The 121,896-nt window shown below is 41.5% G+C and overlaps 7 protein-coding genes across 8 annotated transcripts; 2 read left to right on the top strand and 5 right to left on the bottom strand.

Annotated features, from left to right (window-relative positions):
• Positions 1 to 627: 627 nt before the first annotated feature.
• On the bottom strand, positions 628 to 8,508 carry gucy2d (guanylate cyclase 2D, retinal). Its single transcript, XM_069669673.1, has 18 exons — positions 7,662 to 8,508; positions 7,231 to 7,532; positions 6,750 to 7,122; positions 6,568 to 6,652; positions 6,371 to 6,479; positions 6,145 to 6,264; positions 5,981 to 6,061; positions 5,648 to 5,824; positions 5,405 to 5,561; positions 5,168 to 5,317; positions 4,731 to 4,879; positions 4,463 to 4,626; positions 3,301 to 3,493; positions 2,749 to 2,923; positions 2,130 to 2,228; positions 1,046 to 1,140; positions 876 to 958; positions 628 to 712 (listed from the first exon to the last, which is right to left on the bottom strand). The coding sequence occupies exons 1-18, from the start codon at positions 8,506 to 8,508 to the stop codon at positions 628 to 630; spliced, it is 3,444 nt and encodes a 1,147-aa protein (XP_069525774.1).
• A 7,508-nt stretch (positions 8,509 to 16,016) lies between these two features.
• On the top strand, positions 16,017 to 22,315 carry hsd20b2 (hydroxysteroid (20-beta) dehydrogenase 2). The gene is made up of 11 exons (XM_069669911.1): positions 16,017 to 16,190; positions 17,582 to 17,628; positions 17,805 to 17,880; positions 17,997 to 18,107; positions 18,982 to 19,049; positions 19,146 to 19,190; positions 19,321 to 19,355; positions 19,454 to 19,535; positions 19,696 to 19,761; positions 20,679 to 20,828; positions 20,919 to 22,315. Exons 1-11 carry the CDS (start codon positions 16,052 to 16,054, stop codon positions 21,015 to 21,017), a joined length of 918 nt encoding a protein of 305 aa, XP_069526012.1. The 5' UTR covers positions 16,017 to 16,051; the 3' UTR covers positions 21,018 to 22,315.
• On the bottom strand, positions 21,776 to 32,608 carry slc12a9 (solute carrier family 12 member 9). Its single transcript, XM_069669899.1, has 14 exons — positions 32,371 to 32,608; positions 30,092 to 30,321; positions 29,819 to 29,953; positions 29,334 to 29,471; positions 28,915 to 29,217; positions 28,672 to 28,779; positions 28,107 to 28,218; positions 27,867 to 28,024; positions 27,707 to 27,789; positions 27,047 to 27,171; positions 26,403 to 26,595; positions 26,147 to 26,321; positions 23,977 to 24,123; positions 21,776 to 23,886 (listed from the first exon to the last, which is right to left on the bottom strand). Exons 2-14 carry the CDS (start codon positions 30,294 to 30,296, stop codon positions 23,057 to 23,059), a joined length of 2,712 nt encoding a protein of 903 aa, XP_069526000.1. The 5' UTR covers positions 30,297 to 30,321; positions 32,371 to 32,608; the 3' UTR covers positions 21,776 to 23,056.
• A 2,623-nt stretch (positions 32,609 to 35,231) lies between these two features.
• gnb2 (guanine nucleotide binding protein (G protein), beta polypeptide 2) lies at positions 35,232 to 46,049 on the top strand. The gene is made up of 10 exons (XM_069666919.1): positions 35,232 to 35,885; positions 37,929 to 38,008; positions 38,110 to 38,148; positions 38,512 to 38,618; positions 40,366 to 40,432; positions 40,702 to 40,864; positions 42,536 to 42,602; positions 42,696 to 42,897; positions 43,901 to 44,117; positions 44,749 to 46,049. Exons 2-10 carry the CDS (start codon positions 37,952 to 37,954, stop codon positions 44,853 to 44,855), a joined length of 1,026 nt encoding a protein of 341 aa, XP_069523020.1. The 5' UTR covers positions 35,232 to 35,885; positions 37,929 to 37,951; the 3' UTR covers positions 44,856 to 46,049.
• A 1,491-nt stretch (positions 46,050 to 47,540) lies between these two features.
• On the bottom strand, positions 47,541 to 86,125 carry mink1 (misshapen-like kinase 1). Of its 2 annotated transcripts, none has more exons than XM_069665969.1 (31): positions 84,860 to 86,125; positions 79,473 to 79,538; positions 78,324 to 78,506; positions 78,124 to 78,234; positions 77,944 to 78,034; positions 77,717 to 77,847; positions 77,558 to 77,612; positions 73,838 to 73,916; positions 71,532 to 71,707; positions 71,362 to 71,431; positions 71,047 to 71,257; positions 66,780 to 66,887; positions 66,136 to 66,222; positions 62,915 to 63,136; positions 62,640 to 62,810; positions 62,108 to 62,374; positions 61,752 to 61,831; positions 61,536 to 61,639; positions 61,344 to 61,435; positions 59,072 to 59,223; positions 58,862 to 58,979; positions 56,755 to 56,871; positions 56,251 to 56,362; positions 55,888 to 56,037; positions 55,123 to 55,266; positions 54,604 to 54,738; positions 54,381 to 54,481; positions 54,115 to 54,264; positions 53,869 to 54,028; positions 52,906 to 53,045; positions 47,541 to 52,808 (listed from the first exon to the last, which is right to left on the bottom strand). In XM_069665969.1, exons 1-31 carry the CDS (start codon positions 84,914 to 84,916, stop codon positions 52,725 to 52,727), a joined length of 3,924 nt encoding a protein of 1,307 aa, XP_069522070.1. In that variant the 5' UTR covers positions 84,917 to 86,125; the 3' UTR covers positions 47,541 to 52,724. The 2 variants fall into 2 exon arrangements, with proteins under 2 accessions (XP_069522070.1, XP_069522077.1); XM_069665976.1 differs by having other exon boundaries at positions 62,915 to 63,091.
• A 2,063-nt stretch (positions 86,126 to 88,188) lies between these two features.
• pld2 (phospholipase D2) lies at positions 88,189 to 106,733 on the bottom strand. The gene is made up of 24 exons (XM_069665987.1): positions 106,610 to 106,733; positions 101,259 to 101,422; positions 101,021 to 101,148; positions 99,134 to 99,276; positions 98,888 to 98,981; positions 98,308 to 98,373; positions 98,162 to 98,220; positions 97,829 to 98,074; positions 97,565 to 97,708; positions 97,402 to 97,485; positions 97,240 to 97,318; positions 97,035 to 97,145; positions 96,722 to 96,931; positions 96,462 to 96,618; positions 96,252 to 96,370; positions 95,870 to 95,983; positions 93,553 to 93,657; positions 93,156 to 93,244; positions 92,761 to 92,874; positions 92,011 to 92,057; positions 91,608 to 91,742; positions 90,469 to 90,622; positions 89,677 to 89,794; positions 88,189 to 89,452 (listed from the first exon to the last, which is right to left on the bottom strand). Exons 2-24 carry the CDS (start codon positions 101,389 to 101,391, stop codon positions 89,228 to 89,230), a joined length of 2,874 nt encoding a protein of 957 aa, XP_069522088.1. The 5' UTR covers positions 101,392 to 101,422; positions 106,610 to 106,733; the 3' UTR covers positions 88,189 to 89,227.
• Positions 106,734 to 109,424: 2,691 nt separating this feature from the next.
• Positions 109,425 to 119,646, bottom strand: chrne (cholinergic receptor, nicotinic, epsilon). Its single transcript, XM_069673139.1, has 12 exons — positions 119,568 to 119,646; positions 113,364 to 113,497; positions 113,091 to 113,135; positions 112,802 to 112,911; positions 112,514 to 112,669; positions 112,189 to 112,292; positions 111,909 to 112,109; positions 111,350 to 111,464; positions 111,124 to 111,238; positions 110,825 to 111,032; positions 110,411 to 110,544; positions 109,425 to 110,285 (listed from the first exon to the last, which is right to left on the bottom strand). Exons 1-12 carry the CDS (start codon positions 119,632 to 119,634, stop codon positions 110,118 to 110,120), a joined length of 1,557 nt encoding a protein of 518 aa, XP_069529240.1. The 5' UTR covers positions 119,635 to 119,646; the 3' UTR covers positions 109,425 to 110,117.
• Positions 119,647 to 121,896: the final 2,250 nt, after the last annotated feature.

The raw sequence follows: 121,896 nt of genomic DNA, 5'->3' as shown, positions 1-121,896 counted from the left end.
GAAAAAGTGGCTTCATTCCTGTAAAGCAAAATCCCAGCCATCCGCGACCCGAGCTCTTAACCCCTACTGACCTATCCAGTGCTTTCCAGCATACATTACTGTTACTTTGTTTTAATATATTATTCTGTGTCGATATATAAAAAGCTAATGCTCTTAAAGTGATTGCAACATAGACTCCATTATACCTAAGATGAATAGTATGGCTGTAACCTTGTGATAGAGTCTCTCCAGTGTCTCTACAGAGCACAGAGATCAGTACAAACACAAACAGTGCATGACACGATACCGTCTTCATCTTTTGTAGACACATCCATCACAATCACTTTTGGTTCGGTGAACTAACAACTGTTTCAGAACAAAGACAATTGTTATACAAATGTAATATGGACAGTTGCTTCCTATTCCTGCACCTCTGAGCCTTTAACAGTTTACAGTGGCATCGAAAACTATGAATGAAGATAAAGATCATCCCCAAGAAGAGAACGGAAACTATTTTGCTATTGAGCATAGCACAAATTGTAGTACTTTGAGGTTGGATGTTCGACTTTTCATTCATGCATATCTCTGTGTGTTCTTCACTGAAAAAATCTCACTGTTCATTGGGACTTGGGGGGGGGTAGCATCATGCTAGCCCATCTTCTTCTGTCGGTCCAGGAATTTTTGTCTTCTGTCAGGAGGAACTTCCTCTAAACCGATGCCATGATTGCTGCCACTGTAATAGGAAAAACAACCCCAGCCTTTTAGGTACCATAACTTCCCATACATATGAATAGGTGATCATTGTGCTGTATAATTTATACTGTATAAATGTACTGTGCACAGGATAAATCAGGCTAATCACAGTGATGCATTTGTGTAGGAGAAAACAGTCTTACCCATGAAGGTCTGGAGGAATAGGCAGAGGCTTGTCGAAATCCTCCCTTCCTACCAACCAGTATGTGTTCTCTATGCCTTTTCCCTAAAATGAAACCATCATTAGTCGTTGTTGTGGGCCCATAACTTCTGGGTTTATTATAAAATCCCTTTAATGTTTTCTTTAATTTACCTTTAACTCTGTCATGCCTCTACATTGAATCTTGTATCCCAACTTCAAGCTGTTCAGGACATCGACGGTGCTTTGGTTGACATGAATTCTGTAAGCTGTGATGGCAAATACACAAAGAAATCAATATCAGCATTTGCATTCTGAAATCACTTTCATTTCAAATAAATAGGCAAAATATGCGTTCGTTTTCAATCTTGTTTAAAATAATTATTTCTGTGATATTTAGAAAGTCAGGCTGTCACTTCTGTATTACGCCACTTGGTGGCAGTAGACTGCTCATCACTGCTTTGCTCCTAACAGCAAATATAGAGTGCAGTCGATGCATAATTGTTACTTTAGATATAGTAAATTAGACTATAACTGCAATTGACGAGTATACAAGTTTATAGTTTGTTAACTTGTAACTCCACCCTAAAATCCATTTAAATTATATTATTTCAAATTGCTATATATCTCCCTTTATTGTATTTCACCAATGTTTAGACTCAGACGTAGCTTAGAAGTGTTTAGTATTTACTTATTTGTTGCTGGTAAAAGAAAGGTATCCTAATAAGTATGTTACTTTTAATACATGCAATCTTTTTCAAATCTAGAAAACATTATTTTACACATTTTAATATTGTCTGCGCAGTGTTTTAGCCCATATTCTCATGCTTCAGATAGCCTAAAGGATGTCCCTTTCCACACGTCTCTGTTATATCTTATATGATCTGACTTGTATTTCTGACTTCTTCTGTGTGGATAAATAAACTCATCTTCTTCTAGCTCCATCAGTTTGATAGATTCATATTTTTCAACACTAGAAAAGTGTTTAATTCTTGACTTTATACTTGATTTGAGCAGCACGCAGAGGGGACCTGAGGCAAACTTGGTCATTGACGACATTTGACTGAAACTTAAAATTGGCCTCTAACTCTGCTGATAGTCTTAAAGGATTAGTAAGGACTGCGCACCTAAAGCCCTGTTTAGCCTCAAGCAGCATGCACACTAACTACACCTGACCTCCCAACCACTGTGTCAAAAATTGATAAAACAAGGAAGAAGAGATTGGGTTGGTGTATATGATGATGTATGAGACACTCACACAACCCTGTGGACTCCATTCGAGATGCTGTGTTGACAGTGTCTCCGAACAGACAGTACCTTGGCATTGTAAGACCCACCACTCCTGCTACCACTGGGCCTGCAAACACAGCATACACATCGGAGATTAATTGGGTTTTGATTAGGATAATTCATCTTGGCAAGCAATATCTTAACTCATAAACCATTTTGTACGTCAAATGTTTGCTTTTTGTCCTTACTCTTTCTAACAGGCTTATAATCTTTCAACATTTCAATAAGAGTACGCCATTTTTTTCCCTTTATGTGAATTGAAAGCTGCATTAAACTTCCACGTCTGTGTGCAAACAGAAAATCATAGAATAGAGTTAGAAATCCAAAGTATGCGGTGTGTTAATTGGATGACAACACTAAGTGGATAGCGTTTCACTGTTCCAGGAATAAGTTCCAGACGAGGATAAAGGAGGTAAAAATACCTCCCTGCCTTAGCAGCTTGTGTTCCTGTATTCTTGTTCCACTGCAACACATTAACTTTTACTTACTCTGAAATGGGGTTTGGATTTCATAGCTATGTTACTCATTACGCATGTACAGTGTGACTCCGTCTATCACGACTGATTAAGGATGATCATATTGCTCACCAGAGTGCAGACCAATACGGATCCTGACTTTCACTTCAGGCATGTGCCTCATTTTGAAGGTCCCGATGCAGTGGAGGATGTCGAGAGACATGTTGGCCATCTCAGCTGCGTGACGGTTACTGTTTCTAGTGGGGACACCTGAAGCTACCATGTAGGCATCTCCAATAGTCTCCACCTAAAGAGGTTAACACACACACACACACAAAATGGGATATTTTACTTATTAAGGAATTCTGTTATGAAGATTGGACAGAATTTATTCATATGGGTTGGGACACGTTATGGAAAACTGTCGACTGATGATGTCATCGTATCACATTGTATTGTATCATATTGTAAAAAATAAGATTCAGATTCATACATTTTTTTAACAAAACATATATATCAATATTACTGTAATATTTAGAGGACATTTTGACGGGAAACAAAAGAGACAAATATTCAAATGTGTTAAATGTTATAAAACTGAAACCAACCTGTACCAAAAACAGTAAAATAAAAAAATAAATAAAATGTTCATCATAGATACTATACAAGATTCCCCACGCTCACCTTGTAGACATCATGCAGCCCAATGATAGCATCAAAGAGTGTGTAGAGGTCATTGAGTAAGTCGACCACCTCGATGGGTTCACTGAGGGCTGAGATGGTGGTGAAGCCCACGATGTCACTGAAGTACAGCGTTACCTCACTGAAGTGCTCGGGTTTGACCGGCTTGCCTGTCTTCAGCGCCTGGGCCACAGACCTGGAGGAGGAAGACGATGAATGGAGGACGCAGACATCAAACTGACCTTAAGCTGAGTTTAAGACGACTGAGATACAATAAGTAATAGTGATACAATAAGTAGTGACAGCATGATTTGACTCGCTTCTCTCTATATGACTGAATATAGGTAGACCAATTCTCCTAGACAGATCAGTTGTTTCAATTATATATTAAATATTCAGCTGACCTGTTGCACAAACTCATGCAGCAATGTAAATTATCATGTTTGGAGGCCTGAAGACAAAAATTACCTCTTGATTGAAAGTGAAAGAAAACAAATCTACCTGGAGGACACAGTTGTTTTTTTGTATCTGGTGGTTTACACTGAGTTTTGCATTCAATATTATAACATTAATAATAACTTTGCACTTTAGTATTTTTAGTTATATGTGAAAAAACACAAAATAATTAGTATGAGCAAGCAAAAGCTGAGGGATGGTTCACCAGTGATTTTTGCCATAGACGAGCTTGTAGCTTGTACTCATTATTCCCACAGTTGCTGAGTGCAGCAGAATTACAGGGTTTGGGAAACGGCGTAAGCAAAACAAAGAAACATTTATTTTTCTATTTTGATTGTTAAATCTTTTCCCTGCTCATTAGGTAAAAGATAAATTAGATTCTTTTTTCTGTGGTGATGATTCAGCTGCAGTTTGAAAAGCGGGCCTGGTTTCCGCAGTTCTTGAAAATGATCCCTGCAGAAGACCTCAAACCACCACTGTATGTCAGGGAGGAGCCAGTGAGCTGAGCACTGAATTGGTACCAGCTTCCGGGATGCTGTGTGACCTTTAACCTACTTAAGGAAATAAAATTAGCATTATCTATGTTTCATAAGCCACTGTATTTGCAGAGTAGTGCTAATTCTCGGCTGGCCTGCAGAGGCTCTGACTTACAGTATGACTCCACTGTCTTATTTAGTTCCTGCGTCATTTGGGGTTGCTAGACACTCACTTTGGCAACATCTGGGCCACCAGTTTGTCAGTCTTCTGTCTCTCCACCTCCAGCTCCTCTGTCCTCTCTCTAATTAGATCCTCTAAGTTGGAGGAGTACTGTTCCAACATGCGCAGCATAGAGTCGATGATGTTGGTCTTCTTTCCCTTGGTGATGCTCTTGAACTATGAAATGAAAAGGAGGGACCAGGGATTTAATCTCCAGTTGGTTCCTTTTGTATACAGCAACATATAAGGATAAGCAGATACAGAAAAACATGTGTTTTCACCTGTTTAAAGATCTCCTCAAAGGTCGGCCTCTTCTCCGGCTCTTCACTCCAGGCCTGTTTCAAAACCTGTATCACGTCCAGCGGGGCCTCATCCACTGACATGACAGGTCGACACAAAGGAGGAGGGTCTTTGACCTTGTTGATGATCTCTGTCATCCCACAGATATTGGAAAAAACACAGAAAAGCAAAACAAATTTTATGCTTTATTAACAACTCAATGAATGTACTTATGTTATACATAGCATGCTGTTATCCCCATGTCAGTCCTTACTCTTTTACTCAGGTGGGGCACATAAAGAACAGGATGAACTTTTCAGATTCACAAAGATTTGCCGAAAAGATTTAAATTATATAACTAATATATAACCATTTGCACTTGGCTTCAGACCCCCTTCTTCCTTGTTTCCTCACAAGTTAATTTTGCCATGTCACTCACCCTTGGGAGGCATGTCCAGCATGCAGAAAGGTGCAGAGCGAGAGATGACCTCCTGGGAGACGATAGCAAAGCTGTAGACATCTCCCAAGAAAGTCCCCCGCCTCCTCTGGCTTGAACTTCGCAGCAGCTCGGGTGCCGTCCAAAGCAGATCTTTATCAAAGAAAGATGCGCAACGATAAATAAGCTATTAATATGTACGATCAAACTAAAGCAGTCTGTGGATGCCCATGAACTCACCCTCTGGCTTTTCGTCGTCGTTATCAATGCTTTGGGCGATCAAAATTTCGTTGAACCCATAATCTGTCACCTTCAACACAAAGCGCCCATCCACCACACAGTTACGGGACTTGAGCCGTCCGTGGACGACGTCACGATGGTGCAGGTACTTCATTCCCTGATGACAGTTTGTTAACATATTTGAGTGATGAAAATAGGGGACAAGATTGGAAATGAAACACAACATTCTTTTGTCTAACTTACCCGGATAAGATCCATTAACAGGGAGGACTTGAACATCCAATCAAGACGCACTTCATCGTTGCTTAGCAGATCCTCCAAGCTGCCCCTGGTGCAGTGCTCGGTCACAATGCCAAAAATCCCAGAGTCGAAGAACAGTCCCAGGAATAGATTGAGGTTCTCGTGCCTCATGTCTCTGAGCTGATAGGAAGACAATTGACAACAATCAAGGCTGTGAGTTTCATGTGTTTAACATGAGGATGTTTTTGTGACATTGTGTCAGTTCTTTGGATTTCAGTTGAGATTGCAGTAAATCAAGGAGAGGCAGAAGTTTAAATGAGTGACATGCTCACTTACCTTGACAAAGACATTCTCGGTGCTGTTGTTGACACTTGTTACTGATCCATGGGGGCATTTCTTCAACCAAACCCAGTCCCCCTGAGATCACACAAAACAACACCAACTTGAGCACCGACTTGAGCACCAACTTTGCCGAAGGTGTCCGGGCAGACCCGCCTTACCTCGAACACAGCAACGTTGGAGCTGTCGGGCGTGGAGGCCAAGTAACTGCGACCAGACACCGAGTGGTGAGGCGTTTTCATATCCAGCTGGCTTTTCATGATGCTATCGTCGTTTAGCTTCTGCTCAAACCCACAGTTCAAAGAGGACAAGTCAAATTAGGAACAAACATTAGGAGCAAAACACAAAATTCTGTAGGTATTGTCAAAGTTTCAGCACAGAACTGACCCGTTTGCTGACTTGAGTGTTGATGAAGACCAGGTCATCAAGGGTCAGGACTACCTTTGATGATCCGCTGCTTCCACCTCCAAAGCTGAACCCAACCCTGCCCATTTTCCTGGACAGACAAGACAACAAACAATCACAATATTGTCTAAAAAATCATTTGGATGGGATATCCTTCTTTGATACCTAGCTGTACGTACTTGAAACGAAGAAAGAGGCCAATCGCACATCCTACCAATGCAACAAACACGAGGAACAGGAAGAGGAGAGTGACCGGATCCATGCCTTTGGGAAAGTGACAAAGACAGGCAGTTGATTGCACGGAATGAACACCGTACCAGCTCACATTGACTTCCTGTAAAGACAATAATGGTGTACTCACCACCAGTACAGGCAAAGTATGGACTAAACCAGCAGCCTGAGTCAGTGTAGGGAGTGCTTCCTGCAAAATGGATCGAACGGCTGAGGTATTTCAAATTCCCAATCCCTCCGTTTGTCTGAGTGGCCTTCAGAGAATGAGTGGAGTAGAGAGAGGAGCCAATGCCACTGTAGTCTAGCACCACATAGTTAGCCTGCATGCCGTCACCGTTCTTGCCGGCCCTCAGGGGCTGATTGAAGCCTTGAAATTGAAAGTTGCCTTTGCTTTCACCCAGGACATGACCAGTTACCCAGCGGCCACCACTGGCACGGGCCTGTTCGGCAGCCATGGCTATGTAGTACATCATGTTGTAGATTGTGCCGAAGAATGGTGAAACCTGACAAAAGAGACAGTTTGAATAAGCGGACTTGTTTGTCTTTCTTCCAGATTTGTCATATTAATCTATTGTAACTTAATATTTACAATATATAACAGAGAATCTCACCTGCTCTGGTACGGTGCTGCTGCGAATTTCATAGCTGTCCTGAGCATCTTTGAAGGCCTCGTAGAAATTGCGCTCTCCAGAGTCCATCGTGATGGTGAGAACGCCATCGTAGGCTTTCCGCAGCTTGGTGTCATTGCCTAGTATATAAAAGGGCGAGTCCTTGTAGGGTAGTGCGTAGAGGAGGGTGTCGTAGGGGATAAAAACGTAGCCACGGTCGATCATACGCATGGACAAAGCTGTTGTAAGAAGTTGGTACTGGGCTCGTCCACCAATTAGGACAGAAGGCATGCACATGATGATCACTGTGGAGAGAGAGGTGTTAAAAACAACATTATTTACATGATTCATGTGGAATAAAAAAAAACTGTAGGAGTTGTTTTATGTTGCCATATATTTATTCTTTTTTGGTCATCTTTACATCTTTAATTTACCTCTGACCCGGTCTGCGTCCCGCACTTTCGTCAGGGCATTCCGAGGCCCATCTTTGTCATCCTCCATAGTGACCACAGGATTGACAGGCAGGCCAAGGGCCCTCAGTGACGAGGCAAGCTCCTGCCCTGTGGATTCCCATATGTCTGTCTCCTCTGAGATTATAGCGACATGGGCCCAACGAAAGTACTGTAACACAGAGAACAGTACATGCGAGGATAGTGGCAGCGGTCGCAGGAAGGTGGGATACATCCCTTCTTTTCCCATGTTGGGTTTGAGGCAACCCCAGGAAAGAATCCCAACATCCCACTCTTTTGCATACAAAGCAGCTGAGGAGCAGTAGCCTGGGTTGGCAGGGCCCAGGACAGCAGCACCATAACCGTCCAGCTCGGCAAAGCGGGCAAGGGCACGGGATGACTTGCAGTCCTCATTGATCAGCGTGTAGTCATACCAGTAGCCTTTGTTGAGGTAGGGGTCCTTGTTTATGCGGGCAGTGGCTAGTCGTGCTGCGAGGTCGGGGAGGGCTTTGGAGTATAAGAGGTCACACGTCCAGGGTCCAACCAGGGCCACCTTGAAAGTGGCTGCCCAGGCTTGGCAGGGCAAATATGAGACCATGAGTAAGGGCAGAAGAAACCAGGTCCATCGGTAGCTGCTGGAGTGTTGCGCAGGGGAACATGGCAACTGTGGTTTTGATGAAGCTTCTAATGATTTAAACGGATTATATTCATTGCAAATGTTTGAAGCCACTGTCTGCATATGCCTTTTTCTTTTCACTTTTAGTGAGTCATGCTGCCATCGTGGGTGGTAGGACAGGTTGTGCAGAAAGCGTGGGTCTCGGTGATTGGCCATTTTTTCACTCACAACTATTCTGATGCTGTAGCCGCAGAAGAAAAGTGGAGAGTGTGCGGTGAGTAGTGTGACAGGGGAGTGTGTGCCTTTGTTGGTGGCACTCTTGGCACTCTGCACGCCTCTAGTCCAAAGCTGGACAGGTGATGAGACGACCCCAAGCCATCACTGCCTCCACAAAACAAGAGAAAAAAGCAAGAAGAATTAGAACATTTTACTATTTTACTATGCAAATACAAATATGTTTTCTTTTTTAGGTCTAATCCTGTGGCTGGTTCAGAGGAGTTTTATTCACAGCACAGGAGAGACAACTGGTCACAGCAAAACCATATAAATGCTCGATGACCAGAGCGAGTTTATGGCCAAGATTACATATTCAAAGGTAACAGCATCAACAGACTGAACAAAAAGTGGCTAGGCCAAGAAGGCTACAAGAGAGGGAATTGTAAACTCTGTGTCAGCCCCAAGGAGGGCGTCTGAGATACCCTACTCACAAGACAGTTCAAGCTAGCTTCTTGAGGCTCACACAGTGGTCTGTACAACTGCGATATTAAACTATAATCATTAACTAATTGGACATTCCTATAATTAGAAGCATAACTATGTCCCCACACGAGGCTACCTCAGGTCCTGGACGCTCTTCAGGACACAGTCATGATCTCTGAACTGACCTTGCACCATCCTGAGCTGTTTTGCTTCACAGAATGTGATGTTCTTTTCAGCATCCATCTGTCTCACATAAGACACGGTGCCCAGAGTTCCAATGCAATTCTTCGAAGAATTAGTGCCATGTGTGTGGCAAGCTGATTAGCTCTGCCGAGGCCACAGAGTTTAACAAATCAAGTGCCAGGTAACGTGGGGCTAAATCTGGACTTGATGTCTTAATTTGGCCTTGGTATCTGTTTTGCCGTCTTAAGTCAAGCTCTTGACATCTTCTCAGCCATCCATTTCTGGATGATTCCTCTTCTTTAACACCAGTCAACCCACAGATTCTTGAAAACGGCATCTAAATTTGTACTGACTGCTGGGACTGTCTCAAGATTAGGTGACCTCTATGTCCCAAACAACAACACAGAGTGATGGAGCTAACACCAGATGACAGTTGGGCCCTGTTAATCTTCAAACTTTATTTAGAGACCTTGTTGCTGAAAGACAAGGACATTTAAAAAACAGCTGAATCATATATTTGATGCAATTATTGCATGCAAATAAACATCACTTAGTTTTTAAACTAAGCTGTTTTTATACTAAGACCTGTTTTCTTACTGCTGTCACAAAAAATATGATCTACTGGACTTTAAGTTTGGAAAACCTACTTTTAAATCCTGTTTGTGAATAATAATCAAGCATAGCTCTTACTTCATTTTGTGTTTAGACACTCGCTCTTCAAAAATGGCTGCCCATGACATTGCAAGTGGTAAGGAGAACTTTTGTGACAGCAAATTCACTTTGGATTAATTCCTGAATGTAAACCTGAGGCTTTCAGTGGTTTGAAAAATGACATTTTAACAGGACAAAAAAAACAGAGCCTGATTTCCTTCCCTGTCTTCAAGCTGAAATGCAGCTAGACAGCAAGGTGACCAACGAGCCTTCTAGAGTGGCTAATACATACATTGGCTTATCAGTAGCTAATAGGTTAAGAGGAGCGCTAACTGATATTCTAGCCTTGTTTAGTGGCTACTGAAAATAAAAAGTGGGTCGCATTGTGCTAGTCTCTCAAAACCCTTTTTACTTTTAGGAGACATTTTTAAAGGGATATAGCAAATGTATGGAGGGATTAAACGACCTTTGGTGTTCTGACAGTCTCACCTTGGCTGGAGTAACTCTGCTGCAAACAGATTTGAAAAAGGCAACAATGACATTGCATGATGGAGGAAATGTTCTCGTTACCAACACCTTATCTTTCATCTACAATTAAATAAAACAGATTTAATTAGAGACAATTCTGACCTGGAGTTTTTCTACATAAGAGCCATGTCAGAGTCGGAGCCTGTTGTTGAATAGCACCATCCAAATTCCAGGTGGGTTGAGTAAACAGAAGTTTACTGCTTTAGTTATCTTTGTCCTGTTATGTGGAAAAAATATCATAGGTAATCCAAATATGGCATGAAAAGTAAGAAGAAAAAAAAAAGGAATCAAATTATCTCCTCTTGCATCCAAGCTCCGTAAAGACGATATCAAAAATCAAAAACATTTCCAGTAGTTTTGTCTTGCCTTACTTCTTGCTGTCCTTGTTTTGGACTGGGACCCACCCCAAACCACAGAGCAAGGGACGGTGCGCGAGCAGAGCGGCGATGGTAATTGAGGGTCTGGATAGGTAAAAAAAAAATAGATTGGCAGAGAGCTGGGGAGAGGTAAGAGGTAAAAGGACGGGAAGAGTGGGAAGGACCAGCGAGCTTTGACTCCTCAGCCCTCTTTAGCTTTTAATCCATACTAGTGTGGGAAGAGTGTGTGTGGGGGGAGGGCCGAAGGAGATGAAAAAGAAGGCGAAAGTCGGGGCCTACCTGGAAATCTTAAGATGCTGATGTAGCTACATTTTTCAAATCTGCTTAAAGAACATCGGAAAACAAACCTTGAGCACTGTAAGAGTATTATACCGATATATTCTGATAGTCAGGGAAGTCTAGACGGATTTACTGTCCCTCCTACATTCTTAATTGAAATTAATGGGAGGAGGCTCAACCCAGAACTGCTGTTAAACTGCTGTTTAATGTTATATCAGTTCAGGTCATTGACCCACTGTCTTGTTTGTGAGGGGAAGAGCCCCACAAAAAGTTCTTGTTAAGGATCTCATCGTTCATTCGCTGCAGTTAGGTTGGACCTTTTGTTCCAGGGCAGTGACACTTTACTCGTTATAATCACTGAACTTTGCCTTTGAATAAGGTTCAACTTAATTCTTTCAGAAGTGTTTCAATCATTAATAATTTTGCATAACCTGCCTGATACTAATAATAGCCAGAAACTCCCTCATTTAATATCCTTATGTATAAGTGTACATGAAGCAGGAAGAGGGTTAATAAAGAAAACTCCTCATTCAAAGCATAACAAAGAAAACATTTGCAATGTTAACACTTGTAAACTCATCACTGATGGCTGCCCTAGATTATACAACTGCTCGTATTCACCTGGGGCTTGAAGCTGCTGCAGTGATTATGGTGCTCGTGTCTGTAGCCTCATATAACCCTGCTGCTGCAGTTCATATCCTTCTGAGACCTTCACTTGGGTTCCTCTTGTCACAGTACAGTAGCTAAAGATGCTAATTTAATGTTGCACAGCTGAATGTCTCCATACTCTGAAAATAAGTCTTTTTTCCATTTTCTTGGCCGCTGGATTGTAATAATATTTTTTCCTCAGTAACCTGAAAAAACCCATAAAGGTTCATGCTAATAGCCTTTTCAGATTGAGAACTAACTGCTAACATTTTCTACACGTCATCTGAGGTTTCATGACCCGGCTGACATTTTTGTCGTCTCCCTCCCTTCCCGGGGTCAGGCCTCAGATTCTGGACAGATAACAATCACAGAGCAAAGGTCAACGTGAGCACCTCACTTATGGAGCAATGCTAATAAAAGCAGAAGAAGTATGTGAGCTGGGGTCGAGGGCAGAAAATATCTTAAGGTAAGCTACTGAAAGTCTGCGGTTGCTCTTTTGACCTGGACGCATGTACAGCTGGAATTTAAGCCTTTTGAGGGTGGGGGTGGGTAGGCGAGTGGTGGGGCTGCACATTAAAGAGAATAAAAGATATAAAGATGCTCATAACAAAAATACAGAGGAACACATTCGGCATAGCTTCCGCCGAGCTTTACGTTTATGATGAGGGTCTCCTACATATGCAAGTGATGATGTGTTTGTTCTTGTTTGCCCTGCCTCAAAGATTGATAGCAGCCTTGTTGAAGTAATCAGATTAGACAGGTGAGGCTGTGCTAAACTGATCCGCTGCCTGCAAGCCTCTTAGTGACATGGCTAACGGCACTGACAGAGATCACTTCAAAGCAAGGTCAGACATACAGCCGGCCCAGTTGAGCACAGAACCAGCTTGGCCTACTGCAGAGGCAGCGGCACTGCTCTGCACAGTACTGAAGCAGTAATGAAGGATGCACGCACTTTTGACCTGTGATTTTCTTATTATAGCTTGCCCTACATGCTATTGATTTGTAGCATAAAACACGATCCACAGTCGTTCAAATAGAACATGTTGAGTTATATTCAGTGTTTGTTGAAAGAAATGTATTTGGCCTATTGGTCATTAAGGGCATCTCAATCTTTACCAGACATGTGAGGCTGGCATGTGCACGGTCACATGACATTCAAAGCTGTCCTGCGTTTTCGCTGATTTACAAGAACATCTCTCTTGGAATGCTTTACTTTTTTTGTGAAGCTTTTTGTCAAAGTTAATTAATCAGATCCTGAGCAAAAAAAAAAAAAAAAAAGGTGGGAGGAGCAATAGAGAAGCTTAGACGTTTGCCTCCTCCCTGACCCCACTTAATTGATCGGGTGAATTAATTTGGCTGCCTCCCACAGCTGATGTCACGCAGTCTTTTCTGGATCACAGATTCAGAGCTGTAGGAAATCAGAAAATCTTCCACGAAAGCGTATGTGCATGTTATTTAAAATCAGGTGTTATGTAAAAGTTAACCACCTGTTTTTGTTGGTGCTAGTGAGCTGTTATTACTACTATAGAGATGGGACCAGAATAGTAATGCAGGAAACACAGGATGTTTTCCAAATAATTGGTCAGAACAGTACGAAACATCCTGTAAAATACACAACCTGACAATAAGAATCACAGCAATACCATAATCATAGAACGGATATAAAAAGTGGACAAGCTACTGAGACGACCACCATTTTTTTTAAGGCAGGAGTGACGATATTTGGAAGACAATGTGGATAGCCATTGCTTCAACTCTGTCCTGGTTGACAGGTTGCTGTGGTAGCTGCAGTGGCGACTTGTCAATCAAGGGTAGCTGCGCCTTGAAGCACACACTGCTACATCAACAGTATTGCTAAAAGTGGCACCAAATTTACTGCTAGTAACAACTGCCTCAACCCCCAAACTGTAACCCCCTAACTCCCCCACACCTTTCAGACATAATCCAATATATTATAATGGAGCCAGTCCTCTTCATTTCATCCCACTGTAGATTACTGTAACTGAAGTTAGGCCCCAGCTGTGGCCTGTTAGGGGACAGCAGCACCCTCTGGTGGTTGAAGACTAACTGACTGCAGACACTCGCCTGTTACAACAGATCATTCTCATTGACTTTATGTCCATGTTTATTTTAGTCTGGCAGGTGCAGCTATGTTAAACGTACTGATCTTACTTATCTGACATATTATATATTAAACTGACACTTAGTGAGTAATGTTGTTGATCCTTACTGTTATAATTGCATCAGATGCAATACTTGGTCACACGTCATCAGAGAACACCGAACACCTTCTGTAAGAAATTCAAAGCCATTGTGTAAAAAGTGAGTTTTAACATATCAGCCCAGTTTGACATGGCTTTTAATATTCACCTAAATGCAATGTGAGTGTACAAATGTAAAAGTATAATTATCTATTAGATACAAAAAGCCCCCAAGACCTTTGTTACACCTAAAATCTAAACAAAACCACAGTTTATAAGCTTACAGATTTATTTAATTTACTCTATTCTGTGTTCAATAATGATCTCCTTAAGATCTTAAAATTAACCAGAGGTGGAAACATTACTAAAAAATTCTACTCAAGTAAAAGTACTATTACTTTGATGAACTTTTTTACAGGTAAAATTACCAGTCTAAAAATGTACTCAACGGGAGGGGGGTCTCTCCTGTGTGGTGCAAAACAAGGGGATATAAATCTCAAACTAGTTGTTTTAAATTAAAGGAAAATCTTTACTAATTAAAGTGCAAAAACAAAATAAAACATGTCGACATGCGACATTTAAAACCCTTACAGAGGTATAATGTGTCATTTTATTTCCCGTAAAACAGTATCAAACAATACCACCAGTGAAGGTGGCATAAACTTTGGATTCTGACCATCCTTGTTTTCTTCACCAACAAACACCAACAACAGTCATACTGCAAATCTGTTAATCAAAGCGGGTCAAGGTCACAAGTGTTGTGACTTTCCTTAAATGAACCAAAGAAGACCAAGTATCAGAATTCAGCTGGCTCTGCACCGCTGTCGTCTGACCTGTGCGTCTCCATCTTCCTTGTGGTTGTGTTCTCCTGCCCATCATTCACTGCAGTGATTTTTTCCCTTTCGTTTTTTAATTTGCCTTCATTTTTTTACTCAGTAACGGATGTGATTTAAAATGTAGTGAAGTACAATACTTCAAACGAACAACGGGAGGACGGAGACTTCTAAATAGTTAATGTAGTTACGTTTCCACAAACAATGAGCTGGAAGGAATGAATGGTTAAACAGAGAAATACAGGAACAATGTTTTCGTTTAGATGTTAAGCGCCTCATCGTCACAGGGCTCTAATATATGTTTACACTGGTATTAGTGGCCTATCACAAGTATTATCTCTCTGACATTTAATCAGGAGAATTTTCAGTTTATCAGTGTACAGACACTGATTTAACATGCAGGAGTTGGACTGTTTCTGCTGACGTTAAACCAGACAGATTGTAACTGCAGCAGAGACTTATCAGCTGACCGAAATACTGTATCGCGTTCACAACTACGTTTCTGTTTTTATCTCCGTGCCAGCTACTGGAGGGGTCACAGCTCTGTTTTGGGCTTGTGTTTGTGATAAGATGCAAATAACGACAACAGCTCTGTGACTCATAACAGAAAGCATGTGGAAACAGTAATGTAATGACCTCCTCTGGGAAAATAACCCCTGATGATGTCATAGTGATGTCGTCAGGGTGTTATCAGCACGGGATGGGAGACTAAAAATTTTGCAGCGTAACGTTCTACGTAACAAATCGGGGCGTGGAGTTTGAAAGGTGTGGGAATTTAACATGCAGGAAGGATTTAACGATAAAGTGGCATTATGGGAAGTGTAGGATCTAGCAACGTTGTCTCTTGTGAGTTGTCCAACTTTATCGAAGCACAAAACAAAACCACTCTAGTAAGATAAATTTCTCTTTTTGCAGTTTTTAGAATTAGCTGAGGGAGACAGGTATCTTTATGCAGTCCATTAAGGGATAAAAAAGATCCAAAAATTCACCTGTAAAGATCCCTTCACATCAGATTCGGACAGAAAAACTGTATTATTCTTACTGTGGAAGGGCTTGCTACTATAAAGACACCTTTATCAACTAATTATCAGCATTTATCAACCATTTCAGTCCTCGAACTTGTAGTTTTCCAGGAATGGCTTACAACTAAATAAATACATAAAGCAACAAAGTTCTCTGATGATCTCAGATAAGAGTCATTTGAAGTAGCAGAAGCAGTACATGTGGGGGTGGAGCAGTGTGGGAGGAGCAGTACATAAAAAGTTATTTCATCTAATATAAAAGAAGGATTACCACCTTGTCAAGCCTTTGTCCATCGTGCAACAAAGAAATCCTGTTCAGTCCGGACCTCTGCTGCAAAATGTCATTCACTGATGTGCTGACCATCGCTGGGGGATTTACTGTTGTTTTCCTGGCCTGGAGAGTTTGGTGTGGAATCAGAGAGTTTGTTTGGTCACAGTTTTGGCAAGAAGATTTAAGGAAATTTGGGCAATGGGCAGGTAATGTTAAAGACAATGTATTTTATTTTCTCTTACAAGATTCTTTTTTAAGGGCCTATCTTTGGGGTGTTATTCAGTGCTGTCACCGGTGTCAAATTTTGCCACGACATGGATTTTGCAACACCGTCATTACCTGGACAAACACACACGTTTTAGTTTTCGTACACACGGGAGATTAACTTCCCCCGACACTCATGACCTATGTAACACCCATAGCAGTGCTTCCCACACAAAGAAAAACAGGCAAAGTCCGTCTGATTTAGTGCAGCTTTTTATGACAGCACAGATCGAACAGACCGCTGTGCGTGCAGAGTCTGTCAACCTGTAACCATGCGCGCGACACCGCTGCTGTCAGTGAGTGTACTCCCGTTATCAGCGGCACCTCGTCCCGGTGCTCGTTAACGCTGCAGCCACATAGACGCTGCGGAGTGTTCACTCTCAGTGGTTACACCTGAAGTCCACACACACCGTGAAGTTGTGTGTGCCGACAAGAATTATTAGATGGTGAGCTTTCGTTTCCGAGAGTTACAGCCACGGGGCTGATCACGCTGATTAAACAAATATTTGAACACGGTCAGAAATGGTAGATAACATACAGTATAAGTAACGCAACTGAAGCTGATCTCATTAAAGACTGTTAGTTAGTGAACAACACGGGGCTGAAAGCTGAGGTGTGGGAATATTTGGATTTTCTTTCATCATTAACAGCACACTCCAGTCTTCCTTTCAGTGAGGGCAAGTTTGATAGGCACTTCACATTCCTTCTTGGTGGGACATTTCCGTCTCTTTGCCTACAAACATTTCAGTCCTTTATTTATTTATATTTTGTCAAAGATGGTGTCTTATTTTCACTGTTTAAATTGGGGCCTTTTGTCAGGGGTTTCTGTTTGACCAGGATCTTAACCTAAACAGCAGCGAGAAGTTTTTTCTCTTGTCATATCGAAGTGAATATTTCAGATCGTCCTCCCTTTCCTGTCACTTTCCCTCTCCCCTAAACCTCTCTGAAAATCTTGGACCTGATGTGGCCATCTATTGACTTTGGTTCGACATTTTGAATGGCAGTGTTTTAGCCATGCAGACTGTTTAATATGCAAAATTGTCTGCAATATTTCCACAAAAAGACCAATTTATAACTACAGTGTACAATAAAAACCAGCAGTTTGTGAAACAAGTGTCAGATTGAGGTCATCTTCCTGATCAGAGAAAGTGAATATACTGTATTGACTACAAGATTTAAGAGACATGCTGCTCAAAGGTAGCAGTGTGTAATGGCATCAATGTTCAATTTAAATATGTACATGGCAGCTTTTAGATCTGGGTAAAGTTTTGGTAGCCATAACTAAAGTTCTGTCAGGACTTAATAACATCTATGTGCTCTCTCCTTTCCACAGTTGTCACTGGTGCCACATCTGGCATTGGTAAAGCATATGCCAATGAGGTGAGTCTCTAACTCCCTTTTTAATCATTTTCTCTGCACTGTATGCTTCAAATTTCCAGTTTTTAGTTGTTGGTTGGTATTTTTTTAAGCTCGAGTGTGTCGTCTTTCACTAGTGCAGTGTGTTGTTGTTGAATAAGAGAACTACCAAACTTGTCTGTCTACATATGTTCTTTCAGCTGGCACAAAGAGGCCTGGATGTTGTTCTGGTGAGCAGATCTAATGATAAGCTTCAAGCTGTTGCCAAAGAGATAGGTGAGTTAAAAATAAATCATATTTTTAGACTGCTGCTTTCCTCTTGCAGCAAAACACAATTTTCTTGTGGAACTTTAGAGCAGAAACAATTCAAATATATTCTTTGTCTCCTTCAGAGGAACAGTTTGGACGAAGGACTCGCACCATCCAAGTCGATTTCACAGATGGCCACTGTATCTACCCTGTTATAGCCAAAGGACTACAGGGACTGGAGATTGGAATTCTGGGTATTAGGACAGTCTATATGCTGGGCTTTATTTTCAGCCTTCCTTGTGTTTCCGCTTGTTTTAAAGTGTCTTCTTAAGTTTAAATTTGTCCCAGAGGCAGCTTGTAATTTTCATTTAATTATATGAATATATATAACCAACTGAAAGAAAAGCTAACATAGAGAAGCTAACAAAAAAACACTTAGCCACCTGTAAGGTAATAATTAAACGGCCTAGCAAGGTTAATTAGCTTGAAATGTTAAGGTAATGCTTTGCTAGCAGTAGAGCTAATTACAGCATAACAGCTCTGGTAAATAGAGTTGAGTAAAACACTCGTAAACATGAAATTAATTTGTGACTTACACTTTAATGTTCGTTGGAACATGAAGGAATGCACCGCAAACTACATTATCAAAAAAAGTCCTAACGAAGAGGGGTCCTAATAAGGTGCCCATAATTATGCCTTACTATAAATGTCCAGTAAGGGGCGTTGTGCTACAATTTAAACATTACTACAGTCTGGCCATGAAAATAGCGGCCCTGCTAACACTGCTGGTTTCAGCTTACTAAAAGACAACAGGATTTGACCACTGGACCTGAAATACTCCCATATATTAACCCTCATGAACACTAGAGAAGCTGATGGATGGATAGTTGTTAGCCTTCACATTAAGCCAGGCTAGATTGTTAAATTAATTTTAGCTAATGTGTCTTGGAATAGTGAAAATGTACATTTCCTTAAATATCTAACTATTCCCTTGAAGGTTTGAACCACGGTTTTTTCTAACCTATTAAAGATAAATTCAACTGTAAATGAAAGGTAAAGGAATATATTCAAAAGTTTGACATAAGATTAATGGTGATTAACAAATGTTTTTGTTTGTGTCTTTTGAAGTTAACAATGTAGGAATGGCCTATTCTGAAACTTTTGACCATTTCCTGGATGTACCAGAAGCTGAAGAGGTAAGGTTTGCATTAAATTTCAAATTTTCAACACTGGATGATTTAAATGTACTTCTCAGGCTAACATTGTTTCCCTAATGTGTTGGTTGTGACCAGAAAATCACTCATGTCATCAACTGTAACGTGCTGTCTGTCCCTCAGGTAAGATATGCTATATGTGAGAATTAACCATATGATGCTGTGTTTATAAGCACCGTGAATGATCAGACACGTATTCACCTTTTGTTTATTGCATTTTTAAAAAAGGGTTATTTATATTTTCTTCCCACAGATGACCAAACTGGTTCTTCCAGACATGGTTAAAAGGTATTGTCATAAACATTCAAATATAAAGGAAGGAAACATAGAAATGGGGGTCATGTAGGGATGAATTTATGGATGTTTGTGTTCCCTCTCCTTCCCAGAGAAAAAGGTCTAATCATCAATATCTCCTCTGCCGTGGGCAACCGTCCACAGCCTTTGTTGTCCCTTTATTCTTCTTCTAAGGTACTTTCTCACCTAGATATTCTGTTGTTTTAGTGCACACATTAATCCAAACACAACCGCACCAGATCACAAGAACACACTAGCTGATGAGTGCCCAATGTTATGTCACTCACCTACTGGTCTGCTTGTTTTGTGACTTTGACTTTCTCCTTTCTTTCAGAGTTTTGTTACATTTTTCTCTCAGTGTCTGCACGCTGAGTACAAGTCAAAGGGAATCATTGTTCAGGTAAAGTATGTGAAACTTAACTGAGAGTCGCAAAGCTCATTCACATGAATCAATCTAAAAGCTTTACTGCTTATCCTCAGACTGGTGGAATAAATATAGCATATTAGATATAATATACCACAAAACACATGAAGAATTGATTTTATTCCACTGGCTTGTTTTTGTGTGTTCGTTTACATTAGTAGAGTTTCTTTTTCACCCAACTTTTTAGCCACGTTAACAATTACGTTGTAAATACAGACAGACTTTTTTTTAGACCTTAGTGCTGACGCCCAGTTTCTAGGGTTGCATTTCTATAAATCATAAGGAATGGGACAATGGGACACCTGTGAGCGTACAAAGTTAGACTGTTAGGTGGGTTGTCAGATTTCTGTCTAACCACTTTGGTGTAGCTGGTTTTGTTTAACAGCCAAATACGAGATAAAATAAGAACATGTGTTGACATGGGAGAATATAGGAGCAGGCACGTTCACGGGTCTGACCGCTCTCTACCTCATAGTGTTGTGACGTTTGCAAACGATGACCCGTTCTTTTTAACGGCTCTCGGAAAGGAACAGAGCCATAAGATCTGACTCCCTTGAAAGAGCTGTAATTCCCAACACTATTACACATAATGACATCTCATGAGATAAATCTTCATCAATCTTATTACCACAAAAGTCTTGCTAGTTATCTTTACAATTTTTCCAGTTTTTAATTACACAAGAAAGACTAAACTTCACGCATCATTTGAGGCTGCTGTGTATGCAGGCAAGAGCTAATTTGAACAGTGTGATTTGCTGGTTGAACAAACAGGAATCTTATTAAATGAACCTTTGCCCCCTGCTGCTTTCCCTGACTCAGGTTATCTTCCTCTTCTAGCATTGCTGCATGTTTAGCTGCATCAAATACACCATGTTTTTCCAATCTTTCCCCAGTGTGTGGCCCCCTTCATGGTGACCTCCAACATGACGAAAAGAGTGAAGGCCAGCTACATTGTGAAGAGTGCTTCAAGTTTTGCCAGGGAGGCCCTGAACACTGTGGGTCACTCTAACTACACCAGCGGCTGTCTGTCCCACGCGCTGCAGGTCAGAGGGATGAGAGGCGGTGATCACTTAGAAACATGCAGCTTCTACAATATCCTAACATCTCTGCTTCCTTTTCCCATCATCCCACAGATCATGGCCCTCAGAGTACTCCTGCCTGACTGGATTCGTATGTCAACATTTCTCATCAGAAAGCAACAGAACTTCGCGAAGATCAAAAGCAAACAATGAGTGAACCAGTAAAAGCAGATGCTAAGGAAAAGGAGGGAGAGTTATGTGCCTTCACCTGCGCAGAGGATGAAGATAACTAAATGCATTAAGATGACTGACTCTGATTTTTACAGATGAACATGGTCATTATGATAGATTACAGTCACTGTAGGCTCACTTTACACATGTAACATCTTTGGCAGGTAACTGTGATACAAAGGCTGCTCTATATATGTAAATGCTGTTTTTTTGGCTGACCTACACACGGGTCTGTTTGTGACTGATGGTAGTGACGGTACTTTCACAGCCGTAGAGAGAGAGTTGCGACATCGCAATGGCACAACATGGAGCATACTGGACCTCCATTGACGCGACTCTCTGTCTATACGGCTCTGGATGCTTTGTTCGGGGAGTAGGCGGGGCTGCTCCTCCACTGCTCGTCCGCTGTCCTCACCTACGTCTGAGCACACACCTGCTTTCAAACACGTTGTCATCGGCCTCATAAGGACAGTCCTTGTAACAGATTGCCCACAAAAGTGCACATTGACCTGATGCTGTCAGCCACATATACAAGGTTTTGACCGAGTCTTGTTTGCACTTGTTTTTGTTAATTTTGCACAAGGGTTATATCTACTAGGAGTCATATGAAAGTTCTACAGCCTCGGCATGTGTACAATCAGTCACAATCTATATTGCATTCTAAGTTTTAAACACAGGTTGTCAGTTAAGATTGTAAATGTAACTGTTACAAAAACAATACACACAGTACACATTTTACCTCCTTCGACAAACAGCAGTTTATTATGTACATCTACAGTAAAGACCATCAGTAACAAATGTCAGTCCTTTAAGGCTTTCTCATTGACCGGTAACCACAGCTGAAGGTGGAACATGCCAAGAAGTGCAGATGGCTTTTAGCAACCACTTGTGTTTAATTCAATGGTCAGTGATTGTTGCAGCACGATAAAACAAAACATGACACTAATGTAGTAACATTTAATTCTGTACTTTGTAAATATGGTAGGTTAATTCTAGTTTAAAACTAGTTCTGGTTTCATTCTTGATTTGGTCTGAATCATCGTCGGTCCTGGTCCTGACTGAGACTGGATTAGGACAGAGCTCACAGTAACCATCAGTACACTCCTTTTTGGTGTATTGTTGACAGTCTGTGTCATTCATCACAACAATCCTTAGCAAGTTAGCAAGTACAACAGCAAAAAACGCTGTTAATTGTTTTGAGGTCAAGTGTAAAAAACTGTTACTGTTGTGGTGACTCGTAGAGCTACACATTCAACAACATAACAACAAGTGTTTGCATAAGTGCCTCGAAATTAAAAATCCTTATTAAACTTAGCTCAGTAACAAAACGTCTTTGCGTCATTGGTCCAGCCACCAGCAGCAATGAGTGAATCTGGGAGACGCACGCAGAAAAGAAACACTGAGTTTAAAACAAACAGTGATTACGCATTAACATCGTCATCATTTAGAAACTACAAGCTTTCAACATGGTGAATGGTTATGATATCATATCAGACACTACATATTCATCATTTCATCCCTGCAATTATATATATAGACAACTCTATGTTTAATGTCCTAGACAACCTGTAATGCTCAAAAGAAATTGTGTTTTTGTTCTAAAGAGTCTTTGACACATTTTGATTTCTGTCTTGTGTAAAAAGACAGTCCTAAAGTTAATGCAACAAGAGATTATATCAACATAAATCAGACAGACAAACAAATGCATTCCCCCATCTCATCGCTTAATCACTAAGCCAGTTCAAGTAAAAGAAAATAGGGAAGTATCCTAATTCAGCACAAAAGAAAAAATAACTCCAGTGGTGTTTTTTTAAAATGCACTTGACTGTGGTCTTTTCTGAGCTTCAGTGAAACGACAGCACACATACACACTGTAACTTAGCATCCACTATTCATTAAGTTATGTGTTAATTGTAAATGAAACCAGTGTTTACACTTGCACTTAAATGAGCGGGCAGATTAGATGCTGTTGCATGTACAATATCAAATAATACAACATGAAAAGTAACGGCTGCTCATGCTCACAGGTCTGTGTATGTGACCGGGGTGACGCCGTGAATCAGCAGCGTTGGCCCGAGATTATTGGTCACTGCTTCCAGCTGAGCCAAGTACTGCTGTGCATGGCCGCGCGGAGCAGGAGGCCGAGGTAAATACAGGAGGCACACAGCAGACTGTGAGCTGTGCTCCAGCAGCATGCAGTTCACTGCAGACAGGAAGTCCTCGGACAGAGCGTGTCTCGGCTCCCCTTCTGCCTGAATGTGGTGCTGCACCACAGTGTCCCAGGGCACGATCTTTATCGACGCCCGGATCCTCAGCTTCTTCAGCAGCTCTCTGAACGCCTCCTCGTTCACCACCCAGCCCTGGTCACTGGACTCGGTCTCCACGTTCAGGAAGATTCTCATTCTTGCACGCCGCCATTTGTTGGACATGTTGAGCACACAGGCCATCTGCAGCAGAAAGAGACTGCAGACGTCCTCATAATCTCGACTGCCGGGCTGGAGCAGGTTGAGAGGCCACACATCTATAGTCCGATCAGACCCGTCTCCCTTACTATCTTTATCCTCTCCCTGTAACTGGAAGAAATAGCGGGCGAGGCATGCGTTCTTGCCCATTTTTAAGGCGTCAGAGATGATCCCGACATACTCCTCTGGTGACAGCGAGCGTGGGCTCTCATTGTGTCGGACTGGGGGGAAGTGGGCCTGCAAGGAAGGCAGGTCAACTCCAAAGTTGTATTCGCTCTCACTTCCTTGTCCCATGGAGGAGTTGCAGAACGCGGTGTCCTGCAGGAAGAAGTCGTCAGGAGTGCAGCTGTCATAGAAACCCAAAATCAGTGTGTTGGGCTTCATGCCACCTTGTAGAGAGAAACAGAAGTGGAACACACAAAGGTCAGGTGCGCAGAAAGCCACATCATAATGTGCACTGAGTATCAATCAGAGCTAACCTAGGCCTGTGATGCGCAGCAGATGCTGCGTTCCCTGTCTGACAGAGGGAGACAGCGACAGGTCCACAAAGGCCTTCACGTCCAGTTTATCCACCAGGCTCAACCAGAAGTTGTACTGCTGCTGGACCGGGTCTGTAGGCAGGGTGTCTACAACACAGTGAGGCAGAAATTAACCTACTGCATAGATGTGGAAAATACAAAGCGTTATAGAATGCACGGCAAAAAAAGGTAGAAATTGTACTTTTAAAGCGAATTGTTTGTCTATCTGATTTTGTTGATTATGGACATTGCAATGTATCCTAATGCACACCAGGTGGCAGATAGGCAAACTGTGAGTTAGTGATAGAATAAAAGATTATGTCAGTATGTACTGTACGTGTCTATGGGGTGTATTACACATTAGACAGAGGAGATAGACATCTGTCTCAGGTCTGATGCTACAGCGGTACAGAGAAAACTTCTTCTGTTGTTAATAATTCACGAGAGGCAGCAGATGGAAAGTGAAAGGCCTGGAGGAGGCCTTCCATGAGGGTGCCCAAAGACAACAGGTAGCCCAAGCATCTTGTTAATGTGAGTGAATGCTGAACATGATCATGTGTTGCAGTGTTGATCAATACAGCAGAGAAGAGTGAGAGGTAAATACAAGGCCAAAAGAACCTACAGCATCTCCTGCTATTAAGTCTGTATTTCAGCCAGTCCATTAAGATGAGCAAAACAGGAAGTTAATGAATTGACATGTTGCCACAATGATCCCCTTACGTATTACATCTGTGTACAACTGATATAGAAATGAAACAGCAATTATAGTACCAAAATAATAATAGGAGTTTAGCCTAAATTTATTTGCTTGTCTTCTAGTGTTTTTTTTTTTATTAACAATTTATTGTGAATATTGTGGCAGAGAAAAACACAACATTAATTATTCAAATGATTAAATAAATAAATGATACTACCTGCATTTATTTCACATTCTAGCTAGATTTAAACCCCCGTTATGTACATGGTCACTTAATCGCTCAGTAGTTGAATGCAGCTCATGAACAGGTCAAATAAGAGAAACAGTTCTGTTCAGTGCTTCACTCACCTCAGCTGCACTCTCCCTGCCACTCGGATACCTAGTATCCTGAGGTAAGGAATTAAGACTTACCAAACCAGTGAGTACAAGAAGGTGACTATTGTTTCATCAAAGTTTGTATCAAACTGAACTGAAGAATTGCATCATTGTAGACCTCTTTCACAACCTTCCATTACAGCTGATACACATCGTCTAATCCTTTGTTTCACCACAATAAGTGGAAATGTTTGCCTTTTAGCAGAAATGTCAAGCTGGTTCCATGAACTTTGAAATCCTGCCTGTACCTGTTTGCCTCTCTCTCTCCCTCCCAGTGACGGGTGTTTGTAGCAGTTAATAGGTTTTACCTTGTTTTAATCGGTTAACCATCAATAGCCTATGTATTGGTAAATAATACTTCCTGAAAAAGTGTTGCCACAAAATTAGTGGTAGAGACAATGCAGGATTTTCTGGGTGGAATAGAATTGGATATCCAACACCCAATTCTCGCTTCGCATTTATAAAATTGTTTCCAAGGCCTGAATGTTATTGAGATGTTCTGAAAGGTTTGTGAAACAGGTCTACAACGATGTGATGAATTAACTCTTAACGTCAGGATGCTACAGGAGGCAGAGAGAGTGCAGCTGAAGCAGAGAAAAGGAAGTCTTCCTCTCATTTGTTTTGATGTATAAAACTACACAGGGATAAAATGATCATGTCAATAACAGCAGTTTAAATCTCGCAAGAATATGAACTCAGGACAGGAAGTACTACTCATGTATTGTATTTAATAATTCTTAAATGTTGTGTTTCCGTCCCAACGCAAATTGGTGCATAAAAAGTGCAGGACGCTCAAAATGTCCTGGGGTTTCGACCCCTCGACCCTTCTCTTAATATGTTGCCATCACTATGGGCAACAATCACAAACAAAACAGCTGAACTTGCTTGTATAACGTCTATGCTACCTACTGTTGAAGTATCATTTGTTCACTCTAATATAATAGTCTAAAACCAGCCCTGAAGGAGGGCTGAAACACTGCGGGAAATTGATTCAAAGATAAGACTCATTTAATGTTGTTAGCAGCAGACGGCCGCCAGAGACCATCCAAAGACAATTACCCAGATCTCCCAGCTGCACGTGGCCCAACACGAACAGTCCTCCCTTCTTCAGCTGGTTGACGAACAGGATGAGCTGACAGGAAGAGCGAGGGTTGGCCACCATTAACAGCACCTGCGGCCTCCAGAACTTCACGTGGTCCTTCCTCACATCCAGCATCAACAGATACTTACGCACCTGAACAAAAGGGAAGTGGCACTGTAGATGTTCTGTAGCCTGTATCTGATTTCATGTGTGTGTGTGTGCAGACAATGTTACCTGATGGAAAATGAGAGCCTGGCTGATGTAGCCCCAGCTGCTGGTGGGCGATCTGTAGTGGAGGAAAAGCAGCAGCACAAGCAGGAGGACGATGCTGCCCGAGGAATACACGGGGTTAATGACGAACATCATCACCAGACAGCTGAGGATGCCCAGCAGGCAGGTGTGCCAGGAGAAGAGCTGGAAGGTCGGTCTGTTAAACAAAAATGAAGCCAGACATGAAAAACAAAGAGGGACTCAATAAACTTTTTCTGTCTCCTAAAATATATGACAGATATGAATCCAAATGTGTTTGAAAAGGCTGTAAATCAACACAATGTCTGGCACAAGTGCGACAATTTCTGGCTTTCCAATCTCACGTTTTGAGCCTTTACTCACTGAAAGAAAATACCTTAAGCTGCTTCACTTTTTAAGCTTTTCTAGAATCACTGAGTGATTACAGTTTTTTTTCTACTTCGTAAGCCTGAACACATGACTCTACTCAGTGACTGAAATAAGGGTCAGTAGCAGCAATTCTTGTGATATTTATACCCAGAATGTTATCCTGAAATGTTTTCAACAACAACAAGCTTTTAAAAATATAAATAGGTATATAAAAATGTATTTCATATTTGTCTCTTTAACATTAATAGATCTTTTAGGACCTGAAATTTGGTGCTGACGCCCACTCCAGAGCCAAACAGGCCAGATCCACCGCAGCGTAGGCAAGCAGGTAGAAAACAGTCACCAAGGCTGCTACAGAGTTGAGCTCGCCTGCAAAAACTACACACTGAAACACAAACACAGCACAAACTTAAAGAGGGGGTATAATGCTGTTTCACATTTTAAGACAAATACATAATGTTACAATGTTGGATGTCCAGACTAATCATGGGTGAAGTTTAAAATCTGTAGGTTAAAGTATGTTGGAGTAATCCCCAGGCTTCTCAGCTCAGCCTGCAGGCTGCTGTGAACGCCAGGTTTCACACAGTTTTTTCTACACGCTGTGACGTCACAAAGTGCAGCCTCAGCAGGCTTCAGAGAGCTAGCCAATCAGAAGAAAGAGGGCTTGTAGGGGCGGGGTTTCTTAAAGGGACAGAGCTGACTGAGTCGTGTCAGGCAGAGGCTGTATGAGGGCCTCCCCAGAGCACCAGTGTGAGAAAAATTAGGAGTTTTTTTTAACTGTAAATCATGCTAAGCTACTCCACAGGTATCACAGAGTGAAATATAAAGTGTGAAATTAGCATTACACCCCCCTTTTAACTTTAAGACACCAGTTTTAGTCCTGAAAATACATGACGGCACTCTGCAGAAGATCTGCTCACCTGTGCCAGACCCCAGGTGTACAGCACTGCCACCCATGGGTTCCCGGAGCTCGATGTAATGGCAGCTGGTGCTAAAGGCAAACCTGGACAGAAAAAAACAAAAGTATCTCAGTAAAGAATTCCAAACATAAAGGAAGCACTGATGGGTAAACAAACTTACCAAAGAGGTGATCCACAGCGAGAGCGTGGAGGATACGCGACGCTCCAATCAAAGAGCACATGGCTGCCGACAGAGAAGCGCAGTAGATCCCGATGGTGACGAACGGCGGCCAGGCGTTTATTTTCTGGAGGAACCCGTAATCCTGAATCAACATGGTCCTACAGAGAAGACCTCAACTGGTTAATTTAATCTGTCTTTATGTAGTAATATCAGGCAACAGTATAATCAACATCTTCAGACCTGTCACAGGTGGCGCTGACCATGAGGAGCAGGAGGACGTAGACTATGAAGGTGTAAAGGACGGCTGTGATGGTGCCTTTAGGGATGGCAATGCTCGGGTTCTTCAGCTCGCCTTCAGAGAGGTGTGGAGGAAGAACAAACGCCAGGATGAGCATGCGCTATGAAGATTGACTGAGCTGTGATGTGTGATGCACGTATTTAAAAAGGTCAAAGGTGAAATGGCATGAGTGAGAAATATTCCCTTAAATGTAGCAAGTCCTGCTTCCAAAACTGTAATTATGTAAGGGTACAGAGGTATTTAAAGTATTAAAAGTATATGCTCTTCTTCTGCAGAAACATGGCTTGTGTGTGTTATGGTAATAAATAAACGTAGTGGTGTATAAAGTACCATAACTTCCTCTGGAATATTCTCTCTAAAAAAAACATTTCAATGCTATCTGTTCCTTATTTCCTTTGATAAGTTCGTTGAGCAGAAGCAGCATTAAATAACTCATGTAAGCTCAGCAAGGAACTCAAAATTGTATTCAAGTACAGTGCTTGAGTAAATGCTTTAACAAGCTTTAACCTGACATGTTGGCTCCGGCCATGATCCCCGTGCAGCTGGTGAAGAAGACGGCAAACACGGTGGCAAAAGACATGACGGTGTTGGTGCTGTAGTCAAGAGAGTAACGAGCTACAGGGGGGAAAGAGGAACAACAGCGAGGCCTTTAATAGATGCTTCTAAATACAGTATATAGTCATGTAGCTTTAATGTAAATTCACTTTCACATCCTCACTAACAACCACCTCGCGGTGCTCCAACACTCACAGTCCAAGTTGTTCTTCAGAGTGGTAGAGCTGAAGCCCGTGAAGCTGGCGTTGTACTGGGTGGTCTCGTTGCCGGCTCCTTGACGGGTGATGGTAAAGTCAAACGGTTTGACCGCCACGGAGCTGATGAAGATGGACAGTAAGGATGCGGTGACCACCAGCAGGATGACGAAGGCGGTGCGGGAGTAGATGTGAGCGCCCACGAGACACACGATCAGACACAGCAGAAGGACGACTGAGGAGTACAGCACCGTGTACCAGTAACCATGAGGGAGCAGTCTGTACCCCTCGGCCATATGTGTGTCTAGAACAGAGGTGGAAATATATCATTATTATATTATTAAACTGAGAATCCTAAAAAGGTATGAATGTCTGATTGAAAAATAGACAAGAGAATCAGAAACATAAGAAAAAACTTACCAGGGTTTCTACCAAATACATCAAGTATGGCCTCCACAAGACCGAGAACATACTCTCCACATGCACACACTTTGGCCAGGAAGAACATCAGACCAATGCTTCCTCCGAACTCTGGGCCCAGAGAGCGACTTATCATGTCTGGTTTCACTTAGTTAACGAAGATAAGTCAATGCACCAATCAGACACCATAATCTATTATTCCCCCAGTAAAGGTGTGGTGATAACAAACAGCAAAGTGTGGTGGTAGCAAAGAGTGTAATGTTAGTCAAAAGCTACAAAACGTCAGCACTTAGTGTTTTATCCACTAATATGATGTATTTTTAAACCCTGCTGGTATCAGAGGGAAACTCAGTATCGACTAATACTTAAGTCTAAGTATTGGAATCAGTATGGGGAAGACTAAACGGTACTGGAACATCTCTAACTGTAGGCAGGATTAAGTATCACTCAAAAAATCAGTATTCTGAACATTTGTGTAAGGATACAGTAGGCTCCGCCGCCCTGCACAGCTCCGTTGGTTGAGATGGCACAGATTGACAGTATTGTAAGAGATATAATGGTGTAGGCTACAAACACCATTAAAAGACCCTGTAACAGCCCCGCATGACCCACCACAAACCCTGCGAGAGAGAGAGAGAGATCACGTCTGTGTTAGTCACAACTGTATTAACACAATGACTCAGTTATACTCCAACATACAAACACACTTTGTATTTGGATTTTTGGTTTTATACTCTCTGCGCTCACGCACGGCTCACCCATTCTCAGGAACAGAATAATGCTGAACATGGAGAGGACGGTCGGCACCATCACGCCAAAAAACGTGTCCAGCTGTCGAGGGTCTTTGCTGGGCGTGTCTGAGCCGGAGTCGGGGGTGGAGTCTGACTTTGCGCCGCATGCTGCCGCGGCCACGTTCAGACCACACACCCCTGAGGTGATCAGGGGGGTGCGCTCGTTCAACATGGTTGTTGAGGAGAGTCTGCTCACCCTGTGAAACAGAAATCCATGAGGACAGAGAAATATAAGAACAGGTTGTAATTTAATACACATGCAACAGTTAATAACCTGGTATATAACTCTGCATACTATAGTGTTACTATGTCAGCTTCGTGTGTAAAACAAATCACTTTATGTACTTCAGTCCCATGGGGGAAAAACATTGCTAAATTTATCCTGAATGCAAACTTTTTCCACCGACAGTTTGTGATTATTTTGAGACAGCTTCCAGGAAGGTCCACCTTCCTCCTTCCATCTTTTAGGGACAAAGTGAGGTCCCTTATTGATGACATGATTTCTGGCAGAATATTGTGTCTGTTTCAAAATATATACTGTTGTTTACTTGATGCATAGTTCTCGTTTTCAAATTGAAAGTAACAACAGGCCACAAACACATAGCCTTCTCACAGCTGGATTTTACCCTTTCCAGCTCTTCCTGAAGAACAGTGCAGGACATGCGCTGCTGCATGACGATGTCATGTGCACAGCAGCACATGTCCTTCACTGCCTCTAGCCTCGGGCAAACAAATTGTGTACTTTAAAGAGTTGTGAGGCTTTGGAGCAGCTTGAAGTATCCAAATCTAAGGCTTCTTTAAACTTAAGACAAGATAAATGTAACTATGATATATAACAAGTTCAGCAGCACTCAGGTGCCACACAGTCACCTGATGCTACAGTTTGGAACAATTCATCTAATCTGTTTTCTAACAGTCGCTTTTCTTCTTGTGTTTTTTTTTTTACTATACATCACAGACCTGTCACACCGAGACGCCACCAGAGAGAGAGAGAGCCTGTGATTGAAGTTTGCGTCTCTTCTTAATGAAAGCCTCCGCTCACACCTCACGCTGGTATTTGCAGTCAGCTGATTCACAGCAGCGTGTCTGTTTTTACACTCCAAAGAGCAGAGATCTCAGCTCTCCATGCTCAGGCGACCCTTTCTGTCTCTCAGGTGCCACGATCACCTTCGCCATTCTCTCTGAAAGATGCAGTTTTCATCACTGAGGCTGTTTCCAGAGCTGCTTTAGATCAGCCACAGGACTCACATGATGCTGAGGCCCAACTGGCACAGGCATTTTACACTGCAAAGCATGATCGCACATGACGGACATAAGCTCCGACTTATTGTATGGTTCACACCCAATACGTTATTTTTGCATACAAAAGGTGTTGGTAAGGTATTTTGTCTCAAAAACGAGAATATTGATCAGCATCTGGTTTAATGATTCGTCATTTTTCAAGAAATAATCTCCCAGAACGGACTGGGTCCAGTTGCTCAGGATTAGTGGCTTTTTTTGTGTCTCATACAATATTTAACTTTTTTTCTTTAGTGGTCGGAGAAGCTATTTGCTATTAAGCTATTTGTTTTAAGTGAGCTTATAGACATTTCTATCCACAGTTGGCTTTAAGCCATTCATACTTGTTTTTAATCCAGTGACACAACATCTATATTGAGTAATATGCATGCAGAATAGATAAACTCTCTACCTCTTCATGGTAAGATGACTTGCCTTTCGTTTAACAGGGAAGTTGAACACTGAATGCATCAACCAAATGATTCCTCCTCTACAGCAAAAAGTGGCATTCAGCATCATGCACATGCTCTGAGGACGCTGTCATTGATGCACTTTGCAGATGTTTGGGATGTTAAAGCAGACCGACTGAAACTATATACCCTGGCCCTCTCAAGGTCCGCGAACCGTACTTTGCAAACAAGACAGTTACCAAAATAAATCACCGTTACCGTCACATTTACGTAGCATTGGGTGGAGTAACTGCGGCACTGAAACTTTGCGTCTTTTAGGGGTCAGAAATGTAAAAAATAATGCGCCACATTTTCAGCTGCATCTCGGGTAAATGTGTGTTTACGTTTTGAGGCTGTGTGTCAGGAAGTGGCCGCGCAGGCTGCTCGCGCGGTTCTCATAAAACCGGTTTAAAGTGCTCGTGCAGTGTGTCATTCAAACTGCCACATCCAGGACATAAAGAGACACACCTAGTGATGTTTAATGTCCCTACAAAAAACAACAAGAGCAGTCAAACTTACCCCGCTGAACCTGCCACAGACTGTTTCACCCACTTCCTGCTTGACACCCCTCGTTTCTGTGGTCAGACCCGGGCTGTCTCTGCGTGTCTCAGCGCTGTGTCTGCGAGAAGATGTCCCGGGTCGGATGCACACTGGACGGTGTTATGTGACCGCAGCAGGCCGGTGGACAGGACTGAGCTGTCCTGAGAGTTGGATGCTGTGGACGATGTGCTGCCCAATAATAACACTGCAGCCATGGCACGCCTCGTCCCCCTATTATTTGTTCTGAAGTGTCACGGGAGAGCTCAAACAGCCCATGTGACTGCCGAAAGGGGAGGGCAAAAATATCTCAAATATGAGCAAAGGTACTGTTTGTCATAAATAACCCCGCCCCTTACTGTAGACCTGTCGCACGTGACCTCACCAATGATTGATAACGGAAAATAAGTGTGCGTTGTTGGTTATATGCACTGACAACAAACTCGTGAATGCGTAGTAACACATCCTGTATATGAGCATCATCGCTGATGTAAAGTTGAGCTGTAGTCTGGACTGTAATGACATTTCTCCTCACCAGGGGTCGCTGTTGTGACAAAGATCATTATGTGAAAGGCCTAACTAACCTAATATGTCAAGCCTGGTTTTCAATAAGATAATGTTTTTTCACAAAAACAAACAATTGAAATAGCTTAAATCTGATTCCTACCGTTTGCAGTCTAAACTAACCATTATCCATTCTGCTCCAGGAAAAACAATTCATCCATAGAAATGAACAAGGGGCTTGATTTTGGGGTTACAAGATGAAAAGAAAGGAAAAGCAGGGGAGTGTCTCTAAAATCTCCATCAACCTCATCTCCCCTGACCACTGGCGTTATACACAGAATAACAGAATCATACACAAAACTATGGGCCCCATACACAGGCAGTACGCTATCTTTTGGCTCTGACCACATGAATGACTATTCATTACAATATCTTTGTGGGACCTTCTTACATGAGGTACCTGTGTACGCAATCCCCTTCCAACCCCAGTCCAAAGCCCCTGCCTGTGGCAAACACCACTGTCTCCCATTACTTCACAATTTACTCAACAAATGGTTCACTAGACTCTTCCCAAATCTTTTATACAACAGATAGTTCAGACCAAGTAATCTGATTGGACAAGAGACATTCAATGAGTGCTGATATATGGTATATATATATATTATATATATGGTTTATCTGGTATTCAGAATTCTGAATACCATTTATTAACGTTACCTAATTAATGCTGCAGCAATCAGCCATTATCTAGATTGTACACATTTGAATTAAAGTACGACTTGTTATGTGTAGACACACACAAAGTGGAAAGTGTACAAAATGTTTATGTAACTTGGCAACAATCCAGTTCCAGTCAAGTTGTGTAACTAGTTAAGTTGGTGGAGCCAAATAAATGCTTAAATAAACAAAAAACAATAGGCATGCGGTTGCCCATAACCTGCTTAGTACTGTATGCCACTGTAGGATTATTGTACAAAGAAATAACACACTCAAGTACAAGCTGTTGAACTGAATATCAGCACAGCTGTTATCATCTATGACCAAATCACTGCCGTGCTGATATACATAACAACAGCACTGTTATTGTGTAAATAACGAACATGTAGGAATGTAGTGCGCTCTGGACACAAAAATCGCCTGTCCAAAAAGGTTGGATTAACTGTATAAGTACTTGTTGGTCATTTTAAGATGTGGTCATGTAACAATTTTAAAATATGTTGTGAACATAGACTTTGATGTAATAGAAGCAAAAGGAAACATAGATGCCGGTATAGATGTCATGCTTCAAGAAATGTAAAACACTCTGAATGATGATTTGTCTATGCATTAACCAAACCAGTAACAAATAGGAAGTCAAATAATCTTATTATTAAATGTTCATCCTCTCCTGTATGTTAAAATCTATGCAGATGCAAATATTGTTCATTTCAGAAGTGTCTCCAGCAACATGTTAGAGGCAAAACAATGGACCAAAACTGATCAAAGGAACATATTTCGCTCACCTCGTCGACCGTAAAAATGAGATTTTGTGTAATTAGATGCAGTTTTCTGTTTGGATTGTGATTGCTGGATGTCTCCAGTTCACATTACTACAACTGTACCATGTTATTCTGGCCAAACCATTTTGGAAATAAAAAGCATTTAAATTATGTTAGCTTTCCTATCCTTTATTTTTTTAGTAATGTAGTTGTGCTGTCACAAAGAATAACTTATGACACTTCTGCAGAGGTGCATGATTTTAACAACATATTACAAATTCTGTACCACATTAAAACCCCTGAAAACCCCTGAAAATCCCCCCCGACCTCCATGACCTACTAACACAATCAGACTCAGAGGCCCAACTCTTTAACTTCCCCTGATATAAACATCAGGTCTAACTGCTCTGATTTCTTGTTCAGGGTTTATCTTGTACACCCCCCTGCCAGAACCAGTGTTCAACATGAATTCATATAGCCAACTGTAAGCCTACGCTTCCTCATTGGCCTGCACCCTGCAAACCAATATCACAAACATTTAATTCACAAGCATCCCCTAATGTCCCCAATTTGAGCCATCCAAAGCATCATCTCACAGTTTCTCCCTCTATACAGATGAGTGAAAAAACGAGCTCAGCCCTGCAGAGCGGTCTGATCAGAGGGGGGTCATGGGATTTATTAGTATTTAAGAGATGGGTGTGGTTGACACATGCTTCATGCCCGGATTTGAGGATCCTCCTGCAAGCGCTCACCGCGTGATCAGGCAGCCTGATTCTCAATGATGATATTCAAAACGAAAAAAAGAGAGAGAAAAAAAAAACAGGAACCGTGTGGATAAGTGATCGAGAGGGCAGCAGCCTCTCATATAACTGAGAGGAAGTGCTCTAGGACCATCATCAGCACTGTTTGGTTAATTAATTTTGCGTTTTTTTTGTTCTTTAAACGTCATTTTCTGCTATATGAGGCACTTTGCAGATTCTCCTCACTAATTCATTGTGGTCTCGGAGGCGTCTGTCCTGATGAAGTGTCGGCAGAGGAGGGAGGAGGAAACCAGAGAGAGGAAGGAAGCGAGGATAACGTCACGAGAAGCAGAATCGGAGTAAAACGGACTCAATAGTGTTTAATGGACAGTCCTTGATGCGGGCCGGGCACCGAGCTGCTTTTCTGGGCGATTTGTGTTGCTTTACGAGGATGTTTTTGTGAACTTATCGGGCGTGAAAAAAAAGGAGGTTGTTCGGAGAGGAAACGGCAACCCAGCAGCAGATTTCATCTCTTTCAGGAGCTCCACTAAAGCAGAGAAAATGGAAATGTGTGGAGCCCTCCTCCGTGTGCCTGCCTGCTGAAGGATTTGGAAACAGCCTCAATCGTGACACAAGTGGACCTCCTCTGCTGCAGATCTTTTTTAATGACTGGAAAAGACATATAGATCAATCCTGCGTGGGATTTTTTAAGGGGGCTTTCTGTCCTTTTTTTGACGGCGGAAAAAAGCAGCGAAATCATCGGGAGAATTAACAGGTAGCCGCCCATTATCAAACGCAGTGACAGCAGCTGTAGGCCAGTCGATTCACTGTAAAATGGCTGGGTGATGATGAGCCTATTCACGGCATCTTTTCGACTAAAATCATTTAGCTACATCCGCATTTTATAGAGGCTGAAACAAGATGTGGCCAAGGCCTCCATCAGCCACTGTATGCTGATCAATATGTGATGTAGCCTGCATTCACGGGGCCTGTCTTCCTACTTAGGAAGCTCTAAACGCTGCAGACACAGAAATAAAAGCCGACATTTGAATCCGGCTTGTGCTCGCTGTATTTTTCTCACTGCGGCTTTTATTTCCTGCCTATGTTTGTTAGTTAACCAGGGAGTGAGCTGCCTCTCTGACTGTAACATTTACTCTTGTCAAACATGCGGTGGTTGGAGGCTGAGCTCTGCCTCTCCTCCAGCTGCAGCTGTAGCCATGCCATGTCGGTGTAGTTGCACATCAGATGTGCATCCAAAGGGGTGGGGCTAGTTACACTTTGCATCCTGTTCTTTGAATTTACGTCTGCTTGTGTTATAAAACATGCACTCCCTAACATGTTCAGGCACTGATGCTTCAGTCTGATAAGTTTGAGCATGAAGGTAGCCTCTTGTCTCTTTTAGGCAATGCTTCAGAGCAGGTTGTTTGATTTGTGTGGGTCTTTTTCAGCCTGTACGCACGTAAGAGAAGTTCCAATGCCATTTTTGCTTCCAAATTCAGATTGTGATACCTAGATGTTGGTACTGGCTGATACTGAATAGCCCTCCAATACCAGTAAGATTATAAAAATATATTTTGGTGAAAAGACACTTTGCTAGCTCTGACTAACATTAAACTCTGCACTAGAACCACACTGTTGTTATATGTTGTTATCACAAGATAACTTACCAAACCAGTGGATTTTTTTGGAGGCCTTATTGGTTATGGTATTGGAACAGTTCATTTATCGGCATTGATACCTAATACTTCATTTTCTCTTCTGAGGCTGATACCATTACTGGTATCGGTATCTATCGATACCAGAGCTGGTATCAGTATCGAACAACTCCTCACATGCAATAAAAACATGCACCCGAGCATCTGGCTGGACCCATCCAGGCCTGATCTCTGATGCATCACCCCAGCCCCCCCACCCCTCCTCATTCTCTCCTCCTCATTGGCTAAATGAGCAGCTGTGCCAGGAGACTGAGACCCATGATGATACACCCCTTTTGGCCTCCATTAGTGCCGTGTGATCCATCTGGTCGCAGGTCCCTCCAGGGAACAGTGACCTACTGTAGCTAATTGCTCTTCCTCTGTAGTGTGCACTGTATGCATGTTTGCTGAACGGCGTTATCGTGGATTTGAATTTCTCTCTCGAATGCAAATAGAAGCTCCCTGTTTGAATGTGTAACTGTGCCCCTGTCAGTTACAGGAAATGCTGCTTCCTACTGAGGGCGTGATGTGATGTGCAGTGTGTGTGTGTGTGTGTGTGTGTGTGTTTTGTGACCCTGGTTGGCCCACAGCTAAAGGATCTGCTGCCAGCCTTTGGCATATCTACATGTTATGTAAATCAGCAGAACCATAAAGACGACTGTGTAGCTTTAGCACAAGTTCTGACCTGATACACAACCTGCCGTGGGTTCATAGTGTAACAAGTTCCCTCTGCTTTCATAAAGGGAGTGTTCGCTCTGTATCTGCTGCCGGCTGGTAGCGATGCTGGCTGCTCGATAGCAGCTTAGTCACTACAGATTATTCTCCTCAGTAAAACCAGGCATAAACAGATTACAAGGTTTTTTCTCACTGTGCTGGTTCAGTAAACCGTAGAGATTAAAAATGTGTTTTTATTTTATTATTTCTCTCGCAAATCTGGAATTTAAAAGCAAATTTTTTAGACTTAATTGATTCATTTTTGATAAAAGTGGATTCCAGAATTACTGGATTATAAAAGCATGAAACTCTGCTAATCCCAGCAGGCCGCATTAATACACATCAGCAGCCTTTTTTTTAAATTCATTTTGATGATACTTGATCTAAAGCAGCATCTGATTCTTGAACAGGTGACTGCTTGGACAAATCCAAAATGAGTGAGTTGGAGCAGCTTCGTCAGGAGGCCGAGCAGCTGAGGAACCAGATCAGAGTGAGTGACAAAATAGTTATCGTCGTTAGCACGCTAATGCTAACACATCAGCCAGTTGTGTAATGTGTTTGTTTTACAACCTGTGATTCCGTGTTCTTCAGGATGCCAGGAAAGCATGTGGAGATTCAACCCTGACACAGGTAAGAGCCAAGAATTGGTGCATTGTTATAATTGAAGTCTATATATTTGTTAAGAGGAGTCCGATTCCAGTGACTAAGACTGGTTTGGTGGAAACTAATGATAGAAACTTGACATGTTTCAAAGACCGGGGAGTACAGAGGAAAAGTTACATAAAATTAAAATTAAGTTTTATTATATATATGTTAATTTTATGTATAAATTTGTTCACATCGTCTTATTCAGAATGAGATAATAGCTGCTCCTCTGCTGTTTCTGTGTTCAGTGTCTGATAGGGGCCATATTATTATAATCTACGCGCACACACACAGTTATCAGTTGAGGTTAAATTTTCATTTCTGATCACCTTCTCCTTCCTCACACAGATAACTGCCGGTCTGGATCCCGTGGGGAGGATCCAGATGCGGACGAGACGCACCCTCAGGGGCCACCTCGCCAAGATTTACGCCATGCACTGGGGCTCGGACTCCAGGTAAGAATATACTGTTTATAACCGATTAAAGCATCAGTCAGTGTTCGGACTGTTCAAATGAACATTTCGGTCCGGCTAACTGGATGATTCTCTAGACTCACTGATCACAAGGAAACAAAGAAACAAACATAATTTGTCATAATCTGACTCAACTGGTGCAGGATATCAACATGTAGCCGCTCTGTAAATTGTTGTGTTTAGCTAGCTTAATCCTGTTAATGAAAGTATATGTTCTCAAAATAAAAACATTTACCTTAAAGCTCCTGTGAGGAGTTTATCGCTGGTTATGAAACAGATGGAAATTAATTCTGATTACTCTGTATGAGCTACAAAAGCAAACCAGACCATCAGCGACAAGATTGATTATTTCTATATAGTAATTTTTAAAGCCTGAAACTGCTGGGGGGTAGGTGTCAGACGAAGTGATTAACTGCACGCTGCCTTTCTTTACATTTTCCAGGGCAGAAATTTAAAGTGAGTGACATGTATGACTTTATGAAAGCAGGATGAGATTTTTTGTTAAAAACCACCACTTAAAGGAGCAATTCACTCTTGTAAAAGCCGCTATCAGTCAAAGCTGGTGTTCTCTGTAATTTATAGAAGCAATAATATTTGAAATTAGCGCCATAGCTGCGGAGCAAGTTGTACAAACGGATCGTGGTTTCAGAGGGAGGCGCCCATTCTACGCTCGCCTCACTCTGAAAGGAACGGCCCAGCGAGAAACGCTGGAGTGAAATACTACAGTTTCTGCTGCAGGTAATGGCTGATGAGAATATACCGGTGGATCGTCTAAAAAATTCTTCGGGTCTGCAGTCCACATTTTAAACATGACGATTCTGAAGGAGACATGACATCGGCGGCGGGCGTCCTAGATAAAGGAAGTGTAGTTTAGCGAGCCCCCTGGCCTCCGCCAGATAACGCTTTTTACATAGTCTGACAGAGGTTTTCAAGGGCACATTGGAGAAACGGATAGCGTCCTCCAAAGGCAGAGAGCCATATTGCATGTTTTTTTTTACCATAATGGCATTAGCTCACCATTTTAGCATGATAGGACTGAGTTGGAAAATCGGCGAACTGGCCCTTTAAGCACACACAGGACAAAATCTGCCAAGAGAAAAGAGGTATGGCTTTGTCCACAGGAGTCACCAAAATCAACACAAACCAAATGTTCCTGACAGTGGCTTTAAACTTTTGTCTGGCAATCCTTAAAACAACCACATCCTGTGGCCCAATCCACGCATGCAAGAGTCTTAGCAACTCTAGCAGTGTGGCTTCAGTCAGACGTCAGTCTGTCGGTTGTCGGTACACCACTTTGGTCTCTCTCTTGAGCGTTTCTTGTATATTACTGTGGTTAATTGGTTTAAGACATCAGCGTGTTTATTACTAATTAGCCTATGTTAGCATGCTAACCCACTAAACTAATATGGTAAACATGACACCCGTGTAAGCATTGTCATTGTGAGCATGTTAGCATGCTGACATTAGCATTTAGCTTAAGCACTGCTGTGCCCAAGTACAGCTTCACTAAACTGCCAGCACTGCTCGAGTTTTCAAGAGCACAGAGCCGAAACAACCAAAAAGTTTTTGGTACAAACAGTAGAATTAAATGTGTGTGCTGTCTGAATATCTATAACCTTATAGTTTTGCCTGGATTCCTGATGGTCACATGTTCTGTCAGACACAGTTGGAGACTGTTTTCCAGGTCGACACAAACATTATCTGAAAGAGAATTGAATGTGTATTCCAGCAGGCTGTTGGTGAGCGCCTCCCAAGATGGAAAACTGATCGTGTGGGACAGCTACACCACTAACAAGGTAAAGTCAGCCCCTCATCAGGTTATCAGCTGGATAAATAGTCACACTTGGCCTTCATGAAACTGGAAGTGAAAGTGGAGTGTTGAAGGAGTGTGGTTGACTCATATAACAGCTCTCTTTGCGGCTATGACTTATTGTAGCATTAGCATCAGGTTTTTGGTGTAAGACCAACCTATTTTATGCCCTTATTACATGAGGTAATAACATGAGGTGTCCTTCTCTTCCAAAGGTTAATTGTGTGTAATTTCCGAACACCTTTCCCTTTTTAGATCCATGCCATCCCCCTGCGCTCGTCCTGGGTGATGACCTGTGCGTACGCCCCCTCTGGGAACTACGTAGCCTGCGGAGGCCTGGACAACATCTGTTCCATCTACTGCTTGAAGACACGTGAAGGCAACGTCAGGGTCAGCAGGGAACTACCTGGCCACACAGGTGAGAGAACCCTTTTTTTAAACTCTTCATTTAGAGTCTCTCTGCGAGTCAAACTGAGGACACATTTCAGATGAGCGTGCACTGGTCGCCTGCCTCGTGGGAAAGCTCTGCTCCCAAACCTCTGAACAATAAAGATTTCATTTACATGGTTAATTAATCGCAGGCCAACACAGTCTTAATGAGCTGGGACATCATCTCCTGTCTGCGAGACTGTAGCCACTGTGCTGCTGCGTGCTGGAGGTTCATCACAGTTTCTTCTACAGACATTTACTCTTCTATGCAACGAAGTCAAGACGATTTAAATAAAAATCAATCAAATTACACAAAATGGATTATTAAGTGCAGTGGTTCTCAACTGGTCTAGCCTTAGGACCCACCGCCACCTCCTTAATGATAAATCGCAGCCCACGTCAATTAATTAAATTAAATTAATTTGATAAAAAATCGGGCAGTTTGGACCTGAGATGGAATGAAACATACAGTATGTCAGCTTCAGACAACACAACACTATAACAGTCAGGTAGCGGTGCGAGGAAAATATTCCCTCAACAATTCATTCAATTTTTTTAACAGAAATAAACTAAAAAGTGCAACATAAATGCAACTGCTGTGGGGCTCATCAAGTTTAAAACATGTATATGTAACTGTAGCTGGGATTACCCAATCAGCGGATACATGGAGTGGGAATAAAGTGCACTACTACTGCACGCATGTCATAGGAAACCCATGTCCTTCAAAATAAAAGCGCAGCATAGACTTTTCGCCATAACTTTTTCACATCCGTGACCCACTGAAAACAGCTCCGCGACCCACTTTTGGGTCCCGACCCACCAGTTGAGAACCATGGATTCAGTGTAACTTGACGTTTTATCTTCCTACAAATATACACAAATAAACTGCAGTTACACTCCACCAGGTAGGAAGGTGACCCAGGACAAAGAGGTCTCTAATAGACATGTGTGATTGCCACTGGGACTGTGACGGGACATGTCCTCCTCACTTTAACAGCCTCAGTTTGATTTTCTTAGTAACATCTCTTCATACACTGTCCTCCTACTGTTTAACAAAGAAAACCTAGATGAGAGAAGTCGCAGATTTACCTGTAAGTATTATTGAGTGTTTACAGCAATAAGCTTTCTCAGCAGCAGGTGCTTCGTAGACTTTTTTTTCCCTTTTAGGCCGCATGCAGTTCATCCTACTTTATTGGTGCATGCATCCTTTATTATTAGTGCTTATGAGGGCAGAACACAGCTTGAGATGAAGACCACAGTTGTTACTCCTCTGAATATTTCTGGGGTTTAAATCTATAAATATTCTTCTAAAAAACAATTTATCAAAGATATTCTTTTGTTGTACGACACATGTAAACACAATGTCATATTAAATATAGAATGAGGAAGTAAGACATGATTTTACTCATATTACATTCAGTAGTTCTCTTTCAAAATAAAAGCAAAACTGAATGTATGATTCTCAATTCCATCCATAACTATAACTATAACTACTTTATTCAGTGTAGCGTTACAATAATCTTTTGTATTACAGTAGACGCTTATAAGCCCACCCTACTATCGCCTACTAAGAATCACAGTGTGTGTGTATATTACCTTCATTGTGTTCTTTCACTACCGTTCACAACAGAGACTCACCCCGTACTTCCTGTTCTCTCAGGTTACCTGTCATGTTGCCGTTTCATTGATGACAATCAAATCATCACGAGTTCTGGAGACACCACATGGTGAGCGGCAGAGACCAAAACACAAACAGTGCAAACATGTTTTCCTGAGCTGATCAGTGTCTTGACTCTGCGCTCTCTGCCCCCCCCTCCCAGTGCACTGTGGGACATCGAGACGAGTCAGCAGACCACCGTTTTCTCCGGCCACAGCGGCGACGTCATGAGCCTGTCCCTGTCACCCGACCTTCGCACCTTCGTGTCAGGAGCCTGCGACGCCTCGGTCAAACTGTGGGACATCAGAGACAGCATGTGTCGGCAGACCTTCACAGGCCACGAGTCTGACATCAACGCCATCTGTGTGAGTGTGCTCAGGGCGACAGACGGCTTGTTATTAAAACTACAAGTTGTTAAAAAGGTGGATTTATGCTGTTTATCTAGGTTCCCTGACAGTTTAAAGGGGCACTCAATCCTTTGTTTTTTAAACGTGAGTCGAGCTCACTGCTCGATGTTTTCTTCTGGAGCTTTGTTTAGTCTTTAAAATAACTCTGATAATGTCATCAGGCTTTTCTCAAAGACATAGAGATTATACATTTACAACAGTACATTCTCATGAGCATGAACCTGGCAGGGGGCAAACTAAAGAAAGATGCTCAAATGCAACACAGGTAGAATTCAATGTTTTTGGACTACAAAGGACGTCTTGGCCTCTCTCACATTGATTATTACCCTTCTTTTTTCTCATGATTCCCCTTAGAGACTAAACTCCCAGAGATGAAATGAATGCATCAATTATTTTTTAGATACATTTTATGAGTGGTCTTTAAAGTTGCCATAGCTATCCAGATAATAACACTACAGTTACGCCTCAAAGTTGATATTTAAACATACTTCGGGGCAGCTTATCATCTGAATGTAAGCTCTGTTCTCAGAGAGCACATTATATTGTTTTATTATATATATCAGAATATTCATTTCCAAATATCTGGCCTTGGTGTCGGCCCCACAGTGGGCTAAAGATGCGGGCTGTCCCCTCCGAGTGCTGTCTAATAACTACCAACAGATTTGTGTCGGTGACGTCACACGCTGTCTTGTCTCCAGCTTTGGGAGGGATTTAACCCGCGAGCACGCTAGAGGATTAACAAGATTATCAATTAACACCATAGCTGAACATCCGCCATCAGTCCAGACTCCAGCTGAGCCGTCTCATGTTGGAGTCTGGCCTCATGCACCACACAAGTTGTCTGATGGTACAACAGGTGGAACAGTCAATATTTAAATGATTTTCTTCACTTTTGAAACATTTCTTGTTCATCCACACTTCCTGTTTCTCACTCTTCTTCCTGTGCTCCCCCCCCCCTCAGTTCTTTCCCAACGGCAGCGCTTTCGCCACAGGCTCCGACGACGCCACCTGCAGGCTGTTCGACCTGCGTGCAGACCAGGAGCTCAGCCTCTATTGCCATGACAACATCATCTGTGGCATCACCTCCGTGGCTTTCTCCCGCTCGGGCCGCCTGCTGCTGGCCGGTTACGATGACTTCAACTGCAACATCTGGGACGCCATGAAGGGAGACAGAGCAGGTGGGTGGGACGGGGAGAGAAGTAGATGTAGAGAGGAAGTGAGGATTTGATTCTTAATGGAGTCATTTGTAGTCTTTTGTAGTTTTTGTTGCCTCTAACCTGAAAAGCTAGTTTACTCAGGGGACAAAGGTATGTAACTTTATCAACTATGACTTCTATATAATGATGTTTAGTTTGAATTCAGTGGCCGCAACAGTCCTCATTAAAAAGGAAATTATTGTTTTAATACTTCAAACAGGTGCAGCCAAAGTGCGCTTTTTCAATCTAATTTCAGGGTCAAACCGCATGAGGTAAAGGTGGTAAGAAAATATTCCACAATCTTAACGGAATACTCTGGAAAGTTAATGTCCTAAAAAAGGAATCAACCAAATATATACCAAAGGGATCAGGGTGACAATACCTTAAAAACCATCTGTAGGAGCTCTATGCCAGACTTAACAGGGATTCTACTCGTCTCAAGCCTTATTTTGTGTATAAAAAAAAATCTTTGCCCACACTGTTCAAAGTAAAAGCAGTATCAAACACTAGGTTTCTTTGTTCTGTCTGTTTTGATCAAGTTTGAGTGCAGTGTGGAGTGCAAAACATTTTACAGCAACAAGTCTTCTTTTGTTTGTCCTCGTTCCTCCTGCAGGAGTCCTGGCCGGCCATGACAATCGTGTGAGCTGTCTGGGTGTGACGGATGACGGCATGGCGGTGTGCACCGGGTCCTGGGACAGCTTCCTTAAGATCTGGAACTGAGCCACGCACATAAACAGAAAACACACACACACACACACGCACACACACACACACATTCACGCACACGTCCAACAAACAGGCACCGCTCCCACAGTTTGCACCCTGTATTCACTGTATGTAAGATTCAACAGACAAACTGCAACATTTTACTGTACATAATATATATGACTTAGGTATGAGTTTACACACACACACACACACACACACACACACACACACACACACGCACACACACACATCAACGCTGTATGCAGAACAAGCCCTGACCACATGCCCACACTACCTACAGCTGGTTTAAGTACACAGCAGCAAGTCTCCAGTAACGCGCGCACACACACACACACACACACACACACACACACACACACACACACACACACACACACACACACACGCACACACACGCACAAATAATCTGTAAAATGTAAAAAAAAAAAAAAAGTGACCAAATAAAGTTGGATTTTCCGCTGCTCAAATAAAAAACACAAATGCCACTATTACCTGAAGCCTTTTAACACGTCTAACATGCTCATCAACACACACACACACACACAAAAACACACACGTTTTCCTGAGAGACACTGCTCCTCGAGTTAAACAGGGGAGAAGACATTATTGGACAACTCTGTCTTTGTTTACAATGAAGTCCAAAATGCACTTCAGATTTTTCTCGACTATTTTTGTCTCGGTACCACACGTCTCTCAGCGATGCTAATGTGAAGGAAGAACAGCTGTGGAGGAGAATCATGTGAGTCCATGAATACTGAAAACAAATAACCACTGACAGACGGGACGGGCCGACGCTCGACAGAGTCCAACGAAAATATCACCTCCTGTTTCAACTGGCTCCAAACATCATATAGTCAGTGTTTTTATAGATACGTACCCCCCGACATACAGTACAGTACATCTGCTCTTCAGTTTTTCTTTTATACTTATTTTATTCATGTTCTCCCTGTGTGCCTCAGATACACTTTAAGGATTATTAATAGAGAATATTGATGAAGTTAAATTAACGAGATAAAAAAATAAAAAGATCTGAGATTAATAAGGTGGGTGAAAAATAAAAGCATTGTAAGACGCATCTTAATAAAGCAGGAGCCAGTATTCATACTTGACTTTGTCAATGTATTGTCTGGACATTATGATGGTATAATTGTACATAATATTAATAAATGATAGCCTCTCCTGCCAGCTGCTGTGGTTTCTTTTTGTCAAGCACTTAGACCATGCAACATTTCATTTATACACTAAGAAAGAAGTGATGGACAGGTGCACATTCACTGACATATATTTACCTTTAATATGAATCACTAATGGTACAGTTTATAAATAGCCTCAGTTCATCTGAGCACAAGTTCTAGTGTGTTCTTATTCATAATCAAACATTTATAAAAACCATGATGAAGGGAGGGCTGCTCTTAAGATCTTTGTTTAGCTATTACTTTTTAAAAACCTTCATGCTGCATTATTTAAATATAAACTAAATGTTTCTGTATTTTTTATTCATTGCTCCCTTATTGAGTCAGAAAAGTCCAAATGAGATACAAGCCCTCTTCCTGCAGAGAGTCCTGGTGCAGACAAATTAGGGCCTAACATGAGAACAGGATGTTCTGGGACAAAGTAGGAAAAGTTTGGTTCAAAGACAGAACAAAGGTCATCGTTTATTGAACCAAAACAGATCCCTAATGAAGCCAGTGTAAGAAAAGCAGTATAATAAAACCAGTGTTGTGAGAACAGGATAATAGCTGAGAGAAAATACTAAGTTTAAAATTGGAACTACAAACACTCCTCTGAGAATCTGGAGCAGAAGTTGCCAACAGCAAACCAAGTAACCTACTTAGATAAGTGTGGAAGGGACCTGACTTTGCAGAATCAATCAATCGCTATCAAATGTTATTAATCAGGAGTGTTTCTACTGCAAAAGTAGCAGGTTATCTGTGCTCAGGTCGCAGCAATGTTTGAATTGTTTGATCTGTATCTTTAAGTTTGTTGTCATCAGTTGTTTGATAAGAAGATTTCACTTTCACTTTCCTGCTGATGTTATTTGAACTAAAATGTTTCCTTCATGACGAGGTTTAGGTTTCTTGCAGGATTGAAGTTTCTACCTTCAGCCACCAGGGGGTGCTGCAGCACATTCAACTTGTCAGCGTCACGTAATGAGGACGAAAGTTTTTATTCGTTACAGATGATTTTAATGTAATCCATTTAATGCCATGCCTGAGAGAGTGTGAGGACTGTTTCCTGTGAAGTGAAAACTGTGTCTGTTGTGTCATACAGTCACACAAATCCAGTGACAGTGGCAGCAGATCCAAGAGGATGTGAGCACCATCATGTGGTTAAACACTGAAGTATATGACATGTTCTTTACTCTATTGATAAAGGCCCTGTAGGTAAACACACACAGGTGACTTCAATGTTTCTCAGGACTGTGTGGACTTGTACTCACAGCTTGTTTCTCACTCTCCTTTGACTGTACCTGTCAGGGCAGGACAAATGACACCTTTATCATATGCATCGGGTAATCCAAGCGCAGCTCCGCCAACATTCAGCCTGAGAACAGATCTAATCAGAGACAGTCACTGAAACCACTTCTTGGAGTGTGCAGGGCCTTACAACAGTTCAGATAGTATGGATTATTTTGAAGGGACAAGCAGTTCGAACAAAAATGAAACACGACTCAAATGAGATCAAGGTATTTTATTTTTCAAACAATCTGTATTAAGACATGAATTCATTCAACACAATCTTTTGAAAGTTTAAAGTTTATCAGTCTATGAAATACAATCTGGAGTTAACCTCTCACAAGTAACACAGACGCGCGCACACACACTAAAACATTGCAAAGATGTTTACCGTCTTAAAAAAAAAAAAAGGTTATTGAAAAAGAAGAAGAGATATTGTAGTTCTGTCCAAAGATCCACGTCGTCTTAGAGCTCCCCAGGTTTGATCTGCCTCACTCCCAGCTACAGCTGCTAATCCATTCATTCGTTTTTGATTAGAAATAAAAGTGTCAGAATATTATGTGTTTATCATCTGGTTAATGATACTCAAGAGTTCATAAAGGCAGGTTCTGGGATGTCATTATAGCAAATCAAGAGCAAGCATCCCAGCAGGTGTCTCAGAGAGAAGCTGTTATTTCCTGTGATCACAAACAAAAGGTTTTCTGTAACAAGCGACAAACACAACAGCCTACATTCAGTCTGCCACCGTAGGCCACTGAACATCCACTTCCTGCCAGTCACACTGAGATGAACAGCCACTGTTCGGATTTGTTCAAATGCTTGTATTGCTCTTTAAAAACAAATGTCAACATCAGCGTCGGAGCTGTTCATGCTTATGGTGTCAGACTTAAGCTGATGGATGTGAGGTTCAGGTCATTTAATGGCTCTTGGCACAAAATGAAACAGCACTTTGACATCTTAAGGTGCTTTTAGGGAAATCGATAGACAGAAATACTCTGCGTTATAAACAACAAGCCATTATAAGGATGCTTGCTGAATTCATTTAGACAACACACTTTGTATTTAATTACTTCCTCGGTCAAGTCTAAGACATGATGTACTACCTCACCCAAAGACCCAAAGATCACAAGGCATTAGTTATGACGTTACATAACAGGAGATCTTTTTAATAGTAACACAGGGGTCTTCTTAAAACAACCATGTCTGTGTTTAATAAGTCAAATGTTTCACTTGCTACCCAGAAAAAAACGCTGCTAACGCAACCTGTTTTTTGCTTGTTTTGCTCTTTTTTTAATTGTCAGTGTTTGTCCACAGCCGAGGTCGAAATACTGTTACGTATTTCTAGTACTGACTTTAGTATGTGTGCTCATCAATCTATTCACACATCAAAGACTGTTTAAAGGGCTTGGGGAGCAGTCACCAATCTGCAGCTGGATGAAGCCCTTTGTGGCTGCAACATCTGATTTAAAAAAAATGGCCTCAAGTGATGTCATCTGAGTCAGTTGAAAATGAAAAACATCTGGCGCTGTGGAGTTAGAAAGAAGTGAGCTTAGCTGACCTCTGTAGCCTGCTCCTCGTCTGTGCGTGAGGCTAGCAGATCAAGGCTAAGTTAGCAGCTTCTAGCGTAACACAATAGAAAATCCTATCCAACTGTTAGCAGTCGAGGCGCATTGTTGGTTATGTAGGCGCCAGGTTTCCCAGTATGCATCAAATTTGGTACTTTAGTACACTACAACGCACTGCTAAATCTGTTGGTTTCCCCTTTAAGACTTTCATACCTGGTGACCAAATGTATTGAATTATAATTAGCCAACTGTCTTTAACTGTAACCGACCAATTACTTTTGACTTGCTAAATTCTGCCATCTTTTAACACAATCCCAAAGCAAAGAGCCAATAACCTCACAACAAGGCCCACAGTGCCCTTCACACCGCCTCGGCACCACCTGTGTGATGCGTCCCGTCGTCACCTGAGCGTATCAACAGCCTGTCAACCTCACGTAGGTCATTTAGACCCGAGATCAAACACCAGCGTGTGTCTGAATCACAGCCACAGCCGACTCTTCATACAACATTACCTTTCTGCCTGGATAACAGAAACGTCGCAGTAATTGTTACGGTCCGCGTACAGACGGCTGTCTCAGCAGACTTCTCTGTGCACTATAATCAACTACCGACTGATTAACTACTGACAAGATTGACGACTGCTGAGCGAATGAGGGGAAAAAGCCTCCATCTCTCCGTTAGACTCACTTATAGCTTTGATCTCTCTGCTCTAAAATACATTGTGCTTTGATTAATAGAGCGGTACACGATTTTATATAAATACAAATCTGTCTTATAGATATACATTCACTTTTATTCTCAATATAGACTAATTTACAGATTTTATAAAATAGGCTTCTCAGAATATATCGAACTAATTTCCCCACTACGAGATTACACAATCAACATCATTAAAGAAGAAGCGCTGTCCTCGTCTCTGCTGCAGGAGCCTACGTTTTCTGAGCGGACATCACGAGTACTAAGTTTTCCTAAACACACAATCATACGTATGGCTTTGCTCTATGCCGGCTCCCACTGTGAGCACATCCTTTACACGTGACGCTGGATTAGTTGGACATGTATTAACGTATTTGTTATTGCATGTTACTGAATAGATTATCTTCATTTAGGTTTGTTAGATTTAAGCGGTGCCAAAAAAGCATTTCAAGTCCATCTACAGGATATTCTGGATTTGACTTAAGTGCACTTAACTGGCACGGGATGTAAATCTTAACGAGGGAGCGAATATAGTTGTGCCTCTTCTTCGTGAGATTTCAAGTAAGAGACAAGTGAGGGGGGGGCGGCTCATAACCCATCCTTAAACCTCTCGCTTTCCGAACTCCAAGGCACTGCTTAAACTGTAAACAGATTGATAAAAAAATTAGGATTTGACCATAAAAAGCACGAGTGCCAGAGCTCCTGGTGGATTGAAATAGTGACAGTTGACATGTAGGTCATGGCACATAACAGATAGTTAAGAATAAAAACACATTCGCTAAAGGGGAAAACAACTTTGATACAGTACTATTTACTCTATTTCAATGGCTCACATGCACACCAAAGTATCTGCTGGAGATATATTTGTACATGTATGTTTACAGTTTATAATCTCACCATAAAATCAACCATCTATTTATATAATCTTTGATTAAACGCTGTCTGCCCTGACCTTACACTGCATTCTTAGTAGCTTTCTTTACGACCATATAAAATATGACTCTTTAGCATTAAGCGCAGCCGGTCCCATTGCTCACTCACCAAGATCCCTTTCATAACATCCAAAAGCTTGTCAAAATATGAACACTTTTATTACTTTAACATCAACATGTCAGCGGGTATTTATAAGCAGATGAACTCACATGTTGAAAAATGAAGATGTTTAGCCAACAAGTACGAGCTGATAAGACGCGTCATCAATCATCCCGACTTCAAAATGTCCACCTGTTAGTTCCAGAGTGCTGAGGCAGCATGTTGTTGTGAAATCACAGAACAAAAAGCTTGATTCATGAGTTGACCTACCTACGACTGACAGACACTCACCGAGCTACTTCCTGATTACGCTGCCTCACACTTCTACCGTAATGCCTGGTGTATGAGGGCACACTGTATCATCTTTATGCTGCAGGTGGTTTATTCCCCTTAGAAAACGGGGGAACATTTGCAATCCTAATAAACATACAGGGTCAAGATCTATATGACGTCTTAAGCAGCTGATAAAGCACAAGACTTTTTGGAGTGCCATACTGACAGGAACATTGGTTGGTGATCAATGGGAGGAGCTTCTTCTCGCATGGCTTCATCAACAAGCACTACCTCTTTTGGCCTTCTATCTTCCATCCTTTGCAGATTTTTGCTTTTACTTTGGCAGAATGTACAGATATAAAATATATTAATGTGTTCCAGCCGTGTTCTCCAAAGTGCTTGATGAGACGGAGTCCTCTGTTACTCCAGAGAACACCCTGCGTTATATCGTTCCTCTGGCCTGGATAAAACATGAACACATGGAGCCGTTCTACTGTGATCCCCTGGACAAACACGTCGCACAAAAAGATCCACACTAGCCAAATAGTCTGAAGAACTGAAATATTATACAGTAGAATACATCACTGTGGTAGGAGAGTGAAAGGACTCCAGATATTACCTCCCTTAATCACTAATATCAGTGACTCCCTCCTTCCGTGTCTCTCCAACGTCCTCATACGTTATCACACTCCGTAAAACTAGTTACATGAACTCCCCTCCTCAAACAAAGACTCCACAAGAATAGCATATATTGCAATATAATGGCAATATAATTACAGTAAAATTAAGAATACCAGTAGGCTAATACCAATACAGAATCACTACATATAAATATCAAATTTGTGTATTTTGTAAATCTATGAAAACAGAAAGTTTAGATACAAGCCCGATGAGTCAAATAACAAATGGTTTCATGTGAACCGTACAAAAAAAAAAGGCAAAGCAGGAGATTTCGTCGCACTGATTCTGCAGCGCTGCACATTTGTGAGACTTCTGATTTGTTTTCAAACTGAAACGTATCTGAATCGTTCGAAGGCTTACGCGCCATGATTTAAGAGTTGCAACATCATACGCCAGTCAGGCCAGAAAAAGGTTAGCGAAAGCAGGACTTCAGGTTACAGTCTACTAGATAACTAAAAATATTTAAACAAGCTACTTTGTCCTGACTTCAATGTCCCTTTGTTATATATTTTTTGTACTAAATCCTTCTTAACTAAAGGGGTCCACATGCCGCAGCAGATGGACGCTCCAACATGTTATAATGTGATGTCCACACTGAACGGAGGCTATATAAGAGCCTGACAATGATTCAGATCTAAATGTAAGGTGCTACCTATTTACAGCTTCATTTGGACACACAGTAAGGGTAAATAATGCCTTCCTCAAAATGTACTGTAGATCCATCAAGGAATGTTTGTAACATACTTCACGATTAGGAACTAAATAGTCACGACTGAACACACGTCCACCAACTAAAGTAAATCAAGACGAGAATATATACATTACAAATTAATCGATGGTATTAACATTTGAAGCTCACGTGAGATTTTTCATGATGATTCAAGGGAGAGTGTAATCAGGGAGCCTTGGTAGAAACTGTATCGTAAAGAGTGTAGGCTGGAATGGATTCAGATTGTTTTTGTTGTTGTGTGTTTGTGTATAAGAGAGAGAGAGTGTGTGTGTGTCTTTGGAGCATGAGTGCGTGATCGAGAGCGAGCAGGAGAGTAAAATAGAGAGGTGTTCGCATTTGTGTGCATGCGTTTGTGAGAATTTTTCGGATGCACTTCCTTCTCCAAACCCCTGCTGGGTTCCACACACTGACCGGAGCCGCTGCTCCTTCACCAGTTCATGATGCAGTTTCTGTTCAGGGTCATGAAGTACACCTGGCTGCTGCCTCCAGAGCGCACTGATGCGAAGAACACCTGAAGACCAGAACGGACACAAGGGAAGAGTGTGTTAGCAACTTTAAATTCAGTCTTTCCGACTGTCCCACGCTTGGAGTGTTTGTGTCTCTCTTACCTTGTCATTCCTCTCACAGAGGAACTTCAGCCTCTGAGCTCTTTTGTGCATGAAGACACCATCCAGATGGCCTGTTTCCACAGAGCGGATCTCAATGGCCTTCTCTCCCCATCCCATGATCTGATTTGAGCAGATATGAGCTGCAGGGCAAAATGAAACATTAGTACAAAGGAAGCTCATTACAGCCTAACTACTATATGTAGGGGGGATGTATCAACGGTCACGACCCATTGGTTTGTGCATTACTGTACTGAAGCGTCAAGTTCAGCACTTTGACTGGAAGCAGTGGCGATATCCGTCACAATGGTGGAGCTGGAGATTAGCGACGGGGTTGACAAATGCTAATAAAATGCTAGTGCTAGCTTTGATGCAAGATCAGTATTTCCCACACATGGGCCGCCCAGGTATATTCTTGTTTGTTACTTTATTGGTCCAAGAACGTCATCCACGATCGATTGACTGCTGAAAATCGTCCCCTTGATACCGGTTGCAAGCAAGGTATCCACATCTGCATGCCAGAGAATTACATTGTCCTGTAAAGGCATTAATTGAGGTGCAACGTTGAAACATGGACCTTCTTACGTCCCTGTTGTAAAAGCTTTTAGGCGGACCTGGGTAGTGCCGATGTAATTCAGATTGGCTTTGATTGTTTCGACACATCTTTGACAACAAGCCTCCTTCACGTGCGGCTCACCTGCTGCTCTGAAAATGTAACTGTGCGTAAAAACTGCGAGGGGCCTTTCTGTGGGAAACACTGATGATGCATCTGTAATGTGAGGTAACTGTGACCTTTTATGGACGTACAATCAAACCCTGACCGTTACATTTCTCAGGTTGCTTCAGTAGCTTCACTCTTCAAAACCCAAAGCTCTATCCAATGCTCGTTCACAGTCAATGATTACAGCTTGAACAGATGATCCTCTTCTATCTACGTCACTGCGAGTTTTAAGACTTGACCCGTACCAACAGATGTGGGCATCTCGCCCCACTGCAGGACCACGTCCTTGATGATCCGTCCGTAGGTGTTCACGTAGACGCCCTCGTCCTCGTAGCAGAGCAGCATCTCCATGCCGTCTGAGCTGGGCAGGAAGACTATCGCGTGTGGTGTCACGTGACTCTGGATCTGTTTGACATGAAAACAGAAGGGATGAGCTCCTGGAGGTTTCACATCCTCCAAAAACACTGCCGTCTGACCGCTGCACTGCTTACATGAACAGGGATATAAATGTCATAGTTGTTTCCAGAGTCCACGTCGATGGCGTGGAAGCCAGCGCAAGAACCGTAGATGACCTTTAACCTCTGACCCTCCTCCACTGTCAGGTCCACCAGGACAGGCCTGTGTGGCAGGTCTGCAAAAGACTGATTAAAGGGAGTGGGGGGCAGAAAGTGAGTGTGAGAAGATAATTAACTTGAACGCTCTTCTGGTTGATTGATCTTGCATAGCTAATCCAGCTCAAAGGAAAGAGGAGACTTACCTTGAAGGCCATGAATTTGTGATAAGGTTTGGGCGCCCAGGCGTACACCTCCACCGCATTCTTCAAAGCAATCACCAGGAACTTTATCCTCTCATATTTCACTAGATAGAACAACCACAAGGCCGTCCGACATCAGACACTCGTAATCAATAATTCACTCTGCCAGATGCATTTATGAGGATTCGTCCGGAGCAGCGATCAGCAACCATCATCTGTCACTCACCCACTTTGTAGTGCACACAGCCCTCCATCTCCCCCACAGTGGTCCAGCCTTGTTTCTTCTCCACCTCAGGGTCATTGTGGAGGATCTTGTTCCTCAGCCAGGCCAGGTAATAGACACGCACCTTGTTTTTCTTGCCTTAATGGACACAGAGGAAGAGCATTTTCAGTAGCAGTTAAATGCACACAATATTATAATTTGAGTCATTTTTTGATCTTATTTAGACTTAAGAAACTGGCGTCATAAAACTTCACATTTCTATTGATTGTACCTCAAAATTTATGCTTAAAGTAAAGATAGAGAGATAGACAGATTCTAGGTTTTGTCAATATCCTAGTGCACAGGAACAGAAACAGCTTTCCAGTGCTCTTGAAGTGCAAAGTCAAAATCCATGATGCTCTAAAAGGCAGTTTGGCATCTACTGTTTGGCATCCCACTAAAGACAGTAGTCTTTTGCCAAAAGCACAAACAGCTTTAACCGACTGTAGTGTGAGCAGACTGGCGACGCGTAGCAATAATGACCTGATATTGTGATGAGCAGGTTGAGGCCCTCCAGGACGTCCATCTGTTGGAACCTGCGGGAGTTGATGAGGGGGTAAACCTTGCCCTGACCACTGCGGTCCAGCAGCTTCAAACCGTTCTCTGTGCCCACCAACAGGTTCACACCTAGGACAGACACAGGCACACAAACAACCTTTTCATTTTGCATGAAATGACTGAAAAGAGTCCGCCTCTCTTGGCACAGCTAACCCGTGCTGTAACTCTTATTTGACATCTCGTATGCGTTCATTTACTAACATTTCCTCACCAGAAGCCGCAGCAACCATACAGCTAGAATATTTAGTTTTGTTACCAGGAGTTATAAAAAAAGGGAGCTTTGATGAATACGTGTTGTTTCAGTATGTGTGATGTCACCCAGAATAGAGACTTTGAATGTCATTTAACAATTATAAACAGCACACACAGTTTTCAGATCAATGTGTTCCCCACAAATCCTCACTGACGCAAAAGTTCGGCAGCTTGTTAAAAGTCACTGAAGCAGGAAGTATTTGATAAACATCGCTCTTAAAATGAAAGCAGAGAGTGTTCTCTTCCAAGACTTTTAATGTCAAAGACAATTAAAAGGGAGTCAGTGGCCTGACATCTACTTTCCATGTCACGATAATTATTTCGGTCACAGCTTACATATTGCTTCTTGTTTATCTGTAATATACTTTAGTTTAAGGTGTCTAATCTTGTTAAATCTACATTAAATCATTACCACTAAAGAACTGAATCTGTTCTCACCCCAGAGTGCAGCACACAGGATCTCAGAGTTGAACCTCTTCTTGTACTTGCGGATCTCAGGTGTATCGGTGGGGGGTCGTGTGTTGGTGGGATTGACATTCACCATGGATCCTTTCCTCACCTCCATCTTTAGTTGTTCAAAGCGAGAGCCTACACACGGAGGGAGCATCGGAAAAGGCTTCATTTAAGAACAGAAACAGGTACAGTGGTACACGGTTTGGGACCAGACACAAGTCTCCCAAGTCACATGAATATTGTCTCAATTTTCAAAGCTAAGGGAGTGATTACTTTAGCAATCAGCTGTAGCGTCTTTGTTTAATGTTGAAGAAACTCCATGTTGCTGCTGAAAAGACCCTGACTCACCAGTGACAGATATGTTATCCCCTGTACTTCCTGGTGACTGGTACATGCCCAGGTCCACAAAGGTGGTGAAGGAGGACTTGCCAGACGCTTTAACCAAACCCCTGGACTGATACTGGAGGAGCAGAGAGGGTCAACAAGTTATACAGCATATTTCTAATCAACATGTCAGTTGTTTGCCTATATTGTTCTCTTGTCTACATGTGGATTGTGTTTTGTCTTTAATTTTCTGATCCTACTGTATTGGCAGTGAAATGTGTGCAGCATTAAAGTCCAAGACAAATTTCCTTAAGGGGACAATAAAGTGTATCGTATCGTATCGTATCGTATTAAAACTGCACTTTTCAGATCTACATTTTTAAAGAGAGTCCACTAACAAGCTGAACTGATTGTCATGAAATTCGATATGTTGTTTGTGGACCTCATGGCTGGAATGCTGGCAGACAGGGAGCACATAAAAATAAACTAGGAATTTAGGACTGACAAACTTAGCATCATTAAACTCACATCATAAACAGAGTCCTTCCCAGGGGACGAGTGAGTGGCTGAATCGGTGGGGGAGTGGGAGGGCTGAACCACATCTGGCAAGTTAGTGTACCCATTATGACTCCGCTTCTCTGGGGTCTATCAGGTAAAAGAGAAACACACACACACACACACGTTAGATAACGTCGATGACAGACTTGGATTCCAGGCTAATCTGCTGCACCAATTTACAGGATCTGACCTATTTGGTTAATGCAACACAGTTACCAAAAGAAGTGAAGCAATAGTCGTGTCCAAACTTGTGTTGAAAGGTTTTTATCATCGTGTTTTCATGTTTCACTTATATTCAACTATAAAAAAGGTTTCTCCTGAATTCGGTTTTGTTTTCATCAAATTTTCCAAATAATTTCAGATAGTTATCTAACCAGTCCTGGTTCTGGCTGACATGAACAACATAATGTTGTGGATGCTTCAAGCATCTTATCTCCTAACAAACTGTACAAGCAAGAGTTTGAATGTTTGCCTGCAGCATTAAAGGTCCTGTGAGGAGTTTTTCACTGGTTATGAAAGAGACGAAATTAATTCTGTTTACTCTTTATGAGCTACAAAAGCAAACCAGACCATCAGCGACAAGACTGATTATTTCTATATAGTTATTTTTAATGCCTGAAACTGCTGGCGGGGGGTAGGTTTCTTTGTTTACATTTTCCAGGGCAGAAGTTTAAAGTGAGTGATACATATGACTGCTAAAGAAAGCAGGATGAGATGTTTAGTTTAAAACCACCACTTAAGCATGTACAGGACAAAATCAACAAAGAGATAAGAGGTACGGCTTTGTCCACAGGGGGCGCCAAAATCAACACAAACCGAAAGTTCCTCACAGGAGCTTTAACAAAAATACAGCTCTTTTGTGCAGTTGTTTTTTTAACTGACTGCTGCGCTGTGAAAAGTCTACATGCACAGTATGTAACCTTTTAGAGTCTTCAGTGCACATCATACTTTGGTACATTTTCATATTAGGGGAAAATATGTCCTGAATCTGCCGAATGCACATGATGTTCTCTGAGAAAGATTCCAAGAAATTCACAGGAGATAATTACTCCAAGTAGTCTCAGTTTGAACCAAATTTGTGAAATGGGGAAAAATCTCATTTGCACAGTAAAATGAAACGTGACTGCCTGAAGATAATATTAATTGTTAAACGTAGTGGGCGTCATAAATGCAGGACTGCTACTGCTCTGTGTAGAGTCTGCTTTGTCAGACTGGTTTGGAGACTTGCTTTTAAAACACATATTTACATTGTAACTGTAGTTGTGTGCTCATAATTCCTCTTCTATGTATATACTGTATCGTGTTTTGACTTTAATTACTAGATAGATTAATAACTCCATATCTTTCCCTGCTATCCAGTGATGTAACTGTAGCAAGGCACAAATATATGACACTTACACACAAAGACACACACACACACACACACACACAAGCATAGCCACACCAAACTATTGCACTTCAGTGAAGGTGACACTTCCCACATTCAACTCATCATCAGCCACCTGCAAGTCTGTCACTGAATCATATTGCTGTCTCTCCAAAAATCTCACAGATTTATGCCAACCTCTCGAAGAATGGCTTCAGGCAATATACAAAAAGAGACAAAAAATAGATCCATGATTTTTGAAACATTATTTACAAAGCATCAGTAGCTGTAGAGCGGGCTGGTAAATGTTCCCGTGGTTGTTCTTTGGGATGACGTCCTGAGCTAACCAGCAACACTTCCCTTTCCTTTAATTTTCCTACTTTAATAATAACAGATGCCCGAGACTGAAGCTTTGGCTACGTAACATTAATGTCTACTGAAATCAGACTTGGCACCGTATTGTATGTCTGCCTCCTCTATGATTCATTCGATTCAAAGCGTTGAATCTACAAAGGCCATCTTTGGTTTTGATGGAGTGACAGTGAAACAATCATTCAAGGTGAAAAAAAAAGGCGCATCATGATGTCATTTCTTCTGCATTAGATCAGGTATGTGCACACAGCAAACACAAAATGGACCTATTCATTCATTTTTATGTACTGTGTTGATTTTAATGCATTTTAAGCATCATTACGTTCACAGATGACTCACCCTTTGCACCAGCATGGTCTGATCCCCGTAGCCTCCAGCCTGCTCTCCCTCACCCACCTCCCCTTCGTCTTCATGAACCACCATGGTGTTGACTGAATCTGTGTCTGCGTCCCTGTGACTGAAACCAAAAGAGGAATAGGAATCAAGTAATACAGATTTAAAGGAAATATTTACTACTTTATTTAAGTAGTTTGTATTTGTAGGTGTTACCGATCTGTGGGGCTTTCCTCCTCCTCGACACCCTCTCCACTCTCACTCTCCTCACTACTCTCGCTGCTCTCTGAAGAGGAGGAATAATCATTGGCCTTAACAGGGGGCCTCGGCTGCTCCTCAGCACGCTCCTTGGCAAAGAGGCCGTGGTCCTGCACACACAGACATCGTTGCTTTAAGATGCAATTAAAAATGTTTTAAGCATAATCTAATGTGTTTAAGAAAGTAACAAAAAACACAACAGTCATTTATGCAGTGCTCATATTGAAGATGATTCAAACACGACTGAGGATGGGCTCAAAAACAGTTGAATGGAAGTCTAGAGTCTACACTTCCGATACTCCCAGAATTCCCAGTGAATTAGCTAATCAAACATTTTCATTAAGCCACCTGAGGTCAGGTGAGGAGTTGGCGAGACACACTTTTATGTAAAGCACGCACGGAGATATCGGCTGCAATAATCAAAATATAATTTACTGACAATAAACTCAGGTTGACTTGTCCAGCAAAATTATACATAATCAAACACGGGATTTTACTTGTTCATTTGTTGCTCTCTGTTGCCATGTAACCCACAACAGGCAGAACACTAGGGCTGTGAATCTTTTAATATCTCACAATTCAATTCTTAAGGTCACGATTCGAACGAAAACCAATTCCCACAATCACTTCCCTATTTGTTCCAAAGGGTGCTTATTTCAGGATTAACTCCAGTCTGCTGAGTGCTAAGAAAACTGCAGTGGCAAATTATTATAGGACATTAAAGCAAAGTAAAATGTGTTCAAGATGTGTTCAAGATGTTTAGTACTTGTCAATTTTTAAGTTATACAAAATAAAAATACTTAAACATTAATAAAATTGGTAGACTTAGGTGAGCTACCCCTGTATTTATCAGAAAATTTCACAAATATTTTTACACAAATAAAACGTCCAATTTTGTATGTTTTTTAAAACGATCACACAATAATGCTCAACAGCTCTTATCGATCATTTCAGCTTGTGTGTGGGCAACTGCAGATTCACGTTCACAGCTGTGTGGGTTTGGTGCATCACTCGCGTTTGTATACGAGACCCAAGCTAGTGTTAAGTATTGTGGTCAGAAATAAGTATTTCTGATTCTGATTCTGCCAGGCACCCGTGATGTAGTGAGCGGCGAATTTCACGAATGACTGGGTGGCTCGAGAGGTCCACGCATCGCAGGTATGAGCTATTCTGTGGCCGTTGGTGAAGGCTTCCCCCATACATTACCGACACCGAGAGCTAGCTAACGTTAGCAGCGCTACTGACTAGCCAGGACCAACGCACTCCTTGCTGGAACTGTGTGCAATGGAAGCCGGGAATGGTGCACGGCAAACAAGGCATGCAGCGGGTTTTTTGGATTTTGCAGATTTTTGGATGCTTTAAATCGATTCAGAATTGTAGAAATTAAGAATTGCACCCCTAATTTAAAGACCACCTGTCAGCGCTCTCAGGACGCAGAATCAAGGAGGAGTGCACACATACACAGAGATCAGGTAAGTGTCAGGTAAGTTTCTATCTCCTTAATTATCAAACAAAGGTAAGTAAACAGAGTTATTCCAATTAATAATAATATTCAAACATTCAAATTATGATAATTATGATAATTATGATAATTTAACCCAAGTATTAGTCTTATTGTAATATTTTTTCCTTTCTTAACTTTCAATCTGGCTCCAACACCCAGCCATTAGATATTTTGGGATAAATTGAGATGTCTGTATATTAACAGAAAAGAAACACATTCAAGGCATAAAAAGGCTCAAATGTAAAGAGTGAAATTTCAAGACAAAAACAGGAATTACCAAATGAATCAAGACAGTGTGAAGCATGCAGCTCATTCCAATGAATGCAGATACAAACTCATGCATGGACACCGAGCGTACGCAAAGACACAGTGATACTAACCTCCCCTATAGCCCTCTTGTAACTCTGTATTTGTGAGGTAAAGCCAACAGACAGGGATTTAAGAAGAGGAGAAAAGTGAGGGGAAACAGTAACAGAGCTGTGTATGATTAGTGTCAGTAAGAAGGCAATGTGAGGAGAAAAGTGAAGGTTAGTGTACAATATGTCAAGTTACATAACCGGTGCATTTGAGAGCAGACTGAGCATACATACAGTTAGTTAGTGCTTGTATTTTATAACCTCTTACATCAGAGCAATATTGTGTGTTGCATGCACTTCTTCAGTAATACTGTAATTACTTTTATAGGTAGGAGTTAATGAAAAGTCAGCCAATATAATGTTGACTTACAGCAGGGCGCCCAGGGCGAGAGGAGGTGCGAGACTCCCCTGGCTTATGACGACTATCATGGGAGAGAATGGGTGAATCCATTTTGGAGGAGCCTGAGATGGTTAAAAATGTAGAGTGTAGTTATGATTCTGAAATGAGACTTACTGCAAAGACAGTCAGCAGAGAAATAGCATTGGGGAGGCAGGGACTCACTGAGGATGCGATGCCTCTCCAGAGAGCCAGTCTGGGGCAGATTGGCTATGATGCTCATGCTGTCTCCTCTCTCCCAGCGATCATTGCGGCTCAGATCTGGATTGCTGCCAGGAGGATACAAATCGGTTATCTCATGTCGTCATTTAAACCTAACATCGTTTGGGAGGCACGTATTTAAGGAAACATCTGATCAGATCATCGGGCTGTCTTCAGTACCTGGCTCTCACTGGATGCCGTATGCCAGAGGTCAGGTTGGTGTTGAGAGCTGTGGCAATGGAGGCTGTCCTCTGGGGAATCTGAGGAGAGCAACATCACAGTCCTACATTTACAGCATTTTTTGTTTAAACCCTAACAGCACCCTTAACGAAAAAAAAAGTTATTTCCTCAAGCTCTACATTTGGAGACGTACTGTGGATTTTATTGCATAAACAAGCTCTGAAGGTATTCACAGAAAGAGTTGATCCACAGCTACCAGAGGAGGTAAAGGAAACTTTAGTCCAACTAACATGATATTTGTGTAAAGATATGCGAGCACACCTACTGCTTGTTCAAAACCAGCAGCTAGATCCTACCTTGGGCGGCAGTTCCACATCTGGCAGGCGGATCCAGGGCCCACGATCTTCTCTGATTTGGTGTGCCTGTGGTGCCGGGGTTTCAGAAGTAGGGTCTGAGTTTTGACGCACCAGCTCTCTAGAGTGGATGGGGCGGGGTGTGGGTGCAAGGGTTGGATCCTGGGTGGGGAAGGCGGACATTGTCTTAGTGGGCTGGTCACAGAGAGACTGGGAGCGAGGGACAGGGGCAGCGTAAGGCTTCAGTGGGACCAAGTGAGCCATCTGGAACTGGAGAGGTGAGCAGCAGCCAGCAGCATACCAAGACGGAGGAGCAGCCGCGAAGAAGGAAGAAGAGCAGAGGACAGTCGGAGGAGCAGGTCAAAGTGAAGAAGAATGCAAGGTTGGGTTTTTACACAGAGGTGCAGATTGGTGGAAAGGGAAAAGGAGGGAAAAGAAGAGAAAGGAGGCGTAAATAAGGTCGCAAGCAACTTAAGAGTTAATGGCAGAAAGTTAAAATCAGTTTCTTTGTTGTTCATTGAATTTAAACACCCACCTTGCCCTGCCCCCCTTGGGGCTCGACAGGTCTCTGCATCGGTGGGGTCTGAGCAGACTGGCCCACTCCTGATTGGCTGATTGAGTCAGAACGTGACTGGATGGCGGTGTCAGAGACAGTGGTGCAGATTTTGGGTGAGCCCTGTCTGTTAAGCTTACTTCGCTCCTCCACCTGAAATAGGGACCGCAGTGAATGAAAGATTTACCCTGTCATGTCAGTGCACTGTAGTTTGACCGTAGTGTGTGATGCTTCAGATGTAGGTAACATTGCTGTACCTCTCGGGCCCAAGTGGGTTTGTTGTTGGGCTCCAGGTTTTTGTTATAGTGGTAGAGCTGGGGCTTCTTTTCTTGCTGCTGTTGTTGCAGAGAAACCAGGTAGGCATGCTCCTGCTGCAGCTGCCTCTGCAGCCGCTCTGACTGACGCTGCTCCTCCAGCTGCTTGCGCTTGTACTCCTGAGCAAAGGAACACACTGCAGTCAAGCCGTTGCTTCTCTCAGACTGGACAATAGAAAGATCAGACAGGGAGACACACTCAATACAGCGTTAAGATAATTAATGTTTGGACAGATCATCTCAAATAGTGCACTCCTATTTTTAATACAGCAGTCAATTACCAACCCACATCAACTGAATATTGAACGGTCCATAGCTGACCCTTTCAGTGCTGTATGTAGAACAGCAGTGTAAAAGTGAGTCAGTTGACTTATTGTTTTTTCATTGGGAGTTGTAGACACACGTCTCCCAGCCTTTTGATGGCTACTGCATTCATAAGGAAACAAGAAATTACAGAAAAGTGAAGTGTGTCAACCATGACTCACTTTAATGTAGACTATCCTTAAACAGCTATCAGACAGCCTGAATGTCTCACATACAGTTACACTGGATCAATTCAACACAAAATCAAAAGGTAACTTTCTCACTAAGGATGTGCATTTGACAGCATATCAATATTTGGATATTTTATATATATAAAGAAATGTTAAAAAAAAGGGTAGCGCGCTGATAATGTAGCCTGTAGCAGACCAACCACGGGGGCAGAGGGTGCGGCCACCCCAGCCATAGGGCCCTAACATACACCTGGCTCAAAGCACCGCGGCGCACAGCGCAGTCTGTCTCTACTGTTCAAGATTGGCAAACATTGGCGAGTTCACAACTTGCGAGTCTCTGTTTGTTACTCACACAAGGACGCAGAGTAGCGCTCTTCCCCATAAGGAAATATCAGTGTATTTGCTGACACTGTGAAATAAAAGTTGTTTATGGGACAGAGGACTAAAAGACGGTGAGCTTTTGTTTCCCTCGTCTCCTCACACCATGATACTGCTTTTGGTTTGGTGCCGAGCTGGTGATGCTAGTAGTCAAGGACACGCTCACTGTTGCCTCCACACACGCCTGCTTCACCTCAGGGAGATGCCTCATGTTTTTTATTTTTATTTCTACTTTTTACATATTTTAAATGACATTGGTATACATGTTAAATAAACGTGTTTGATATAGCTAATGAATAATATTTAATGAGCTTTAGGCAAAAAAAAAAAATCCATAAGCTACAGCTGTAGTCGAATACCAACGTCATTTAGCATAATCAAATATTTCACACAAGTTCAATACTCGTCATTTGTTCTTTTTGTTTACTTTTTCTTTAACTTTGATCACCATGTGCCAAGAAGCAAAGCACTAGAACTAAAAATAAATCTTCATTATGAAGCTCACATATGGCTCACACGGGAAAGAGGAATGGCACGAGACTGAGGATACAACAAGGAAAAGAAGACAAGCTCGCATACTTACTCTATGCCATAATACACAGTCTGATGCTGATTGATCACCTGAAGAAGACCGTGGCATCAAAACTGTGATTATTAAACTTTTTGTGGCATTGACTAAGTGTGCCAGCTTGTCTTCTTTCCCTTGCTGCCTATGTGATGTGCGAGTAACCACCCTCCTTCAACTGAGGAAACAACAACCAAACACAGAACTATGAGAAAGTTCAGTCTGGCACAAGGCGCTTCCTGGCATGTGAGGGGACTTTAGAGCGAACCGAGGACACAACGAAGGCATTACAGTGCTTTTCTCAAAGACCTTGGCAAAGCTTTGTTGATAAAGGACATATAGGCTCCTCTTTCTGCTCTGCTACCACAAAGAATCTCACGCAGTTATTGTGCAACATGTTCCTAATTAACATCGCAGAGTATGTTTTTCTTTTTTCACTCCCAAATCTGTCTTGATTCTCTTTTTTAGTTTAGGCTACTGATCTTATCAATCTTCACACAAAATCTATGATCTTAAAATGCTAATATTCCTTTCTGAGATTAAGACCAATTTTTTAATCAAGCCATGCATTGTGGTTGCGTTCACACTTCCTGCAGCAGCCTGTCCAAGTAGAGATTAGATTTCTCTAGATTTCTACAGGTGGTTTACTTCACTTCAACTCACATACTGCCTGTTACCAACTTCATTACATCTGACAATGGGCACTACAGGAAGGCTTTTTAAGTGAACCATCTGCAGAAAGATTTAAGTTTTGACTGACACCTTTTACTAAAATGTAGAGGAGTAAATGGAGTTTATTACAGGTGTATTACAGCTGTCAGCTAACAACATTAGGGTGCGTTACATAGATTGTTCACAGTAGATATTGTGCTCCGTTACCACAACAGGACCCACACGTTCCCGTCTGTAGGTCTCTGAAACTTCAGCAGCAATGAGTGAAATAATGCTGAAGATTTTGTAATGACTGCACTTGGGTAAAAAAGGCCACTACCCCAAAATTGTCTCACAACACTGGGAATTTGCTGCTCGTGGATCTCTGCTAAGTTTCTTTGAGCATTGCACTGAACTTCCAAAACGACTGCCGGGACACAGCCCTGTGCCTGACTCTGTCATCTATTCTCTTTAAAGATAAGCTAATATGTACCTATGTATGTAACCTAGGAGGGATATGTGGGGAGGAAAAGTGTCTCATGCATGTAGTAGTAAGGACTGGGTTCTTTCTTTCCTTTCAAATACAGGAACAAAGAGATCATCCTTCACAGGAGCTAGCTGAAACAAAGATGTCAGGACTGTGGGAACTCTTCCCTTCATTGTGAGCAAGATGCACTGACAATAACACACTGAAATCTGCCCAAACTCTCCCCAGATGTAGGTCATTGTACGCCTTTCAAGACATGCAATATTGTGGGAGATGCTCCCACACAGCGCAACATGTAGAGCATATCTACATCAAGGCGCTGCACAACTAGAACCTGAAACTGCTCATTTTGTTACAATTCAGGTGGAGACGTTTTCATCTGAGCTGCCGTTTACCAACACTGCTCCCCAAAAACCATCAGACATGCAGACAGTGGAGTGTCTATCCTGACGAAAACATGAAGAAGCCATATTGTGAAGAAAAAAACTGATCTATCAATCTTGTTTGTGAGGTAGTATAATCGAGAGGAGGACATGGAAACCTCTGTGGTAAGACAGGAGATGATGAAGGAGTATAGATGATTAGTTACCATAAGCAGTGCCTGTTCCTGAAGCAACTGCTGCTGAAGGATTTCTAACTGCCGCTGCTCTTCTTCTAACTTATGTCTGATAAACTCCTGAAAGGTAAGACAGTGGGAATGATAGGCATTAAGGTGAGTAAAGAGAGATGAAGATATATGGGTGAGGGGAAGAAGCGACAGCAGTTATGTAATTTCATTCCAGTAAACAACAGAAACTATGTCATGTACTGAGATAAATCAACCACTCTTACACTGAATTTTCATGACTAAGTTGTTAGAGATCACAGTAAAGATCACAGTACTACATAGTATTTGGGATAAAGATTAAGCATAATTATAATACTGAGCATTACATTGTGATTGTGGTAATGTAACATACTAATATAAAAGCAGTGTTTGCCACTATTAGGTGAAAGTGTGAAGCCAGACTCTTGTGTTACTGAGGGTAGACTGGAAACTGCATAAGAGACGCAGAGAGCTCACCCACAGAAAACTCATCTCTGAATAAATACACTAATTTAGACCCTTGCTGCTATGGCAACCTACTCATGGAATTTCACCACCAGAGCAACTTGCACAGTGTTGCTGCTGGACACACCCACACGGCGCACTGATTGGCTGATTGCAGCCCCACGTCTCCTGTGGTTGGTTACCTGCTCCCTCTCAGCCAACCTTCTATCTTCCTCCCGTCTCATATCGTCGAGTCTCCGGTGGGGACCTTTTTCTTGCTGCCTCACCATCTCTCGCTCTTTTCTCTGTTGCTGGGAGAAAAGGGTGACAGGAAAGAGAAAAATGAGCATAGAGGCTATGTTTGCACAGTGGGAATTCATAATGGAGAGCCTGCTTATGAGCAAACCCTCTCTTGTTTTTTTGTGCAAAGAGCTGAAAAAAAAAGAAAGGGAGCGGAAATGCAGGGCAGAGAATAGAGGCTGTGAGTCATTCTCACAAACACACATCTACAGCATCCTAATCAAGTGTGCTGCTTTGATATTATTTAAACTGACCACTGTTGGTTCCACAGGTAACAATTTTTATCTGTTATTTTTTAAGTACAGTTTGTTCTTTATGAGAACCACCATCTTTGAAGAGACACAAAACACTCAGAGCTTGTTTGAGCTCACTCAGTCGTTGGCACTTGACAGTCGAACAGAAGAGCCAGAGAAGACAGAGGAGGAGGAGGTGAGGGTATATTAAGCGAGTTCAATCTAACCGCAGTAAAACACCTGACCAATACAGAACAATACTTAATAACAAAAGCAATATCAGTGTAATTATGTGTGCCTTATTCGAATCCCACATGCCTCCTCAAACGCTTCACAGCTGCTGACCCTTCTCACAGCCCACCTGTGAGCTGAGTTAGGTAAGAATGTCGTTCACATTCTTCAGCACTGCACATCACAATCGCTTCAATTATGTCTAAAAGCACATTTTGTGCTACCTTGACCACAGCAATTAAATGAATGAAAGCATGAAAACAAAATCTTAATTATCTTTGCATCCTTCCCTTCCTCATCAGTGTTCACTCTGCAGTCATATAAGTCGGCTAATAACAAATAATCTCAAACTAAAGTCTGAGTAGCATGTTGAGAAAGACTTTCTTACTCAGTCAGCCAATCGCTTAACTAGGCTAGTAAGAGCTCGTGGCTACAGACAGAACTTTCCACAAGGCTTTTCTCCTGACGATTTAGTCACTATAATGACACTCTTTCATCATCTCTATAACAGATTAAATAGAAAAACAGCAGGTTACATTCAGGGCAGGGAAGATGACATGTTTGTGCACAATCTCTGGGAGTGAAATACTGGTAGAATTTTAAATGTTTACTAATAGTTAATGTGCCACAAGGGCACAATAGTACACAATAATATATAACCAACACTTGTGTACTGCAAGCATCTTAATTACTTCATAACTGTCATGTCTAGGTGACATTGTTCTTTTAGCCTCACTGCACCTAGCTTGTAAACTGCATAAATTCTTCAACCATACAGCCCCTATGATTAAAAATAGATTGTAAAAATGAGATCAAGTGTGCGTGGTTTCTATGCACTACATTATTCAAATTAACACGTGCAGCCTCTGGGGCTGTTTCAAAGCCTCATAACAGGCAGATTAGTGTTCTGAGTGAGGAGAGAGTCTGAGTCCTGAGCCGCTAATATAACTCACTGATCTCAACGCTCCTTAAGGGTGAAACTACGTTTTTATGGTTTCCGTGCATCTTACAAACTCAAAAACATCTAACTCCAGGCTACAGAATCATCTCATCCTGCGCGGATGTTTACAGAATTAATAATTCATACTTGAGATGCAAAGAGCTGGACTTTCTTCCTCTTTCGCAGTGCTCACTCTATTCCCTAGAGTTTACCTTTTTATTTCACTCTGAATGTTCAATAGCACATAAGGTGACTTGATCTTCTGTTCAGTACTTGCATTAAGTACACTGGTGTGCGTTGTATGTAGCGCATGGGCCTCATTTCCCAAATGTAAGCTATTTAAGCATTTTCATCCTATTATACGTGTTCAGAGTGGATACATTTACCTTATTACATAACAACAGTTAAGAAGGGCCAACAATAGAAGGCAATCATAAACGCTGTGCACTCATGACCGAGCCAGCGATGGAAAATAGCGACCTGAAGATTAGAGCAAATAAAAGGGCAACAGCAAGTAGTTAAGTGGCTGAAGGATAACGACATGAGCAGACACCTGATATTTTCACTGCTTGGTACAGTTTTGCTTTGAACTCAAAATGTACCGCCATGTTGCATATCGTAGAAGTATGAGGAGCCTCTGGTAAAATGTGCAGAGTTAATTCATTACAAAAATCAAGGTCATCTTTTATTATAAATGAATTAAGACTGATTTAAAACCAAACAGCAGACAACCTAAAAGACAGATCATGATCGTGGAATTTTACGGTGGTTGTAGTATATGACATTATTATGACTGTGTGCATCCACGCAGACAAAGACACCAATAAATGTGTGCATCTTCTGAAGAAGGGAAGGGGATTCATGCATCGGTGGTGCTTGATTTAAAAGTGCAACTGCTGGGGTGCTGGTTTAGCTCAATTGGTGGAGCAGACGCCAGATGTAGCAGGTTCGACTTCCAGTCTGCCGATCATTTGGTGCACTCTCTACTCCCCACATTTCCTGTCTCTCTTCAGCTGTCCTATTGCATTAAGGCAAAATCCCTCCAAAAAAGTGCAACCGCTGATACTTAACCTACATAACAATTGCATCCCTACTTTTTGCAAATCTATTGATATGCTCTGTACCAGTGACATTTAGTTTCAGAGACATGTATTTTGTATGTTCCAAATGTCAGTATTGGGTGCAGTAGTGCAATAAGCTTGTACTATACAATACTATACATGTTAAAGAGCAACTTGTAGGTCAAACTTTTTACTACATTAATCAATCTTGTCTGAAATGGCTATGGAAAGGGTTAATCCTTGATTTCATATTATTTATAAGACAAAAGGGCACACATTTAGAGGGGAAAGTGGTCATTTTCAGTAAAGCTGCTTTTTTTTTTAACATTGTGTCACAAGAGGGACTCGCGGTGTCCAACTCTGCCTTAGCTCAATGTGCAGGAGTAGGGGGTAGTGAGTCTGAGCGGTGGTATCGTGTTGTGTGGATATTATTTGGTAGTCTAACATTGCATTTCACCAGTTCTTATGATGGTTAATTTGCGTTTGTGCCAGTTGCACAAATTCTAGCTTGACAGGACATCGAGCCCACCGTTCTCCTGACAGGAAGAGGAACGGAGCGAGCTTTCGTGCCTGGGTGCGTTTTGTGCAGGTGAAGAGACAGGCCTTCGGGACAGGACACAGAAGCACCTATCAAACAAAGTGTCATCAGTCTCTCTCCCTTCTCTGTCTCGCTCTCTCGCACACACCGTGCCGCACTGTGAAACGTACCATTATAGAAGGCAATATGAAATACAAGCTGACACTCGCCTCTTAGTAACTGTAATGGGTAAGTAGTGCTCCCACTTGCTACTACTCGTGATTTGTTATAGCCCTTGGTATGTGATAACCTTTACAGTGTTGTGATGTGAACACAGCGTTAGATATCGCTAGCTAACGCCGGTCACTCACCACGACAGGTTCCCAGTTCTCCACTGGTTCTCAACTACAAGTCAATGTCTCTCCTGTGGCTGTTATTTCCCCTCATCCTGGCCTGTTACTGGTCTCTTTGACGAGGCTCATAATTATAAGCCTGTGGTCCGTCATATGCGTATGAATGAACAATTTCTTCATCTTCAATGACGACACTGGGATTTAGATCCATATTTATTAATGTTAAACCCGTCATTAATCGGCGGGACTCCCTTCTGTTACGTCACATCCGGTTGTCTGTTTTGATGTGGAAATGAAAGAAAACGTACAAAAAATGACTCCAGAAGCCGCTGTTGTGTATTAATTCATGTATTTTGTTGAAAATATAATTACTAAATCATTTTCCTACACACTGATTCACTGGGGTCTCCAACCTGCAAGTTGCTCTTCAAGTGTTTAAAGCAACCAAAAGACTAAAAGGCAGTTTAAATTAAGGAAATTAAAATATGTAAGGTTTTCTTAATAGAATAGTTTAGCATATTTAGAAGTACGATTATCTGCTTTCTTGCCAAGAGTAGGAGGAACAGATTGATACGATTTTCATGTCTGTGTGTTGAGTATAAATCCAGAGCCAGGAAGAAATTAGCTTATCTACGCACAATGAGCGGAAGCAGAGGGAGACGGTTACCTTGACTACAAAGTTTCTGAATACATGCAGCTCCAAATTACACACTGCATCTTTGACTTAACTATTTTTCTCCAAGAAACAGTTACAGCACAAGTTGTAGAGGTGTCTGCAGCATCATGCTTATGTAAGTCTAAGAATGAAGGAGAACATTTTTCACTTGATTGTTACCTCTTCAAGTCGACGACGCTGCTCCTTCTGCTCTTCAATGCGTTTCTGTCGATCATGCAACAGTTGCCTCTTGTGTTCTTCAGGGTCCCTTCGCTGAGCAGCCAGTTGGGCCTGCTGCCGCTTGTGAGCCTCCGAGCGCTCTTTGTTCTCCTGCTGCAGACGCTGGAAGTCCCGCCTCAGGGTCGACTCGCCCGGCACATTGAGGATTGAACTGATGACCAAAATTAAAGTGATGATTATGAAGACAATCATTCACACAGAGAACAAGAGTCAAGGTCTCACACTGCTTACACGGATGTGATAAACAGCAATTACCTGGACTCTCGGTCATCTCCACGATTTTCATCCTCTTCATCACTACCACTGTACTCATACTCCGTCTCTTCTGCAAGAAATATAGAATAAACAGAAGTCATATATTACATTACAAATATTGTGGCTCTACATTATACTTCAGGTAGTCAGTGTTGGTAACTCTTGCTCACCTTTCTCTCCCCGTTTCTTGCGAGTACGGTCGATGTGATCTTTGAGCTGAATTCGGACCTGGCGCTCGGTGGGCTGGTCCCTGATGAAGGAGTGCTTGAGCAGCTGCTCTGTTGATGGTCGGCTGGGATACGTCTTCACGAGACAGCCCTCTATAAAGTCGATGAACTTCTTGGACCTGGGATGAAGAGGGGAGGGGCAAGAGGAAGATAGAACTATTGAGGAAGAGAGGGAAGACCAGGAGGCATGGAACAGCTGGTAGCTGTTACTGCTACGAATCCTGAACCAAGAATAATCAAACATTTAAGTAGCAAAAGGTCTGTTGCACCTTTCCCAAGACAACATGATCACTATAAATTAGAATCCAAACAATTACCATACAATGAAAACTACTTGTTTATAGGCAATAATGTTTTCATGGTTAGTTACTAATAGTTATGACAAAAATACTGTGAAAGAACATTCCCTTCTTAATACAATGGGAACATGATCTCTTCTAACTGGATCTGTTAAAGGCGAACAGGAAAAGTAATAGAAGCAAGAACAGGAGGATCAGAGAAAGAATATTACAAATGACTTTTACTGCTTTGAGCTCCTTCGCCCGAAGTAACCTAACGGACATCTGCTTTGAGAAATCACTAAATTTCCTGTAATGTTACGTTGCTTCTCGTACAACCAGCATTCTTTCCATTCACCGCTGCTCCTATAAAGTAAGTTGAAAAGCACTTGACCTGGTTACTGTCGCTCTGCAGGAACCTGAATTCTCACATATCACATAAACAGAGCTAAAACGCTGCTAAAGTGCATGTAAATGTGCTTTCCTGCCCTGACCTCCTTTTTCTGCTTTGAGGTATCATGTTTTTTGTTGGAGTTGCCAAACTATATATTACAGGACTTGTATATCAACACAAAGAGATCATGTTTAAATGCTCACATGATGCACTACATGCATTAGGAGAAATACTGTCTGCTGTAATTTACAGCATCGTACCAGACAGGGATATTCACACATCCTTCCTCTTTATAAAGTCAAACTGAAACCACATGTAGTCATCTCTTACTGTTAGATTTAAAAAGAAAGAAAAAAAAGTGTTAGGGGAAATATCAGCATCATTTTCCTTCCATGCTGGCTGGAAGGGTGGGTTGTTTGATTGACAACAGTTAGCAGGCTGCCGGAGTGCCAGTTACAACAGGGGAAACGAGAGACAAAGTAGTTCAACGTATGACTTAGCCTACGTCATTTTCACACAGTGTGATATAAACAGTACTGAACAGTTAGAGCAACAATAGTATCTAAATGGAAGTGACAGTTGCAGGTTTGTTTACAGGCTGTTACATGCGCCGCAGCTGAACCCTTAAGCCGCTTTACCACTGCTCAAAAAACCCACGAACAACCGCTAACACCCGGCTTTTTTGGTTACAATCGGCATTCAGACTCGGGTCAAATGACTCTGCAGTAGACCCAGGTGACTATCTCCTCGGCAATGATGGGAACACCAAACCCGTGTCGACACACTAATCTCCTACCCTCTCCGGCGCGATGCTATGCTTCGTCGGCAACTTTTGCGGCTCCTTGTCACCTCAGCTACAAATTCTGCCCGTCTCCGTCCGAGCAGCGCTCGAACATCGTTCCAAATTTGTCGTCGCCGAGTTTGATAAACAGACTGAATGAGTAATAGATACAATAAAGACCTAACCACCGTAACATCTTCACTGTTTACTAACCCTGTCTCCGGCGCGTTTGTGATGTCAGACGGAGACGCAGCTGAAAAGAGACCGACAGGAGTATACTCCACTGGCAATGGCAACTGTGGCATCTATAAGCGGGTCTTCCCGGTTCTGAAAAACCTGCGTCAACGCGCTATGTTTAGGTGGGAAAGGGGTCTGCCTTACAATAGCAGAGCACTGTTCCCCATGCTCCCATAAATGTTTGTTTGCTCACTGCAATTAAAGCTAAGGTGCTAAATTTTAATTTTGTGTTTATAAGTAAGAGGGAGACGTTAGCAAGGAAGCACTTGTGTTTAAAATAAGGTCTACCTCTTAAAGTAGACTGAAATCTAACAGGATTCTGTAGAAATAAACCAAAGTAAGCATGCCATAATAAAACACAGGGCAGGTGATCACAGGGCTCCATCAGACAAAATAATGCAATTTAATATCAGTTGGATTTTTAACTTTCCTTTGTAAGCATGTGCTGGTTTTGAGGATTTTATACCCATTTAATAATATATAAGGGGAGCCTGTAAAGTTGGATATGACTTTTGTGAACCTAGAATCGAAGGACGCAGCAGGAGAGTCAGTAACTCACCATTTTTTAGATTTCAGTTTTGGAGGGGGATTCCTGGGGATCAGGAAGAGCGCTCTCATCGGGTGCATGTCACACAGAGCTGCAGAAAAAGAGGAGATTTTGAGTGTTATTAATTCCTCCAACGCATGCTGAAAAGTGCAGTAAAAGTAGGGAAAAATGAGCATCAGAATAAGTTGTATGTGAGACAGTAAATACTATCCACCATTACACATTCTTTGTATCCTCAAACATGGCTACAGCTGCTGTTATCCAATGTTTCCTGGTGCCCCAGGCGTATTGTTACATTGAATGTGAGAGCAAGGCCTGTGAGTCATTGTGTTCCCAGCGTAGGTAGGTAGATAAACCTGACTGGTTAGCTTTACAGTTCAACAGCAAATAGGCTTTTGTGAAGCAGTCTTTGGATATATGCAATGTGATCGAGACAGACAAAGGCAAGGAGATAATTTTACAGTTACATTTAAGGACCACAATAAAACAGAGGGAACACAGTTATACTTATGAAAACCACGACACTTCATGCATGTTTAACACGTAAGTAAATATATAAGCAAAAATAGTATTTATTCAGCAGGGAAGAGTTTGTCTTAGCTTCAAAGGAATGGAACATTTGCTGACAGGAAGTTGGCAGTGGGAATGATCCAGTACACATTGTTCTATATTGCCATCCCATTTAGTGTCGCATTAAATACCCGGACTGAACTGTTCTGTTTGTTTCAGCTATTAGCTGATTGATTGTACAGACAGACTAATGATGACCCATTCTTCACCGTGAACAAGTATTCATGCCACTTTGGTTTCCTCATATTTTTAAAGTCACGTTATCACAGAGCGTGTGGCACTCCCACTTGGCTAAGTGATGCTATTTCAAGCATTTGTGTTAGCAAGTGTATCTCAAAGATTTTCTGAAACCACAAATACATAAGAGCAACTGTGTATGTTGTTAAACTGGTTAAATAAGCAAACTGGGAATAACGAATACATAAATATAAGCGGCATAACAATGCATCCCATATCGTACATAATAACAGTCAACAGAAACATCCTCAAGAAAAAAAGAAACTTTCAGTAGGAAATTGTGCGATCAAAAGAGACGATTTACGGAACAATTCGGTTTCAAATAGAAATTGCATTATGTGAATAGAAATTCGACTACAAAAGGTTAAATGTTGTCGTATCATTGTGGCCATAAAGAATAAGAAGCAATTAGGGCTGCAACTAATGACTTTCACAACTGGTTCATCAACTAATTAAACTAATGTTTCATGTAGTTAATAACAAATACTCATCTTAAGTATAAAAATATCAATATAGTGTCTTTACATTGCTGATTCAGTTTGGCAGCAAGTTTAACTTGTTGTTAAATACCTTTTAATAGTGAAATGAGCCGTTTATTTTCTGTTGATCAAACTAATCAATATGGTTCCAGCTCCACTTACTAACTACATACTACATATGTAATAATACAACTTTAGTAGTAGAAAACATACTTGAGTAAGCAGATTGATGGAGTGAGTAAGTTCACACTGCATAATTTACAATGGTGCATCAACACCAGCTTGACATTTGGCCTACATGCCTTATGTCACTCACAGCAGCATCGAGTTGATCTACAGGAGCTCTGTCTGAGTTAGTGAAGTTAAAAAAGCTTTTGACTAAGGGAAGAAGAGTTCTGTAGTGCTTTTCTTTTACTAATTATGTGTGTGATATGTTTTCCACATAAATCAATAATTTTGATTTAGAATTCTTAAGAATACATCTTATGTCTCTCCCTTGTTAAAAAATCTGGAAGATACGAGAAATAAGATCTAAGATAAGATCTACTTCCTGTGTATGTGCCTTTGAGGCTTTGACATTTGATATAACACTCACAGCTGTAAGAGAAGCTTAAATTACCAAGTGAAAAGGAAATAAATAAAACAAAGTTTTGATTGGAGGAGGAATTAATTTGAACTTTTATTCATGAGAGCTTAATTAGCACCCAACTCAATGATAAGCCGCCTGTGGCTGCAAACTTCAGGCAGAGTTTAGACTTATTTTGTAACAATAGGGAGCATGTAAAGCACCAGCCCCATAGTGCAAGCGTTTTCTACTACATGTCCAATGCAATATTAAGCCAGCCAATAGGTGAGTATATTTCTTGCTGGGTGTGGAGTTATAACAATTTTTTTTGTACCCCGGCTGACTGAGGTCATGTATTTTTCAATCATTTGAGCTGCTCCTCTGAAGTAAGATATTCTTTGCCATGTGTACTTGTGTAACTCCATCCCAATAACACCGTTTTGCTGCCAATAATCAGACAAATGTGTGAAAGGCAATGCTGAAATGAAACCATTGTTTCACTCATGTGATAGCCCAAGGACCAAAGAATTTTGGAGAGATGTGATTAAAACATTATCACAAAAAGTCCAAAATAAAAAGTCAAACTGCCAGAATGAGAGAACTGTGTATTCCTTTGGTGTCTATTGTTCTCTGAGATTACAAGGCTGCATAACACTCAGAAAACATTTATTGTTTCCTCTTGACTTTAAGCTACACATACAATATTTGTCTTTTAAATAAAAATAAAAAAATCTCTCACTCAGTTGTTAAAAACTCTCTCACGTCTCCTTAAAGAAAATAACCTACAATCAAACACAGGCCTCACATTTAATATATATAATATATAATATATAGCTTTTTTTATGAAAAGGCCTAATGCATGTGGAAGGGTTATTAGGGCTTCTTTTATCCATTCATTAAATATTAGGGATAGACCGATTATCAGCGCCGATATTCGGCATTTTGACGCATATCGGCATTGGCCTTGTTTTGTTTTTTTATCCGACGGCAGATAAGAGTGCAGAGTGCTCACACGCACGGCGGGGAGGAGAAAAAGTTCATTTCTTTGCAAATTTTATTTAACTTTGTTTTATTTACTTAATAAAACTTCAGGAAGTTATTTATTTATTTATTTAAATTTTCTGTTAACTTTATAAGAGATGCTGCTGACCCTGGGAACTCCCTGCGCTTTTTGTTTGTTTGTTTAATAAACATATGCTTAAAGGCATTTAAACAAAGTTAAGTGTTGGAGTTTGTATTATTAAAAATTTTGACACCAATATTTTCACTTTTACTGCAAATGAATATCGGCTCCAAATATCGGTTATCGGCCTCCTTGGCTACTAATAATCGGTATCGGCCCTGAAAAAAACATATCGGTCTACCTCTATTAAATATTAATGTATTTAGTTATAATTTCTTATGGTTGCTCATTTAGTTGGATTAATAATTTCAATTATATTTTAACCACTGTCGTACTTAGTTTTCAGGTCTTTAGATTATTGGCAGAGGGATAGGATGTGAAGTAGGACACATTTCTACATGTATATGTCTAAATATGCTGACAACACATAATGCCAATAAATATATTTGTCCCAAAAATAAAGTATTTTCTTTACTTTATAGTCAGGTTTGACACTAAACCTCCAGGCAGACAGATCTCACTTTAAAGCAGAGAAATCTGAGCAATCAGCCTCCACAGGCCAACTGCCAGCTCACGACTACACTACCTTGATTATAGTGAGTCAGCTGTCCATCTGAAGACACAGACAACCAGGCTGCATATGCAAGACAAGACTCATTCACAAGGTCTTTCAGAATGGGCTTAGAGACAATGAGTAATAATCTGCTGCTGAGTGCATAAAATAAGCATGATACAACAAAGAACAGGTAAAAACTTACGAGGAGCTCCCTCTGCCATCTCTATGGCTGTGATCCCCAGGGACCAGATATCGCTCTGCAAAATGCACAAGGGATCACGTCAGTCTCTGTCTTTCATAAGATCTCACAGAACAGTGCTCAAACACACACACACGCACACAAATACAGTGCTGCAGTTACCCTGTAGTCATAGGTGGAGTCTGGGTTTTCATCACAGGCGATAACCTCAGGTGCCATCCAGTAAGGTGTGCCGATAAAGGTGTTCCTGCGCCCTACTGTCCTGTCCAGCTGAGCACTCACACCAAAATCAACTGAATGTGCACAAAGGAAACAAAGAAGGAAAAAAACGTGAGATAATGACAGACAGCAAAAGCCTACTTCTATAAGTTTTCCATGCGCTAACATACCAAGCTTGACCTCTGCATTCTCTGTTAGCAGCACGTTCTGGCCCTTGATGTCTCTGTGGATAACTTTATGGGCGTGGAGGTGAGAAAGGCCCTGCGAACACATTAAAAAGTCAAACGTGGTCAAAAAGGATTGACCTCTGCTGCTGAGTGGTTTTGCCTGGTGCAACTGCGACCTCTCACCCTTAGGATCTCTCTGCAGATGTAAGCAATCCAGTCCTCCTTTAGAGAGCTGCCCTTTGTGTTTTTCACCAGGTCGGTCACTGATCCCGCCCCACAGAACTCCATCACCAGCTACACGCAGACAGGAACAAACATATTGAGTGTCATAAATGAGCCATGCTGCTGTAAAGTCATCAAGTGAAGTAGAAAGTGTGACAGACCCAAAGTTGGTCATCATGTCCCGGTGGACTCTTCTTGACAAAGGCACCGTAGTATGTGGCTATGTTTCGGTGGTGGCTGTATTTTTTCAGCATGTTGATTTCTGCTTTGATCTCCTCCTCTTCCTCCTCTGTAACATCCATCACCTTGATGGCAGCCAGCTGGCCCGTCTTCACGTGACGGCCCTGATTCAGACACAATAACAGCGGTCAGCAAAGTTAGAAATGAACCCATGAACTCCTCTATTTCTGAAACCCATTCAGTGTGGCTAATTGCTTCATCAAATCACTTCGCTGTTCTTATTTTACATTTTCTTCAGCTGACTCTCTTATCTGTCTGTCACAGCCACTTTTTAGACAGGCAGCTGAGAACTGTACTGACAGCAGTAAGATCTATCTTCTTAAATCTAAGAAAAATTAATGTGCAGAACATTTCGGAAAGAGGAGGCACTAGAGCTGTCACACTTCAGCCCTAACTGTTTTAATGTAATTCATTGCTTAAGTGACTGTTAAGTGTGTTGAATACTTTAATCTAGAGGCAGATTGATACTGGATTTTTGGGGCCGATGCCGATTCAAATATCAGGGAGTAAAAAAATTCCTCTATCGAGATGCCTACTCTGCTAGCACTCGGACAGGACGGTCATAACTGCTGCTTAGTGCTGACTGAGTAATTTGTTAAGTTGTTAAGTTTGCAGTTTCATGTTCCATAATGCTAATAATAACTTTTGTTAGTGTTTCTAATGTGTCTGTTCAGAACACATCTGCATATGGCATGTGTTGGTCATTGTCATTTTTGTGCTGGTTTATAGTTGCAACCACGACTGAGGTGGCCGTTACATTTCTTGACTGCGGCTGTATTTTCTGTGAACAGCTACATGTCTGGCCCACGTGTTGAATAATACATCTAGTGATCACTATTTGTTAATAGTCATAATGACACTGCCTTACACTTGTCAATGCATTTTTTAAGTTTATGTTCTACAAAATTTAATATATTAATATTTCAGCATAGCGGAGAATATATTCGCCGATACAGATATATCTGCAATATACTTATATCGGTCAGTAAAAATCGGCTAACCGATATATCGGTCGGGCTCTACTTTAATCTCTAATAAAAGTCCATTGTGGTATAGGCTTCATGTCTCACCTTGTACACCTGCCCATATGTCCCATTGCCGACAACCTCGACCAGCTCAAAGATTCCTGCTGGATCCTGCAGGAGACACAAGCATATTCTTAGAATCAATTTTTTTTTTTTGCAAATTTAGGAACAAAATTAAAAAGATAACACTGAAAGCACACCACATTTATTTTAGTTTGTAAGTGGGTGATGGTTGCTTTGTTCTTCTTTGAATCCTACACATCAACACTTCAATGCTGACCTCTTAGTGGAGGTCAAATCTTTCTAAAAGTTGTTACACTCATGTTTCTTTTCTTAAGAGTGACCCTTGAAATCTATAATTGTACTAAACTGCACCTGTTCTTGTAAGTCCTGCAATCTGGCTTCAGTTCTGTTGGCACAAAGGCTGAAATAAAAGAAGTCTAGATGCAAAGGGCTGTTGAGGCGCAGCTGAGGACAAAATAAAACCAGGCCAACAGATTTTACAGTAGACTCTTTGATTTAATGGATGCTGCACTTTTTATCAGTAAGATGACAAATGGTTGCATTGCGAATAATTTTTCATGAGCAATAGAAGCTGTTTACATTCATCGAAGTGAGCATAGATGCAGATGTAAAAGAAAAACAAGGTCATAAACACACTAAGAGGCCTTCTCTGTAGGATAAAAACATACCAGTAGATAAAACCAACAGATTGTTCTACACTAAAGCCAATTTAAAGCCTAGACAACAATTCCACATTTCCATACAAATCATCTGAGCGCAATCCTCCTAGCCACCCACTCACACACTCACTGCCCACCCACAGGACTTTACATGGAGGAAACAGACAAGCAAACACACTAAATATTGATACTACATTAAAGATGGATTTTGACAACATGGACATGACTTCTGGCCTTCTCCTGATTTGTTCATTGCAACGTAAACATATCTCACTGACACCAATAATGAGTAGGTTGCTATGACTTAATTATGCAACCCCCTCCACAAGAGACAAGAGAAAAATGACAAGCAGCTCCACTTTCATGCAATTTCAATATGGCTTTAAGAAGATGTGTGGGTGGTGAGACTGCTGCTTTGGGTTTAGAACGTACAGCATGACCTATCCTGTTCTCATCCGTTTCCAATGAAGGGTTGTCTGCCTCCAACAAGGAGGGGGAATTCTTTAAAGACACATTCATGGCGAATAAAAATTGCACACATATTTGTGAAATATTTGGCAGTAAAATTGGGAACTGACCACATGTTTCAGGCAAATACACATAGCTCACATGATGACACAAACATAGCATCCAGATTTAGAAGCATGTTATGTACGAGGACACAAAAGAGGGGGGACCGTGACGTCAAGTAGGAGGCTACAGAATGATGTTATGAAGAGAATAATGTAGCGATGGAGTGGGCGGCAAGGCAGGGGCGGTAGCTTCACCCACGTCCAGCGCCGAGAGTGGGTTGAGAGGAACAAAGTGATAAAAGGGGAAGGGTACAGTCATGTTCGAGGAGTAGCACCACCAGCACACACAGACAAACAACTAGTCGGCAATGATGGCGAGGCAAGGAGAAATTTACAGTCAGTCTGCTTTAATCATAAAGGGCGGCTGTGATTGTTGTTGTGGATATCATGCTGCCATGTTAATGTGTAACTCAATATATTGGAGGACCTCAAGAAACCATCCAAGGAATTTTCTTAAAAGTCAAGTTGCTTCCAGCCTGTCGTCCAAAGCCTAGTTACACAGGGTATGAACACTGAAAGACACATGTAATGGTCCATGGGGAAGTTGAATGACCACAAATTTCCTGCAGGAGTGTTAACTTAGCTGACAGAGGGGGAAAAAAGACAAACCAATCTGTGGTTACAGGGCTGCAGCAACTTTCAAAATCACAACTCAGATACTCGTCCGCCCCAAAATATCATGAGAGAACATTTGTCTAATTTCTATTGTTTAAAAATTAGGGATGCCTGATATTGGATTTTTTGCCGATATCCAACATGCCGATATGTTCCAACCCTTTTGCCGATTTCAATACCGATATATTAGGCACGTTCCTTTCCACTTAACTGTAGAGAACATCAAGTCTCTCCTGTAGTGGAATTACTCCTATTGTAGTGGCCCACTGGCAGATTGTTAATATTGGCGATTAATTCATCCCAGTGCTGAATGAATGAGATTTGGCCCCTCCTCGCATGACCGATGCTGAGCAACCATTGCAAATAGCAACCTTGCAGTCCATTTCGGGAAACTTTGAAAAAGCTAGACCGCAGACATCTTGCACCCTTCTCCACGCTTGCTGGAAGAGGCGTGGTGCACGCAGAGCACGCGCACACTCCCACCAAAATAATGTTGTAGCATTATGTTGAGCTTTTTTAGGAAATCATCGAGCATTTAAGCAGAATCTGTCGATGTGTCATTTTCAAGCCATAATCTGCAGATGCTGATAATGTGCCGATAATATTGTGCATCCCTATTAAAAATAATGGCTTCCTCTCTACTTCCACTTTGAGCTATCTTTTTCTAACGATAAAGCTGACTTTTCTCAATCAAATTATTCCAAACAGCATGTCAAAGCAACCTCACATAAATTGTATCACAGTAAAGGATTAACTATGCGCACAGTTTAAATTAATCAAGACTACCATTGCTGGTGCCATCATCATTGGCCTGGTATTTGGAAAAAACTGGACTACATTGCATCCATCCAAGAGCGATAACCTAGATGTTTGAGGATATTACTCTGTTCTTTTCAATTTACAAGATTACATTGTGAATTCCTATCCCCAGTCTGACAATAGAAGAAAAAGTAGTTCACATTTTTCAACTGTTAACATGCAACTTGTACTGCTGTTTCTAATAAAGCTTTGTAAAGCAGGAAACCAGCCTCCGTCAGAGCTTTTCTCAATATTACTGCATTCATCTTTCTCTATCTTATGTAAGGTTATTTATGCCAAACACAGCAAGCATGGAGTACTTCACTGCAACAAAATAAAATCACAAGACTGAATTTCTCATAAGTTTCATGTCCAGAGGGCTGTTTCTCTTTCTAATCAGCACCCAATATTCCCACCACACACTCTAAGTTTCTGTTAGAGAGATTGCAGACTGCTGAAATTAATCATAGGTGTTGTTTTCCAATAGTTTAATGAGATAAGATCTAGACAGGTGAAATTCAGCTGACATGTTTTGTTGAGTAAAACAGTGTCACCTTCTGTTACTTATTATGCTACTGGTAATCAACACATTGTGCAGGTGGCTTCATTCTGTCCAATTATTCTTTAGACGTCGGAAAAAAACAAAAATTATTTCTCATTGTCTGTGTACAGTGGGCTGGTGTTATGTAATGCTGGAGTCTGTACTGGGTAAAAAAAACAAATCTTGAAAATGCTGCGATTGAGCCACTTAAAAAGGCTCCCTGGGGAGCTTTTATCCTCTTGTATGGCTGTGGAACTGTTTTTTTTTAATGAGTGGGTCCTTGTCTGTTTGTATCGTGCATGCGCACAAGGGCCCGCATGCATGCCTGCACAACCCTGCCAATGGATCACAACTATTCCACTGATCAACAGGTGGCGCTTAACACCAAAGATACGCTGCAATGCACCAACAAAGGCAAGGAAGAAGGGGACAGCTAGCTAGTAAATAGGGATGTTAACCATTTAAAATGCTAAAAACTAATCACCTTTGAAAATGTTTAACAGGGATGGAAATGCAATAAAGATGTCAGTTCTCTCGGATACATTCAACCCATTTTGGTGAGTAACTCGGAGTGTAATTAAAACATTTGTTTGTTGGGGCAATCTTAACATATTGCCATGTTACATAGATATCTTATTGTGAAGAATGGTGTCAGTTCGAACAATGAGCAGGGATTTTGGAGGTAAGATTCTCAGGTGAGTCAGGGAATGAGGTAACACCGACCCAACAGAAAAGGATTTGGGAAAACTACCCCTAATCTTCTGTTAAGCCCCACAAATCTTATAAAGCTGCACCAGGGCAAAGGGAAATTGATTTTCTTCCTGGATATATATGGGGATAGCTTGTATGTTCTGATATATTACAGATTATAATCAACAGCACATTTCTTGTACCTGTGAAATAAACAACAGTCATTTTTAATGTTGCAGATTTGTTTTCCCCATAGATTTAACACTAAGAGGAAGGTCACAGCTTTAACATTGGCTGCACTGTTCTTGAATTACAGTTTTAAATGGTGGCTGATGCACAAATTGAGTCGCTTTTACTCCATTTGACTTTAGACAGAGATTACAAAAGGCCACCTAATTTAAAAGTGAAACTATGGTTCAAAAGCTGGGGAGACTGGGCTGTTATCCATCATTTAAAAAAACACTGACAGAACGCATAAAATATTTCTTTCTAATGCTAATACGGCTCTGTCTGAGGGGAATTCACAGCTGAAAACCATTGATATTTTGAAACACTCCTTTCAGATGGAGAGATACTTCAAACGAGCATCAGAGCTGTGATCTCAATTCAGAAAGTGTAGCCCATGCCTTAAAGAAGAATTATCAATAATTGGAGATATTGGTGAGCAGATCTATTATTTTTCTGAGTTTATTGCCCAACAAAGTTGTTTTACAGGTAGATATTAAAAGTAAGGCCTTCAAGATGGACCACAGAAAGTGCTTAAGTGTTGGTGCAGCAGGACACAGGCTTTATTCTTCTATCACTGACAAAGTGACAAACTGATTGTGGTCTGGTTGTAATTCATAAAAAGACAGTATTATACATGTATACTGTATATTATCCAGCTTTAATATACAGTATTAGAATGTCAGAAATTCAAACCAAGCAAACCCAAAAACACAAGAAAAAAAACACAGATCAAATATTAGTGTGGGGATGGTTAAAGGATTTGCCATTCAGGTGGGGTTCACTGTCTCACAAGCCTTAATGTGAAAAAGCACATCCAAATCAAACAAGAGTTGTGTTTCTGCTTGCAACCTCATAGTGTATTATTCATAGTTGAACGTTATGAAACAATTTAACCTTTCACTAAGTCTACCTACTGCATGTGAAAGTAAAAAATAAGTGAATTACCATCACAAAGTGTGTCATGTGTTGTATGCTGCCCTGGAGACAGGAGCAACCATGATCGTATTCCTCTATTTTCACACATTAATGGCGAAAAGTTATTAGGGTATTGGAACTTGGTTTTGTATTAGTTGGAGAAATCAGAAAATATAGGAAACATTGATACTGAAGCAGCAAATCTGCCTCGGGCTATACCAGGCCAAGAGATGTTTATCCGAGCTCAACTTTGTTGCGTGGGTGTTATATGGTCGTGCTTGTGTCAGAGACAAACAGACACTTCAGATAATATGACATAACATCTAAAGAGTCCGTCTGTCATAATTATACATTAATAAAGCGCAGCACACTTGTAATAACAATACTCACCCTCAAAGCTGCGAGGTCTATGTCATCCAGGCTTCGTGTGGGGGCGTTTTCAGACATAGCTGGCGAAACTTAGGACGTTAGCTAACAAGTTAGCCAGTTATAAGAAACGAAGAAAATTAAAGTAGCTGCTAAAACGAGCTTGGAATGGCTTATCTGTGCAGAAATCAAACCAAATGGGCTTTCCTATGTGCTGAAACTGTTGCGGAACAACACGGTAGCACTTAGATTAGCAAACACATCGCAGATGGACCTGCACAGACGCACCCAGCTGACTAGCTCACATTAACTCCGACAGAGGGCTACTGTTAACCGCAGTTGTTTTACAGAAATGCCAGTTGCAATATCTAATCAAAGCACATACAAGTCAAAATATATGATTCCAACAAACTGTTAACGTCGGCGTTAGCCGGCCATCGGTACCGTATTAACAACTGGCAGGTTTTCAATGCGCTGCACCTCCGCTGTTGTTGAACACCTTGCTGCGTTCATTTTGACAAGACGCCGCTTTGCTGCTGTATAACATCCCAGTCAATGTTTTGTTTGATCAAATGATGCGTGTTACGGAAAAAAACATCAGATAGGTGTGAAACATTCCTCGTTAGGCTGATAAAGTATTAGATAAAATTAAGGCTTAGCAGCGCAGTGGTTGCTTTTAAGGAGACGCAACGTCTGATGTGATGGCGTCCGGGTCCATCCGCACCAGAACCGACTGTCAGGCTGTCATTATCTGCCTCACATATATGTCCTCCAAAGACAGTTTAAGTACGGAAAATGAAAATTATGGCCTTGTTAGAAATACGACTCTGTGCGACTGCAGTTGTCAAACTTGTTAAGACTTAAATATCCTCAGTTTCGTCAGGAGCCAATGGTAAAACCGAGTCAGGTGCGCGCGATCAATCTTACGTTAACTGGAAAGCTAACGTAGCTAAGCTAGCTGGCTAAACAGTCATTTCCAGAATAAACTTTCCGTCTTCATCCATTTGCTGTGTTGACAGTCGCGCCTAGCACTGCCAACCTTCCGGGGAAACACAGGCAGACAGGCAGGCACTATGTTTTCGACAGCCACCGTAATACTTGTAAGCTGGGGCCCTCGACTATTCAAAGTTCAGCGTTGCTACCGTTTTCCAGCGTCCAGGTTTTACCAACTTGCAGTTGTAGTCCAAAACTAGTGATACGATGCAGATTCAAACGGCGGCTAACAGCCAAACTTCTTATTTCGCCATGTTTTGCTTCCCGAATCCTCCCTCCCACTCCCTGCCTTGTTGTAGTCTTGCAGGGTTGTTCTGACGATTGGCTGCACACAGCACTCCTCAAGTGTTTTCGTCTGTTGGTTCGCTACGGTGCTTCATCAGGGACAAATTACCTGAGAAATTACAGTGGACCTTCTCAACCTACGCAACAGCCTCTGTCTGCTCTGAGCAGCACAGCTGAGGTCATCCGGTGACATACCTGTCCTGCACTGACCTAAAAAGTCACTCAACACATTACAAGTTTGCCCAAAGTTATATTCTGCTAGATAACTAATATCAATGTGCAATAAAAATATATATATATTTTGTCATTCAAATCAGTCTCATCTTACTCTTGAGTTTTTTCCTTAGTTTGACCTTACGTGTGTGCCATTTTAATAACTTTATTATTACTATACTTATTTTTCCATTAAGGCAGGACTACCATATCTGCAATAGATCCTAATGCTTGTCAATAATGCATGATTCACTTCCAAAGCTGTTCACCAAGAGCTCAAGAGAAGCATCTGGTATGGCATAAAGATTTATATATGACAATAACCCAGGGATTGCATTGGTGTTTTATTCATCAGTTTAGCATTTATATGGGACATTAATTAAATGTTTGTGTTAAATAGTGCCTATTTCATGTAAAAGCATGTTCAATTTGCTCTTTAAAATATTTCATCCAAAATAAATGTAACATGAAATATCCTTATTATATTTTGCAAATATATTCTGTCTAAATATGTTATATAATATATATATAATGACAAAGCACAAAAACATACTATTTACTCCGATGCACAAACAGTTCATAGAAAGTTTGCCATTTTATTCTCTCTTTTTCAATAAAGGTAAGCAGACATTTTCTTTGGAATTCAATAAAAAAACAAGTTTATTGAGAAAACAAGAAATTAACATACCTTGAAGCACAAGTTGTTCATAACTGTAGTTAAGTGATTGAGTACAAATATCGCTCTCTCTCTCTCTATATATATATATATATTTCTCTACCCCTGAGTGTTAGTAACCTCTACATCCACACATTTTATGTAATTACCTAGATCTACAGATAAGCATGTATGTTTACACATGACTTAAAAATACATGTTAAAAAACAAGTTTCTATGAGTAATATATACATGAATATGTATTGATAACGCTGGCTATTACAATTCATTGTATAGAAACAGTATAAGGTCACTTTTAAGCACAATTTCTGTGGAGATCTTTAAACAAAGACAAGGCAACCATTTTGTGCTGTTTAAGAGAGGCCAGTAGATTTCCAGCCTCTAGTGTGCAATGGCTCATAGTGGCTTTTTAATATCTTCCAAAGGAAAATGTGAAGAGTTCTGAAGCCAGCATTGCACCATTTCTAAACACAGATGGTGTTAGTAGCTCCTCTGTGAAAGGTGCTTCATGTAGCGTAAGGCAGCATTCCTGTGGGACACTTATCATCTGTCACATTCACAGACAAGTTCACACTGAAACCGACTTGGTAGTGTTGTTGACTTGTGGGCAGTTCCCCAAAGATTATAAAGCAGTCTGTACACTTTTACTGGCTCTTTCAAAGGCTTAACAAGTTTCCACCTTTTCAATTTATGAACATACCATCAACCCAGGTCTAGTGTTAACATACATGTCTTTTTACATGAGGCAGGGGTTTCTTCCATATTAAGTCCAATTTCAACACCACTAAAAGGCTAAAAAAGGCTAAAACATTAAGTAAACTTTCGTATAGAACATGTGCTTTACAGAGGCACTGCTTAAATTGGAAAGATTATGTGCCATGTGAGAACACCTAAAACATATTAAAGAATGCTCTAAGTAACATTGTTTTGTGTTAAATCTAAGCTTACAGAACGTCCTCATCTTACCCCGACTTGGTCAAACTCCTTTTTCTGTCACCCAAGTGTTACAGCAAAGGAAACATGCTTGTTTTTTTTTTTTTACAGTTCTGTTTACAATCTACATTAGGAAGACAGTATCTGCATCTGTACTGTATGTTACACATGACTATAGCATGAATTCTTTAAATCACTCAATGCAAAACTTCAAAAGAGACATAGCTTCGCCCGTTGCTACATACATACGCATAAATAGGTGGAATGAATCCAAAGAAATGCTTTGTGCAAGAGCATTGGTATAGTGTAGATATGCACTACATTTTATGGCACCTGGACACAGAATGCTGGAAATGAATGAAAAATGAGATGGTCACACAATTTGTGTCTCTGCTTCAGACTGCTTAGTCAAAGCCGAGTGGATATCTGAATGTTCTGTGGAGCGCTGACAACGTGGTGAAATAATAATTCTCTTGGTTGTCATGGTGACATTGAAAAAGAAATCGCAACAATTAACGGTAAATCAACCTAGCACCCTTTAATTATCTTGTCCTGCTTTTATTTTCCTCCCACTGCTTTCCCACCTGGTCTTTTATCTGAATGATTTTGCCTCCACAGAAATCCGTCCTGTTTCTCTCGAAATATTACCGTCTTCCTTCCGATAAACCATCCTGATTTAGTAAGTTATCCCTGTTATCAGTTCTCTCCCTTTTCTGCCCTATCCAGCCTTTATTTCAGCTCCAATCCAGTCATCTCTTTATAGCCGTCACCATAACAACCACAAATGTTCTGACAGATTTGCTGGCACTGCAGTGAGAGGTGAAGCCTCAGAGGGAGCGAGTGAGAGCGAGCGTGAGAGAGAGAGAAAGAGGGAGAGAGAGACAGAGCCTCCCACCCAAAAACCTTGCACCAATAACTGTACACTATGTTCCCAGATCATGTGAGATGCTAGATTTCCCATACAACCTCACAATCCTCCCCTGACTCATACATTCATGTGTGTTTTTCACCAGCGCTGGTGCAGATTGTACTGTAGAAGTTATGAAGCAGACATCGTGGACAAACTGGGCGGTATAGATTCATCTACATTTGTAAAAGATAAAATAAAATCGACATTTCAGTGGTTATGTTCAGACCGGCTCATAATCAGTCATCAATGATTAACAGATAAAATTTGATGTCTCTTCCTCATCATTGAAGTGCCAGTGCTATATCTACTTTAGTGTGCTGTTCTGAACAGAAACAACAAGGAGAAGCATGTAGTCACTGTCATGTAGTGGTCTGAGCTGAAGTTATGTCCACAGCCCTACAGGAGCCATGCCTTCTTTAGTGTTCAGAGGAGGCAGCAGGTTCTCCTCCTGCAGGAACCTCAGGGGGAAGTGGACCAGCAGCCCTTTGACGGCCTTCAGCTCCTCTGCAGCCTTCTCAGGGTCGGTGTCGCAGAGCCGCTCCTTGCCAGAGTACTCCTTCAGATCCCGCATGTTGTGGACAGTGTTGTAGGGCAGGCATTTGAAGACCTGTATCACAGCAGCACACACCAGCCAAGAGAACAACAGAGAGGTGACAGGCATTCAAAATAACGAAAATATCGATATTCCAGCTGATGGTCTTGTTTGTTTTTGTAGGTCAAACGGAGGCATTGGTATTAAATTAAGATTCATAACCAGTTAAATACTCCTCACAAAAGGTTTAAACTACAAATTGCTACTGATAGTGATAGGAAAGTCTAATAAGCTTTTACCTTGTCATAAATGGTGGCATTCTGTTTAGCAGCTGCATTCCAGGTCAAGAAGAAGAACTCATCACTGATTGGATCGTCAACACTGATGCTGGGGTCTGAGGAAGCTCCAACAAGAACTCTAGAAGGGAAAATAAATGCATTAAAACAACACAAAGTCTAAACTATTACAATATTTTAAAAAGTTATCAGTAAACAATAAAACTTTTTTTGTCCAATGCTGTCACCCGAGATGTTTACCCGGATGGCAGTTTGCATTTGGAGGCTGAAACTTTCCAGGAGGCCTACACAGAGTACAAAGCCAGTCCTGATGTTTTTAATGATAGCCAGGTAGGTTATACTCTATCTTTAAAGCTTGACCATGTTACGCCTGTATGTAGTCCCTGCTCTGTTTGTCCCTTTTCCCCTTCCGTTGTCTGTAGCTCTGCAGGTGATGTTGATTGCTCAGTGGGGTGCACCTGGCCTTGGAGCTCAGAGGAGAGAGGCTTTGGGAGTGGGGACTGCTTGCCTCTGAGACGGGGGTTTTTATGTTGTGTTTTGTTATTTTGTCTTTCGTTAGTCTTTATTAAATGATTACATTTTTTGTGTGTCTATTCCCATGGATTTTGACTGTTTTAAGGTATTAAATGAGATTTTGTTGGGGCAGGTTCTTGTTCGCCCCAACATTATGGCTTGAAGTTTTTAATGACTGACTGGTTGACTCTACCTTTAAAACTGTATCATGTCCAGAGGTACACCTTTTATGGTCTAACATTAATAAAACATCATTTCAGGGGTTACATATCTGGTCCTGACCTGAAACACTCTTTGCGCAGAGCGAGTGTGAGGGGTCCTGCCTGGTACTCCTCCCCTCCCATGACAGATGGGACCCGCTCTTCATCTTCCACAAACACCGCCATCTCACTGTCTCTGCTGCCCAGCATGCTGCGGTCATTGATGTTAGCGGATCCTGGAACACATGTGGAAAGTACCAGTTTTACAATCAGTTCACTCACAGACATCTGTCTTGTCAAAATCAGTATTTAAAGCACAAATCCCTATTCACGATAAATATACTGTGATATCAGAAGTATTATCTGGATTGAGTGCAACTCAGTTTTTCTTTAGTTACTCTGTTTATTTTTTGGTCCAGTCTTTTAAAATAAAATTAGCTTATATATCTATATCTATCTATATAATTTGAAATAAGTCACAGGTAAGTTGTGAAGTGTGAGCACAACAGTGTGGAAGTCAAAGCTGACGAATTACAGGATCTGTGAAAAACTCAACCTTGGATAACAAAACACTCATTTACGTCCCTTTATCAAAGTGTCAACATTTTAACCTGTTTGCACATGAAAAAATGTTTGCCGGTTGTAGGTTTTATTCAAGCAAGCAGCAGTCATTTGATTCAGCTCTTATACTGCGTAAGGAAAGTGAGCAGTAAACAGTGTGGCTGATATTACTGAGATGAAATTACAAACAGAAATGTGAGGCATACACATTACAGGGCATCGTTTTCTCTAAATCCCTCGTGTCTGTGCGTGTGAAGGAAATCTGAATCCAGCAGCTTTATGGCAGACGCCACTGAACATAATACATTTAACCTACATTGTAAAAAAGGGCAATTTATTTAATGAAAATCTTTAAAATTATCATGTTTAAGACTCCTGAAATATTAAAGAATAAAGACAATATTCATGTGAACTGTCTATCACCCCTTGATCTACTTGATAAGCTTAAACTTGTAAATATTTAAAGGTCATCTTTAGAAATAAACGCATATTTTCAAACATACTTAAGTTATATTGAAAGATGATATTAAACTACAGCAGAAAGGTATTGATTAAAATACAGTGTTGTTTTTATACATGCACTGATTAGCTCATTCGTCATGGAGCTCAGGTCAAAATGATTGTCTGTCTTATTATGAGTTTGTGCTGGTTGTGACTCACCAATGAGATAGCAGCGGTCATCAGCAATGAGGGTCTTGCTGTGAACGTAGATGAGCTCTGTGACGAGCGACTCTGAGAGCTGGGAATGTGTTCTCAGGCCGCAGAGCGAGATGTACTCCGTCCACTGGTCCTTAACTGGCGGGCAAACCCGAATGACATCATTCACAATAGAGATCACGATTAAATACAATTTAACATAAACTTATGGCTTTTTAAAATAAATGTGAAAAAACAGATGAACAAGCCAAGGATTAAAAATGGAGACAGGTAGGAAGATACCTAGCACCAGTAGCTTCAGCTTAAAGGAGCGATAGGTGGAAAAAGAAAGATACATGAGTTAGAGAGGAAGCAGGTGGTCTTTTGTGATGTCAGTTTAGGTCAAATTAAAGCCGACAGAACTCACCTTCACCAAGTCTTGACAGGATGGAGTGCTCCCCTCGACACATGGTCCTAGGACATTAAAAAATTCCTTAAAGGGGGGGTTTGTGCTAATTTCACGCTTCATATTTCACTCTGTGATACCTGTGGGGTAGCTTAGCATAATTTACAGTTAAAAAAACTGTGCAGGCCCTCAGTCAGCTCTGTCCCTTTAAGAAACCCCACCCCTACAAGCCCTCTTTTTCTGATTGGCTAGCTCTCTGAAGCCTACTGAGGCTGCACTTTGTGATGTCACAAAGTGCAGCGTGTAGAAAAAAAACTGTGTGAAACCTGGCGTTCACAGCAGCCTGCAGACTGAGCTGAGAAGCCTGGGGATTACTCTGACATACTTTTACCTACAGATTTGAAACTTCACCCACGTTTAGTCTGGACATCCAACATTGTGACATTATATATATGTCTTAAAATGTGAAACAGCATAGTATCCCCTCTTTAATATTAAGAAACAACAACAGGCAGACTGGGCCCATAATCCATTATCACTTACTGCAGTTTTAATTAGCTAAAACACTAAGCTATAAAGATAAAACAAAAAGCAGCAAGGCTCTTCCCAGTTTATTTGAGCCTCTACATTAGCATTAAGTGCATACATATGTCGACAACAACGCAGCATGATTGGAAACATGGGTTTGACCATGATGTGTTTCCCTGTAAGTCATGGTGCTCGTTCTGTGGGCTGAGTGCAGCGTGCTAATGGGAGGAAAAAGGCTCTAACCTGTAAGTGAAGTGCAGAATGGCTTGGATGGCATTTCCTCCTCCTGCACTGATGTCTCCCTCGAATCCAGGAAGCAAAGGAACCACCACGAACACTCTGTACTTCTTCTGCTCTCTGCAGTCAGGCACAAGGTCAACATATACATGGTCATCTATATTTGTAATGTAGTTTATGATTTGTTTCACTCAAAAATGCTCCTTTAATTGTGCATCACAGCTAACAAACATCTCAAGTAAATCTGATACTTTAAATGTACTTTTGATTGTGCTTCATTTAACATATTTTTAATCCACTTTGAGCACAGATTTAATGATAAGCTGCTTTCTTCAACTTCAAGGTTCAAGAATGTCTGAACACAAAAGAATGAAGCGCCTCATAAATCTGACAAACCAGACCTGTAGGCACGCAAGATTCGCTTCACGATTGCATCACCGATCCCATTATAGACGGTCTTCCCATCGGCGCAGCTGATGAAGAACTGGTTCTGAGTGCAGAGAGAAAGCAGATGGTGGCTCGGTATGAGGTGAGGCTTAGACAGGTAGGTAGCTGGCAAGCAAGCAAACGGGCTGTGATTGAATTTAGACTCGGGAAACCTTGTGACTGGACACACGTGAGGATCATACTTGAACATCAAAAATAAATGAAGGCCTATTTTACCTTTACTTATTACGAATATACACTATCTTTAAATGTTTTGACAATCTATTATGATGAAACACAAATATACATTCATACTAGGTTCAGTCCACGCTACATGTTTGTGTATAACTCCCCTGGGTGTTCCTGCATTACCTCGATGTAGATGTAGTGCTCGCTGTTCTCGATGGTGTGGATGTAGGCGTTGAGGATCGAGCACTCACAGGTTCCCGTAGACCAACGATCTGCAGACCTCAGTATCTGTAAAAGACATGTAAAAAGCATAGCATAAGTATAATGTGCTTTATATTACATACTATATTCAACTTTCTCTGTCTGTCGTACTAATCACTATATGTATGGTGCATAATTTTAATTTAATTCCCAAATTTCAAATGATTTATCTTACATTTGTGATCCTACTACAGTAATTTCTGCCACAATTTCAGTTATGCCTTTGAAGTGTTTCTGACATTCTATTTCTGTATTATTAGATAATTGTGTAAATAAGCTGTACAGAGAAATACATCCACTGTTTTTTAAGGGTTTAAAGTTATAATCTCGAAGATCTCAGCTTTGTTCTCTTTGGCGGCACCTTATGGCGTTAAACGGCAATTGCGGGAGCACACTTCCCAGATATCCAGACGTCCACGGTTGGCTCAGGTTGTAACTCTTGATTTTCCTTGCTGACTGTCACTTTCCTTTTTAGACTGTTTGCCTTCATCTGAGCGTCGAGTTTGTTTCTTTTTCTTTGGATTCTCACTTATTTTTGAAGTTGTATCTGTAGTCATCCATCTTTTCTTTGTTTGTTCAGCCATAGTAGATTAACGTTTACTCGCAACACTTGCAGAGACCGGAAAAGCAGCCGCTTAGCTCCGCCTACCCTCACTGGCAGACCAGCCACTGCTGGGTGATGGAAAACGCGTCACTAACTGGGCGCCGCTTGTGATTTTTTCCACGAAAGTCGTACCAGACACCCAGTCTGTAATACTGCAAATGCAAAGGCTTTCATCAGTGGGCCATAGGCTCAATCACCATTGTGTTACCTCATTCGGTGATAGTGACTTAACAGACATTTATTTAAATGAAAATCTTTGAGATTATTACTTTAAAACTAATCTAATTTACTAAAGTATGTGTAATCTCTTCATTAACTGTGTTCTCTGTGCATTTACACACCATAATAACTTGCATCAAACACATTAACATCCGAATGTAGCACAGGCATTACAGAGCACTTCTTCACCTGCATTACATTCTTACACAGCAATAGTTTCAGGTTCCTTTTTTTGTTACATTAACCATTATTTTACTTACAGGGGCACTTCATAAGCTCTACGGCTCTTACAAAACTGAGTTCTCACCCTTTGTAAGAGCTGAAACCCGAATAAGGGTTAACTTAACCTGATAGGAAAGCTACGGCATAATAGGGAGCAGGGGTTAGGGTTACAGGCCACCACCCACAACAGAATAAGACAACACTCACAGCAAAAGCTATTGTTACCCAACACGCACTCCCTGAACACCTCGAGACTGTAGCCTGTGATGTTGTTAGATGATCATTTTATTTTACCTGTTTTCGCTTTTAATGTCTCATATGTAGTTTTTATTTTAATATTAAATTAACAATGGCAACATGGCCTCATGCCAGTTCTCTTCCCAAGGCTAGTGTCTCTGGACCACATTTCCCATGATGCCTGTTGCCTTCCTTCCTCCCCATCTCCGGCAGTGCATTTGTTTTCTCTGGCTTAACTGAACAGGATAAACATGTTGGAAGTGATTTCTCTCCACAGGCTTTACTCTTGTTCCACCATCTGCCGTTATAAAAAACTCTGAATACTCTCGCTGCCCTTCAAAAGCAAGAACAGAACAGTGTCTCTTTGTTTTACTGTAAAGAAAACCATTTGATTTCCTGCTCAATCTGACTTGAACAATGAAACATGCAGAGTTGTAGAAGCCAGAAGGGGCCCTCAATCTTGTTGATGGTGGTCTTTTTCATTCACAGTCTTTCCTGTGTTGTCATGATGTGGGTTAAAGGCTGATCTTACATTCAGGACATTCTGGTTTCTGGCTGGCTTCTAGCGTAAAGACTATCTGTTGTCTTCTCTTCAAGGCTTGGTGAGCTTGTTTTACAACTGGCCACTGTTCTCCAGCAGGGCTGCCACCCACGGTGAACAGAGAGTCTGATTTATCTGGCACACTAACATCACGTGGGAACAGTCTTTGTATAAGAGACTGTATGTACGTGCAAAGGCCGAAAAGTACTACATCGCCTAAATAAGTGCACGTAACAGAGAAATCAAAATGCACTTTGATAAGACAGCAGCTGCAGAGCACCACCTCTGAACTTCTGCATAGCTTAAAGACATGTTTAATATAGTGTGACGGAGCATGTGCATTTCAGATAACACCTTTTGCACAGGTGTTGCACACATTGTGATTTGGCGTTTGGTGAATCTGTGCGCATAAATACCTGCACTTTGGCCTTCGTGGATCCAGGCACAGTGTATGACAACGTGTCAGCAGTGCAGTGAGACTTGGGGAGGAGGTATGGGTAGAAGTCATCCTTGTACTTGTTCTTGAAGATCTAGAGAAGACAAAAACAAAGAAACAAAAGCCATATTGTTGACGGTCCTGATAGTTGCTTCCTATATCAGCCTTGTTTAAAAATAGAAATGAAGTTTACTGAACATCTTAATAATTGTCTTGGATAGTTAAGGATTTGTTTTCAGCTCCATTCTCAAATACAACAAGGATGTTGAAAACATTATGCTGACATCCAGTATAGCTGTTCAGGCTAGGACAGCAGAACCGGGGCAGCTTTAAACAGACAAAACATTTCCTCCGAGTCTGACCTTGGTGAAGTTCCAGCGCTGGATAAAGTGGCGGGCTACGTCCCTGGCAGCACTGCCATGAGTAGCTGCAGACAGATCACGCCACGGCATGCGAGGAACTTGAGTACGGTCGATGTTATCTGAAAAAATATGGAGAGCAATCCTTTCAGCTCCCTGCACAGAGACTCTCAGTGTGTGTGTGTGATACTGAGGGAGATTTAGATAATTTACCTTCAAACGGCCTGTCGAGTTGGACCCAGTCCTTCCTGATAAAGTTGCTGTAGTCTTTGCCAAGCCACAGTTTAGTGTTGCCAGTCAGATCCTTAGGGTCCTGCTCTGCTTGCTTATCTGGTTCAGATGTTTTTTGATCGTCAGCCACACCGTTATCCTAGTTAACAGAGACATCAGTCAGAGTCTGAGGGGACGCTGGTTTATGAACTACTGTAAGCATAATCAGAGGCATTCAAACAGCTTAAAAGACCGGTTCTTACCACTGCATCTGCTTTGGGTTCCTCTTCAGCAGCACTGTCGGCTGTCTCTGTCAAACCCAGGTCAGTCAGCCTGTACTGGCTGTCATCCCACCTGCCGAACGCCAGGTCAAGCCCCCCCACGAAGGCTACTGTTTGGTCAATGGCCACCATCTTTTCATGGTGAGCCCACAGGAACACCACAGCGGAGACATGGTCGGGATGTCGCATAACCTAACGGACAAGAGAGGTTAGAAATTACAATAAGCAATGAGAGGAGACCTGTTAATTGCGTAGCAGCAGATTGCATTAAAAACGATGTGGAGATGTAACCGACCTTGATGTTTGGGTGCATATTCATGAGAGTCCTCTTGCTGTGCTCACTATTTATGCCAAGTGCGAGCTCTACCTCTTTGTACAGCAGGACACAGATTTTGACTCCTTGTTCCTGCAGGTAACAGTTCAAAGAGAGTATGAGCACGGATAATGTCACATTTTTATTTCAGTGCATAAAAGAGAGGATCATTTAAGGGCATCCTGACCGCTTTGCGTTTGAGTATCTGATCAAGGCGCCAGTAGTTATCAGTCGCTGGTCTCTTCAGGAACACTTCTGGGCTGAGCCTGAGAGAGAAGTTGCAGCTGAAATACACTTTCCATGCTGACATAATTCAATGTCACAACTTGATGACGTCGCTGACACTTACCACCAGTCTGTGATGAAGATTTCCTCTTTAGCTTGTTCAAGCGCATCAGCCAGGTCTTCAAAGTAGCCACTTCCATTCACATACCTTCAAACAAAATCCATGAACAATAAACGTTTAGTAATGAGGATGAGATGACTGAATCTTACTCTAGTCTACATCTTACCATTTAGTAAGGGCGTTCTCCCGCGGCGGAGCAAAGCCCTCGAAGCGTTGCACTTTGAGAAAGTCGCAGGTTTCAGCCAGCCGGTTGATTTCATGACTCCACCAATGAGCCTGTCTGTAGCTGCTGCATTTGATGATCAGACTCCTGAACAAAGACAAACAGCACATATTAAGCCCAAATCACAAGCACAACATAACCCCAGGCATAAAATATTTGCAATACACTGGAGCTCTGACTGAGTAAACAAACACACAGGTGACGTACCGAGTGAAGTTCTCAATGCAGACGCCATATTTGGTGTCCGTGTAAGCACGGCCCACTTTCACTTTGAACTCCGGGTCGAACAGCAACACAAAGTTGATGCTGCCGTTGTCTCGGTTCATATACATCAGGAAGGAGTCTTTCACCACCAGCCAGCGTCGGGACCAGCGGAAACAGAACTGATGGTGACCGATGCAGTTCAGGCCTTGGATCCGGTGGCCCCCAGACCTCTTGAAGATGGGACCCTCCCTGAGACAGGTTAACAAGTCGCACAATAAATCATCACACACAGTCATTCCCCCCAATTTGTCTTTTGTCAACAAGACGTTTGCTTACAAGCCTTTGGGTCCGAGATCAGTGACGAAGGAGAGAGCACCAACGGAGAGAAACTCCAGCTGAAAACAAGAAAAAGGGTCATTACACCACCTGACATCCACTCTGTTTGCATGTATGCATGTGTGTGTTTGTGTTAAAGCTTTTACCATGCTGTGATCATTCCTACAGAACACATTCTCCAGCAGACCATTCAGGTACTCCTCAAGGTATTTCTGCAATACAATAGCAAAACAAGGATATATATATATATATATACACACACATACATATGTAAAAGTATGAATATTTTGAATGCCATTCTGTGAACAGCAGTGAGAGAGTCACAATGCGATGTGCAGGAATTTGATCAAATTGCTATCATAGGCCATTGCAGCTGTTTTTTGTTGTGTAGAGCTGATTTGTTGTACTATATTTATACCTTCATTTTGAAAATCATTTTGACCCGAGATTGTCAGGCATGAAAACAGTAAAAAAAAGTGTTTTATTTCCCTCAAAAAAGGACACTCCAAAAATATATATAAAATCCCCTTGATATTCTATTACAATAGCAGATCATCATAGTCCTTAAACTGACATGGGTTAGACAAAGGCCAAAGAGACAAGAAAGAGCACTTACTAAAATACATATTAACATATTGTCAGAACATTCATTCTGCAAACATCATGTGTGTGTATTCACAAGGGCTGTGCTTTAAATACTCCACATCTATCTGATTGGTTTGATACCATTTTGCTTGACGTCCTTCTTGTCCTCTCGGTCCCGTGTAGGCTGGGCATTTCCTCTGACATGGCTCTCAGCTGCTGCCTGTCCTTTGCAAACCTATGAGAGAAATTTGAATATTCAAACCACTCAGTGCTGTAGAAATCCAACAACAAAAACTCAAAGCAGCCCATCACTCAGATTGCAGTTGCGCGCCTGTTAGAGTGAGGGGTGCATTTGCATGATTAAGACAAACAGAGGGGTACACCGACCTTCCCAGAGGCAGCAAGTGAAGCATCATCTTGTGCTTGTAGAGGTCTCGATGCAGCTCCTGGAAGTGCTTGTACTTCCTCTTCACGGCCCAGTGGAAGTGGCCGTGGGTTAGCCGCACTGTGTACAGGGTGCCTACATGGACCTGGAGGAAAGTTATCCAAATTATTTGTATGCATATTATTGAGAAAAATCAAATACTATAGAAAAACAAATGATAGAAAAGCACTGACTTAAAAATTTCACTTCTAAACAACCACCTCTGATTTTAGAGGAGCATATGAACACAAGGGCAGAAGGAGAACATGCAAACTGACTGAGGCCCAGAGGTGGAAGTAACGAATTACAAGTACTCACGTTACTGTAATTGAGTCGCTTCTTCGTGTGATTTTTTGAGTATTTTTCAAAGTCTGTCATTTTACTTTTACTTAAGTTTGTTTTAAAATCAGGTAAAGGAATTCGCTACATTTGTACACCCGTCCGTTACTGAGTAAAATATATATATCTACAGATAATGTGAGCAAAGAAAAACTGACGACCAGACACCAATCAAATGCATCGCATCAAAAACAGGCCAATCAGGTTAAAGTGTCATGCATCGCGACTAAACAGCTGTGCCGGATGATTTTCACTGAGTCCGAAGTCAAGAAGGAGAGTTGGGCTGCAACTACCCGGGCTCGACACATAATGTGAGTGAACCATGAATGGGACAGAAGAGAATTCGGAGGAAACACCACCTCTGACACTGACTGAAGTTTTTTTGTTTGACCAGAAACAGCTGTTAGATCGCTCTCTTCATAGCCACCAGACTCCATTGACAAAAGCAGTAAGTTCACCTCGCAGAACACGGAACTTGTTGCGCAACTGCTGCCTCGTTACATGTCGTAACACATGTTAGTTTGGAACTAAATCAACCTTTAAAACACCACACAATAACACAAACCAACTAACCGCTCGAGGCAGCGGTAGACCATCAGAAACTCCCGTGTGGTGCAACGTAAAATTACCGTTTTTGCCAATGGAGTCTGGTGGCTATAAAGAGAGGTATCTAACTGCTGTTTCTGGTTAAACAAAGGATCATCACCATCTCTCGTCATTTTGACACCAAAACATGAAAACATAGGGCCAAGGTTTGAAATTAACAGTTGATTTTATTTCATTTGCATAGGATGCATGTGTCAGGTAACCTTGGCAAAATGAGTTTATTATAAAAATCAGCGGGGTGGGGAAGTAACTGAAGTAACTTTTACTTTGAGTACTTTTTAAGTGAGCTACTTTTTACTTTTAATTAAGTCATTTTTTCACAAGTACTTTTACTTGAGTGCAATTTCAGTTAAGTAACAGTACTTCAACTTGAGTAGAATATTTCAGTACTCTTTACACGTCTGCTGAGGCCCCTATATTTAACTCAGCTGATACTAATTCCTGTACAATCTTTAGTGTGTGACTTGAGTGACGTGTGTGATGTTGTGCTTTTTCTGGGTCAGTACTGGATTTTATGCAATTTCACAAGATCTCATGCTTTTCACAGTAAAAACAATGTAGAAGTGCTGTGTTTAAGTACAAAGAGAAAGAACTATGTGCATGTGTTATACTTATAAAGAGGGCTCCTGTTAGCACAAATATTTTGTCACATGATACCCCTGTCGTTAGAGGCCCCAGCAGTAAAGCCAGACATCCCAGAAACACCCACTTCCTCTAACACTGTCAACACTACACTCACCTGTACGACCATGACACTGCTTCTACACCTAAAAGTACTCTCTATGCAAAGCAGCTCAACGTGTAATCTCCAGCCTACCTCTCTACTGGAACAAAAGCGGAGTCTGCTGCCTTAAAACAAATAAGCAAATATTTTTCTTACATAACTAAAAGATGAACAGGTGTACCTTTGATCGAGTAGTGTATTTCTCTGTGTTGTCCACCCTGCATGTAATTGGAGTGCCAGGCATTAAGTAAGGCACACCCTCCTCTTTCAGCTCAGGAAGATGATGCACCACAAGGAAAGGTCGTCCCTCTGTGATTTAAAGATAACAGCATGTTAATTAGATTTTACAGATACAGTCTTTCACTGGGAAGCTCATACCTCAGGTTTAATGTGTTTATAAAAGGGACAGTTTTTCTTACCACTGCTGGACATGAGGCCATCTATCTCGTCTGGACTCAGATTGTGAACGTCGTGGATAAAGCGCCTGATGCCCAGTTTTTGAGCTGCTGAGCTTTGAGCCACCGGCTCGATCACATCTTCCGGACTGGCCATCGCACTGTTGTCTCAGGTGACAGCTGCCCTGCTGCAAAGATGAAAGAAAAGGGAGATTCACATTTATAGTCCAGACTTACTCACAGTGGCGTGCATGAGAAAACTACTGTTGATACAAATAGTGAAATTGAAACCAAAAGTAAGTCAGGAGTAGCATCATTTAATCACGTTGTAACACCACAAACTGCAAATATGATGTATTAACTTCTTTAATTTGACAGTCATAGGACAGCCATTCCCAAACTAAAGAATACCACAGGCCACTTAACCTAAAAGATTCTGTGGCCCACCCGAACCTCTATCACAAAACTCTGATAAACACTTGAGGTTAAGAAGAAGCATTTCCTAAAGTACTTTTGTTTCATAAACAGAAAAATTCAATGTGTAAGTGGACTTACAGCAAAGCAGCAAAACTAAATATGCCATTTATATGCACAAAAAATTGGTAAAGCAGCAAAATAGCGCAATTAGTAAGATGTAAAATTGAAAAATCAAAACGTTTTTGTAAATCACCTCGCTCAGCCCACCTGCAGTACCTCTAAGGCCCACCAGGGGGCCGTGGCCTACGCTTTGGGGATGTCTAGCCCTTTATACTAGCCCCAGTTCAAGGCGGGATTATCACATCTCTCACACGTTCCGTCTTCTATGTAAAGTCGTTTTCCCACTGGTCAAAAAAGCCACTAACACCCGCCAACACACCGCTTTTTTGCCTAATGGGAAAGGCTACAATCGGCATTCACCGGGTCAAATGACTCTGCAGTAGACCAGGGTAATTATCCCCCCGGCTCCGATCGGCATTGACGGGAACACAAAACCTGTGTCGACACCCTAATCTCCTATACCCCTCTCCGGCGCGATGCTATGCTCCACCTGTAACTTCTGCTACTCCTCGTCATGCCAGCTACAAATTCCGCCCATCTCCGTCCGAGCAGTGCTCGTGCAGCGTTCCAAATATGTTGCCCCGAGTTCGATAAACAGAATGAATGCGTAATAGATACAATAAAGACCTAACCACCGTGACATCTTCACTATTTACTAACCCTGTCTCTGGTGCATTCGTAACGTCAGACGGTGACGCAGCAGAAAAGAGACCGACAGGAGTATACTCCACTGGCAAAGGGAAAAGAGAAAATCAGCATTTATAAGCGGGTCTTCCCGGGTCTGAAAAACCTGCGTCAACACGCTAAATTTAGGTGGGAAAGGGGCATAATACACACAGACGCAGGAATGGCGGGGTCATGTTGTTCTGCCTCTGAGCCGACGTCGGAGGTAGTAACCGAGGCGTAACAGATGTGAAGCAGTGTCTGTGTAAACAGCAGAGATGGCATGGTGGAACAGTGCCCTGTGGGGATATTTGAAGCAAGCGATGTTTGTTTACACCTCGCACACGTTTTGCATCAGCAACGCCGGAACGCTGTAAAAACACACACTGGGACCACTTTACGCTGGCGTTGCTTGATCCAGTGGCAAAGCTTGCATGACGCCGTAGCTTCATTGCGCTGCTGAGGCAGAACTGCAGTGTAAAACGGGCTCAAGTCTCAGCATAGTAGATTGAGATATATTGTCTCTATAAATGGCTTCATAATTTTTTATTCAAGATCCTATTAACTAAATGAAAACTGTAGGTTAAAAGCATTTTTGTGTATGCTCAAGTACCTGAAGTTCACTTTGTTAGTTTTTTCTAGTTTATTATTATATGTGTCTTAAACTATAAATCATGGCTAAAGTCATTACAAAGTACAGAACTCTTATTATTGAAGCAAAGTATTTTTGAAATCAATTGATTGAGAACAATCAGACCTTCTTCTGGTACTTCTAAAGGTAAATGACAAATGATACAAAGGTGGTACGTAATGGTGGCAGCTGCATTATCAGTGGAGTCACATGTACCGAGTAGCAGTAGCAACTGAAACCAGCAGTGGTAGCGTGCTGTTGTAGTCAAAGGAGCTAAAATAGAATCCGGTGGAAGACTAATGTTAACACAGCTAGGTGCAGAATCTGTCGTGTTAGTGAAATCATCTGGCTGCACAAACTGGTTCTTGAAGTGAATCTAATCCTTTAGGAGAGTGACACATCAGGATCGTGCAGGAAAAAGCGCAACACACACACACACCAGAGAACAAAAGGTTATGTAATATTAGTACTACTGTTCAGAAAGGAAAAACAGGGAGTATTCTGGCACTGAAGGCGATTTGACATTATTTCCTGTTGATCAGTTATCCACTTTGTGACATACAAGACGTGTAGGACACAGTGAGGGAGTAGGGTGTGCGTGTGAACCCTTTTGTGAAGTGTGTGGGCAGATATCTTTGAATGGCTTATGGTTTCCTGGGCAACGAGGGGAGGAAAGGGAAGAGACAAAGCAGGAAAAACTACACAGGAGGCTGAGCGGTAACAACCTGGTTGAGGTGGGGGAAAACTGAACACTGGGTGGATGCATCACCTTTACTGTAGTAGCTAAAGGCTATTGGCTGCATGTAAATACTTTAGGAGTGGCACTAAAAGCAAAGGACAAGTGAGAGATGGCTGCAGTTTAACAAACACAGACAGCAGTAGAGTTTGAAAACATTAAAAAGAGAGATTCTATTAGGATCAGAAACACAACATTACTTTGGAAATTGGCCAACAGTGCAGCTAATACCACTGGTTGTACAAAATATAACAAGCACTGAGAAACACCAATGAGACTGATCCAATATAGACTTTGCTTTTTAAGTCTACACAGTCACAATGAAGGGAGTGTTACAGAGAATAAGAGCATTGAAGTAAGGAATAATGCGCCACAAGGTGTCCATTATCAGGAATGAATGGATGAGAAGGAGGCCTAAACTGTCTGATGCGTCCCAGTTGCTATGGCAACTCGATAAAACCTGATAGTACGTATCCAACACATTTATTTAGAGCAGTAAACAGGCAGCTACAGCGGAAATAATTAGGTGATTAACGGACACCCTTCAGCCATTCAGAATCGAGTATTCAGCCAAACCATTGGACAATGGCTTCAGTTTATATTGTGTTAATGCAGATTATATAGATTAATACAATTATTGATGAATGAATCTCTTAAGGAGATGTTTTTGTATTTCTGAAACTATTACCTAAATGATGTCCTTTATTACAAATACTTTATCTTCATGGAGTGTTTTGTTGTATTGAGATCTTCCTAGAGGATTAGGCTATAACTGCTGAGCAACATTACTGAGTTTCCATTGTCTGGTCAAGACGTGATTAAGTTATTCCCTTTAGGAACACATTTCACCAGACGTTGCTGTGATACCTAAGAAAATAAGTTATGTTTTAGTTGCTATAAACCCCATTCTAAGGCTACTTTTTTTAAACTTTTTACATGCTTTAATGTTGCCTCCACTTACAAACCTGTTACACTTCAGGCCATTTAGCCATTTAAGACATGAAACCCTTTCACATTCATTTTCCACTATTTGTTGTCACGGATACTGAATGTTCTGTTGTCAAAACAATCTTGTACCAAATCAGCTCTGGGGTGTGTTGAGTGCTATGAAACTGAAAGCAGGTTTTTCTCTCTTCAGTCTTCATTGCCACCGGAAAAGCTAGCTGGTACTTACTGTTACGCATACAGAAAGGGCAGGACAGTGACATGCATGAGAAAACTAATCACTGATCAAACAACTGAAAACTAATGAGAGTGTGATTAAATGGAGACATGCTATGTTTACCCTTCAATGAAAAAACGCTTTTCGGAGTGAAACTGTCCACACTATTTACCTAGTTCCTATCTGTGAAATACTACACTACACCCACCCAGGGTCTGCTTCAACATGAGCCAATTTTGTCACAGGGGAGTTGCTATTACAGAAGGCCAAGCCACATCTTACAGTCTTAATCACATCAACATAAATCTTTTTGTGTGTCAGGGGTGTTGGATCAGTTACAACTTCAGACAGCCAGCAGAGGTGAGTGACATGGTCATGAGAGATTTAAAGCATCTATCTGGTGGAGATTCACGACTTTATATAAAATAAACACGTGGCTGGCACAAGAAGTATGCAGACTGTGACAAACAAAAACAGGGACACTGAATGATAAAGCAACACATAGGCTGTGTCATATTTCATTAGGATTGCCGAGTTATCTAAAAAGCTAATTTTATATTAGCAGAATATACACATATGGTCTGACCTCTTAAAGTTCTCACCTAGCTAGGAATATGTATTGGGGTACTCAGGGTGTATTAAGTACCTTGTTACACCACTGATGGATCACTGGTGAAACAGATCACCTCTCACAATGTTACGTTCAAATTGACACCAGAGGAAGCTCTCAATCAAGACTCTCAATGATAAAAAAGGAAATTCCTCTCATCATACATGCAGGCATTAATTACCTAGTGTTAAGAGACCCCAACAGATGTTTGTTCTCTGCTTAAGAAGAAAGTTGTGTTTTGCATAACTTTCCTGATCTTTTACACACAACGTATGCACGGAAATTTAAAGACTGAGCAGCGAAATACGCCAGAAGACTCAGAAACTTGCCACCAAATGACAGGATGTGAATGTTTGTCAGAAATTCCGACATGACTAAAACAACAGTGCTGAGTCAACGCTTGCATGTTCTGGTGCCCAATGGATTTCCCCTAATCTGCACAATTGTCGCCTAAAAAAAAGGACTCTACCTGGCTGCTTCAACGCTTCACCACACATTTAACCTGTTACAATTAACTAACGGTTTGAGGAACAACGTTGTAATGTGTTTAAGACACAATTATGAAAAGAAAACTCGCACAGTTGCCTCTTTTTCTGAGAGTTTGTGAAAGTTTCGAGAGGATTTGTACGGTGTGATACATCTTCAAAAGCATTCTCCAGAATGTGTACCTTAAAGTACACTACCGAGGTTACACCGTAGCTGTGGACTCGTTTTAACACTTCAGATATCAAAGTTACTCTGTTGGGGGTTGAAAATGCTAAAGGCTATGTGTGGACGTCTCCACCCATTCCCTGGTTTCCTACAACCCCGCATTCCACTAATAATCTACACCCAAATTTGCCAAAGTACGAAACAAATTGTCGCTTGACGAAAGCGACATCCGCATACACACCATACAGGCAGTATCCAGGTGTTAGTTCCTCGTGGAGTGATTTTTTAATCTGCAGCTGGACATAGTCTGTCAGTCGGCAATGCTGCTTCAGCTCAGACAGAGGAGTAAAATATGCGTCAAAGTTAGGCCTAAAAAGATACTTACTCTCAGTTTAAAGACCACCCGGCACAGCACGCGCAGCTACTCCACACGCGGGACAAAGTGTAAAACATTCATTCAGGCTAAAATAAATGTTTCATCGTATTCCAGCCAGTGTTTTCTTAGAGTAGAGTTCATTAGTATTCCCCGTAGGTGATGCACACTTTAGTCCCTCCCCTTGGATGCCCAGTGGGACAGAGCATGGAGGAAAAAAGACAAGGACATATCTTGAAATGTGTCAGCTTTGTCATTATGGGCAGGACATGATAAGCACAACATATGCGTATTTTTAACACGAATATTAACTGGCATCACGTGATATTTATGTTAAAAAACCAAACAGAGTAGTTTTTCATATGTGTGCAGCTGCGCAGAAAGCAGACAAATAAGCATGAAGAGAATGACTGTTCATTTATTGAGAGATCCACACTGTCACGAGAGAAAACAGGGACTTGAATGACGAGACAAGTCCAGACTGGGCGGTATCAGGGTAAACTCAAGCACAGGAATGTAGATGGATAGATTTAAGGGGCGGTCAGTGGTACTTAGCAAAATTCGGTATCAACGTGATTCGCGTAAATTATCGCGAGATATCCGGTTAGCTTTTTCAAAATAAAAACCGTATTAGCGAATAGTCAGCAGGGAATTCGGGTCTAAACACCAAACTCTTCTCTAGTCTAGTCTTCTCTGTTTTAGTAGCCACCATGTGTTTTGTAAAAAAATTGCATTTAATGAACACGAAAAAAAACCTCGATTATAAAAAATACTCTACCTAGCTTCTATATAAACAGTCATTGCTTTTAACCTTGCATAAACGTGGACACACCGGAAGTACATGTCGCGTCAACTTCAGTTAGCTTCAAACTTAACTCTGGCCTACTTTGAAGAAAAGCCACGAAATATCCTCCTTTGTTTCAAGAACTGCGGATATTAAAATTTCATTCGAAACATCAAACGATTAGAGGTTTAGAAATCAGGATGTATTCATTTGCACACATGCAATAATACAGTTTTAACTACATTATCACATACGAGTCAGACTGACAACTGCTCTGTATGCAAACTGGCTTAAATCTGGATAGAGCTTTACATAGAGATTTGCTTGGCTAGCACTGGCAGATCCAACCACACCCTTATCAAGGTAGTTCCTTATTGAAATTGCCACTCAGGACTTGCACAGTGGCACATTAAATAAAATAGGTAAGGTTTTAAGAGGACTGCGAACAACCAGCCTAACAAATAAAGCCTGAGGCAACTAAACAATATTCTGCATCAGTCAACCACCTCATATAACTTTTTTCAACCTTTCACAGAAAATATTGTAATTATGTGAAAGTTGCATTTTGGTTCTTTGATTAAATTACTACCACAACTTCTTAGACTAAGGCCTTTTATAGGCCTTACATCATTATAGGCCTACATGATATTAAAATGTGATTTACGTTTGTGGGCTAATCCTTCTGACTCAGAGTCTTGCTGCTTATTTTTTCTAATTACCAATGTCCTTCCTAAAGATAACACACCCAGTAGGTGGGGGTCTCTCCTTTTTCCCCTTCCAAGCTTTCTCACATTATTTCCTTATGTGGTAATAATTGTTGCCGTGGTATTTGTCCTCCTCCTCTTAATGAGGTTGTTGGCCAAACATGTTCCATAAGATATTTCAAAAGTGGAAAAGTTTGACTATGGTTGTGGTAAAACAGTTGATCATCAGATATTAGTACAGTGTATGATAGGTCTATAGTAAGTAAAAACTTAGCAATATGGTGGCAGTTTGAGACCCTATGTTGATCAACAATTTGTACTGCACAAACAGTATGTGCACCTCGGTGTTGTACATTTTCACACCACATGGAGGTGTCAAACCACACTTAGTTATACCAAAAGTATAAGTAGGGAATTGAAAATAACAATCAGCACATCACTGACTAAAAGTGCTGATTTTAAGGAATTCTGTGACTTAAGCCTGTGGTTTATGACAATTATCATTACATAGGTTTGTGTTTCCTCTATTAATGAAAAATATAATATCACCTGATATATCCAAACTTAAGCATGATTGTTGTCTTTGTTTTTCACATAACATATGTGCAATTCTCAAAATATTTAGCTATAATTTACTGTGATGTAACTTTAAACAGGTTAGAAATGTAAGTGATTAAACATATTGGTTATGAAGGTGGGCTGAACAGTGGTGCAGTGGTTAGCACTTTAGCCTTGAAGCTGGAAGGTTCCTGGTTCAAATCCCATTTTGGGTCTTTCCCACGTTTCCTCCAGGTACTCAGGCTCCCTCCCACAGTCTAAAGACATGCTTGTTAGGTTCATCAGTGGCTCCAAATTGCCCATAGGTGTGAATGTGAGTGTGACAGGTTGTCTGTCTCTATGTGTCAGCCCTGTGATTGACTGGCGATCAGTCCAGGGTGTACCCCAACCTTGAACAGGAGGATGATATATCCATTTGCAAAGGTTGTACGAAAACTAACAAACTCTTTTATATTGTGCATCATTTGATATTCAGATTCCCACATCACAGTAAAAAAAACAAAATATTAATTATTAACAACAGACACACAGGAAGTATATGTAACAGTACAGCTGCTGTCACTGCTAATCACATTTGTCTGATCATTTTCTCTATTTTAAAACATTTCCAAGATCCACAATATGGTCCAATCTGATGAATAAGACAAGCACAACTGCTTAAACATAACTATTTTTTTCATTTACAAGTACTAACATTAACACAATGCAAAAAGTCTTGATGCTCAAAATAAAATATTTATTTAAAAAACATGGCACAAGAAATCGAGACAATATCCCTCTGAGTCATCTACCTCTAACAAAACGTTCAAAAAGTCATAGTGGCACGAATAAGGCTTCAACTCAGAGCAGGCTGGCTCAAGTTACATGCACAGGTGCTTCACATAAGACATAGTACATGCAGGAACACATATCCAGACTTCAACAGATATATATGTTTTGCAGTGTGATACATGGATGACTCTTATGATAGGCTGGCAACTTCATTTAACCAAAAAATATATATAACATTCTTAACAGTGCTGATGGCTCGGTGTAAAATGTAAAGGCACAGAAGTTGAAAACAGAAATAACTTTCTTTGCATGGGGGTAAATTGGCCTTGGCCTGAAGTAGACTCGCATTGTTGATTGTTTTAAACCACAAAACATACCAATCACAATTGTATTTTAAAAAGATGATGATTAACTAGACCTCATCCATCATGAAATGTATATATCCAAGGATCTTAGACTTTGAAGAACCTCGAACTAAGTTAAAAGTTTGATGAGAACCCTCCCTTGCACAGTGTTCAAAGTTAAGTCTGAGCTCCGACTATGAAAACAGATAAAGATGAAATCAGACATCTATGTTATTGAAGTCCTGCGAACTCAAACGTGAATCTGAGGCTGGGGCTCGCTCAGCTCTTACAGACAGCATGAGGCACAGTGACCCTTGGACAGGTTGAATCAGACAAAAAGGCTTTTTTTCCTTTTTCTTTTAACTCGGGGCATATTTTTTGTTCTCTCCAGGAAATGGAAACTCAGGTGTCTGGTTGAAGTGTCCTGTTAGGAAGATCCACATTGTGCCGGTGATGAAGAGGACGATGGCAGCCCAGAAACACACCTTGTCAATCATTTTCCCAATCAGAACCCAGCTTTCAATTTCCTTTATTGAGAAAAAAACATAAGTAGAGATTAGATAACTAACTTACCAACATGGACAGGATCGTTTTGCACAAGACTGCATACAAATTGTTTGGCTAGGCAGGTAAAGTTTAAAGGAACACTCACAGATCCAATATCATTCTGTTGTCTTTTACTCTCAGCGATAGAGTTGAGAGCATCAACGCACTGCTTGATCTCAGGTGCAGCCTGGGACAAACTCTTATAGAGGTTGGCTGTGCTGCTGACATCTATATTGTCCACTAGGGGGAGGGAGACACTGACATTTAGACAACTGCATACAACAGCTTTACATGAGGCAGTCAATAGCATCTTTGACAGTGATGAGGCAAAAAAGAGGTGTTAACGACATACAGTATGCTAGTTATAAACAAATAAGTGGCCATATTAGAGATATAAATAAATGCAACAACAGACACACTGGAGCGCAATTTTATACCTTCTTTGAAATATTTCGACAGCTTTTTGAGCTGGGATGTGTTGTGGTCAGATTTTGGAGCTTTGTAGAAATAGAAGTCTTACCAATCGATCCCTGGAGAACATGCCTCTCCCTCTGTTTGTCAAACATCATTTCACTTCGAGGTTGTTTCAGAACATACTCCTCAGCTCTCTGCATAAGGCCAAAGGAGCTGCGTCGCCTCTCCCTCACCCCGTTCACCTCTGTTGTCACCTCACTGTCATCCACCAGCGGGGCCATGCCCAGGAAGCGAGGTGCCACCTCCAGGAACACCTGCGAGAAAAGGTATAGATAGCTCTTGTAAATACACTTCAACTAATGCGTAAACTAACTTATTTAACTCTGCTGCACAGGATGTACTTACATGCTTGATGGTCTCGGACATGGTATGAGTGCTGGGGCTACGCAGGGAGAAGTTCAGCACCACAATTTGATTAGTTGCGATGAGAGTCGTGACGCTCATAACAAAGATCAGGTACCTGAGGAAGACATTAGTGAAGATCTGCATTGAAGAGGAGGCTCAGACTCTTTGGATTACAAAGAACAGGAAAGCTCCAGCAGAGGTCAGCAGAGAACACACACTGACTCACTTGCCGATGAGAGGCACAGACAGAGATGTCTCAGGGATCTTCTGAGCAATAAGGAAGAGGAAGACAGTCTGAGCCAGCAAGACAGAGATGGACACAGTCAGCTTTTGTCCCCCAGCTGTGAAGGGGACAACAGAGATTTAGGAGACAGAGGAACACACTTGAAAAATAGTGCCAGCTTTGGGAGCCATACTTGAAATGATCAGGCACCATATATGCAGCAAACAATGGTAGGGTAGCATATTTTAAAAGGCCTTTTTTTATAAAGTATTATGTAACATAATTACAGCTTCAGTTAGGGATCAGAAAAAACAATACAGTGAAAAAAAATCCCTTTTAAAGATTTATTTCCTTTTCCCCCTTAAATTAATTGCTTTTATAGCACAGCTATAAAAAAAATAACACCACTAAATTCTGGTCTTTTTTATTATGGCTATTTTAAAAGCAACTATTTTGTTTTATGTTGAAGACAACACCTCATTAGGTTGGAATATTAGCCCATTTAAAACAATATAAATCTATGTAATGATAGCTTTAAGGAATACGACATGGCTTCACAGACCTTGTGCAGGCAGGAAGTAGGCCAGTACGACCAGTGAGGAGATGAGGGAGCAGGGCAGGATGATGTTGATGATGTAGAAAAGAGGCTTTCTTTTGATGATCAGATTGTACAAGATTTCCTGATACTCCGGGTCATCTGGGGTATACTGTGTATTGTATATCTTCCGGGCCGGACGATGGACGATAGCCCACTCTCCATTCTCTGAGGTGTGAAAATATAATAAGCTGGAGAGGAACTGTGTTTTTTCAATCATGAAATATTGAATGTGAATGTACTGTACCTGTGAAAGCCTCCGGGTCGATGTCCACCCACTCAATAGTTTCGCCGGTATCATCGTTAGTGTCCAAGATGAGGTTGACTTCATTGGCGCTGTACGTCTGGGATCTAGTGGTCAGTGAAGTGAGGACAGAGAACCGAAAATAGAAGTTATCTGGATGTAACTCCAGTTCTATGAACACGTGGCTAGTGCTCTAAGTGGAGCCTAGCTAGGGGTAAACCACTAGCTTAGCATGTTAAAGGACAAAGCATGTACAGAATCAAACTAAATAATAGATAAGCAGTTATACACAGTAATTTTATGGGGAAATTATGTAATTGTATCCTACCTGAATGCAAGTGTGCAATTCTGATAATCAAATGGGAAGTAGGTTATCTCAATGGCACACGTGCTGCGATAGATAGCAGGAGGCAGCCAGTACATCAAACCATCGCTGAAGACTAACACGTTGGCATAGTAAGCCACATCAAACTTGCCATCAATGCTGCAGAGATTAGGAAAAAAATAAATAAATAAACAGTTGAAATTAGTATATATTTACCAAAAGAAAAACAACAAAAACAGTGTGCTAATGCTGCATGCAGGGATTAAATGCAAGACTTCACTTATGTCTTACTTGTTCTCAAGTACGATGTCAGGAAGCCAAACGTGGCTGCTTGGGACACGAATAACGCCAATGTCATGATAATCAGAGGTGTTCCAGGAGAGACGATAATCATACCATTGCTGTGGACGACATTTGTGAGAAAGGTCAACGAGACACAACGGAGGCCCGAGAAAGTGAAAGCGAGAAGGCCTGAGAAATAGAGGGGGAGTCCCTGAGGCAAAATTCACCTTGTTACAAAATGGTTTGCCAGGAATTGTGCAAACAAAACAAAAACTGTAAGAACAGAGGGAAAACTCACGATCAAAATCCACACACTGGTCGTCAGAGTCTCCTCCTTTTCATTCTGTGGTATAAATGAAGCAGTATGAATATTCAAGTTGTACTTTTTGATCCTGCACTGCTAAGCTACTACTCCAGAAAGGAGCAGTTATTGTGCTCATGTCCAATGCTCTGGCCAGCATAATGATGAATGCTATCGTCCTGTGAGAATCATGGTGAACTCGTGGACATGATCTTTTCTAAGAGTCGTATGTATTTGCTGTTGCAACAAGAAAGAGTAGTAAGTTCTCACCAGAGAGATCAGGTTAGTGAGGGTCATCTTGATCCGGACTTCCAACTTGTCTTCAGGATGAACCACGGGCCGGATATTCTTCTTGTAGTTTTTAAACAAGTCACTGAAAAGTTTTAACGCCTCATTGCACTGCACTGCATGGAAAAAAAGAGGATGAGAAATGGAGTGAGTTTATGTGCATGTCTTGTCATTTTAACCAACCAAAATGTAAGCTTTCTCTTTGTTAAACCAGGACTATGTAACATCTAGCATAATTAGTGTTTTTTACACATTTTAAGGTCTTGCTGCTAAAGCCATCCTTGGTCTGCTATGACCAGTAGCTTAATCAGTCTGTTAATTTATGAGTCTTTGCTACTTGTGCTACCGTTAGGCTATGTTGTTAGCATTCACGTTCCTTTAAATGTCTTCTATGCTGTAAAACACAGCCTTGTTCAACACATGAGGGGTTTTCTAATAAAGCTTTCCTTGGTCTGGTATGACCAGTAGCTTACAGTGGCTAACTCTTTGTTGCTAACATTTAGCAGCCAGTTTGCTGCTACTGTCACTTTATGTTGTAAGATTAAACATGATCCTGTTGTTGTCTTGTAAGTGATTAAATCCCACATTGTTCAGTTCATTGGGGGTTCTGATACTACAGCCTTACTTGGTCTGGGATGACCATTAGCTTTTGGTGGCTATTGTGACCTAATGTTAGCAAAGGTGAGATAGATAGGTAATGGTGGGAAACTTTAAAACTCAGCCAGGTTGGTCACTTTATGACTGTTCTACATTTGTACTGCTAGATGGTTTTTTTGGTGTTTGCCATTGGAAAAAATCACAAGCGCGTCCCAGTTAGTGACGCATTTTCCATCAGCCAGCAGTGATTGGTCTGCCAGAGAGGGTCCGGTCTCTGCAAGTGTTGAGAGTAAACAGTAATCTACTATGGCTGAACAAACAAAGAAAAGATCGATGACTACAGATACAACTTCAAGAATAAGTGAAAATCCAAAGACAAAGGAACAAATTCAACACTCAGATGAAGGCAAACAGTCTAAAAAGGAAAGCGACCGTCAACGAGGACAATCAAGAGTTACAACTGTGACAAAGGGAGCCATGTGACACTGTATGAATATCTGGGAAGTGTGCTCCCGTAATGACCGTTTATCGCCATAGGTGCCGCCAAAGAGAACAAAACAGATCTTTAAGATCACCACTTTAACCGTGTAAAACCGTCTCAGCATTTTAATATATTGAATTTAGTAGTTTACAAGTTTGGTCAAGAATTTAGATTAGCTCAGAATTATTTTGGTAAGACATTAAAGTGGCTAAACAAATTTAAAAGTGTGCATATCAATACTCTCAAATATGAACAAACTGGGATCATAAATATTGTCAAAACTTTCCAATCCTCTGTCCATATTTTGTTGAATAGTGTAAAGAAATATTTACAATGAACAGAAAAGTGTGGTGCAGATGCCCGTCTCTCCTCAGATCAACACAAATTAACCTTTTTACACAGTTTTCTAAAAGTTAAACCAAAACAAACAGCAAAACTTCAACCCATATGACCCAGAACACCTTTAATACTATTATTAACTTCAAATGTATTTCTGAACATTGTTGGTGTTTTGCTTTGTGCATGCACCAGTGTGGAAAAAAGCAGCAAAATCAGGACACAGAGATGATGTATGAATGTATTTATGAAAATGGATGAAGGTCCTTCTTCAGTATAAACTTCAATAGAGACAAGAGAGAGGAAGGCAGAGATAATGTTAGACACTTCCCTGCCAACTGTCACTATCCAAAGCTCAGGTTACACAGCAGCTGGGAAACTCTAAACCCGGACTTCAAGTCACACTCAGGTCATCTACAATAATCATCAATATTATTCTCAGACTAAAATGGTGACAGTAGCACATACAACACAGCAGTAAAGATGTCGCCCCCCATGATCGACGTCTGCCTGGTTCAGCCGTGCACGCATGTCACTGAGCTGTTATTGTACTTCTCCTGTGGGACGATCAGTGTTGTAGGCAGTGTAATGACAGTGGTCAGATGTGTCACTTCCCAAGGGTCTGACATTACTGTTAATTATTAAATATAGTGTTTTATATAACACAGTGATCAGTGAATGTGTAAACGGATGTAACAATGACATTTGTAATGTGAGCATGGAGCGGTAAAGTGCGTCATTTCACTTAAATGCAGCTGTTTGGTAGCGTCCCATCAGGCCAATGTAAGCAGATCCATAGCACTTCATCCAGTTTCATCACAGGGGAAAACAAATAGTAAGATTATAGAACTGCTTAGAACGTATAGATCTTAGGTAATATAAGGCTTAACGTTTTGAAATAGAAACAGCAAGATGACAGTATGGCGTATTAAAATTAAATCACATTAAATGAGGCTCTAATATTCATGTTTATCGTGGTAGGCAGTGGCAGACTCGGGCTTTTTGAGGGGCAAATAAATAAAATGTGAACCTGCTGCATGTGGAGGGGTACCTTCACATGTTTTCTCCACTGCTGGGGCATCCGATATGGCCCTTTTAACAATTTCTCCACTGGAAGGGCACCCCTCACAGCTCTCAGTCAAATTTTACCCACTGGAAGGGCACCCTATTCTGCCCTCTGTCGCATTTTCTCTACTACAACGGCCTCCTGGATGGCACTTTCTGCAGTTTTCTCCTCAGAATATCCACTTTATCACATTTTTTCCCAGTTGAAGGGCACCCTGGAGCATGTTTTCTGTGTTCTACACAGGAAGGGCACATTATCACGTTTTCTTTACTTCAGTCGTCCATGTAGGGATGTTTGGTCCAGGCAGGTTAGGAGGTTTTCTCCACTGGAGTATCACCCTGGAGAGCCCTTTGTGTGTTAGTTTCTATAGTGGCATTCAAGAGGTTGTTTTTGTAATCTATTTTCTATCAACATGAGGAATACTGAGTCTATAACTCAGATTTTAACACAGACAATTTACTGTATCTGCTTTGGTATAACCACAATATGTACTATAATGGTACAATATAAAAGCACTGAATGATTCAAAAAAGTAGGGATGCACTGATACCACTTTTTTCAGACCAAGTACAAGTACTACATTTGGGTACTGGCCGATACTGAGTACAGATATGAGTACTTAATAATATAATTTAAAAACAGGTTTCATTTTCATCAGATGTTCCTCACTTTCTGACTGTAACAAAGTAAATAGACATAATGATGCAACTGCTACTGTTGCTGACATTTTAACACTCACCTTTGCTACTCTGTCGACCTGCTTAACTAACGGGAGGCTAACGTCAAGCTGTAAAGTGGTATGCGGGTGCAGTACTCATCGTAGTTTTACGAGTACAAGTATGAGTACTTAAGCTCCGATACTGGTATCGGTATCGGTGTATCCCTACAAAAAAGTATAATGTAGGATAAGAGGCTTTTAAATTACATGCTTTCAAATCTGGTAATATCAAAGATCTCAGTTTTGTTCTCTTTGGCGGCACCTATGGTGATAAACAGTAATTGCGGGAGCACACTTCCTAGATATCAGACAGTGTTGCATGTGTGACGTCCACGGTTGGCTCCGGTTGTAACTCTTGATTTTCCTCGCTGACGTTCGCTTTCCTTTTCAGACTGTTTGCTTCATCTGAGCGTCAAATTTGTTTCTTTGTCTTTGTATTTTCACTTATTTTTGAAGTTGTATCTGTAGTCATCGATCTTTCCTTTGTTTGTTCAGCCATAGTAGATTACTGTTTACTCGCAACACTTGCAGAGACCGGAAAAGCAGCCGCTTAGCTCCGCCTACCCTCTCTGGCAGACACCATTGTGTTACCTCATTCTGCGACAGATAGTGACTGTGAACACTGTGCCATGTGAGTGTACGGTGTGCTTTGCTCTTCTTAATGCAGTGCAGTCGGCTAATGTGGATCAATTATGTTATTATGTGGATACAAAGTGCTGTGAGTGTGTGGCGTCACAGCGTTGACCTGGTCACTTCCTGCGGCTGACAGTAAAGCCTGCTCAGAGACATGATGGAAAACTAGAGGCAGAGCTTACATGTGACTGCTGAGGTGATGGTCAAATGTTCAAATGGTTTGCATATCTTCAATCTAAGGTAGCGTGAGGTAGCATTAGCTGTATGTCAGAATTCTTGTTTTGTCACTGAGCTGACCTGACACTTTAAGGTCACCATGAAGCAGGCAGACAAACAGGGTCAGAACAACATAACCACACAAGTAAACAGTACAACAGCACTGCTGACTGGGGTAAAAGCAAGCCGAGCTCACCCGAGCTGACCGTGTCTCATTGTCCAAACACACTCCTATACAAACGACCAAAGGGCATCTCTGCCCTGTTATACAGAGCACTGCCTCATGTTCTGACTGAGGGAGGAGCAGGATTCCTAACGTTGTACCGAGCATCACCTGCGTATAGTTTGATTTAATACTTAGATTGTAAGTACAGCTGTTCACCTCAAGTTCTCCATCTAGATCACGACTTTAAATAGAAAAGTAATTCCTACAACACGTTGTTTATCTGTGGGGATGTAAAAAGCTCGTCAAGGACAAAGTCTGCATGATTCTTTCAGGGTATAATGTCTGACAGTCCTCAGTCTTATTACAGAATGCTTTCTGCGAGGGTGTACAATATCAAGATCATTGTAAAATCAATTCAGGATGTATCTCATGCTGGAAACTTTTCACTGAGGGATTTTTCTGACCTCTGCCACAGAGATGGACTTAATAAGTCATCAATTTCTCGTACCCAGAATGGCAGAATCATTTAAACGCATATTTATCAGTCCCTCCAGGAAGTTGTGGAGACATTTCCGTGAAGTCATTTACGTCACCAAACTCACTTCTTTTTTTAAAGATTGTTTTTTTTTTATTGGATAAGACAGCTGGACAGAGACAGGAAACACAGGGAGAAGAGAGTGGAGGATGACGTGCGGCAAAGGGCCGAACCTGTTGAGGACTGTAGCCTCTGTATATGGAGCGCCTGCTCTACCCACCGAGCTAAACCAACGGCGAACGGTGAACTCGCGTCTTTGATATTCAAAGTATTAATCCCCTGATGTTTGCAATATTGTATTAATATCGGGGGCATCTTTTACTATTCCTTTAATATGTTTGGAACGCTGCATGCTGGAGATACGTCTGACTTTTTTTGGCTGTTAAGCAGAGAGCGGCTCCGATGGGATTGTTTTCCTTTCATGAGCTACCTAATCCGGCCTCCAACTACAGTGTCTTTAAGACTCTATATTGCGATTCCATAATAATGAACCCAATACTCCATGTCTTAAATTTAGATTCTCCTTTACACACATTGGCATTGAGTGTGCACGTGCAGTACAAATTGAGCATTTCAGAGCTCTCTAAACACGTTCTATTTGGCGTCTTGACACGGAAATCAAACAGGAGTGAAGTCAAAAGGCAAACAGCCCACTCAGCCAATAGATGGCTTTATTGGAGAGTTTGTCCCAGTCAGTCACAGTGGATGTGTCCAGTGTTACACAGGGGAAAAAAAGCCTCAAAACATCGCAACTTGCATTGCAACCTTTTAAAGAAGTTGCCGCGTAGCCGGGCATTTTTGGACGCAAAAATCACAGAAAATGCAGCCAAATCCTGGAGGGACTGACGAAAGTATACATTCTTTTTATGTCCATCATAAAAAGGCTTTCAATTGTGCTTCTATTGCAGCTGTAGCCTTTCTGGTCGTCTATTTTCCTACTGTTGCAGAGCCCAATCTATGCCAACCAGAGCAGCCTCACACTCCAAACTGCTTTTCTCACAACAAAGCACTGACTAGTCTCTGCACTGGCTGCTTTTTTTGGAGCCAATATGATTAAATACATGCGCTACACTAAGCAGATCAGGTTATATTTGTCAACATTAGTATCAGCAGTCATGCAAGTTCGTACATAAACTAGATTGACTGTATGTAAGCTTGCAGTATGCTTTAAATGAGAGAAAAACACATTTCTCTGCATCCAAAATTGTTTAACATTTACACACATTTAATAACTTACAACAGTATAAGTTTTTCCAAAGGTTTAAAGAATTCAACGTTTTCTCTTGCAGGCCAACTAATCAAGAGTTTAGGAACTGGTTGTCCCTCTGAACACTGATTATCTGCCTGCACATGACATGCCAAAGATTATTTTGACAAATACGAGGGCAGCCAGCCAGCTGATGAGGATGTGCCAACGGTTCGCCACTGCGCCACTTACCCTGATCTATTAAAGTCCCGAGGATAGTTACAACTCCGAAAAATATCCAAAAACTGCGTGCTGCCATCCTGTTCCAGGACCTTCCTCTGCCCGGTACCGCACTATATTTAAATATTAAGTTTGAGAGAGGGCGAGCAAAGACGGAGAGGAAGAGCCCTTAATCCCCCACCACCCAACACCCTGACTGTCGCCCACCCCGGCTGTCGCTGTCCAAGGCTCAGGTTACACGGCAGCTGGGAGGCACTAAACCAGGACTTCAAGTCACACTCTGGTCACCCACAATAACCATCATCATGATCATTAGGCAGCAACTATCTGTGGTCAGGCCAGTTCTACTCCATTAGAGCTTGTCCTAGTAGTGAGACTCAATGCTGTTAGTCTGCAACATGCTACATCCACGTCGTTTTCCTTTATTCTTACAGCTTTGTTATTAATAAGAACGTCAACGTAGGCACATAATGTCGCTGTATGTGTGTGGGAGTGGATACAGACACCCGTGGGTGCTGCAAGGTGAACAGGTGACGGGCTGCACAGGCCTGCAGCACCCTTGCTATGTGTGTGGGGTATTTATACATCCGGCAGAGACTTAGCAGAGCAGCAGCAGGGCTCAGCAGAGAGAGCGTGTCTGCAGACTGTGGTGAGGTGAGAGGGCTGGAGGCAGACGTATGAAACTCATAGAAACATGAAGACGCACTTTGATCCGGATCAGTCTGATCTTTCTTTCAGATCGTGTGTGTATCGTGCTACAGATCAGACTGTCAGCATGTCTTTTACAACTCAAGCCCAGAGACTACGTTTACTATTATAATTAGTACGGTTAGTAATATAAGTAGTGTCACTTTGTAGCGACAAGGGCAACACACTGATTTGAGGAATGCACCATGTGGGTCGCACGTTACGTGATGGACTTCTAAATATAAATTTGGGGAAACAGAGATGAGCTTCTTTAAGGTAACGGGAGCCTCCAGAAGGCAGATTATGTGTCTCGCACTCGGCCCGGGCTCAGAGGCAGAAGAGGGGCTGGATCTGTTGGTGTACAGAGCAGAGCTGCAGGATAGTGTAACAAAACAACATTCATGTGTAATTCAGACAAACATAAAAGATCCAAGGGAAAAAGGTTGTTTTGTTTTTGGTATTCTAAGATAAATGACCCGTCCAGCAGTGTGTTATAAGTTTAGGTTTGGTCTGTTTGCTTCTATAGCTCCAGGGATGCAGGGTATTCAAACCATTGACATGTTAATGCATTTGGACCAAGAACTGTTTTAATATGCAATTACAACATTTTTAATTTAGCTGGCCTCTTGTGCATCCATAGACAGAGTAGTAGATCAACTTATAACAGTAAATGTCTTCAAATAAACTGTTAATCTATTATCACATATTCTTTCATACAATTTAGACCTCTGTTAAGGGATTTAGACGTTATTTTGATGCGTTTTGGCAGATATAAGTTTAAAGCTTCAAGACAAGGTTGTATCTCAACCCACAAGCCACTAGAAGCCCCACCCACAACAATCAATAACAATCATGCATCTTTTCTTTCACATCTGCTTTCATTCAGCTCTGGAGATAACGTCAAGACCTCCTCCAGTGTCAAATCAAGTGTTTAACCTTGTAAACATCTCCATGTGGTGTTCTTCATGTGCTACAAGACATATCAGGGACAACATCAGCAGTCATCTCCATGGCTGGGCCTGTCTGCTTTTAAACTGCAGTGTACCAAGGACAGGCTGAACAACACGTTTTCAGATTGGCAGGTTTGAGACGTCACAAACCTAAGGAGCCAATCCCGTTAATGGACGGGGTGACGCTATGCATCTCATTATGTGTAACCTATGGCAACCACTTTGGCAATGCGCGAGCCAGCTGTAACCGTCATCTTAATTTTTGCAAACTCACTACTGACTGCTTGAAGGAGAAATTCTGTATTTTTACACCTGGGCCTTATTTTTTACAAATTTGGGTGTCGAAATGACTCATGGGAACAAAAACTTTTGTAATCAGTTCAGTAGATGGACTCCACCGGCAAAAACAAGCACTTTTAGTGGACGTACTTTATTTGGGCGCAGTTGCCCCAGGGGATTATGTTGCAGTTATTGTGGCTGTATCGCGGCTACGGTGGAGTCCATCTACTGGACTGATTCCAAAAGTTTTTGTTCTTATGAGTCAATTTGACACCCACATTTGTAAAAAATAGGGACCAGGTTTAAAGATACCGAACTTCTCCTTTAACGTTACTACTACTAATTATTACATTTCAAGCTAGCCAAGTTTCAACAAGTTGCCAATAAATGGAGACGTGTTTTGTTTCCATGACGGAGGGGGCGGT

The sequence above is a fragment of the Semicossyphus pulcher genome, unplaced genomic scaffold, assembly GCF_022749685.1.
Source record: "Semicossyphus pulcher isolate SPU_LCO1_2020_fin unplaced genomic scaffold, fSemPul1.0.p SCAF_10, whole genome shotgun sequence".
NCBI classification, from domain to species: Eukaryota; Metazoa; Chordata; class Actinopteri; order Labriformes; family Labridae; genus Semicossyphus; species Semicossyphus pulcher.
This window is presented reverse-complemented; position numbering and strand designations above follow the sequence as displayed.

Bases quoted from the DNA above. Each gene is read 5' to 3' on its own strand.
- slc12a9 (XM_069669899.1), bottom strand. From the start codon at position 30,296: ATGTTGAACGAGCGCACCCCCCTGATCACCTCAGGGGTGTGTGGTCTG. The intron at 29,954-30,091 runs GTGAGCCGTGCG...TCTCTCTCGCAG, and splicing joins TATTCTGTTCCTGAGAATGG to GGTTTGTGGTGGGTCATGCG. The intron at 28,219-28,671 runs GTTAAAGCTTGT...ACCTCTCTGAAG, and splicing joins GGCCGGAGCCAACATGTCAG to GCGAGCTGAAGAACCCGAGC.
- gucy2d (XM_069669673.1), bottom strand. From the start codon at position 8,508: ATGGCCAATCACCGAGACCCACGCTTTCTGCACAACCTGTCCTACCAC. The intron at 6,653-6,749 runs GTGAGTACACCA...ACTTTCCCAAAG, and splicing joins ATACTTTGCCTGTACTGGTG to GCATGGATCCGGTCACTCTC. The intron at 4,627-4,730 runs GTGAAAACACAT...TTCATTTCATAG, and splicing joins TTGAGGAGATCTTTAAACAG to TTCAAGAGCATCACCAAGGG.
- pld2 (XM_069665987.1), bottom strand. From the start codon at position 101,391: ATGGCCAGTCCGGAAGATGTGATCGAGCCGGTGGCTCAAAGCTCAGCA. The intron at 97,319-97,401 runs GTAAGTGTCAGC...CTTCTCTCTCAG, and splicing joins ATCTTCATCACAGACTGGTG to GCTCAGCCCAGAAGTGTTCC. The intron at 93,658-95,869 runs GTATTTATGCGC...TGTCTTTTACAG, and splicing joins CCACGAAGGCCAAAGTGCAG to ATACTGAGGTCTGCAGATCG.
- mink1 (XM_069665969.1), bottom strand. From the start codon at position 84,916: ATGTCTGAAAACGCCCCCACACGAAGCCTGGATGACATAGACCTCGCA. The intron at 77,848-77,943 runs GTATGTTAGCGC...GTGCACATTCAG, and splicing joins GAATGCAGAGGTCAAGCTTG to TTGATTTTGGTGTGAGTGCT. The intron at 54,482-54,603 runs GTGAGTGACAGA...TGTTCTATCTAG, and splicing joins CTGTGTGCACTACAAAGTGG to TGAAATATGAGAGGATAAAG.
- chrne (XM_069673139.1), bottom strand. From the start codon at position 119,634: ATGGCAGCACGCAGTTTTTGGATATTTTTCGGAGTTGTAACTATCCTC. The intron at 112,670-112,801 runs GTAAGACATAAG...TAATCTCTGCAG, and splicing joins GACATCGTACTTGAGAACAA to CATTGATGGCAAGTTTGATG. The intron at 111,033-111,123 runs GTAAGTACATCC...CTTTTCTCGCAG, and splicing joins TGTCCGAGACCATCAAGCAT to GTGTTCCTGGAGGTGGCACC.
- gnb2 (XM_069666919.1), top strand. From the start codon at position 37,952: ATGAGTGAGTTGGAGCAGCTTCGTCAGGAGGCCGAGCAGCTGAGGAAC. The intron at 38,619-40,365 runs GTAAGAATATAC...TGTGTATTCCAG, and splicing joins CACTGGGGCTCGGACTCCAG to CAGGCTGTTGGTGAGCGCCT. The intron at 40,433-40,701 runs GTAAAGTCAGCC...TTCCCTTTTTAG, and splicing joins ACAGCTACACCACTAACAAG to ATCCATGCCATCCCCCTGCG.
- hsd20b2 (XM_069669911.1), top strand. From the start codon at position 16,052: ATGTCATTCACTGATGTGCTGACCATCGCTGGGGGATTTACTGTTGTT. The intron at 18,108-18,981 runs GTATTAGGACAG...TGTCTTTTGAAG, and splicing joins ACTGGAGATTGGAATTCTGG to TTAACAATGTAGGAATGGCC. The intron at 19,356-19,453 runs GTATTGTCATAA...TCTCCTTCCCAG, and splicing joins CTTCCAGACATGGTTAAAAG to AGAAAAAGGTCTAATCATCA.